This window comes from Pipra filicauda, unplaced genomic scaffold, assembly GCF_003945595.2.
Source record: "Pipra filicauda isolate LSUMZ 115617 unplaced genomic scaffold, ASM394559v2 scaffold157_size4220110_pilon, whole genome shotgun sequence".
Lineage (NCBI taxonomy): Eukaryota > Metazoa > Chordata > Aves > Passeriformes > Pipridae > Pipra > Pipra filicauda.
Window position 1 is genome coordinate 3,387,250 of NW_024104073.1, and position 144,179 is coordinate 3,531,428.

General features: G+C 42.2%; 3 protein-coding genes across 6 annotated transcripts; 1 reads left to right on the forward strand and 2 right to left on the reverse strand.

Annotated features, from left to right (window-relative positions):
• Positions 1–3,294: 3,294 nt before the first annotated feature.
• Positions 3,295–30,846, reverse strand: VIRMA (vir like m6A methyltransferase associated). Its single transcript, XM_027730930.2, has 24 exons — positions 30,768–30,846; positions 28,141–28,256; positions 27,176–27,262; positions 26,729–26,777; positions 26,083–26,251; positions 25,096–25,218; positions 23,602–23,901; positions 21,771–22,923; positions 20,283–20,774; positions 19,412–19,566; positions 17,339–17,421; positions 16,780–16,873; positions 16,100–16,644; positions 15,301–15,536; positions 14,332–14,578; positions 12,570–12,787; positions 11,239–11,371; positions 10,496–10,648; positions 8,995–9,155; positions 8,650–8,746; positions 7,408–7,574; positions 6,917–7,248; positions 5,968–6,111; positions 3,295–5,515 (listed from the first exon to the last, which is right to left on the reverse strand). Exons 1-24 carry the CDS (start codon positions 30,828–30,830, stop codon positions 5,358–5,360), a joined length of 5,475 nt encoding a protein of 1,824 aa, XP_027586731.1. The 5' UTR covers positions 30,831–30,846; the 3' UTR covers positions 3,295–5,357.
• Positions 30,847–36,658: 5,812 nt separating this feature from the next.
• Positions 36,659–69,147, forward strand: ESRP1 (epithelial splicing regulatory protein 1). Of its 4 annotated transcripts, XR_003542498.2 has the most exons (15): positions 36,659–37,352; positions 37,558–37,686; positions 38,553–38,666; positions 41,099–41,213; positions 48,557–48,655; positions 48,758–48,812; positions 50,693–50,803; positions 50,892–51,024; positions 51,108–51,150; positions 52,593–52,894; positions 54,392–54,610; positions 56,550–56,748; positions 58,692–58,860; positions 66,926–67,029; positions 68,776–68,857. XR_003542498.2 is itself a non-coding variant. In XM_027730931.2 (14 exons), the coding sequence occupies exons 1-14, from the start codon at positions 37,221–37,223 to the stop codon at positions 68,864–68,866; spliced, it is 1,911 nt and encodes a 636-aa protein (XP_027586732.1). In that variant the 5' UTR covers positions 36,659–37,220; the 3' UTR covers positions 68,867–69,147. The 4 variants fall into 4 exon arrangements, 3 of the variants coding, with proteins under 3 accessions (XP_027586732.1, XP_027586733.1, XP_027586735.1); XM_027730931.2 differs by lacking the exon at positions 66,926–67,029 and having other exon boundaries at positions 68,776–69,147; XM_027730932.2 differs by lacking the exon at positions 66,926–67,029 and having other exon boundaries at positions 56,550–56,736; positions 68,776–69,147.
• A 20,316-nt stretch (positions 69,148–89,463) lies between these two features.
• On the reverse strand, positions 89,464–91,199 carry LOC113993072 (GSK-3-binding protein-like). Its single transcript, XM_027730936.2, has one exon. It carries the CDS (start codon positions 90,905–90,907, stop codon positions 90,302–90,304), a length of 606 nt encoding a protein of 201 aa, XP_027586737.1. The 5' UTR covers positions 90,908–91,199; the 3' UTR covers positions 89,464–90,301.
• Between the last annotated feature and the right edge of the window lie 52,980 nt (positions 91,200–144,179).

The window sequence follows — 144,179 nt, forward strand, 5'->3', positions numbered from 1 at the left end:
GACTGCGACACAAAGTATCCAGCAAGAAAGTTTATTGGAAAGAAAAGAGAGGCCCCCGAGCTGTACTTTTACAGCTCCTTATATACAGTTTTTTAGGCACACGTACTCTACGCAGATAGGTTAATTCAAACACACAAACCACAATTCTCACGGCTGATAGGTGGACTTCTTCAGTCTTACTTTCTCACAGTCTCTCTGCACATCTGTTCTTGTTTTCTTCTTATGTTTACATTCTACTCAGCCACTTTGTTCAAAATAAGTCCTTGTTCTCATGGGACAGTGTCCTTGTTCTCACGGGACAGCTTTCTCCTGGTGTTTTTCTCCTCTCGCAGGGTGCATCAATATGTTGTCAGGACTAAGGCCTCCATTCTCAGTCACCTTTTCGTTCCATATTAGGGTATCAGTCCAGCCGAGATTCCCCACACCTTTTCATAAAAACTAAGGCTCCAAATATTTTACTAGACTTGATGTAAGTTAAAGACATTCACCGGGAAATGCTATTTCTCTGTAGTCATGATCATATTTTAGGATTATATGAGAGACACTGCTAACAGTGCATTACAGGAGGGCTTGGCATGGAATTACTGGTATTAGTATTCTCATACTAAATCACATTTAATCAGTTCCATTTCCTCACAAGTGGAACTGTTACTCAAGTGGATCAGTAACCATGCAAATTGTTGTATTTTTAATTACTTCTCCTAGCACTTTGCAGCTGGTAGAAGGAGAGCAAAGACTGTGGAGCCAGGAGAGTGCAGAGAACAAGTGTGTGCAGTCTGACTCTGTTCCCTCAGCCCAAAAGCAGTGCTAAGGCTGCACCAGCCAATTACCGTGTGAGCTGCCAGCGTGTGGCACTGCAGTTAACGTGGCATTAGAATTAAAAGGAGATTAAATCTTTATCCACAAGTAAGTGGGTACACAATGTAATAGTACCAAGCCTGGGACATTCACAAACAAAACAGAGAGCAAGCGTTAAGTAAGTTATTTGAGACTGCAGGGTATTAAGAAGTTGAGCAACTCCTTATCCTATATTAAAATAGGTGGAAAAGAATAACACTAAGGATGTATTTAAAGAAATTAGTATTTTAAAGCAAGTGGTAAGCTAGTCTTTGAAAGAAAAATCAACATTTACATATTTATTCTGAAGATCCAAGAGCCCAGTTACAAATACAGATAAACTAGTTCCCTTAAACTGACTTCTCCACTTGAGAGGTCAAATTCAAGGCAAAATACTGTTTCTTTCAGCATTAAAACTGCATTCCCTGTTCTGCACTTTTCCCAAAGCAAAAAATGGTCAGTGCACTTAGCCAGTATGGACCATTCCTGCTAGGATTGCTTTATTTGGAGCAGGAACAGTAATTTTGGAGAGAGCTTCCAGTAGGTTTGGATGAGTTTCAACAGAAGTTGTGGAACTGAGAACGGTGCATGGGTCAGGTACAGGAGTGGCAAGGAAGAATTTTGCTGAACTTCCTAATTAGGGTGGCAGGTTGTAGTTAGTTATGATTCTAGTACTGGATTAACAGTCTCATATGAGATAAATTCATTTAGTAGCACACATATACAAGGGTTTTATCCCAAATGTTCTAGGTGCTTTTATGAAGTTTAATGTATTCATAGACCCAGGTGGCAAATGGTTCCTGCAATATATAGAAATGGGTAGCCTTGCAAATGAAATTTTCTATGTACTGTCCTCTTGGATGTTTCTGGCATGGTGCTTTTCTACAGCCATTTTCCTTAGAAGTGCTGGATAGTATTTACAAGGAGCAGTACTAGCCTTGCCTTTCCCCATACTGCTGGTCAGATGGAGTATGGTAGGACAGGGAGATTTTACCACATAGATAAATGCCTTTATTAAGACCTACAATTCTATGCAACTTTCTATTAACCGAGTAAACATTGAACTGTCTTCCAGCATTATAGGTCACTACCAATCTATTTACATTTTCTACCTTTATATGCACAAGGATAAACCAGCACTTAACAGATCTTAATCTCTATCTAGTCTGTAAAAGAAATAGTAACACTTTGTATCACTTTGAAGTACACTTTGTATAAAAGTTGAGCTAATAAAGGGTCTACACCATAATTAGCGGACTTTGGTTCACTTCTTTGTGTTACACAAGTTCGAGTACCCTCTTTATCAGAGGAAATTTGATAAATTTGAAATTTGAAATACATTTAGGTATCAGGAATAAACCATAATGTCGAATCAGTGCCCTGGAGTAGGTGTGACTGCACTTTCCCTTGTAAAGTAAGCAATAAACAAAGCAGGTGCTCAGTCAGACACTATCCAGGATTTCTCTCCCGCCTCACACGTGGGAGTTTCTGAATGGGATAAGCAGCCATTTGGAAGGCAAAGAGCTAGCAAAAGTTGAGAACTCCTGACTACAAGAGTATGGCACTCCAGTCCTGCACTGACAACAGGACAATAAACTGGCAAGAAGGGAAAAATTAATTCACTGTCCCTCAACTGCAAGGATCTCATCCCTAATGGAGGTTTTCCATAGCCACTACAAGAACCCAGGTGGGATATGAACATGTAAGAAGAGCAAAACAAGAGTGGTTGGATTTGCTTAAACATGAGCAATCTGGACATGGGGCACTCAAGCAGAAATTTGCTGCTGCAGTCCTCTACCTTCATTGTCTGGGCATGTTCCCTTACCTGATGGGAGGAGTTACTCAGGGAAAAAAGGTTGAAAGCACAACTAGAGACCAGCAAGTAGATAAACTGATAACTCCTGACACCTCTCCATCTGGCCCTCAGCCACAATATAGACTGCAGAGATTTTGGAAGCAAAAAAAAAAATGCACACAACTTATCCCATACACAAACTGTACCTTTGTCTGTCCGTGTTGCATTGTAGATCTCCTCTGCTGCACTTACCCTCCTCCCCCTGTTCTGCTCATCAAGTAAGCACAGGAGTGTCTACACTAAAATAGCATTAGGCACTTAGAGTGTTCTGGTGCTGCAGTCAGGAAACAAAACTTGAAAATTTCTTTGTTAGGCAGAGTACCAAAAGCAAAATTTAAGACTTTAAAGTGTTACTTACTCATGGTAACAATCCCATTTAAAAGAGTCAACCAAATAACCCCTAAGTTTTAAACAGCATTATTTCATGTTGGATTTATCCATGAAAGGAACCACGGTGCATTGAAGGGTCACACAACTAAATTCATTAAAAAAAAAAAAAAAAAAACAACACAAAAAACCACAACAAACCCAACAAAAAACCCCATCATGATACACATACACTTCATTTTTGAGTTTAACTGAATTTACAGAGCTTCCATACATCAATTTAACCAACCCTTTATTTCCTCCTAGTTTGAAAATTACTAATGACATGCCATAGATTTTAAACTTTGAAGAACCAGTACTGAATATTTACATATTTATTCCATGCTTGACACTTTTCTTTACTTTTCAGTTCAAATTCCCTGACAGAAACCAAATGATTCATATCCCTGCTAGTTTCCAAAACAGTAAAATTTCTAAAAAAATAAAACACATGATCTAAAGGAGTGAGTCAGCTTTAAAAATATTTATGCAGTGCTCCTTAAAAAAATAGCATTAATAACAGTAATGCCTGTGAGAGCTCCACCATTTTAGTCATTACAATTATCAGTAAAATTACATCTTCCTATCATTTTACTATTTGGCTTCCAATCCAAATCTGTTCATGTTATTTTAAATAATGTTAAACCCTTTATGAACTCATACTGTTCCCTTCAGGTGCACCCAGTCAACTCAGGGAAATTTCCCACTTTCATAGGTTATGTCAATCACCTCCCAGGCAGTGGGACACTCCCTCAGAGTCTCCACACAGAGAAAGTACAGATAATAGGGGTCTTCGTGGTTCAAATAAAAACCTACTTAACTTATCCAGGCAGTATAAAGCTAAAAAAAAAAAAAAAAAAAAAAAAATCAATTTAGCATATTACCATACTTTAGAACCACTTAAAATAGGGTGTTAAAGTTTATGAGTCTAGGCAGATGAGCTGTCTAAAGTTAAGTCAAAATTACGTAAAACAAGACCATTACAACTGGGCCTTATTTAAGTAGACTAAGACCCCTTTATACCACTTCTGTAATGTCAAGAGACCAAAGCATAAGTGAAAAATCAAGCTCAGCTAAGTCTAACAGCGGAGCTCATTTGCAAAGACTACATATGGCCTTTAGACAAGGCTACCACACCTCATCCCATCCAAAAATGCAATAAATGGCTACTGAGAATCTGTTAATTCTATGAGACCCATGGAGCCCAAAGGAATGCAAACTTGTAAAACAAACATGTAAACCTTATTTCAGTCACTGAATTCAATATGAAAATAAATTCAGAATTGACTCTAGTGGTGACATTTCTTTATTAATTCCTACTCTTCAAAGTTTTTCTTTTTGCACTGTATCTCAGTCTAATTGCAGAAACAACAGTCCAAACCAGCTCTTCAAGGGGAAGGTTCAGCATCACTGCCTCACTGTGTGGTTGCTCAGTGTATACACCTGTGTCTCTGCCTTCTCCTCCACTATGTAAGTCAGAGGAGAGGCAGGTAACAAATTAACTCCAGGCCTTTAAGGGTACAGGTATCTTGATTTTTAACTGCAAAGTATATGCTGCTTTCCAATGAAATAACACTTGTGCTCCTAATGCAAGAGCCGGAGTTGTAAAGTAAGTGCTGGAATGTTGTCTTGTGCTCCCTGAAGTCAGTGACAGATTTTAATCTAGTTTTACCTGGTGTGGGACCTTAAGTTTCTAATCACATTACTCAAGATGTACAACAAAACCTACATAAATTACATTTACATTTGTATTCTTTCACTGATAATTCATTTCAGTCAATCTTCTATCATCTGCTACTTCACCTGCTGTCAGATGGACCTCATTCATTAATAACTCAGGCTGGCTAAACAAAAACAAAGGAAGAAAAGGGCTAATGGCTCTAAACCTTAGAGAAAAAAACTAAAATTGTCTTACATATATATTTTTTTAATTTTCTTGCAGTAATAAGTCACACACAAAACACCTGTACCTTTCTTTTGGCACAATGAATATTTTAGAAGTCCTTCAAGTCTCAACTCAAAAGAGCTGCTTTACTGAGTATTGTCTACTGAAATCCACAAAAAAATTGAAACATTCTTCCAAAGGCAACAAAAAAATTTACAATTGTACACAAAAAGTCTTGAATTTTATTGAAATTTCAAGTCTTGTATCAAACAAAAGCTTTTTCTTCAGACAAAAATATTCTCTTGGTGTCCTCCAGATACCAGAAACTCTGAATTGGTCCTTTAGTGACACTGCTTTCTTTGTCATCTTCACAGAAGTCCACAAGGTTGGGTTGTTCCACCATTAGGTCTCATTTTATCGTGTGAAGGAACGTACATGACGACCTCTTCCACTGCCTCCACTAACAAACTTTCCTCTTGAGCCACCACTGCTACTACTATTAGCACTTGTCCAAGACGGTCCAATTCCTCCGCGGCCTCTGGAAGCACGATCGCGAGGACTCGGTCGGTAGCCTTAAAGCAAAGAAAAGTATACTCAGTTGGAAAAAAAAAAAAAAAAGCCCTAGGCGAAGAAGCTGCTGCGAAAGTGTAAGGAACAAAAACGAGATGAGATACAAACAGCGTCTGTTTCCTCCTTTTAACTTTCACCTTTCTCTTAGGCAAGCATTTCTGCTTGAGTTGCGCTATAATTACCATGTAGGTACGAAGACAACCGAATGGCAAAAATCTGAACGCACAATTAGGTTCTGCAATCAAGTGTTCAATTCAGCAAGTTTTATGGGTTACAGGGCAGGTCGTACGACAGCACGTATTTGACACAGTCTCAGTGACAACTGTTCATATATGCTTAAAACATTTGCTGAATTTCAAGGTGTCTGCAGCATCCTTGCATGGTTTCATTTGTAAAGCAAAAATGAAATTCAAGGAATTCTCTATAGTTCGATGCCCATATGAATACCATGTACCTGCTGAACTTAATGGTCTCAGTGGTGGCAGTGGACCCCTGTTAAAATTGCTTTGACCACCTCTACTGTCATTGTAGGTTCCCCTGGGCGTACTCTGTGCACTCCAACTTGAGCCTCGAGTGCCTTCACGACGACTGTAATTTCCTAGATAAGAGAGAAAAACCCACACATTGTTGAGCAAACATCACTGGTTGTGTTTTTTTCCATTTCAATCTTCACAATACTCAAGTTGGCAACATAATATTTACATAATTCAGATAGATAAGGTTACTCTGCATTAACATACCCTCAAGTATTCTAACTCAAAGTCTACAAGTTACTGTATTCTACACAAAATAGGGGGAAAATATCTATTTACCAGGCAAGAACTCAAGCTTAAAAGACATTATCCAGTGTATTAAGAGAGACTCCTATACTTTCAGGTTTTGTGATAAAGTAAATCCTACTATTTATAACTTTATAAATGGAAGTATTTTCTGCTTCTATTTTGCAAGGACTTGCCCTAATTATAGGATGGAAAGGAAAGGAATGCAACCTTTTCTCTATATGAAAGAAACTTAAATACTGTAGCTAGTATCTGCAGGTCCACTGGAAATTGCATCTTATTCTTGTCAGGAACTTCTATTCTTTTATTCCAAAGCCTCATTTAAACCCAGAGATGTACTGTCGTGCTTGATTTCAGGAACTACAATGTCAAAAAAGGCAGAGAAGCACTCCAACAGTTGCTAAAACAGCTGACTCCTTTTGTAAAAGAGAGGGAGAGACAGCCATCATAGGAATTCACAGCCTTGTTTCAATTCCACAGAATTCGAGAGAACCTTTTCTGGAGCCAAACAACTTATTTCAACACTGATTCAGGAACATCTCACACCAGGGACAATTCACTGCTCAGAAATTGGGTTAGTATTACTGAGGCATTTACTCCAGTTCTAACATGGAACCAACATACCTTTAGAAGCAGGTGGTGTAAAGAACCTGTTTTGACTGTGAAAAGCTCCTCGTCCTCCTCGATTCCCTGAGAACCCACCACGTGAAGAAATCTTCTGTGACACCTTTGGTGGCCTTTTGGCTGGTGGTATCCCATCTGGAGCAACCACTTCTTTGCTTTCTGCAGCAACAAAATCATCCACGTGCATGGAGGGTGGCCTGCTTGTATTCTGTTTCCTCTGACGGAAGATATCATGCGGCCGAATTCCTTGTCCAAATCCTCCCCTGCCTCTTCCTCTTGGTGGTGGCACAACATGAGCTCTCTTTGCAGGCTCTATGTACTCAGATTTCCCACTGTCACAACAAACCATGATTTATTTAGTTAATGTAAAACTGTATTCATACTGAAGGTCAGGCATTCTCCACATTGGAGATGCAATCTGAAAGGTATTTAACACTTTTAGAACACAAATCAGTGCTGAACACAGTGTTAACTCATTAAACTCATGTTACCTTGAAGTTATGAAGGTCTCATGCTTGTGCTTGCCGAGCTTGAACCCTTTTGTGGTTTTTGTGCGTCCAGGAGATGATGGTTCTGACAAAAATGATCTCTCCAATTCAGCTTGCAAGTCAAAGTCACTGCAGCCCTTCTCTGACAGTTCAATTAAGTCAACTTTTACCTGCAATGACACAATTGAGTTTTATCACAACAGTCATTACTAGCACCTCTGAAGAAGAAAACATGCTGCACAGGGAGAGAGGATATTCAACTTGGGCCCTTCTGGAGCAAAAAAGCTCCACCCTCTACCTTTTAATGCTGTAGTGTGGCTCAAAACAAAGAGCAGCAGTAATAAAAAATAAAAGCAGCAGAGCTGCAGCAAAATTCTCCTGATAGTTCTGATTCTCAGCAAAGTGAGTGGCATAGCTCTTAAATAGAAACATCTGTCTTGTCACTAAATGACTTATAGTGAGGCAACTCTCTTGCTTAAGCTACAGCCCTGTAATTTATTAATGCCACTTTTATATATGAATCAACAGTTTTGATTTTGCTTAAGCAATTAAAACACAAGTATCTTTGCATGTAAATTAAGGAAGAGTAAAACTAAAAACAAGTGAAGGCAATGAAGTCGACAGAAATGGATAATTTCTCACTTAAGAAATTATGACAGTGCCAGTTGCTTAATTCCAGGAAAAAAAAAAAGGGGGATGCTACTGTATGTTTTTCACAATTAGCTTTACAATTTAGATTATAAAAAAAAAGTTTCAAGTACTGTGAAAAGTTTTTGTGCAAGTAGTTTCATTTACTACTGCCATTTTCTCACTTCTGTTACATTAGAGCAAATATTTAAAAAAAAATATAAAAAGTGTAGCTATCAGGCTCTGTGCATATTTCTGGAATGACAGAAGATAAGCAAGGAGAAGGAAATAAACCACATTTTTTTTCTACTTTTAACACCAATTGCAGAAAAGGCCCATCAGCAATGAAAAAGCAGGTTGGGAGTGACACAACTGTTTCTCTAAAGAAGATGATTTCTGCACTAGAGCACTGCAAGAGGTCCCAATTTTGTGCCTGCTTCCAGATGAATCTGAAGGCATTTGATAGCCCCTTTAACAAATGCCAATCCCTCTATCTGGGTCAATTTAGAAGGGTGAGCTCAGGAAAACAAACCACTTGGCCATGACTTTCTGAAGCTACTGGTTCAGATTAACCCTTGTTTTTAAATCCACTTCAGTTACGGTAATGAAGCCTTTTACCATATCCAGATCAGTGTCTATTTCTTCAGCCTGAAAGGGTGAGAACCACATCGACTTCAGCTGGTCATCCATCACATCTGCCAAGACATAGGTAGTCCTGCAACAAAACAATACCAAATGTCTGTTTGGATGTGAACTACAACCGACTGCAAGCACACGCAGCACTACAGAACCCAGGGTGAATGTTGCTGCCTTATCCTTGATACTTGCATGACATTAAATACACTGGGACTCGCAGGCAGTAGTGACAATGGTGATGTTTAGATTCTGTTATACTCATGCATAAATTACTGCATTTTCTTTAGTAAATCACAGGTAGAATGCTCCCACGTGTAATAATTTTACCTGTTGTTAAACAAATTCTGAAGAGAGTCTGGTGCAGAAAGAATAGGCTCTACATCTTGGTCACTCAGTGGACAAGAATCACCCGCTGATTCCAACATCTGCCTCACTCCAACAATGTTGTCCAGTAAGGATTCGAGGCCATCATCTTCCTTAGAACGATCCTGTGTCAAAACAGGACAAGTCAGAACTTTTTCCGCTCCTCAGAGAAGAATATATGCTTTGGTTAATTATAAAAAAAAAGGGGGAGGGTACTATACAAAACAGACTCTCCAGCCACAAATAGGGAATCTAAGAAACCTGAATACACAAACAAGAGCAGAGAGCTCCTCAGTGTGGTATAAAACAAGCCATGTCATCACATGCATGTTCTAGTTTTCATTCCCAATTGATGCAATATCCTCCCTAACAGTCCCAAGGAAGACATTGCCCCAAGTTTTATTTAAGAATCTCTCTGCAAGAGCATTCCAAAGTTCTAAGTGCCTGCTATTTCTCGTTCAGAACAGTTGCAGCTTTTAATCTCTTACCACAGATGTAGGCAGCCAGGGAAGGGACAGAAAGGAATATAGCACTGGAAAGGCATTTGTGACCAACAGGCTGTGGAGCAGCTGTTTCATGGATTCTTCTAAATTAGTCATCTGCTGCATGGCTGCCATCAGTTACATAGGATTAGATTTGAATGTTAAAGTTCGCAATTAGAATCGCAGAAGAGTTGGATGCACTGAATTCTGCACATCCTCTAGTCCAATCCCCTCCACACACACTTGAAGCAGGACTATCATCAAAGCCAGATCTGGTCAGCCATAACTTCATCCAGCCACATCTGAAAAAAGCTCCCAAGGCATGGGATTATCCTGCTCTCACTGCAGACCTTTGCATTTTTCCTAATGAAGCACACAAGCTTTCTGCTAAATAAATCCTAAAAAGTTTACTGAAGTCTCTCTGGATTGAGGCTTTGCTGTTTGTCATATTAGTCACTCCCCCAGCTTACTGTCATCTACAACTTCACTGAAGATGTGTCCATTGTTCAGGTCTCTAATAAAAACATCCACCAGTATGACACCCCCAGTATTAACTCCGCTTGTTACCAGTCATCAGTAACATCGAGCCGCACTAAGCAGTGGTTCATGTTGCTTATTACATTAACAATCTGCTTCCCTACTACCCAACGCTCTGTTGTATTCCTTCCTTTGCTGCTTTCCATGACACAGTTACCTGCCTACGCTCTTAATGTGTGCAGATACTCTCAGCACAAGGGACCCCAAACCTACCTGAAATGTCTTGCCATTACCACACTACAAACAATAAAGTCAGAATCCATCCTGCATCGGAACAGGTGGGTTTGGATATCAGTATTAAAACAATGGGAACAGCAAGTACCAATTCTGCAAGGTATGCCAAGAATTCTGCATCCTTCTCACTAAGAAGGTATAGTTTATATTGTTTTCAAAACACTTTCAGATACAAGACCTCAACATCAACTTGGTTATTTAAATTCTTGTACCATAACATGTTTCTCCAGATCAAGCAGCAGGTTCTCTGGGGTTTCTTCTTTGTTCTGCAGTAGATGCTTTAACTCTGCAGTAGTTAGACCCAGCGTTCTGCCTGGATGGGATCCATCTGTTTCCATAAGGCTTCCGTCATCTCCACAGCATCCCTGAAATATTTGACAATTGGGAAATATGTACACATAACTGTTCATTATACTTCTGGACTGCAAACCCCTTAAATTCAAACCTGCATTAGAGCAAGTTTGGCAAAACAAGAGTTCTCTCTTGATCTAAAAACATATTATGTAAATTATTTTAACACAAGACACTTCGATAGGCAAGTTTAGATGCAGCACCAAGATGAATGCAATGCTTTCCTACATAAGCTGAGGTTTGTATCACAGAACTAACAAATATCTTTCTAGTCTTTTCTTTACTGCACAACAATACAGCAACTCTCTAACAGGATTCTGTTAATCTAAAACCTGGACACTACAGCATGCTATTCACTTAGGAAATCAATATGGATCAATATGCCTTTCTTCCTACTGAAAAAAACCACTTACTAAACATTTATTCTGCCCAGCTTTCACAGATTTCACTAAAAACTAAAGATGGCACCAACACTACTGATGGGAAAGGTTTACACAGCAATCTCCATAGTCAACTGCTTTCTGAAATAATTGTTCCTGAACGTGCCTCAGACTGCACATTTCAGAGAAATGCAGCTGAATGTAAGTATTCAATACATACTCACCAGAGTATCAGAGTTCAGAATCTGCCGCATAAAATCCAAAAATGAAGACGCCAGTTCACCTGTGTCTTTGCTAAAACTAGTTATTACTCGCTTTAATACAGTGTACAGAGCACTACTGTGTTTTCTTAGAGAGCTGTTTTAAAAACAAAAAGAGAGAAAATATTTTATTAGTGCATACATTGTGACCGTACCACTTTAACTTGTTATAAGAAAACCACATATATGCAAAGTAAATCTGGTAGATTTTCAATTATCAAGTTGAGCTTTGATTACAAACCTGGAGCTTCACTATTTTCTCTGTACAAGACTGTTCTTTTCACCAGTGCTGTCTGCAGATATTTCAGACCACCATACAACTATATGTACTAGCTCCAAAACCTGCAGGAAATTACATTTTCGTCTTTGGCAGAAAAGGGACAGAAGTACAGAAATATTTGCTTGCACAAGGGCCTGAAGTATAAAGCAGGATCATGCTTGCTGTTACAATTTCACTGCATCCCATGATGCCTAACTGCAGAAAACAAACTGCAAAGGCAACATCAACACAGAAATAGCAAGGCTGTGCACCGAAGCTGACGGTTGGATATATGGGATCGTAGAAATAGCATAACTGGCTCACTTTTCATTTACGGTTGTACAGCTTCTTGCAGTCTAACAGCACTACTTAAAAGAGTGCTTTGAACACCTTTTTATTGACAAGGCTCCTTTTTCTCTTTGTGAACCTCATAACTCTCTTGCCTCTGCACCTCACCTTCAGCAGACAGAAACAGGTCCAAATACAGGACAAGGAATTAGGTGTCACAACAACACAATACTGTCCAATGCATGTATATATTCTGTTAGTGGAGTCAACAAAAATAGTATGGGGAAAAAAATCCTCATTTCAAAAGCCTTAATTGCCTGGAGGTCAGAATACTCAGGGGAGGTGCAAACTGAATCCTCTCAAAAAAGAGGGAATTACAGACAGCTCTCCACTGTCCCAGTCGAGAGCTGTAATTACTGGGTTTCTCAAAAGGGAAGGACATGAGCACTATACCTCATTCTAATCCTTCAGCCTTGGAGTAGGAAATGAGTGTACAAATTGTTTTTCAGTGCTTTGTTTATTTCTTGAAAGAAAGTGCTCCTGTGTGCATACTGCAGAAATGATTCAGAGGTAAAATCTCAAGTGAAGGAGACCAAAATACTGACTAAAACACTGAAGGCCCCAAGGAGAAACAGAAGTTTAGGTGCCTTATCCTCAATATTTTCTATAAATTGGGTAGGAAATGATTTCACACTGTAGAATTTTTTAAACAACTTCAAGCTGCTGGTGATATCATAAAATACCATACCTCTTTAAGTGATAGAAGCCATAGTCATGCTCCGTAAGGAACATCATTGTTCGGATACACGTCAGCAGACAATTGTAACTGCTTTCAGAATTAGTTAATGTTTCCATCAGAGAGTCACAAATTAAGGGCATCAGATCTTTGCTTGGTAAGGAGTTGGAAAGCTGCTCTGATTCAGACACAGAGCCTTCTGATGAACTTGGTAAAATCAGTGCAATATCCTAAAAGAATGATTATTACAAACATAGTAAAAATGCATTCTGTATACCAGCAGTAACTAGAAACCACACAGTAAGTCAGAAGCACTAGTTTCTTTTGCTATCTCTTTATCATCTTATTCCTGTATCTCAGTTATTATTGACCACTAAAATATTAATCTATTAACCAAATCCTTTTTATTTGGTTCTGCTAAGGATTACAAACCATTATTTATTTTAAAAAACATAAAAGCTTCAAAGTGTGAAATATGATGGCATAGCCACAACTAAAAACCAAACAGTCGTTGAGTAACATACAAATTTTCTTGCCTAAGTAGTCAAAATGTCCCTTAACCTCAAAACACTAATCAGATTTCCATGAGTGGCTGAGGTCCCTTGGCTGGTTCAGCCTGGAGAAGAGAAGGCTGAGGGGTCACCTCACTGCAGACTACAAGTGACTTGGGGGGACGGGGAGGGGCAGGTGCTCTCCTCCCTCTGGTGACCAGCGACAGGACACAAGGAAATGGAATGAAGCTGCATCAGGGGAAGTTCAGGTTGGACACTAAGAAAAGGTTCTTCACTGAGAGGTTGGTTGGTTGGTCACCAGAACAGGCTCCTCAGGGAAGTGATCACGGCATCAATCCTGTCAGAGTTCAGAGAACATCTGGATGACAATCTTAGTCACATGGTTTAGATAGTCCTGCAAGGAGCAGAGAGTTGGACTTGATGATCCTTATGGGTCCATTCCAATTTGGGATATTCTATGACTCTGTGGTTCCATGAAAACTCAGAGGCTGCAGACACCACCCAGGAAGTTTAAGGTCTACTGTCACCTCCACATTTTACATTAAATAAAACAAGATTGATTTTCAAATGAATTTGCATGGGCAGAGAGACCTAGTTTATATGCAAATGGCTGATTACTGACCAACAATGCCCAAATGTCTTTCATGTAAGTGGGTAAGCACTAAATCAAATACATGCACTAGTAGGACAAATAATGACATGCCAATCTATATACACAATAATGAGAAACTAACAGGGCTAGTCTACGAATCAATTTTCAGGTAACATCTCTTACCTTGCTCTAGTAATTTGCACCTTTTTTAGTGGAGGACTTTTACAGTAACAGCATAGCTTATATATCTTTATATTTGGAATATATTTTCAAGAGGTTTCAGTTAGACAACTCAGAGATATGTATTTATTTAGGTAAGAGGTGAATAGTGACAACTCAAGTTTTGTCAGTGGCCCACAAGGAGAAATGACATCCCTCTCTCAGCTGAGGGGACAGGCAATTTTTGTGCCATTGAGTTTCTGGTCTCTAATGAGCTACCAAAACAGTGCACATAATGCAGAAGATATCTCATGAAATAAAAGTATTTACATTCAAGAGCAACAAGACAAGTCTGCCAAAGCAGTCAACCGTGCAAGTTTTTAATTTCTGTGTTTTAACAACGTTGATTTTTTTTCCCTTTTGGAAAAAAAGCAACCACTTAAGAAATAATCTCATTTACTTTGTCTCCTACAATTAAAAATACACATTATGCATTAAATATAGAAAATACCTGATCACAGAGGGACTGCAGAAGGGAAGTTACATATTCAGCGCACTGCTGATGAGTGACATTGTCTCCAGCCGATCGCATCAAAGCCAAGAGCTCCTGGAAAACCTCTACATACTTTTCATCTCCTTTAGTAGTTCCATTGATAAGATGCAAAATAGCTGATTTACAAGCTTTATGTGAAGCCAGGGCATCCAATAAAGCAAGCAATCGAGTGGTCTGTCCAGTGTACTGTTTCTCTTCTGAGTTGCTGAAAGGATACCAATGCACCATGAAAAAGTTGTTTTAAAGTGATCTCAAAAACTCAGAAACAAGTCATATTTCTGCATTTTAGAAAAAACCCGCCTAGTTTACGTACGTAACTTACAGTTTCATTCACTCTTTGAAAACTGCTCAACTTTCACTAGAGAACTTCTGGTTGTATCATAAATTAACTAATCTACTATGCATTTAACACACTATAGGGCATCTAATCATATACACATAAATATGCTTTTATAGAAACAGTATCTATGTGGATAAATATGCTTTTAAAGAAGCAGTACTCATTGTTTCAAAACCCTCTGAACTGGTAGTGTTCAACTTCCTCCATCTTACAAACATCTACATATATGTAATCCCAGTATGCAAACTTTACTGGACTACTTTTCTTATTAATGCGAGATAGATCCTTAAAACCACAGGCAAGATAAGGCTTTGCAGGGACAGCCTGAAAAAAATCTTCCTAAAATACTTACCATAAACATACAACATGAAACTGTCTACGTCAAAACTTAAAGGTATGAGCTGGTTCCTTGGCAACATTGAGCATTATCAGGACACAGTATATAGCAATGGACTGAGAATTCACTCAGACCATGATGAATAAATAATATTTCTGAAAGTATTTTCCTCGTGCTAAATCTACTGCACAGAACCAAGGTGAATTTAACAGTTCATTAAAGAAGTCTTTGCAACAGAAAACAAAGATACCTTTGCAGGTCTTCTACAATCAGATCCAATACAGTCCTCATGATGAGAAGAGCAGTAGGTGAAGCCAAGTCACACAGCTGGACACAAATACGTCTCAACATGTGCTGAATAGGTTGGCAGGACGAACCGGAGAAGGATCGAACGATCTCTTGTATCAGCTTGGCCTGCACGTGGAGGTGCATACTCCACAGCTTCCTGGTGTTCAGTGCCACTGCAATGTCATGTGCTTCAATTACCTGCAGGAACAGAAAGACAGGAGGGTTTTCCTTCCAACTTTTATCATAAAACCTGAATTCTACCACAAGATATTAACAAAGACCAAGTACTGTCCTCATCAAAACCATGGAATGCCATTTTCATTATTACAACCAAATTACAGGGCACAATTCCGGCAAATTAGGTATTCCTTCAGGAGCATTATGCTCTTATGCTCACTTATAGATCACAAATTCAAGATCTATGACAATAGAAAGGGGAGCCTTAATACACCAAGAGTTTGGCATTCAGGGTTAAATTCAAAGGCTTCATAAACAATCATTTAAGTAACAGAATGGGAGTCTAGATAATCTCCCAAGGAATGAAAGAATAATGTATGACTGTTAATTCAAGAAAAATGCTCCGACTAATATCAATTTTGTTTCTGCCGAAAAAGACCAATCTACAAACAATCTATATGAACACAAATGCTTTACAACTTTAATTCATCCTTTCACACATCTGTTTTTTCCACAACTATGAAAATGGTCTAAGGTTATACATACAAAAAATTCTTTAAAAACTAAATAAATCTAAGTTTTACCTGAGTAGTCTGCATGGGCAGTGGAAGAGGCAGCAATTCTGAAAGCAGTATAAGTCCAGAGAAAAAGCCTTCAGGAATTCTCAAAATGGAAGAGAGAACTTCCTTCAGCATTAAGGACCAAGTATTGTTCGCCAAAGTTTCTTCAGAAATGGTAAGTTTTTCATTAACACCTTGAGTAAAAGTCAGTAAGATATCAACAATGTCATTCTGAATCTTTTGCTCATCGCTATCTAAGCGGCCTGAGAGAGGAATAGAGCAGAGGAGCATGTGTAAAGAAACAAGTGCTGCTGGAACACGCATGTCTTTGAATTCAAAAGATCCACCCCTCAGGAGTTCTGTTAGCATTGTTTTAAGGAGAGTAAGGGTACAGCGGGCCATAGAAATAGTAGTAACTCTGTGGAGTGTGGTGCCCATGTTGACATGGAGTCGCCAAGGCTGAATAAGTATGCTGTTCAGCTTCTGTAATACCCGGATAAAGGTGTCCATTCCCTCGGAAGAAAAGAGCTGAATAACTGCAAGATTCCATTTAAGGTCTTTCTGTTGACCTGTACAGAAAACAAATAACATTTCTGTATGTCTAATTTCTCCTGGGCAACCACAGTTACACTTTACGCACATTTAAGTAGAAGACTCCAAAAACTACAGCTTGTACTTTAACCAGTATATCTGTTAACCATTACCTTCTACCAGAGGCGGTGGACATGCAATATGACAAAGAACACGAAGTGCAGTAGGAAGACCAACTCCATCTGGGGTCATCAAACTGTCAATATTCTTTTAGGGGAATATTAAAAAAAACAAAAAAAGGAAAGAAACTATATTACAAGGAAGGACTTTATGAGTACATCACTAGCTTAGTATTCAAATTCAATATTTAGTTACTGTAAGCATGTCACAGAATTTAAGTGCAATCATCCCACTCTTTGGGAAGCAGCCACAAATAAGGCAGAAGCAAAAAGAGGAGGGTCAACATTTGCATTGTGGTTTTATGGGAAGCAAAAAGATTTAAATAATTGGATCTTTGCATCATATATTTACATTAGATTTTGTTTCAATTAATGTAATAGTGCAAGACCCAGCCTAGATCAGAAGTTTTAATTAAAACATCTGGTTTGGATAACTGTATACATTTTTAAATATCAGACATTAATACATATCTAGGACAAAATATCAAATTACAAAAGGTCCAAGTTTATAGGGCCCAACTAAAAGATAGCATTTTATCTGTATTTTACTAACCTGTTTGATATATTCAATAAGATTTGGAATACAATTTATTTCAAATCTAAGATTTTTCAAAGGTTCAAGCCATTTGCTGAGCTCTGAGAGAAAAAAAAAGACTTAAGTCAGTGAATTTATGAACATAAAACCTTTTTCAATCAAAATGTACGTAATTTACACAATAGGTACTAAGGCCAAGTCTGAAATTTGTGAGGCATATAGTGCAGCTGTAGCCAGCTAAAAAGCATCAAAAAATAAGACTTCAGAACAAGCAGTATATGTCATGTCCACAGACAAAATTACTCAAGTCAACCCTAACACTCAATTTTCATCTCATTAACTGTATTATTTGTAATTAAACATACTTTATAAAAGACACTAAGGGTCACTGTCAGCCAAAAAAAAAAAAAAGAGGCCATCGAGAGCAAGAACCAAAACATTCTTCTTGATGTACAGAATAGCTTATCTTAAACTGAGTACAAAACTTCTATTAAATACCCAAATGGAGCCAATCTCTGCACCAGTAACCTTCACGCTGGAAATCCTTATAGATTAACAGTCTCTCTCTTAGTCCAGAATCACCTGAAAGTCACAGGTTTTTGTGACAAGAGATTTAAAATCCATTGTTCCTAAAAACATTTAAAAGAACACGAAGGTTCAAAGATCGAGTGGATATGAGTTGACAACCACTCTACGACTGATTTCATGATTTAGTTTAATAAACTAGCCCCACTTCTCATGAAACTGTCTGATGATTGGGCGAGGAGCAAAGAAATAAAAGCATGGCAGAGAAGAGAATTAAACTAAAACTTTGAAGTATTCTGATTTCTTTCAGTGCATTTAAGTTTCGGAAGAAATTATTGTTATGTCTACATGTGTCAAGTAGGCAGTGCAGAGCACAACTCCAGATGTCGGTTTCAATGTTCATGTGCCAAAATAATCCCCAGCAGGATTTTTCCGAGTGACCCGGGACTGATCAGTGAGACAACACAAGCCAAGAACACAAGAAGACACAGCTTGGAGGACAAAAGATTTAGTAACAGGGTAACATGGACTATTCCATGCCAGTTGGCCTTGGTGACAGAAAACAGTCCCAGGATTATTCGTTAGTTAAGATCCTACAAGACTACATCTCTGTCCTGGTTCTGGCTGGGATAGAGCTCTTTTTTTCTTCTTAGTAGCTGGTACAGTGCTGTGTTTTGGAATCGGCATGAGAACATTGTTGATAACACACTGATGTTTTGGATGTTGCTAAGTAGTGCTTACCCTAGGTCAAGGACTTCCAAGTGTCTCACGCTCTGCCAGTGAGGATCTGCACAAGAAGCTGGGAGGGAGCACGGCAAGAACAGTTGACCCAAACTGGCCAAAGGGGTATTCCATACCACAGGATGTTATGTTCAGTATGAAAACTGGAGGGGGTTGGCTGCATGGGGCCAACCACTGCTTGGGGATAGGCTGGACATTGTTCAGCAGGTGGTGAGCAATTGCATTGTGCATCACTTGTTTTCTTGGGTTTTCTCTTTTTCTTTCCTTTTTGTTACAATTATTATTATTATCATCATTAATATTATTATTATTATTATATTTTACTTTATTTCAATTATTAAACTGTTCTAGTCTCAACTCACGAGTTTTATTGTTTTTCCCCAATTCTCCTCCCCACCCCACCAGGGGAGGGTGAGGGAGTGAGCAAACGGCTGTGTGGTACTTAGCTGGCAGTGGGGGTTAAACCACAACAATCATGATAGTGAACAACAAAAATAAGTCAGCTTACTGACTAGTTAGTCCACTTTTACTCTCCTATTTTCTCTCCTATTTTCAACACAGAAATAATTTCAAACTTCCTGTAATTATCCAAAATTCACGGTAGTTAGCACTGCTTGAGAAATAATTTAACTATAAATAATTTGCTATTTAACTCTCATTAACAGAAAAAAATTACACATTATCTCAGTGACTCAACTAATCAGATCCAGCTGGAAAAGGAATTTCATTATCCAACCCAGACGACTGTGAAGCACCAATTATCCACACATAAAAGGTTTCTTCTATACATTCAAACAATTCAGTTGATAATGACACATACCGTACCTTGCAATTTGGTGTTATTTTCGTCTGCTTTACAAAGCTTCAGCAAAGGCGCTGAGTGCTGTTCCAACATTTGGACATCACTGGAAGACTGTACCACCAGCAAAACAAGGATGCAGGCATAATTATAAGCAACTGACTTCTTAGACTTTGAGTCTCTGGAACAACAATAAGGATTTTCTTTAGATCTCAGCTAATACAACTGGCTGTCAGTTAGATTTGCATTATTTGACTCCTAAAAATCTACCTACAGAACTTCTACCTTCACCAAGGATTGCCCATATACTCATCAACAAAGAGCTCCCAAACAATTTTCACCTATGCTTTTTGATAAGTGAACACTTTCTTGTACATTGACTTCATACTTATTTCAGCATCAACAAAAAATGTGAGTCACGTGGCACACAAATATTTTCCATAACTTCATCCGTTTTACAAATCTCATTTTAAATGCACTGCTACCTAAAGTAGTACAACTGCCTGTCCAAACAGTGACTGTATTTAACACTCAAAAGAACTCAAAGAAGCCCAGAGAAGTGTACAGTGTCCAGTTACCAAGTCAAATCTTTTGCTTGTTTCACAGTCAACATTTTATGCTTGAATGAAAACTACCTACTTACTGACTTCTTTCATATAACCAAAAGTCTGTCCTATATATATTACAAAAACTTTGTGGACGATCTACACAGATTTTGGGTATTAAGTACTTGATTACAAAAGACAGACTTGATTTTCTATTACATTCTTGTACTTAGATGTTGTTTTGTTTTTAAAAACATCATGATCTAAAAGAAAAATATTTTAGATTTACTGAATAATTTATAAAAGACAGATACTTTTAAAATGAAAAACTTAAAGGAAACACATGAATTACCCTAAAGCTTCTTTGGAATAGTACTCCATTAAAGTAATAAGACTTTGGAGATTTTTTTCTAGACTGAATACGTGAGCCACAGCAGATCTTCCTACAGGGTTAAAAGTGATCAAGTAAAGGTTGTGAAGTGTTCCCAGCAGATCTGAATGGTCCGTCTCCTCGCTGGCTGTGCACCGCTGGAAGTGGCAGAACAATTCTGAAATGCACTGTAACGTCTGTGTTGAATGCAGGAGCCACAGGGCAAAAGTATCCTCGTTGGCACCATCGGATTGGAGACCTTCCTCTTGATCTGGATCAGAAAACTGACAAAGTGCTCTAACCAACAAGTTCGTTGCTTCGTGTTCAGAAATAAAGAAATGAAGACCCTTCTGTGACTGCGCCAGGAAACGCAGTATATCTCGTATAGCTTGAAGCACACCTGGATGTGCACCTGTCACTGGAAGAGACAGTAGCAAAGTAATGCATTCCAAGAAATGGTGACTGTGAAGATACCTGAAAAGAAAAAAACACAAAAAAAAACCAGGAAAATAATCAGCAATATTACAATCATCTGTCAACATTACACAAAAACATTATATAAAATTACATGCCTCCTAGCTTCAGTACTTATTGCTCTGTGGACTTCGAGATATAATAACTAATTACAAAGTAGTACAAAACGTCAACCTTACAAAACGTAATTGCTATAATACTTACAAGAAATAAATCCCAAACAAAAAACCCTGAACCTTTTCTACACAAAGTAGCAAATTATATTTTATTAAATTTGCTGCATCTGAATCGTTATCAATGCCACATTAATGTGCTAAGAAATCAATCATTAGAGTGTATATAAGAGACAATTAATTTCTGAAGATTCTTTGCCTCTAGATACATTCAGCCATGACTTACAACTCTACTATCAAAGAAACCTGCTAGCATTTAGAGAAACACTTTCTAGACAGCAACTTGCTAACAGGGAAATAACTCATGGGATCTTATAAGTGGCTGAAGGCAGGTAGGCCTCAACTCCCCTGCCTGTGCTGTGAAACAGGGAGCGACGCTGACACAACTGCATGACTTCTAACTGAGGCTGACTTGTATCTTGCCACCTCAACATGCAGACAGGGATTCCCAACCTGTTTTATCCATACACATAGACAACAAAGGGAAACCACTCTAGATCTATAACAATTTTTAAATGGGACAGCAGCTAGCACAACTGGGCAGCATCTGTGAAGGCGACTCAAGTACAAACACAGCACCAGTAAGAAGGAGAGGTTAACTTCTTGTTCTTATATGCAAGCTAGGTTGATTGAAAGCCAACAGAATAACAGGTACATTAACTTATCAAACTCTCTCAGACTTTATAAGCACAATCCAGAATCCTCCAATGAAGAACAAAGTGAAACGTCTAGAAAAGTGTTAGTCAGCCAAGTCACCCCTGAAATATATCTCTACCAAGCCAAAGGAAATATGCTCTAGAAAATGAATTTGCCACTGCCATACCTAAACAGGACAGGGTAAGGATCATCCCTTTCTGGAGGGCCTGTAATGCGTGCCATGGTTGGGAAAGATTTCACAGGTGGCTGAATCATTGTATGAGGAGCAGTTTCCATCAAATGGAAGATCTCTTCAAGAAGACTAACAAGTTTTTCCATCTCTCCTTCGCTTATATTAGAGGACTCCAAAAGATGATCCATGTCCATAGGAGCCTCCACATCATTTTCATATTCTTGGTTGGTTCTTTCAAGTCCTGCCAAGTCCTGGTCCTGCTCTGGCTCCGTGTGATTAGGAAGAGGAGGTGTGTTCTCTGCTAACTGATCAACCACCTTTTTAATGTCTGACAGAATCTCGTAGAAGTGACATTTCTGGAGAATTGCAGAACCAGCTGTAACCACTCGCACAGTCTGATCTAACAATATGAGTTCCAGGAGCTTCTGATAACCACTTTTTTCATGTACATCTACGCCACCTCTCAGAAACATTTCCATTCCCTCGGTCATACTAATGACACTGTCCAAAGCTTTAAAAGCATTAAGTTTAAGGGAGGATGATACATGATCTGCAAATAACAGTTCAAACAACACATTAATAACTCCTGCCTGCAAGAGTGCTGTTATTCCTTGAGTCCCACATTCTCCTAATGATGATACCAGTTTTGTCCCAGCTTTGAGTTGTCGAACATTCAAAGCAATGGGCTGTTTGAGAGCCACCTGAAGGTTTAAAGCTTGCAGGGTCCAGTCTACTAACTGAGTAATATAGTCTTGCTTTGTGTCTTTCACCAGCAGGTAGCTCAATCCCTTTACTATTAAACTCGGAATTTCTTCTAATGCAGTGACCCACTTTGCACCCCTTTCCTCTTGATATAATTCCAGCAGTTCAGTTAATTTAACTGAGGCTTCCACTGCCCCTGAATTTTCTTTTTCTGGGTCTTGGTCTTTTATTTTACCAACTTCATTTTCAAATACAGTCTTGTAAGGGCAGCTGAAGTATAAAAGAGGTCCAAGCTCCTTTTCAAAAGGCTCATATGTCACAGGAGGCACAGATGCCAGATCCTCAGGAGTATATTCAATATCAAAGCTTGGATACTTAAATGTTTCACGTTCCAGATCAGCAATTCCATCTTCATCACTTGAAATCTGCTCATAGCCATCATCTCCTAAAAAGAAAAAGATTCAGTTAAGAATAAACATGTTTATAACTGCAGAGAATATTTTCAAAGTAATAATTTATTTATTACAAATATTACTGGCTAGAGAACAATCACACACTTACATACAAAAAGCCTTTTCTCTCCAGATATAAGTGAAAGCCCCAGCTCATAGGGTTTTTTTATGTAATTATGGAAACGTTTAAAAAAATGTATAAAGCAGAAAGTCTAACTTTACTTAAAGAATATTGTCCAATTTTCTTCTTTCGATTGCACCTATCATAAAACTTCTAACCTGAAATTTTGCACAGGCATGGACGGGGACTTTAAGTAATACAGGAAGATGACAACTGACTATTACATAACTTAATTTGGTTTTTAATTAGGAAATAATGTCTTTCACCACTTTCCTATATTTTTAAACAAAACATAACACGATTGAATGTTCGCTCTCACCCACACAAGTTGTATCCATTTTCCTCTATTTATAGAAAGGAACAAGAAGTTTTACTATAAAGGATAAATATTCATTCTCAAGGGATGTTGGAACCATAAATAAGGCAGGCAATGGTGCAACAACCAAGGAAAACATATCCAGTTCTCTTTGCACTTAATCAACATAATGGTAGTGCCATCAAAATTTGATAAACCTCTCTTTTTTCCTTAACTCTTTACAACTTCACTTACCTTCACCTTCTTCCTCCTCTTCACCCTCTTCTTCATCTTCATCTTCCTCCTCTTCCTCTTCTTCCTCATCAGCAATACTCTCTACTGTATGACCATCATCATCATCATCATCCTCTTCCTCATCCTCCTCCTCCTCAACATCCACATCATCATCATCATCTTCCCCTTCTTCTGGTTGATCTTCCTCCACTTCTCCATCATCAGAATACTGGCTTTCTTGATGAATGGATGTTCGATCAGGAGAAATGGGCTCAAAGTAATCCTCCCTATGGTCCACATCATCTTCTTTTTCCCCAACCACTAGAAATACATACAATTTCAGAAATAAGACTACTTCTCTGAAATCTAATGATAAAGAACCTTCAAGATCATCAAGTCCAACCAATTAATTCAGCACTGCCAAGTCCACAACTAAACCTTGTCCCTAAGTGCCTTCAGGGATCATGACAGAACCACCTCCCTGGGCAGCTTGTTCCAATGCTTGACCACCCTTTCAGTGAAGAAATTTTTTCCAATATTCAAGCTAAACCTGCCCTGGCACAACTTGAGGCCATTTCCTCTGCTCCTGTTATTTGGGAGGAGACTGAACCTCACCTGGCTACAACGTCCTTTCACGTAGTTTACTAAACAAGAAGGTCTCCCCTGAGCCTCCTCCTCTCCAGGTTAAACAACCCCAGCTCTCTCAGCCATTCCTCAATAACAACTGCGCTCCAGAGCCTTCACAAGGCCCCATGGGTGGATCCCATCTGGCCCCACACACCTGGCTGACCATTCCCTCCTAGATTATGGGAGGTTCATTCTGTTCCCTGTGTCTGTCTTCCAGCTCAGGGGTTGGGTAACCAGAGAGCAACTGGTGTTCCTATTAAAGACTGAGGCAAAGACGTCATTAGGTACCTCAGACTTTTCCCCGTCCTTTGTCACTATGTATCACCCTGCATCCAATGAAGGATGGAGATTCTCCTTAGTCCCCTTTTTTTTTTGCTAATATAGTTATATGATCATTTTTATTGTCTTTTATGGCAGTAAGTATGTTTTAGAATTTTGCATTACATATAGTGGAGACACAAAAAAAGGCATCTTAAACCTTCAGGTGATTTGACTGAATAAAACCAATCACTTAGTTCAGTAAGACTATGAAGAAATACGTATAGGCTTCTTGGCACTTTTAACCTATAGAGTGACCAGAGAACTTGGCAGATGCTGCAGAAGGATGGACAAGGACAACAGAGTCAACAGAACACTTATATCAAATATGAGCAGCATGTTTAAAGAGTGTATTGATCTACAGCCAATAGCCTCCATCTACTAACTTTAAAAATAATACAATTTAACATAGCCAACAGATTTTTTTTTTCTAATCCCTTTTCTAAAACTGAATCTGTCCAGCAGGAGTATCAGCAGACAGGAAACTTGACACCAGGCAGGAACACAAAATCCTGCCTCCTCTAAAGCAGTGATGTGCAGCAAGTAAAACACAGTCTGTTTTCATTCTACCTGACACTGGCATAGGTTCATCCTCATCATCATCAGGAGGAGGAGGACCTGGAGGTGTCCTTGGTCCCCTTGGTTGTGGTCTTGGAGGACTGCCATTGAACTGGTCTTCCTTCTCTCCATCAACTGTATTTATTGTGAAAATAAAAACTTTCATTTAATGGAATCACAGGAACAGAAGCAGAAAGTTTTTTTTTCAGTGCTACTTTTGATGAGGGAACACCTTCATTGCCCAGCTCTTATTTAACCTTTATTCTGCATCTGCAGTTTTCTGAAGTCAGTTATTCAACACTACTGATTTCTTTTAATATACTACTGGTTTAAAACTTTCATGGGTAACTGCCAGTTTTGGCTTTGACACTGGTCATATTGAAATTCAACCAATAATATCTGAGTTGCCTTTAAAAAAAGAGTTTACATTTTACTCAACTGGCTTTTACAATTTCCAACTGGTTTTACTACACAGAGTATTCAAATTTTGCAGTCTAATACTCATACTTTGAACAAGATAGTTCTAATTTTAAATCTAACACCAAAATTGAAGCCAAAACTTGATCACGGATTCTATTCATGGCCATTCTAAAACCAATGCCAAGCAAACACTCTTCTGTAATGTACTTTACAAAGTCACAAAAGGAAAGTTAATCATGACTGTGAAATTTTCTTGGTATGATTTTAATACTATTCTAATAATTTTTTTGATATTTCAGTCATCTACCTTTTAATGAGTTCACAGAAATTAAAGTGCATTTTGACCATCGAAAGTAATTAGCAACAGATCAAGTAACCCACTCTCAAAATGCACTGGATGATAATATACTTAAAACCATTCAATATAAATCTAAAAGAAAATACAAAACCAAGGGACAAAGGCAAAAATGAAAGCCAGTGAAATCCCAAATGTGAAAGGATTGGTGGTTTGTTTCTCAGATGGGATACTACAACACTGATTTAAAAAAAAAAAAGTCTGTGTGTTCTCACAAGGCTCACCATGTTTTGGATTTCTTTTCAAACCAGGCTGTTGCTGGGGAGGTGGTGGCGGAGGTGGGGGTGGAGGGGGCGACTCTCTCTCATGACTTATTACCCTGTCGACTGAGCCGTATATTGCCAAGGTCAGACAGTTGTACCATCCCCTAAGAACCAACCCATCTGTGTTGACCTGTTGGGTTTTTAAAAAAAAAAAAAAAAAAAAAAAAAAAAAAAAAAAGCACTTAAAAGACAACTTAAAAAAAGTTAATTTAATATCAATGTATCGATATCTGCATAAAAGCCAGGAGGAAAATCAAACATTAAAATACCTCTTTATCCCACATTTTGAAAACTGAGAAAACTTTAAATACATCAGTCTTTGCAACAAATAGTCTTTCCCTATAAGCATTAAATTCCTTGCAATACATCTATTGCCTAGATAGATCCCTAATCTACTACAGCCTATTAATGAAAAAAAACCCCAAACAAAAACAACAACAAAAAACCACCAGAAAGACTCTAAAGTAAGGAGTATCTAACTACAAGCAGGTTTTAGAATATGGTTTTAAACAACAAATGCCTCACAGAGTGCTGATACACCACATATTTATACCTAAATGACAGATATGTAGGAAAAGAAGAGGAAGTTCAAATCAAATTGCATTACCTTTGCATTGGGTCTGAAAATAATTGAAGTGTTTTCATCATATTCAAGGCTATTAAATAAAATATACAAAGTCATTTTCTTCATTAGTATAAAGCATGCTTACAGAAATAAAACACAGCAATACTAAACACAGAAGCCAATAATAAAACAGTGACCAAATACATACTGATAAAAACAAGAGTACAAAATCACTTATTTCTACAAAATTATTTTCATTAATACATATAAGTTTAAAAACAACAAAACCTTTTCTTATTTTAAGCATGAAACCCTGTCTTCCCACACAGATTGGAGGAAAAGGGTAAGTACACAAACTAGTAAAATCCAAACCAAACATAAAAATCATGGGAGATATAGAATTTTCTACTGTGTGTTTTCTGCACCATAAAAATTCTCAGGAAGAAAATGAAGATAATGAAGACATGCACTAATCTGAAAAGAGCTTACCTCCCCAGCCGATCAAAAACAGGGGCACTTGGCTTGCTGACATTATTGAAAAACAAGTCCAGTTGAAATGAATGTGGGGATGTCTCTCTAAGAAACAGAACAAAGGTAAAAATTAGAGTAAGTGTCCTAGTTAGAACAGCTGGGACTGTTCATCCCAGTTCATCACTGGATGGGTGTAACCCAAAACTGTGTATTCTATAGCCTTCCATGCCATTTCCCAGAAACTGTTCTCAATAGACTATTTGCACCCTCTGCCCAGAGCAGCCTGACTCCTCAGGCTATAAACTAGGTGTTAAGAGGCCTTCGAGACAGGAGAATGCTCCTGTCCTCACACCCACTGTGGAACTCCCCGCCCTGAGGGAAGTGCTGGGCATTCCTGCCTGAACTGGAGGATATATAATCTTGGAGTCTTGCAACTTTTTTAACCACTTGTGGGATCCAGAGGAAGACTGCAGATCACCACTCTCAACCAGACTGCAACCACCACTCTCGACTGGACTGCAACCACCACTCTTGACCAGACTGCAACAACACTCTCACCAACAGGTTTTCCCCTCTCCTTTTACTTTGGACTCAGGGGGCCCAAAGAACACCACTCTGTTCATGCCCCAGGGTGCTGGGTTATACATTTGGGTTTTGTGGGTTAAAACCAATTGTTTGTCTGTATAATCGTACTTATTGTATTATTTTATTAAATTGTTATTCTGACTTATAATCTCTCTTTTGAGTTGAGTTCATTTCCCCTGCTGGTTTATCTTTAAACCACTACAGTAAGCAAGACTAACAAGGGAAAAAAAATCCAAAATTTTACTGTTTAAGTAATTCCCAAAAATACTTACAAGTTCAGCAAACACATAAATGCATTTTACATTTTTATATAGAAGGGTCTATTGAGATATAAAAGTTTAAAAAAAAAAATAACAGGAAGGTGTTCCTTACTCAGATATCCAGTGTCTTTCACTCACCCATAAGCCCTGTTGTCAGGCAAACTTGTGTGAGCTCTCACTCCTGGAGGAATGACACGGACTTCATTTATGTAAACCACGCACGGAAAACGAACTACGTCTATATTGGTACTTTGCTACAAAACAAAGAATAAACAAAGTTTAAGAAAGGTAAAATGCAAACAACATAATGTAGTCATAGTCTTTACTAAAAGAACCAGGGTTGCAATCTTAATAATAATAAAATTCAATTCTGTAAAATGTAAACACTATTAGACAGAAAAATGGGGTTTTTCACTTAATCTTCTGGCACTTTTCATGTATTTAACAGTATTTTTTACAGAAAATGTTACTGGTTTATTTACATAATTCACTACCTTTATTTGCAAGAATCTTTTAAACAGTAACAGGTTTTTTTCAGACAGAAGGTACATGTGGTTTAACTTTAAACACTATCAAATTTAATATTTCAAATGTAGCACTAGAAATTGTAATGACACTATAAATCTGTTTTACTAGACCTGTACAAAAATCTCATATGTTTATTTCTCCAATTTTGAAACAACATCTGAAAACCTTTTGCAAATAACATTTCTACTTCTCACACAGAAATAGCAATTACAAAGAATTCTTATGCAATCCAAAAAGATGTTTGAGCAAACTAAGAAGTAATCATAAAGTCACAGTAACCTCCCATGTAGCAGCTACCAAATAATTAATGTTGGAAGTCTTCTCTCACTAAATGAACTGTATTAGGTCTTATTCTATTGATCCATCACCTCTACCATACATGAGCTCACAAAACAGTACACACACATCAATTATTTGTCCAAGTGTTTACCAATAAAAAAAATGAATATTTAAAAAGTCAAAATGGCAGTCAAAATTTACATAACTCACCACAGCCAAAAAGCAAATGAAGCCAGGAGAAAGCAAGAAAGTACTAAGATTTTCAGAAAACTAATAAGCAATGAAATAGACACAAGTAAAGTTTTAAAAAGTTTTTAAGATGTGCTTTTGGGAACACATTGCTGCCATCTAATAAGAAAAATCTATGCATACATTTTTTAGCCCACAAATACAACACCTTGGCCTAAGGGCTGATATTAAAGCTGGATGCTGGAACTGAAGGAATCCTGCTAGGACGGGGAGCACAGATCCATTAATAGGAACCAGGCAAGTGCAGCCTGCAAGGAGTGAGGGTGGTGGGTGCCCATGGCTTTGCCTCTAAAACATGTCTGTGTGTCACGTGGGAGTCCTAGATTTCTGGAGGAAGGGCGGCTGCTGCTGGGAAGGCTTTTGTACCCAGGAGCACTGCTCAAAGTAAAGACAAATTCCTCCTTAAATGATAAGTGATTATGCCCTGACAGCCACTCATCAACATCATCGAGATGGCAAGTGAATCCAATACACTTTCTCTACAAAACATTAAAGAAAGAAAACCCTACATCAGAACTGCTCAACACTAGTAAACTGAATAGTTAAGCCAAATAATTAATTTTAATCAAAAACACACCAGTAGTTTTCAAGAACTACAAGTTCCAAGGCAAGACTCATGATCTGCTTAGCTGAAGAATTAGCATAACATAAAGAAGGCCTTTAAGGAACATGTAAAATACATTTTGTATTTTTCTTTAATAAAAATTCAGTGTGATTCAGGTTTAGAAAATGTCACTGGCAAGAATGAAAGTGCCAGAAAACCTAGTACACAATTAAAAACGTTCAACAAGTGAACATACTGTCCTGGAGAGGAACAGGAGTGGCCACCGTTTTCTACCCAGGGCAACAGCAGTGGCCAGTATTTTCTGCCTAACATTGTCTGAAATAATAGAATTAAAAATACACTTGGACCTAGCTGATCCTGACAGCTAGAAATAACTTTTTAATTGCTTTTGATTGCAGCATCAGCTCAAAATACTCCATTTTCTTCCCCTAACACCTGTCGATGAACACCGTCAAGATACTCTATGACTCTGTAGCATCTTTGTCATGTTACACTACACAATCATTTTCCCCCTAATGGTCCCTTTCTTCCTCCCTGAACAGCGAAACAGAGTGAGCCCTGGGCAAACCTGCTGCAAGACCAACAGTTTCAAGGATGCTCAGGTTCCCAATGGCCTCGAAGTGGAATATTTGCACCATCTCCCACTGCCGAAAAAAACTATAAATACTCATCTGTGCACGATGCACAGAGACTGCATAAATCCAAAAGAATATCTCACAAACAGACAAACACCTCTTCTCATCATCAACTATACAAGAGCATCAGGAACCTCACAAGTGGCCGGGTATAGCCCTGTACCCGGCTCCCTCCCTTATCGCCTTCTGCAAGCACGTTTATCCTCTTTGTTCCCCACTCGCCTCTGTTCTCCGTCACTTTTAAATCTTCGCTCCCTTCCCACCACCCTCCGTCCCGGCCGGCGGTACCTCAGGCTGCCCGGACAGCAGCTCGAACAAGGCTTCGGGTCGGGGCAGGCGAGGCGGCGGCGGCCCCTCAGCGGCCCCTGCCCTGGGGCTGCTCCTGCCCGGCCGCCGACGGGGCCCGCCCCCAGCAGGGGTTCCGAGGCCGGCGGAGGCACCGGAGCGGGCAGCAGCCGGGAAGAAGGGAGAGGGGGTGAAGGGAGCGAGGAACCCACGCCCCGTTTTACCTCCGCGCTCTGGTGCTTGAACGTGTCCAGGAACAGCAGCTCTGTGGCGGCCTCCGCCGCCATCTTGGCCGGCCAAGGGGGACGCGCATCCGGCGCGCGCTCCAGCGCTTCCGGGGCCGAGGGCGGGGCGGGGCCGGGCGCGGGTCCCGACGCCCTCAGCGCCGTGAGGGGACGCAGAGCCCGAAGGGCAGAGCTGGGGCTCTTGAGGAACTCAGCGAGTCACAGAATGAATTAGGTTGGAAAAGACCTCTGAGATCGTCGATTCCAACCTGTGACTTGCTAAAACTCGGGCCGCAGTCGGGGTTGTGAGCGGGGCGGTGCCCTCGCTCTCCACAGAGCCCCGTCCCCGCTGGGCGTCACCGCAGCCCGCGCCGAGCCTTTGCTTCTGACATTTCGGTTTCACAAGTTCGGGGCCGGCTAATTTCAATCCTGCCTGAGAAATTTCTTTTGCAGCCTTTGCCGTGCTTAAAACAAACCCTTTCCAGGTGTAAGGAGTTGTCGCTCCTCTCAACCTTTCCGCAGCTCCTGACGTACCTGCTGAGCAGCCACTGCCCTTCTGCAACAGCAACGAAGTTGTATAGCACTGGGGACACCACGAAGCCAAAGCCAGCCCGTGGCCAGGAGAACGATGTGGAATTAATCTTACGCAAGCACTGTGTGGTTGCACAAGTAGGAGCTCTCACGATAGCAGAGCTGCACCATGTGCCTTTGGAGGAAGCTACAACAGGACACGTTACATCTCTGGACCAAAACTTCAGCCACATACCCGCACTTCCCTTAACAATGATATTTTTGTCCCTTAAGAGTGATAATTGTGCTTTGTTACCCGCATCTTGTTTCTGAAACAGTGCTTAATCAAATGTGCTATTTTGTGCATGCATCAGGAATTTGCAAGTCCCTTTTTGCGTTTCAGGAGGTGAGCTTGGTGCTTTGTCAGCACTCCAAACTTCAGCTTACACTGGGAGCAGCAGTCCTCTGGGTCGGACTCCACATGAAAATGTTGCATCAATTTAAACAAGGCTGTAGTTCAATATATCCATCTCCACTGGTGAAACTAGTTCAGGAAGTTCCCGTCCCCACAGCACGTGTTGTGGAGCTTGGCCACAACATGCAATTCCACAACCAGTTCTACTGGCACACCTGAAGAAATGTTTTGTGGCGCTGCAGGGAGACTCATCAACTAAAACTTCTTCTCAATACACTGAAAACATGGTACTGCCTCATACCATTTCAATAGATGTAGTTGAAATACTGCAAATCCCTTGACAGAAACATTTCAGAATTTGAGAAATTCTGAAGGGGCCTCCTTGGCCATGCTGACAGATTTGCACCAAGCTGGGACCCTCTCTTACACTAACAGCCAGATCTAAACTCCTGGAGTAAAATATATATATAGTTTTTTAAATGTAGAAAACAAAAAAAATCCTCTCTATGTATTTTAGTAGCACAATGCCTTGTGACACTAGGCACAGCTTGTTTTGGTTACGTTTATGGACTCTGTGGAGATTTCTGTGGGAGAGTACCTTTGTAGATCTACTCCAAACATGAACATCACCATGTGTGCCATTGTGCCAGAGGACCTCAGTCCCAATTAGATGACTTCTCTCCTGGGACAGCCTGGAACAGTATTGCAACCAGGTCAGCTAGCAGGAGCTGTTTCAGTAACTGGCAGGGGAGTTCCAGCCCTGTGTTTTTATCTGCAGTGACTCCCTCACTGCTGGTAACAGCTGCAGCTCTGGATGTGAGAAGAATCAGCTTTGCAGGATTAAATTCAGATGGCTGTGAATGCAGTGTCATTGATTTCAGCAAATGGCTGGGCTTACAGGTCAGTGGTATTTCCTCGCTGCAAGGAAGAGCAGCAGTGTTTGAATGTCACACCCAGTTGCACTATATCAGGAAATAATTTGGGTATTTTTGGGGTATATTCTCCACTAGTGAAAGTAGAGAAAACAGAATTCTGTTAGGAGCAGCAGTTATCTTAGAGACATTAAAAAAAAAACAGTTGGTGGTAAACAGTAGCACGTTCAAAAAACATGATACAGATGATTCTTCAATTTCAGTTGTAAAAAGTTTATATTCTGGAAGAAAACTAGAGCACTGACGGGGAAGAGTGATACAGGTGGGACACTTGGCACAGACCAAAGGTCTGTGCAGGAAAGGATAACAGATGCAGGTGGCATTGGGCTGAAGACCCTCCTGTAGAGGAGGGTGGGAGATGCAGAACCAGCAGAAAAAACCTGGACACAGTGCAAAGTCACAGGTTTGTTCAAATAAACTGGGAGGAAGGAGATCACTGGGTGAGAGAGGGAAGCTTCAGGAAAATGTGGGAAATAAGTAAGCAGGCCTGTCAGCCTCTTGCAGTGCTCAGGAGGGGATGTTAGGACCAGCTCCTTGGCAAGAAGAAAGGTGTGAGTAGTTTCAGAAATGTCCTGAAACAGAAAGTGAAACAAAAGAATGTGTGGTGAGAAACCACCAGAGCTAATACAAAAAGGACAGAGAAACAGTTACATTGGGATTAGCAAAGGGGCTGGTCAGATGGACAGCAGACGGGAAACAGAAGGCATGCCAGAGGAGAGAAATACAGCAACAGGGTGCTGGGAGGAGCCTTGAGAGGTCATCGTGCCCCAAAGCACCTTAGTACCTTCCTGTAGGTAACAACGCTGATGTCATCTGGAAGGTGACACTTCATGCAAAGACTATGTTTAACCAGTCCTGGGACAAGGAACAGGCAGGGAGAAGCAACTGGAATGGGAGTACACAAATGCCAGGAGCCTGGGCAACACAACACAGGAACTTAACCAACTGGTACATGTTGTCAGACCAGGTGCTGCAAGCATGCAAGAAAGAGGGTGGAATGGGAACTGTAACTGCAAAACGGGTGTTTTAGGAAATGTGTTATCCAAGAATGAGAAAAATAAAAGCACTACAGTAACAATTAGTGGTGAGTAGCTTCCTAAATAAATAAATAAATAAAACAAGGGTTAGTCGAGAACTCAAAGGACATAGTGGGAATTAAAAATACTTTCAGGGTACAGTTTTACCTATGAAAGGGGTTACTATACATAATGCAGCCTGCTCTAGTGATAAGCTGGGAAGTCTCATATTCCTAGATGGAAAGAGACAAGATAGGATAAGACAGTCAGGTATAAAAGGGAAGAAAAAAAGATATATATAAGCAGAACACAACAAATCACAAGTCAAGAAACACGTGCCCATCCAAAAATCGTTCTCACAAAGACAAGAGCTGCATCTCAAAAGCCAAGCAGGCATCGGGAAGCAAACTTCCTAGAATGGATGATTACGTTTCGCTGAAAGACGAGGAGCCGGGGCTCTCTGTCTGGCGTGCTCCAATGTGAAATCCTTTCAGAAATGTACTTCTGGTCTTTTGTACTAAACTATAAAGATTTTTTAAGAAGTTGCACTAAACTAAGACCTGAAATGGAAACTGCACAAAGAAATCCTATACTATTGAATCCCTCTTCTCCAGGCTAGGCAGAGGTCACAGAGCAAACTCCTCAGATGCTGAGTACAGATCAGCTGCAGCCACTGGTGAGGACACACATCCCAGTCCTCTCCTTCCCATATGTTTCACTCAATGCATCAGAACATCAGAAGTGAAATGCCCAAAGAAACCCAGGTGCTCTAACCCTCCAACAAATGGGGCACAATTAGCTCAGGTGTTTCCTGATGTGAGATTCATATGGCCAATTTCAGCTACGCTTTAAAAAACTGAAGTGATTAAATTGATATTTTAACCCTCAAATTGCAGTCTCTGCTAACAGTGCATGCCATTTTTGAAATCTTGTACCAGAGAGAGTGAAAATTACCCCATTGTGTCATGCTGTCTATTGAAGCACATGAACTGTCAAGCAGGAATTTGGTGGCAGTCCCCGCAAGGAGAACCAGGCTGCACCAACCTGCAGCAGAGCAGGACAAGGGTTCTGGGCACTATGTGGAGGAGTCAGTGGCTGACAAGATCCCCAGTAGTGATGAAACATCTGCTCCCTTCCTACCAAGCAAATGCATATACATTAATAAAAGGTGGTGCAAGCTGTGAACCTGCACCAATGAAAGGAATGGTGATGAAGAAACACACAATGCACACCATCATCAAAATGTCCATCACACAGCTGGATAACCATATTGCACCATGGGTGAGCAACTGGCTCACAGGTTGGGCACAAAGAGTTATAGTGAATGGGGCTTGTGTCCAGTCACCAGTGGGGTTCCACAGGGCTCCATCCTCAGCCCTTCAACATCTTCATAAATTACTTGGATGAAGGACTCAAAGGAATACACTAAGTAAATTTGCTGACACACCAAATTGGGAGGACGTGCCAACTCCCTCAAGGACAGGGAAGCTCTGCAAAGAAACCTCAACAAATTAGAAAGATGGGCAATCACTAACCGTATGAAATTTAACAAGGGCAAGTGCTGGATTCTGCACGTGGGATGGGGCAACCTCCTGGGGAACAGGAGGCTGGAGAGCAGTGCCACAGAAAGGGACCTGGGGGTCCTGGTCAATGGCAAGTTGAGTCATTCTTTTGTTTCCTGGTCAATGGCAATATGAGTCAGCAGTGCTCTGGCAGTCCCCAAATCTTTGTTCGCAAAGCCTAGCCATGATGGCTCTGGCAGCCCTGGGGGCATCAGGCAAAGCATCACCAACTGGGCAAGGGAGGGGATTGTCCCACTCTGCTCTGCATTGGTGTGGCCTCACCTTGAATATTGTGTGTGGTTTGGGGCACCACAATATAAAAAAGACATCTAAAGCAGGGCCACGAGAATGGTGAAGGGCCTTGAGGGGAAGCCATATGACAAATGACTGAGGTCACTCGGTTTGTTCAGCCTGGAGAAGAGACTGAGGGGAGACCTCATTGTGGTCTTCAACATCCTCACAAGGGGAAGTGGAGGGGTAGGTACTGATCTCTTCACTCTCATGACCCGTAAGAGGACTCGAGGAAATAGCATGAAGCTGCTATTTCAAAGCAAAGTAGGTTTAGGCTGAATATCAGGAAGAGGTTTTTCACCCAGAGGATGGCTGAGCACTGGAACACACTTCCCAGGGAAGTGGTCCCAGCACCAAGCCTGCCTGAGTTCAAGAAGCATTTGGACAACACTCTCAGGCACATGGTGGGATCTTGGGGTTTCCTGAGCAGGGCCAGGAGTTGGACTCGATGATCTTAATGGGTCCCTTCCAACTCAGTATATTCTAAGATTCTATGATCTCAGTAAAAATTTCAAAAAGCAGCATTGCAATGACATTGGAAATAAACAACTGAGATCCTAAAGAACCAGGTGTACAACAGAATTTCCCTGAGGAAAGTTAGAGTTACTTGTTTACCCTGCCTTCAGTGATTTGTCATGAAAAGATCTAGTTTTGAGCATTATGCATTTAAAATAGAGATTTCACCGCGGAACAGCGATCAGCAGAAGTGAGGTTGTCACAAGGGCCAAAATCACAAGTTCACGGAGGGAAGGCTGCAACAGCCTCACTGGCCAGCTCTTAACACATCACTCAATCCGCCGTGCCCGAGCCGCACAGAAGTTGCGATGCCGCTGCCTTGAGGACGACAGAGGAAGAGACTCCACCGCTCTGATCCCCTCGGCTCCCTCGGAGCTGCTCCCGGGGACAGCCGGCCCGCACGCCACGACCGTGCTCCCTGGCACCGCACCCGGCCTCTGCGGCCCCCGACCGAGGGAGGAGACCTGCCGGGGGGCCGCGGGCGGCGTGGCCATCTCCCCTCCTCTTGCGTGCAGGGGACGGGGCTGCTCGCGGACGCAGGACCGACCTGCCCTCCGCGACACGTCCCGGCAGGAGCGGGGCCCCGCCCCGCCGGTGAGGAGCCGGACCTCCCCGGGCAGCGCGTCCCGACGGCGGGAGGCGGAGCCCGGCAGGTCCGGGCCGCCGTCGGTGCCCGATGGGGCTCCTCGGAGGCCGGGGGCGGCTCGTCCGCCGCCGCGCTCCCGCAACCCGCCCGCAATCCCGGCACCGCGCTTGGCGTCCCGCCCGCAATCCCGGCCCCCCGTTCCCGCTGCCGCCCCCGCCGCGCTGCCACGTCCCCGCCCGGCGGGGCCAATGGGCGGCGGCGCCAGGTGTGTGTTACCTGCACCACGTGGGCCGGGGGTGGGCAGGTGGTGCCGCGGCCCCGCGCTGAAAAGCCCGCAGCCATTGCGCGCTTCCTAAGGGTGCAGCCGGAGTGGGAGCGGCCGCCGCCCGCCTCGGGAAAAAGGGGGTGGGAAAGCGGGGGGAAGCCGTGCGCCTCCCCCGCGCCAGGTCCTTGGGGAGCGAGGCTGCAGGTGGGGGCTCTGCCGCTTGGGTCTCGCCTGGAAGCGCCTCGGGCAGGGAAAGTTTCCGCTCTCTTCTCGTCCCCTTCTCCTCCTTCCTTTCCTCCTTTTTCTTTCTCTCTTCTTTCTTTCTCTCCTTTTTATCCTTTCTGCTGACCCTGTGGCACCATGACGGCGTCTCCCGACTACCTGGTGATCCTCTTTGTGACCACGGCGGGCACCAACGGGGCAAGGCTGGGCTCAGACGAGCGAGAGCTGCTCCAGCTCCTGTGGAAAGTGGTCGACCTGAGGAGTAAGGAGGTATTTTCACCCGAGGGGAGAGCACCCCGACCTGCTGCTCCCCTTGGCCCTTGCCATGCTGGGTGCGGGTAGGGTGGTCTCAGCGCTGGGCTGGCAATGGGTGCTCCAGGCTGGAGCAAGCTCTGGTGGAGGGCAGGGGCTGGTGCTGCAGGTGAGGACCCCCAGCCCGGGGAGCTGACTCACCCCTCCTCTGCTTTCTCTGGAGCTGGGGCACCTGCATGACGTGCTGGTCCGGCCTGACCACCCAGAGCTGACGGCTGAGTGCCAGGAGATCACCCAGGTGGATGTGGAGAGCCTGGCACTGGCTCCACCGCTGGAGCAGGCACTGAGACAGGTGACACCCCATAACTGGCTGCTGGGTGCTGGTCTCCCTTGGGAGCTCCCCCGTGGGGTAGAGGCAGTGTTATCATCCACTTATGCTTTCCACCCCACCGTCAGGACAGTGGAACCTGGCACAGGGATACCACTGATCTGTGTGGGCCAGGCAGCCTATATGTGGAGGGCTTTGTGCGCATTTCTTCCTTGCTTTTTGCTCATTCATATTGTGAGGACCTGACTCCCAAGTGAGGAAGGTCAGAGTCAGATATTCCCCTACCCTGCTCTCCTGCCATGCTGGACCCTGAATGAGTCTCACCTGAGGGTGAGCCCTAATCAGTGTTGGAAGAAGCCAAGTTTAGGTGTCCCCTGAAAAGGCTGGGTGGTGGCAGGCCCTGTCAGAGTTTGTGTTCATCAGTCCTGAGAAGGTGACAGTACTAAAGCCCCTAGGTGTGTGTGATTTCCATCGAGGGTAGGGCTGAAAACCTGTCTCCTTTCCAACGTGTTTGACTACCGTGTTTGAAAAGCTCTTCTGCCCCAGGACTGCCTCAGCTCTCTGCGACCAGCTTTATGTCTCATTGCAGTGCTTTTGCAAATGTTTCTCAAAAAGGTTGGGGTTTTTTTCTGGGTTGTGGACTGTCTGTGTAGCCATATTTCCTTAAAAAGGGGAAAAGTGGTTTCCAGTGATGATAACTATGAAAGTTAGTATGTGCCAAGCTAGTAAGAAACAAATCTACAGAAGTGAAGTAGTGGGCTTATGCAAAAAGGAATTCTAGCTCCGCGTTCCTGCTGACCAGGAATAACATGTTACCAACTGATGACACTGCACAGTGCAGCTATTCTGATCTCTTTAACATGTATGTTTTTTCTTGTTCCTGCCTACAGTTTAATCAGTCTGTGAGCAATGAACTGAATATTGGTGTAGGTACTTCCTTCTGTTTCTGTACTGATGGACAGTTGCACATTAGGCAGGTTCTGCACCCTGAAGCTTCCAAAAAGGTATGTAGTTGTAGCTTAAATTTGAATCCTAATGTGCTTTCTATGATTTCTTGCAAAACTGCTAACTTCTCTTTAGTATGAGGGTACCTCCACACAACCATAGCACAAACATTGCTCGTATGTTAATGTGCTTACCAGGATAAAGAGCCTGTCCATGTGGAAGACATAGACATAGACAGTGCCCTGTGCCTATGTAGCCTTGAGATGCCCTTTTAATTTAAATCAAAAGGAAGATACTCTTAACTGTTTGAGAGAGGAGCACTGACAGTACTCATAGCTTCTACAGCTGTAGGAGCTACAATGGATTAAGAGGTGGGATTTGGAAATGTTGCTAAATAGTTAACTACCTTAATCGTAAACTGTCTTTTGAAATTTTACATTCACGTTTAGCTTTGGCAACTCTCAATCTCTGTGTATTCAGCTGACACTCTGAGGGCGGTGTTCATATTTGTAAGGAGCTGAACAGTAGTTTGAGGCAGGCTATGAGTGATGATTAGTCTCATAGTCTAGAGTTTTCTGTAACTTCAGAGTTGCCAAATCGCTAACATTGTTACAAGGTCCTACCTACTTTTCATTAGTGATAGGGTTCCAGCAGTATGCTGTCTCTCTCTAGTTCTGAAATAACTGCTTCAATATTAATAACACCTAATTTTGTGGTATGAACATGCATTGCTCTGTAACTGAGCTGTTCTGCTCCTCTCTTTGCAGCTGACTTTTGTGCCCATGAGTTTGCTGCTTCATCTTTGAAAGGGCACTGCTGCAAGTCTGTGTTATTACAAAACTGATACTGAATGAATTTGGTTGCAATACTTGTTGGGGCTTTAAGTGTTTATAGCTTTGAATGCTTAGAAGAGAAATAGCATGATTCATGGTAAAGGGACAGTCCTGTAACTTGTCTTGTATGATGTATAATGTGAGAAAATGTGGAAACAGGTTTTTAGTGGACTTTCTTCTTGGTTAATAAGTCTCTTCATCCATTTAAATTATGTGGATAAAAGAAAGGACAACTCCTACAATTATTTAAGTTGATTGATGTTGGGGATAGGCAGCCTTTTTCTATATCATCACAGGGTCACAGACAGGAATCAAATCTTCATCAAAATATGGTCTTGCTGTTTTGTTAAGAATTATTCATCTACAGTTTGTTCTGTGCTGCCTGCAGATAAAGTAAACCAGAGGCATATGAGACTCTTAAGTAGTTCTTTTGTGAATACCCTAATTCAGAGATCTGACTGTGTGATCACTAAAATCCAGATAGGCAGAAATCACTAGGCTCTTGATTAAGATGCCCATTCTGAACCCAGCTAGCAACTCGTGGTATTCAGAGAATGAATTGGCATCAACTATTCCAAGTGAAAGTTTCATTTTACATCATGGAAGAAAGAGTCATCCTAAAACTAAAGCAGAAAATCTTGGCAAGCACACTTGCATTTTCATAAGTTTGTCTTTAAGAGTGTTGTTTGCCTAATGCAATGTCCATATGCTAAGATAAGCTCTAACATTCTCAAAGCAGAACTTGTTTTTAGAGCCTAAACTTCTTTCTTTGGGCTTCCTAAGTATGCTTTCACATAGCCTCTTATTCTGTTATAATGTCAAGATGCTAACTAGTAGTTATATCCCAGAAAGCCTGTACTTTTAGTCTAGAGAGCCTTGCAAGCAACAAACAGCCAAAAGGAGTATGAAGTATTCTGTCTGTGGGGAACCTCTGGGGTGAAGAGCTAACTGAAGGAGTAAGGTTTTGTGTTGGTTTCAACAGCTTCCCCCAAGACTTCTCCCTGTCTTTTCTTTGACACCCCCCCAAAAAAATTAAAGTGTGTGGTAAATGTAGTGGGGAGGCAAAAGGGGTTTTATGGGTTTCTAGTGGGCTACCTAACTTGCTTCTGGCTTCATACGCTGTAATTAAAGCAGTTACTATGCATAGATTGCCAAGCTCTGCACCATGTCAAACCCTCATCTTTTTTGCTGGGAATCAATATTTGAAGTGTGACTACTCTCTGAAAACTCAGCCTTGTCTATACACTGAAATATCATCTGCTCATCTCGCAAATTGTGCTTGGTTCTGTAAGCTGAACTGAGTGCCCTGTGGCTTTTTACAGTTAAAATTGGAATCAAGAACTGATGATAAGTTACAATAGCAGGCATTTGCTCTTGTACATATATATTGGATTTGAGGCTCTAGTAATAATTGCAAATATTTCTCTGGCAGCACAAAAGCACATTTCTCTTTTTAAACTGTATAGAGAGAAAGCTGCTTAAGCAAAGAAGTTTATAAAAATGTACTTACCTGGCTAAGAAGAGTTACGTGAGTTTCTCTGTAGCAAAGGATGCTTGTGTTTCTTACCTATTATATAGAAATTGTTAGACAGTTTGGTATCTAAAGACAAAGTACATTAAACTCACCCTTGACAGCAGTTACTCTGTTCCTGTTACAGAATATCTTACTGCCTGAATGCTTCTACTCCTTTTTTGACTTGCGGAAAGAATTCAAGAAGTGTTGCCCTGGCTCACCTGAAGTTAGCAAACTCGATGTTGTGGCCATGACAGAATGTATCCTTTTAACAGTGATGGTGTCTGCTGCTGTTACAGTCTTGGCTAAATTCTAGGACAGAGGTGTGTGAGTAATGCTTGCGACATATGCTTAGGGGTGATATAACTTTAATGAGTGACTCGGAGCTGTACTGAGCTTTCTCACAAAGATAAAAACATATGAAGATGTGTGCTTCCATGGAGAAAAACCTGTATTTCTTCTTGACTTCTATGTTTTGTTTATCGTCTTTATAGTTTTCTCTCTTTAAACTTCACAGTTTAGTGTAACTGGCACATCTGTTCAAATTGCTGTTATGAATCATAACATTAAAGTTTGAGGTGGTTCATTGCATCAGTTAGATTTTTATCTAATTTTTAGACAAGACTGGATGTTGGGGGACTCTTAATTTTCAGGAGAGGGAATGGTTATTCTTGATGTGAACTTGTAGTGAATCTCCAATGCAGGAGTGAACCTAAGGCAGGGATGCTGTTGGCATGTGTGATATTCAGTCTCCTGGGAGGTGCATATGTTTCACCTCACAAGGCTCGGCTGGCACTAAGATGCTGTCAGTAATATGTTTCCATTTTCAGTGACAGGGATGTCTAAAATTACTTTCTGAATAGTCTGAAGTGGTCTGTAACCTAGTTCTGTCTGGCTCTTTACCTAGTCTCAGCATGCTTTTGTTTGTATGCCATGTACAGTCAGGAGGGCTGAGGCTGTGAATGATTCTGCAGTGCCTTCTTCCTTGCTTCCCTGGCAGTCTCTCCTCTTGCTACAAGCTTCAGTCCTCATCTCGAGCATACTCTTGGACACAGAAACACTTGACTTCCCTATTGAGCTGTTGAAGTATTGATCACAAAAAGCTACCTAGGAAGGAGCAGTAAAGGAATTTGAAGTTCTTCTCTATTATTGGTAGTTGTTGTGGCTATTGTTTTTAATAACTTTGACTAGCTTACTGTGTCTGTAGAGCGCTTGCCATTAAGAGCTGATGTCTGTGGCTTCTAAATTATTTTGTCCTTTCACTGCAGGACTAGTATTGCCTGGGCTTTGTACCTGTGTCAGGGGGCATAAAATACATACGTATTTTTGGTTTGTTTTTTTTTTTTTGTATTTTACCATAAGGTTGAATACTGGAGGCTGCCTGCTCTGCTTTGTCATCTGCGAATTAAGATTAATCTCTGCTAGTGAAGAGGCAGAAACTACTTCTCCCCCTACTCTGAAGCAAAGCAGTACACTTAAAGTAGGAGTCTGACTGACTATGTAGAAAAGTGAAATAAAGGCTGTGTTGCATAGAAACTGAATGTTGGAGGCTTCTTGAACTTATGGTCAAATGTAATACACTGTTTAGGGAATACTTTGACATGAGCTAGAGAAGTTAAAGACAATGAGCTATTTCAACTGTTTTGGAGAGTTACCTTTGCTTTCTTTTCATGTGAATGTCTGTGGTATGTTTTGCCACTGTGGAAGCAGTTTTATGACTGTAGCTGTCTAGAGTGTCACTGGTCAGCTAAAGCATGGTGAAGGACTGTGTATTCCCTGGCTGCTGGGAGAGGAAAGTAGACCACCCTGTGTTACCTGATTGTCAGGAAGCCCCTAAAGAGTCAGTACCATCTGAGAGTGATTTTGTCAGATGCCAGCAGTATTTTCTCCAAGTTCCTAGGGGCTTGGTCAGTCTATCCAAAAGCACTCAGCTTGGTCAGTCTATACAAAGGCACTCAGTATGAGTCGGAATTCTGGATACGATATGCTTCTTAAGGTATATAAACCTAACTTCATTCTGGTCTTATATTAATCTTTGTGGTTTGTCTTGTTTTGTAACTGCTAATGTTCTTATTTGTAAAGTTGCTACGGTTATGCAACATGGCTAAAATAGACTGTCTCTGCCCTATGTTGTTTACGAGTGTTGGGGACAAGAGGATGAAGATACCAAAAAGGGTAAAACAATTTTTGTTTTCCTTTTATTGACAAATATAATGATTTTTTTTTCTCCTCACCTTGCTGAAGTGTACCAAATGAAGCTGTATAAATTAATTGCACTTGGAGAGTCTGGACATGTATGTAATGTTTGAGATAAAAAGGTTGTTGAAGCAGGTGCTAAGTCTAAAGACTAGTTCAAACAGTTGTATGCAGAGTTGTTTGGGTTTCTTTTCCTTGATGTGTGGATATGCTGTGGGGGACACAGAAACAAATGCATTAGGTTGAAATGAAACTGAAGATTAGTGCACAGAATCTGACCAAGCTCTTGTTATTCTTGTAGAAAGTGCAGAAATTCAGCCCCATTGCTAAAGAGGCTGCATGAAGGGAATCTTCCATGATTTCTGCCACATAAACTATACTGTGCTGCTTTTCTTAGCATTTGTTGAGGATAGAAGGTTTTAGTACAGGGATGGGGTACTGACTAGGGATTCAAGAAATGTGTATTTGCAAACTGGTAAGAACAGGAATAGAATAATTTTTGAGCACATCCCTTCATATACTTACATCTCCATTTATCTGTGTGTAAAATGGTTGTGGTCAGTAAGAGGAAACTTGTATGATATAAAATAGTTAAGGGAAAGCTGGGTATTAATCTGCAGTTACTTAAATTATTAGAAGTCTTCAAAAGCTTTTATTTTTATGTGTAACACTTGATTAAACAACAAACTGCATGCAAATGGAGGATGTACTCTATTGCTCCCAATAATCAGGGGAGATAACTTCCTACTGCACAGTCATTCTAGATATATATTTCAGTATCTAACACACTGGATAGTAGGGAATTAACTGTGTATTTCTTGCAGACAAGGCAAGCATAATCTTGAAAAAGAACATAGAGATAATAAACCGAATAATTGACTGGGTTATTCTTCCTTTAGAAAATCCTTTGGGGACCTATTCTTTCAGCAGACTACTTGACATTTGTGTACAGCAACGACACCATTCCAAAAGCTCAGGGGAAAACTTTATATATCTTCCCTCTTCCTTCCTCCAAGAAATTATACATTTCATGTACAAATAGCCACTGATTTCTTTTAATTCAAGGTAAAGCAAGTCTTAGAATGCCATGAAATTTGAGGGACCAAGGAAGAACTGAAACTAGTTGTAACTGCTCAATCTCTGAGTGCTACTTTGCTTAACTCATGGTCTCAAAACAGTTCTTAATGTAGGAGACAGTCTTCTGGCAGAATTTATTTGGAATTGTGTAGGTGTAATGACAGCAGGACAATGATGAGAAATTTCAAGTAACAAAACTTGAGAGAAGTGATCATGTCTCAGCAGAGAAAGGAACTTGGATCTGTTGAAATCTTTTTTTTTAATGTGTAAGCATACAAAAGGAGCAGGGTAGTTCTTGCACCCTCTGTACCTCCCATACTTGCTGCACTTCTTGATTTGCAAAGCTTGCCGAGCCAGTTTTCACCCTGTGAGTGCCTTTAGGGTGGAGTGAACAAAGCTTGCATGACTATTCATATTAGGTCTGCAGAAGACTCATCCTTTGCCTCGAGATTGGGTGTGCAGGAGCCATTAAATGGCAAATAGGTCTTGCTTCCTCCAGTGCTTGGTTTGCTCCACTTGTGAACTGGATTTATGAGAATAGCTCCTTACTAGGAGTATCTGACCATGTTCTGAGTAGGAACACTGGTGCACTTCAGAACAACCTGCTTAATGTGCTGGATACTGTAGTCCTGAAACTTGGTTTGTTGAGGGTTTATTGTTTTGGTTTTTTGACCTGGGTGGCTTGCAAACATGATGTGGAGCACAGTTAAAACCAATAGTGCCTAACTCTGGCAATGAAAAGCCCTTAACTGGGCATTGCCTGAGAATCTTGGATATTGCTATTTGTATTTCCTGTGATAGTACTCAGGAACTGGGTAATATCAGATTACCTTTATGCAAAGTGTTATTTAAAAAGATCTAATCTTCTGTCTAAGGAGACTTAAATAAGAAACAGAACAAAGGGGAAAGGGTCAATGCAGAGCACAATTGCAATGCTGTTTCATGTCATCTCAGGTTAAGTTAGTTGTTCAGTAAGAAAGGAGTTAAGAGACTGAGAAATGGAAGAGACGGTGGAAAGGAAGAAGTCTTGGAGGGCACTGACAGTAAGTGAAGCTGTGGTGATGAATCTGAGGAAGCTATCTAGAAACTTCTTCCATGTTATAGAGGCCACCATGATGTAGAATATGCCTTTCCTCCTGGTCCCTTTAACTTCCTGAGTGTTGCAGGAGGTGGTGCCATAGCTGCACAGCAAGATTAAGTAGTTCCTTGTTTCCCATCCTGCCTTATTTGGGAGTATCATTTACTTGTTGCTTTGTTAGGAATATACATTTGTATGCTACTGCATATAGTGGCTTTAGACAGCCAGGTCTGGTTTGTAGCACTTCTTTAAATGTGAACTTAGACTATCCACAGCAATTGCCTCTTTTCAATTGCCCAAGAGAGGCATCCTTTAAATAAAAATGTACACAAATGTGTATGATCTCCTATCTCTTCACAGAACCAGGGGTGGGTTTTATAGAGACTATTCAGTTAATAGAAGTGTTGAGAACTTCTAGTGTTTCTGTCCGCAGGAGTCCACCTCTATGTAATCGGTCTTGTTCATTAGAATATGGGTTTTCACTTAAAAGCATGTTAATAATAGTGACTTATGTGCAGAAAGCTATCAATTCTTCTCTCCGATCTTAGCTGAAAGCTTTGCTTTTAACTAATCGGAAGTGAAGGTGTGAGCAATTTCTTACTCCTGCTAATGTTTATGACTTTCTTCCTCCCCTCCCACTGTGTTTATATTAATCTAGAGTTTGGCACAACTGACTCTGTCTGACATCTGGTACCAGCTTGCATTGGCGCTGGGGTGTTTTTAGGGACTACAGCTTCTGTGGATCAGTGTCTTCAGAAAACGTTTTCATTGAAGGAAATGAACATGGGGTGGTGGAGTTGTTTGTTTTCCTTGTGTGATGGCCCCTCTTCAAATTCCCAGCTCCTTCACACTGCTGCATTCCCTCTCTGGCAGCTGATCGCTTGTAGGGATCTTTGGCTCTGCACAAAGGAAATATTGAAATGTCTTTTCAGTTCTGACAGCATAGTCTAACAGCCAAGTGTATGTGTGTGCACATGTGTATGCATGTCCCCTGCTGGAATAGCTATTGAAACTGCTGCCCAATTTCTCTTGATTTTTGACAGAGGAAAGACATTTCTGAAGTCTTCATAAAAATGTGTCAGGCAAGACCAGTGTTCGAATACCTGCATCTTCAGCAGCTTGTGTTTCCCTGAACAGACAGTAGAGACTCTGCACAAGCCCAGTGTGGAGCTGTTTGCTGCAGGGGGAAGGATGTTGGGAAAAGGAGGAGATGCACTCCTCTGCTCTAATACACAAGGTGCCCAGAAACATCTGTGTGGTACTGCTTAGGTACCCTCTCTGCAAGGGAGTCTGTTTGTGGGTTACTTTTCTTTTCAACCCCCTCTTTCCCAGGGACAGGGGGAGGAGGCAACGTCAAGTTTAAAGCTTAGGAAGAGATACTACAATGAAGAAATTTTTTATTGTCATAAATAGTGTAATCTCTTAAACTGTGTTTTTGAGATTATTCAGGTTTTTTAGCTTGGTTTTTAAGACAACTATTTAATTTTCTCAGTACTTTACCCCAAAGAAGGTACCAGGAGGGAGGATAAAGGCAATGACTAGCAAACTATTTATAGTCAAGCAGTTGGAGGGGAGGAATCACTGATTTAAGTTGTTTTTTTTTTTAAACTATGATAATTCACTTCAAATGTTCTAAGACTAAACATCATCCTCTAACCTTCCATACTCTAGTGCACACTTAAAACCAACAAAGCCTCAAAATCAAGTTAACCTCAAGTGTATTGTGTTGGCACAGCAGCTTTCCTTTTGTTGCTGTGGAAGAGGAATGCATTAATTCAGTTGAAATTATTTTTCATCTCACAACAAGACAATTTTAAAAAAATTTTGTTTTGTAGAACCGACTTGCAGTCATCCTGTGAATAACGGGTAAGACTCTATTTCACAAAGAAATTTGCACTGCCTCACCAGTTGATTAGATGATACAGCAAAGCTTCTGTGAGGTGTTTGTTTCTAACAGGAACTGTTCTGTTCCCTGCACTTCATGTAGGCATCTGCCAACTCAAACTTTGCTCAGCTCTAGGTGAAGAAAGCTTTTTATTTTTTTTTTTTTCTTTTAAGAGGAAACATGCTGTCTTGTACTATGAAGCAACTTTTGAGCACCAAAGTGCAGGCTCTTGAGCATTTGAAATGTGCCTAATGTAGTTTAGGGGGGATGTGGGCAAGTTTTCAATGTCTTGCATTACTGTACTGCCGTGCCAGCGTGGGTCTGGTTTGAGAAACTTTCACTTTGGCTCTGAAGTCTGGATGCAAAGTGATAAGGCAAGTAAAAAATTGCAAGTCCTATTCCCAGATTTCTGTATGTTTCTTATTCTGTTCTTGATTACTTTTTTACCCTACACTCTTCAAAGAAGGGGATGTGAGTGAAAAAGACCTTTTTAAAAATTTGCTTCATGAAGTAGAGTTGCAAGTAATCTTAGTCCTGTAACCTGGTGTTGGAGAGGGGCAAATATAATGGAAAAGGGAGACGTACTGTAGTAAACTGTTTGAAGTTGTGTGAAAAAGGGTGGTATATACAACTTAAATCAGACTCCGTTTGCGAACGTGTGGGTTTTATTTGGTCTTTCTATGGTCTGTCTTTCCAGGACAGGGCACTTCCTGCTCTCTATTGCAGTCATTTCCAAAATCATTCAAATTGAAGAAGATATGGGTTGCGGAACTGGTTTGCATCTTGAGAAAACACAAAAGTGGTGGATTCTTACCGGATTATCAAAATGCTTCTGTATAAGAGCACAAAACTTGCGTTGTAACTTCTAATAGGCAAGGTTTAGACGAAGTGCCATTTGTGGGTTTTGTTCAAGTGGTAAGATGCTTATTCTGCTTTAGGATTTACTTATTCAGAAAGTGTGTAGTATATCCTCCTATTTCTGGAGCTTTTAGTTTATTATTTGCTTCTTCTTCTTCAAATCTTTCCCTAGAGATTAAAGATGATGTTAATTAAAGAGGACAGGACTCCAGTCTCTTCCACATGCAGAAGTGTATCTGTCAAACATACATAATTCATGGATTTATTAAATATATGTCCTTATTATGGAGTCTTATGTCTGCAGACACTTCCTGAAATGACCTCACATTCCCGCAGGTGGCAGTAGTTAGAGGACAAGGCAGAGCAGCTAACATATCTCTGCAGGGAAATGGATTAAATTTTCCCCTGAGAAGTGACTTTCCATCAAGGATAGCATGGAAGTGTGTTTGTCTGTCAGGAAGCCAATTAGAAATCTGTTTGGTGATGATTGACTTAACTCTAGCACAAAGATTTAAATCTTGATAAGAACAGTCCAGCATTTCCGTATGGAGCCTCTCAAGTTGAAGATATGGGGAATATTATTTTAAGACTAATATCTGAACCATACAGTAAGTGATTGTGATGAACGAGTTTTCTCTGTTGCTTCTTTGATTTTCCTGCCTGTCCTGTGTGCTGATGAAATAGGAAATAACTTGTGCTGTATTTCACAGATCACCGATTTTCAGATCCAGAAAGAGTGAACTACAAATTTGAAAGTGGGCCTTGGTAAGTACTTTCTCCCTCTTGTTGCTGCACATATTTCAACCCCCACCACTTCCTGTTTAAAGTTACTGTTTAGGTGAGCTGTGCTTGTCTGTATTTCTAATTTTCAAATAGCTGTTACCTTTATTTCTAGTTGTCTTGCCACTGCTGTGGGAATTGATTAGATCCTTTAAGTGGCAAAGGGAACACATATTCTATGATCGGATGCAAGCCAGTTTTCTTGTTAGGCTTCAATGTTGCCAATGTTAACTGCTTATAGTTCTGGGTTCTGCTAATAAGTGCTTATAGTGGGTGTTAAGTGTACTGTGCTATTAACGAAGAATGTAAGCAGTGTTGCAGAAGTAACCCTATTGGTTACTAAATCTTGCACTCTTCCTGCAATTTACTCCATAGTTACTGCATACACATCATGATTTTTTTTTATAGGGAAGAAACACTTTTGTAAAGATACTGGGCGAGAGGTACTGTGCTACCAGTCAATTGCTTAAGCTGCAATGATTATCTTATTCCCAAATATGTTTTAAACATAAAACTTTATCTGCTTTTGACTGCTTTGTTGTTTGGTTTGGGTTTTTTAAATGTAACTGTGCTCTTTCCATGTATAAATACAGATTTTTCTCAGTGGTTTGCTGGATGCTCCCTCTGCAATATCATAAGAGACTGGTGTTAAACTGACTTTATTTATATTCCCATCTTCCACAAATACTTACTTCCCCCTTCCAAATTAAGGATCTGTCATAATGGTAGATGATACTGACACTTCTGAGTCAAAAGAAGCAAGAAAAAAATGCAAAAAGATTGGCAGAAAGTATCCAGAGAGATTAGCTCAGGGATTATGTTCAGCATTGTTCTAAGCTTTTTCCTTTTCACTAACAAAATTCTGGGATGAGGTGGAAGATTCTCATCTTATTTGAGATAGTGAGAAGTACAGAATTAAGAGGCAAGGGGAAACAGTTTGGGACAGACAGCTACAGACAGAAAGGCCACCTGAGAAATTAAAATATGAGCGAGAAACATGACCCTTCTATAAAAAGGCATACCACAGCCCGTTTATATGAGGGAGTCCTCTGCTACTGAACAGCACTTCATCTACTTAATCAATCGCATTGTCTCTTCTGTGCAAAAACCTGTTCTTGCAGTAGCCAGAAAGGCAGCCTTGGGTAGCTGTGAGCGTTTTGTTGTAATCGACACTTTTAACGAGTAAGAGAACAAAAGAGACTGCGGTAATGACCAATTAAGCCTGGCTTTCTGTGGCTGAGCTATTCCCATACTAAGCAGCCAATGTAGCCTTTAGCTATATTAGTCCCTAGTAGCATGGTGATGGCCTGAACAAGCAATGTTACAGCTCAACTCTTGAGGCAGGAGTCCTGTGTGTGCTGAGTACAGCCAAGAACAGATTTGGTCTTGGCTGGTGACTGGCTCTTAACACACTGTCACAGTACAACTAATAAGCACTAATCTCAGTTACATCTAATTGCTCTGCTTCAATTTCCACCTACCTAGATTAGAACAGCAAGTGCTTGATTTTTATACCAGGAACCTTGTTCAGATAATGGAGAAGCACAAATGATGTCAGGAGAGGGAAATAAATTGGCAACATGATCAAAGAGATGACGGGTCAAAGAGAAAATGTGATGAAGCAGGAAAAGGGAACTGGGAAAGGAGCGACTTAACAAAACAAACTTTCCCTAGGATAGACTTTACCTAGGAGTGGCTTTCAGTTTGTGGTGTGGCTTTGGATGGTGGTGGCACTTGAGCCTCTGCCATCCAGTAGACATGGAGCAGGGACAGAAGCCTGTCTCTGGAACACAAATGGCAAGAACAGAGGGTGGTGTGTGGCAGATACTACAGGCAAATATCTCTCCCTGTTTCTGTGCCTGCAGCAGCAAGATGGAACTTGTGGATGACAATGCTGTTATCCGAGCGAGAGGATTGCCATGGCAGTCGTCTGACCAGGACATAGCGAGATTCTTCAAAGGCCTAAATATTGCCAAGTTAGTAGCTAAGAATTTACCTGTACATTTGTAGTGCTTCAGCTGTGGAAGTCACGGAGTTTCATCTCTTTTGATTTAAATCTTGCAGGGGAGGTGCTGCACTCTGTCTCAATGCCCAAGGTAGAAGGAATGGGGAGGCTCTTGTGAGGTTTGTAAGTGAAGAGCATAGAGACCTAGCACTACAAAGGCACAAGCATCACATGGGGAATCGATACATTGAGGTGTGTGACGCTGGCTTTGAAATCCTCTTCTCAAAAGGAGTGCGAATTGCATGCCAATCACATGTTCTCTTTTCTTCCTTTAGGTATACAAGGCAACAGGTGAAGACTTCCTTAAAATTGCAGGAGGTAATTTTTAGAGGATGAAAAGGGATCACTAACTTTTGGCTTTAAACTGCTCCCACTGAATGTGACTTTTCACTTTCTGTCTTTGAACAAGTTGGCTCGTGTATTGATTACTATGTACTCTGCTAGCAGAAGTCAAAGATGTTCCATTATTTCTGTCAGCCTTTCTCTTCCACGTTCTTGCCATTTTCAAGCAGCCTGTCAAAGCAGGATTTGATTGGGCAAAGTGATCTTCTATACAAACTTAATTTTTTTAGGTCATCGTAACTGTGGGGATCTAAATGTTATTGACTGCTGAAAAAATGAAACCAGAGTAGTTTTTTGAAGCAATATGACTGCTGTTGCTGTGGAGATTTGCACATAAAACCAAACAGATATCACACTGTAAATACAAGAGATTTGTGGGACCAACTTTCTTCAAATCAAATCTTTGCCTCAAACAAAATGGAGAGGATTTAGGGGAAATGCTTATTGAAGGGGAATATTGAAATATTTGCTGATAATTGAAAGGCAGCAAAATTTGCTTTACAAACTACCCCTTGGTCTCTTTTCATCTCCTTTATGTCTGAAAGTGTATAGAATTTGAATTAAGATCCAATAAGCTGTTATATCTACAATAGTACCTTAAGGTCCTTGTTGGTCCCTGACAGAGGTTTGTTCTGGGGATTGTAAGTGACTAACTGGATATCTGAGTTTGAGGTGTTAGTGTTGGAAAGGCTGTTAAGCTGTCAACTAAATAGCTCACCGACGGGCTTGGTAACAGTTATACTAGCCAAAGTAAAGACATTGCACACTGATGTTGGTGAAGAACGGTGCACGTCTGGTGCAACCAAACTTCGCAGCACAGGAGCTGTAAGTGAAAGGACTGAATTAAGATGTGAAGTTGGTTAGCAGCTACCTTTTGGATAGGGTAGTGTTTTGAGTATCGCTGGGCTTCTCGTAAAAGTACTGAAAGTAGAATTGGCAGACTTTGACAGTTCTATCAGGATAGGATGAAATTCCTGAACTGTTTTCGACATGCCCTTCCAACTTTCCTTCCCAGCACGATTATCTAGATACTTAGTTGCTGTATATTTTGGCTTTAGTGCATGCTGAAGGTATTCCACATTTAGGAAGGTGAAGTGCACAGTAGCACAGGTACTGGTTTACACTAAATATTCAGAGACTGTGCTTTCCTTGGACTTTGAACACTGCAAGTACTTATTTTCCTTTTGAATAAGGAGAAATATCCTCTAAGTGGTGGAGTGACATTATTATACTTTAATGGGAGGTGTCTTCTACAATATATCTAGTTTATCAGAGGGACATCTTTCCTGGTTTTTGAGGCAAATACTGTTCTACCTGCTCAAAAACTGTCTGTGGGCAGGACTCAGCTATGCCAGACTTGCTCATGATTTTATGTGGTTGCCTGGACTTAAGTGCTTTTGTACTTTTTCTTGTTAAAGGCACTTCCAACGAGGTTGCACAGTTCTTGTCAAAAGAAAATCAAGTGATTGTCAGGATGCGAGGTCTTCCTTTCAATGTAACAACAGAAGAAGTGCTGACTTTCTTTGGCCAGCACTGCCCTGTAACAGGAGGGAAGGAGGGAGTCCTGTTTGTCACATACCCTGACAGTAGGCCGACAGGGGATGCCTTTGTCTTGTTTGCTTGTGAGGAATACGCACAAAATGCACTGAAAAAGCATAAGGACTTGCTGGGGAAAAGGTACATTGAACTCTTCAGGAGCACTGCAGCAGAAGTTCAGCAGGTGGGTGCAAACTTTGCAAACATTGGCTTCTTGTTATCCAAACTTCCACACTGGCAGCAGTGAAAGCAAATACTAGTTGACCATGACTTGACAGCTCCTTTTATCTTCTCTCACTCTTCACCCTTGCTGGATGAGTACTGTCTGAATTTCTATGAGGCTCTGCTTCCTCAAAATGTAAGACTATGGTATATGGATTTTCTCAATCATATATACAAACCTTTGGGTTTTTGGCTTCCAGTAACCTTGCAGAAAGTTGATGTGAGTCTAGTGCTTTACACTACAGATACTGAATTTTACAAAGTCCAATGATGGTCTATTCAGAAGGAGTGTTGGCAACAAATCTTGATCTAAAAGACTTCTCTTTAGTCACTGACACAGAAAAGCAGAGTTTTTTGATGTAGTTGTCCTCTTCAGAGCAATGTGTCTGAAGAGTCTTACAAATTGCCTCTAAGGGCAGATCTCTGCCATCTTCTGCCAGCACAGGCTACCTAGCAGAGGGTGGCATGACTTTGTGAAACTGGGCCTGAAGAGTCTGGTGTTAACCGAGTTTGCTGCACTATTAATCGCAGTTATGCTGTTAGGGAAAGGAAGTCGGGCTGAGAGGATTGTTTAAGCCTCCAAAGACTTGTAGAGCTTCAGTTGAGGCCATTAACTTCTAAATGTGATTCTAAAAGGTGTCATCTCTGGTGCAAATTATAGCCATGTCATTGTAACCAAGAAATGATGCAACTCTGTCCTCCCAAATATGTGGAGATTTCAGTGTCATGTTTAAAAGGTGCCACTAATGATAAGGCAGAGCTGCAACACTCACTCTTGTCATTGTATTTTTCTCAAGTGCTCTCATATATTTCTTTTAGTAAAGCCTTCTGGTAGCTGTATAAATGCAAATAAATCTTTATCTTGCTTAGAGTTCAAGAGTAATGATTGAATATTCAGAGAACTCTTCACTAGACAGGGGTTTTACTGTTAAAATTATTAATAAGAAATCTCAAAGCGTGACTGTCACAGATACTGTGATTCAGCAACGCCACCTGTTACTTCAATGGACTGTTGCATCCCAAATCGGGTGTTTGGTAGTGAAATATGCTTCTAGTTCCCAGATTCTCCTGAAGTTCTGCAGAGGAGATGTTTTTGGATAAAAATGTCACCATGACTCTGTAGATGGTTGAATGTCTTAGGATACTTTCGCAATAAAAATACTGTGGAAATACTGTAGAAATGCAGGTTTCATGTTCTAAGATCTCTTCTGAGAGTTACATTAACAGTTCAAGTAAATTCTCAAAACCAAAATTGTTTTTCAGGAAAAACATTGATTTTTAAAACATTTGAATTCTAAGCGCTGCTGTTGTGGTTTAAGCTCAGAATCTAGCTCACTTATTTCTTAAAATACTGCAATGAAAACAGTGAGTGGAAACAAATGGCACTAGGCTTATGTTCTGTCCCTCTGAAGAATGAGTAAGGAGGCTTCCTGTAACCTCTCTGTTTTTGTTTGCACAGGTGCTGAACAGGTACTCTTCCACACCTCTCATTCCTCTTCCAACACCTCCTATTCTTCCAGTATTACCTCAACAATTTGTGCCTCCCACAAACATCAGAGACTGCATACGTTTGCGTGGTCTTCCCTATGCTGCTACTATAGAGGACATCCTGGAGTTCTTGGGAGAGTTTTCTACAGATATTCGGACCCACGGAGTTCACATGGTACTGAACCACCAGGTTGGTAGGCAGCATATTTCCAGACATCTGCCAAATGCTTGTATATGAGAACACAGTCCTCCTGAGGATATCAGTAGGGAAGCACCTTTGGGATTGGTACTAATGGTATTAGTGGGCCTCCAGCTCTCCTCTAAAGGTGTACTGGCAATAAATGATTTGAACTCTGCTGTGTAAGCTGCTGCGTTTGCTGTAGACCCATGTGCTGAAAGCTAAGCCACAGTCTTGAAGGGGTTGGTGCTCTTGGAGCAGCAGCTGTGATCCTGCACTGTAGGAGGCTTGAACTGAAGTCTTGCTCAACAGCATGCATGATTCCTCTTGTGCCAGGCAAAGAGTGCCTTCCAAACAGAAGTGTGGGCAATGTTAGTTCTCAAAGGAGTGGTTTGCCCCTGCCTTGCTGAACAATGTGCATCAGGTATGTTTGAGGACAAATGGGACTGCAGCCTTCTAGGGACAGTATTTCCTATGACATAAGCCAGAAGCTGAAGCTTTGGGTTTCCTGCACTGTGTTTCTCTCTTTAAACAGTCACAGCTAAGAACCAAGATTTAACAGCTCATTGAAGTGTGAAATGCCACTGTTTTCTGGAAGAAGTTTCTACCAGAGCTTTTTAGACAAAGGATTGTGCATTCTTGTGATCTTTATCTTTATACTCTTGTGACTAGGAGGAGGAGTTGGCAACTCCTTTCGCTCTGTGGAGATGCTCTGAGTGGTTCAACTGATAACTGATTAAACTGATTATTGTGGTATAAAAATGGTGGTTCTAAAATTCTTTCAGCTTAGTCTTAGTGTCATCCAAAACTACAAAATACTTCCTTGTCCCAGAGTAGGGCTTATGTATTTTGGGAATATGGGGGAGGAGAAGGGACTACAGATATTTCAGTACCTCTTTATCTAAGGAGATTCTTGTGTCTGTGAGGACTAGACCTAGTCAAGGCTGAAAAAACAATAACAAATACGCACTGCTAGGATAGGCTAAGAAATGATGCAGATGTTAAAGTACAAATAATGATTTACAGAAGTATCAGTCCTTGCCAGCAGTAATGAAAGAACCTGGATGAAGAAATTGGTGTGTGCATATAGTCTCGAGGGCTGTTTGCAACCCTTGCCCTTCCCAAAGCTGTCAGCAATTTTTTTCCCCAGATACTGCTTTTGCCTGATTAGATTTGTATCCTTCTCCATGCACCTGCTATTTCTGGTTTAACCCTATAATCACGAATGACTGTACAAAAGATGGTGATAAAGTTGTTCTTCCCTCCAAAACAAGAAGAACTGGCCCAGAACTGAAGTTACAGCTGGCTTCAGATTTCTACCTCTACTTTTGGCTACTTCAAGTCAGCAGCTGCATGTGGCTAAAATGACTCTTCCCAGTGGTGTATCCCACTCATTTACAGCTACATATGTAAAGTGCTGTTTTCTTTTGTTTTCCTCTGCAAAAAGCTCATACCAAGCCTTAGGCTAGTTAGTACCCTTATAAAACATCCCAGCCCATATTGGTCTTCACAAGATTAAATTTTTTTAAAAAATCATTTAACATTTGGCATTTGACTCTATTTATCTTTGGATTTTCAAAGTCATAGGTAATAAGTGGGGATTAGATCTTCCAATTCTGCATTCTTACTGAATTGTTAAGAGCAGGTCTCAAAGCACCAAAGTACCATAGGAATAATTTTTTTTTTTTTTTAAACATAGAAGCAACATGGCTCAAGTTACAGCGTAGCTTAATCAAAACAGGTGAATAAATACAATCAAGTTACCACAAGGGGGAAAAACCTTGGAGAGAACTTAAACATGCTGATGGGTCTCAGGTTGACTGACTGTACTTGACTTCGGAAATAAATATATTAATGACTGAAGAGACGGCTTTTAACAGCACAAAGTATTGCTATGCTGCTCCTTCATGGGAGCTCTAGAAACATTTTTTTTTGTCTGCCTTGTTTATAGGGACGTCCGTCAGGAGATGCTTTTATTCAGATGAAATCTGCAGATCGAGCTTTCCTGGCTGCACAGAAGTGTCATAAGAAGACTATGAAGGACAGATATGTTGAAGTCTTTCAATGTTCTGCTGAGGAGATGAACTTTGTATTAATGGGGGGCACTTTAAATCGAAATGGCTTGTCCCCACCACCATGTAAGTTACCATGTAAGTTTTGCTTGGGTCTTGTCAATACTCTACACTGTGTGCGGGTAGGTGTTGGAGCTGCCCTGTTGACTCTGATTCTGGTTCCTGGAAAGAATTGTCAGATGGGGGTATTAAAATGAGGTCTTTTTGTCTTAAATCTTCAGCAGCTTGCAATCATTATTTTTCCCTTTGGTTGTGAATTATTATGACTGGAGAACTACTTTTGCTCTTCCATTGACAATTTTTCCCTCCCCTCTGTGAAACTTAACATTGTTGGGGTGAGTGGTGATTCTGAAAAGTAATTTGTAAGCCCTGCTGAGACCTTAAAGAATTGTTTCCCATTTAAACTGGTTTACATTTATGTTTTTCATCATGGTGAACATGCCAAGTAAAAGCCCTTCCCCTTTTACTTGCAAAATTTAACTTATGAATAGGCAATACTCCCCTTTGGGACTTAATCACAAGTGTTCTACCTTTTGAACCACTACTGACTAAACGCTTCCTTTCATAGAATCAGCTGGGTTGGAAGGGACCTCTGAGATTATCAAGTCCGACCCTTGATCCACTACCACCGTGGTTACTAGACCATGGCACTAAGTGCCACATCCAGTCTCCTTTTTGTTGTTTGTACAGAATTGAGGCTCCCTATGTTGGGAGTAAAATACAGTGGCTTTGCCCTCAGAAAATTGCAGAAACTGTATTTCCTTTTAAATTTTGCTTCTCAGAACTACTAGGATGAACATGGACTTTGGGCCATGTTTGGGAGAAATGCTTTAAGAGCTTAAGGGCTAACTTACTAAGCATATGTGCCACATACATCTGAGCCTAAGGGAAAAATAATACTTTGCTTCCAAAATCATAATGGCAAGGTAGTCAAGTAGGAGCTTTCTCTTTCTTTTTATGCAAATGTTTTATTGTTGTTGGACTTTTTAAGAAATGTCTTCTAAACCCTAGTCAGAGCTGCTAATATGGCAGCAAACTTCTTGGGAGTGGCTTCTTGTGGAGTACGAGTAGACCTTCAGCTAATCCTTTAGAGATTTTTTTTCCAATGAAAGTATCCTGAGCAGGGATCAGCAGTATGTAGTCCTATGTGTGAGAGCTGTTCCAGACAGGGGTTGGAATGTTCTGAGCTCCTAGGACAGGTTCTTGGGCAGAGTCCCAAACTTCAGAAACACTTAGGTGGCAGTGTTCCCATTTCCAACTACGAATGCTTGTGATGTATTCCTCAGATAAGGGTTTTTGGCACTATCACTGCCCCATTTCACAATATTTGCTGACTGTCTTTTTAACTCTGAATAGCAAAAATAAAGGCTTACTTTATTTAAAGCTTTTATATGTTCACCTTTATGACACTGGAGAGGAGAAGAGGGAAACAAAAGAAGAGAATGGCAAAGGAGGAGGGTGAGCTCTCATCAATGAGAATTCATTTAGGGCCTTACATCTTGTTGCAACACCACAAAGTGCACTTTGGCGTTATTTTAAAACTTGATATTAACACTTGAAGCTGCAAAGCTGTGACTCTGCTTGATCTGCTGTTGATTAATTGAAGACAGATGTTTGAGGGATGGAGAATATCTGGATGAAAGTGTCCTCTCTCCTGGAGGATGTTAGATCTTTATCATGGAAGTTTCTTTTATACAGTGGAGAATCATACTTCTTGATTACAGACTTCATTAAAATCTAAGCCTGAACAAAAAAAAATTGGCCTCCTCCTCAGAAAGATACCCTATTTTCAGAGCAAGAGGTGGCTTTTAGTGTATTCCTGACTTTGCTTTTTGACTGGGGGGTGGACACAACATTTATCATCAAGCTCATGTTGGTGGCTCAGACTTATTTTCTGGGATGAGTAAGGGAATGAGAAACTTGTGAAGGCTCTTGACATACTGCAGGGTTGTTGTGTATGTATGGTCTGTTATCTCTGGAATTCAAGAGTTCCTAATCTATTTTCCATTTGTTCCCTTTAGGCCTTTCACCCCCTTCCTACTCCTTTCCTGCTCCTGCTGCAGTTATGCCAACAGAAGCTGCTCTGTATCAGCCATCCATGCTCCTCAACCCACGAACACTCCAGCCCTCCACAGCCTACTACCCTGCTGGGGCTCAGCTCTTCATGAACTACACAGCATATTACCCCAGGTAAAGCAGAGGAGAAACCAAGCAGGAATAAAGAAGTCTTTCTTTGCAGCAAATGCACAAAGCTCACAAAAGAACATTGTCTGCTCTGCTAAAGGCTTGTGTAACCAAGAACAACTTGTTCAGTATCTTGTTCAGGGAAAAAATTTAAGGATATCTAAGGATTTTCCAAGTTTTAGAGTATTTCAGGTAGCCATAGTTTTTTTTGGAGTTGGTTTGTTTATTGTCTGCTTTTGGTTATTTGGTTTTGTTTTTTTTTTGTTTTAAACTTAGGTCGCACATTTAAGTGGGATATTTTTGATTTTTCTTTTTCCTTCTACCTAACATGCCTCTTAAGCTTGTTAGTTTGCATTGTTATGCCCTCAGTGGAAACTGATGTGTGTGGTATTCCTTCCCATGTCTATAAAGAAGCCCTTGGCCCCTCTTTAGAATGGGTAGATGGAGGTCTGCCCGAACAACTTCTGAAATTCTGCCTGTTTCTGTTTTTTTTTACCAAAGTAACTTTTGACCTTTTTGGTGAAAACTGTTTACTTCTAGAAATAAGTTTTGCATTGAAGCATATCTGTATTGAATGCATATGTAAAGCATATAGAGGCATATATTCTTCCTGACCTCAAACACCTCTAACAAAGTGCTTTTGGCTCTTCTGGATATATTAACTGTTTTCAACAGAACAAAAACTCTGAATAGCATTTGCCCTCTGCAGTCATGAGGCCTTGGAAAGAGCCATGTTACCTATAAGCCATAAACCATTCATTATCTGTCAGGGAATCTGTTAAAGAACTCGAGTTTTTTTTTTGTCTCTGGAGAAGGGTCTGAATAGCTACTTAGGTAGCTGTTAAGCAATATGGACTCTCCTGTACCTGTAAGATGACAAAGGTTTTCTTATTACTTTACACTAAACCAATATGTCTGTGAGCTGCCTGTTGTAGTTTTGCTATTAAAATGTTTTCTTCACTCATGAGTTAATTTCTATAATGCCTTCAATAACTGTCTTATGGTTATGATAATGTCTTACCAAACTCAGCCTCATTAATGTAAGATTAAGAAAAATAAAATTCCAAACTTGCACTGGCAATGTAACCAAGTTTCTCAATAACAGTTCTATATGTCATGAAAATGTAGCAATAATAGTTTTGTTATAACTTTGACATGTTGTACTTCTTAAAATAATAAGACTGGCCACTGCAAGCTTAGTGTCAGGCTCCACACAGATCTCTCACTGAATGGGGTCCCATATGAGTCCTGTTGCTGGCTGCTTGGGCTGGGGGCATATATGTTGGTTACAGACTGATCAGCCCCAAGTCCCTAAATATCTTTTCTATATTCTTGTCTAACTGATAGCTGTTCGCTGTTCTTAAGAAACCATTCTTACATAGCTTCTGTGCCAATTACAAGTACCTCCATCTTAAAGAAAATAAGGAAAAATTTCTGGAGTCAACTTCTTTCTGGGTTGTGAGATTTAGTGTTTGACTATTTTTTTTTCTATCCAGAGTAAATGTTTGATCTGCAGACAAATTGTATATACTCCAGTAGATGTAGTGATCCTTTGTTGCTGACATTTTGGGCTATTTTTTTTCTAAAAAATGAAGTTTTGTTACTTTTTAGACAAGTTTCTTTGCTTTGTAAAGGATACAATAAGTTATTGGGCTCCTTTGAAGTAGCAATCAGAACTCTCTTAAATGTAGTCTTCTGATTCTGAAATCTAATTCCAAAAATGTTAAGTATGTGCTACAGGAAAGAATGGGGTATCCTCTCTACTAAGTGATCCATTTAAATGCATGTACATGGAAAAGCAATACAGAGCTGGTGGCTAATGATCAGACAATGGTTCATAAATCTAACTAGTGAATACTTATGGAAATAAGGAAAGTTTCTTTGACCTGCTGCCAAAAGGTTCTACCACTTGTGTTTTGCAAGGTCAAGTTGCTTTATAATAATCCAATTCTGTTTTCCACACAACAATCAATGTAGAGACAGGTGTTGTTTTGGTCTTCAGTATCTATCAGAAATCCTGAAACTCTCAGACTCATCTTAATGATGAGTCTTATTCTCTTCTTAATGCTCTTATAGCTTTTGGTGATGAAACCCAATTGTGTAAAGAAATGGATGCCTTCTAAGCTATTAAAATAGCTTTAGTGAATTCCTAATGAAAAGGAGGGGAGAGCAAGTTATTCGGGATCTGTCAGTCTTTGATATCTCTCTTCAGCTTGTAATTATATCTGGCAACATGCTCTGACAGCAAATCAGTGGTCTCATTCTCTGTCTAGTCCCAGGCTTTTAAGAAAGAACAATAGGATTCATGGGAGGGAGGAGTTTTTCTTTATCTAATCCTGAATAAATGAGTGTACTAGGTGCTATATGTACATTGAAAGTAATGAATAACTGCTCTACTTGGCAATTGCTAACATGTTCTACAGGAACTTTTTACCATATACAAACTTGAAAGCTACTGCTACAGGGTATGCAGTTTTAAACCAAAGATGAGTCTTGCTGTATTTATTGAATTCTAATGCCATTTTTTATCACTTTTATGCATTACCTTTAAAACCTCAAAAGTATCTGTCAAAGTCTATACATCTAGTAGTAAATTTATAATTCGTACTTTGTTAACAGTACTTTAAATAGTGCAGTGGAAAGAGGAGCTTCTTACTCAGTGGGTAGTGTGCTTGTAGGACTCAGCCAAAACATGATGTGGAAGCTGAAGACTGATGTGGGTTCAAACGAACTGGATAAATTCCATGGCAGGAAATTCATTGTGAGTTAGTGAATACATAGAAACCACACCTGGCTCAGGAAGTCCTTGAACTGAAAATAACTAGAAAAAGTGTTCTTCTGTTCTGTCTCCTATGGTAAATTCTTGTGCTGTTGAACTGAGGTGTGTAGGAGAACTTGTTCGTTCACACCTTTGTAGTACTTGTCTTGAGATACAGGCACTGCTTGAGAGCGTGGGCCTGTTCTAATGTGTTTCTAGCTGTATTCAGTTGTGCTGGTCTAATAGTGGCTAGGTTTGGGTTATCTCCCTGTTGTGCCAGTGTGTATACGGTTCTCTCTCTTGGAGTGGTTTAAATTAAAAGGTCTTTTTATGCAATAATGGTATGATTATGACATTTCCTGCACAAGGAAATACAGAGTAATCTTAGTGTTCTCATCTGTCTGCTTCCATCTCTTCCTGCTATGGATTAGGTGTGGTTTTTCTTGTTATACACTAATCAACTTGTATATACATGTGCAACATACATATAGCATTAATATTTATGTATGCATACCTACAGAAGTATGGGTGTGTAAAAGTAATACAACTAAGGTTAGAAAAAACTCACTTGTTCTCTGATGGATCAGATCCTCTGTAATGATCATCATGGAAAACAAGTGAGGCTTTTTCCTACCTTGGTCATTGCTCAGATCTATATTGAAGCACCAATAAGTTAGATGGAGTTTAAAACTGGCAAAGCTAGAAACAAGTAGGCTGGATCAGAGCGATAGTAGTCAGAGCTGCTGCCAGCAGCTTTGTTTGTGTATCTCTGTCTGGCTAACCAGCATTGCTTGACAGAACTGGGTTAGGAAACAACCATATGTGTATTTAGCCTGGGAGCTTTGTCACAGATGGATAACAGCAGCAGCCAGAAACAAAACCTCTTCATCAGCTTAGTTGTAGTCACAGCATCATAGCAACACTCGGAACCGCAGCTCTTAGACTCTTTGCACTCTTTTTTATTATTATTATTGTACTAACTATGTCAGCTTGGATTGCATGAGATCACATCTGCAGTGAATGGGCTCCCTGGGCATAAAAGCCTACTGGTGGCTTTCAGTTGCTGTCCAGCAGATGGAGTTCACATATTTACATCAAGTGGCAGAATCTGGAACTCTTCATTACCTATCCTTGCTCATATTGAGCTGGTTTCCATCATGAATTTGTCAAAATAACTTCAACTCTTTAGTTAATGGCACAAACTTGTCACCGGAATGATTTCTTGGGTGGGACACTTAATGATTCACTTTTGTAAATGAATGTAGCTTGCCAAGGATTAGAACAGCAGGGGCGCCTTGAACTACTACTGTATTTTGTTGGAGGAGCAGTGCATTAACAGGGAAGATTAATTGTTGCATGCCTCCATAGACTGTCATTATCCCTTTGTTTGTAGGTTTTAATTAGTAAAATTACCATGATGTCTGAAAAGCAGCAGAAAGGTGGGTATCTGTAGGATCAATAGGTATCTGTATATCAGGATAGTAAAATTATTTAAATGAAAAAACAAAATGAACTCCACCTTCCTTCCAAGTTGGTAAGCCTGTAAAAATGTTTCTGCTGGTAGCAAGCGTCCAAGACTTACTCAACCCACCATACAAAATGGCACCATGGATTCTTCCTTTTGTTTGTGTAACATACTGAATCACTTGACTTTCAGCTAGCAGCTCTCACTGTTGTCTTCTGACTTTTCCTCTGCTAGCTGGTAAAACATTTGGATTAGTCTGAGGGATTAGAACATTGCTCAAGTTTGCTGCAGAGATCAGTTTGAGTGTAGTTTTTCCTTTTACTTATTTACAACACAGTTCAGTGGTGGGAGAGATCTGTCTGTTGTGCCTCAAGGCATGTGTGTCATCCATGCAAGTGGCTCTCTTAAACACTGCAGTGATCTCAGGTTATTCAGGGCACAAAGATATATTGCTGGATACTTCTCTTTACTCAGAAGCAGCCTTCTATGGGGTGTGTTAAAAGTCCCAACACTACCCAGGGCAGAAAGTGTTTCTGACTCCATTCCCACTGCTTCTTGTCATCATGCTACCATCAACTTACACAGCTGGGAAGCTGATTGCTGTAGTCAGATGGAGTGGACAGCAGGTTATCTGGTTAAATGTGGGGAAGGCATCTGTACTGAAGGGGCTTTTGGTGTTTCCAGGGGTAGAGTTGGGTTGATCTTGGAATAAGGCTCCTTAGACCTGAAAGCTTTTTTTGAGTCTTCCTTGTTGAAAACAGAGTCTGTGATATTTGTCCATGATTAAACAGCAGCCATGGGGATCTAAATGTTTCTATTTGATTAACAGATGACCTGATGGTTTAGTGCTACTACTCGTGCTATTTGTCAAGTTGCATGGCCTTTCTTTAAATGGATAAACATTTCAGTCTTGGAAAAGGAAAATTAATCTGGTTATGTAAATACTTTTGCTAATAGCATGTCTTGTTAGTTTTTGTGAACAAAGTACCATGCTAAAACTTTCAACTTTGGTAATTATACTACAAAATTCACTAGTTTTGCTTCTCTCAAACTTTTGTATGAACCACTTCTAAAAAAGCCTTACAGTAAAGCTGCATTTCCTCCTGATTTGGGGCTGCTTTCCAGCAATGAACATTATGGGCATTATGCTGCAAGCTTGTGTATATGTGCACATTATACCCATGTCCTGTGCCAGCCAAAGAAGTAGTTGAAAATCCCTTACAGTCTCTGAAAAAATCTGCTGTTCACTGGATTTTGGACTGATCTGTCAAAATGGATGATGTGTGTCCATTGCTTTTTCTGGTCCTTCTGCTGGCTTCAGTCAGAGGATCTGACTTTGGGGTGCTGCAGAGCTGCTTAGGGTCTGCTGAGCTTCCTAGACCTCACAAAGGGGGGAATAATTTAATCTTGAAATGCTAGTGGATGAGTTTGACAAGTTTTCTTTGCCTACTAGTGTTCCTCTGTGTATTACAGTGAGGTATATGCAGTAAGACTATCCTGCAACACAGGACCTGTCTTAGAGTCCTGAAATTAATAGAAACTGTCAATCAGTAGCTTGAGAAAAGGTTATCTTCAGTATCTGTTGTCACAAAGCAGAAAATAGTTAATACTTAACAAACAAAAAATTTTTTCAAGACTACAGAGAACTAAGTCATAGGAAAAACAGGGATCGAAAATCTGCAGGGAGAGAAATGAAACCTCTAGATGGTGTCTAGGCACATATCTGCTCCTATGTGCAAATAGTGCTGGATATGTCTGTGGTTCTGTTGATTGACCTGCAAGATACTTGGCAGAGATCTGAAAACCTGCTTGGCTATGTGTGCTGACTGCTCCCAACTCACACCCACTTGTAATATAAATCACAGCTTCCTTCTGGATATTTGTATCTGTTAAGCAAATGTATAATGGAAAAATGTTAGGAAATCAGGGGAGACAGTGATCCTCAATGTTTCCACATACTTTAGTGATCAATGTTTGGGATCCCTTTAAGGGTATAAATGCCAACATCAACCTTTAGAAGATGTGAAAACTTGTTCTTGCATCCAAAACTGATTTCTGAAATTTAATTATGTTTTATTTTGAGGGTCTTTGGAGAATACAACAATCTCAGAAATATTGATTGGAAAAAAAATCCAATCTGCCTGATTAGATCCAAGAAGGATCAATTCATAAGGAAAAGAGGTTTGCATTGGGAAACGATTTCAAGAACTGGATGGGTATTAAGAGTTAAATCCTTGCACTGCATCATTATATACTGATATGCAACTACTAAGAACAACTGTAGAAACTCTGTCTGACCTGATGTAAAATGTGCAAGTATTTGTTCCTGAAATTTGTTTCATTAGGGAAGATAGACTGGAATGTTTGTCTTGTATCCCTCTCTGGACACTTTTCACTACCCATCTCCTCTATCGTCTGCTTTTCCATCTGGAAACATGACCACTCTAAGTCACTGCTGTTTCTCTAGGAGGTTATCACCCCTCAGACTGGGGGTAACACAGACCTGGCTGGGAGCAGTCCCTAAGTTCCCTAAGGGAATTGGAGCAGATAGCACCCTTAGTCTAACCCGTGGCTGAAGCTGTTACCTTTATCTCCAAGGTGGAGTTACAAATTAGCAAGTGCTAATTACCATAGCAGCGCAGAGCCAGCAGGCTGAATGGCTAGTTTTAAACAGGTTTTCATGTTCCTTGAAACAGAGAAAGACCCTGTAGAACGAATGATAAAAAAAAAGGGGAGGAAGAAAACTGAAAGGGAAGTGCTCTTGCCCCAGCAAATGCTGTCCCACCAAAGCTGAGGGGAAAGTATATGGAAGCACAGCAGCAGGGCCAAGTGGCCGAGATGGTGGGAAAGCTGTTCTCTGGAGCACCAGGTGTAAAGCTGTCATGGCCACTACTGCAAGTTCTTGTGGCCTGTCTCTCGGCAAAGGCCAGGGAGGCAGAGGAACTTCAGTTTAACAGTGATATGTCCCAAAGACAAGGGCTGTAGCTGTGTTTCAGAAGGAAAGCAAGATTGCCCAAGGAGCCTGTCTCATTGTTTTCTGGTGCTTTGTTTGATTTTTTTTTTTTTTGTTGTTGTTGTTTTTGGGGGGGGTTGTTTGTTTATTTAGTTTGTTGGTGGTTTTTTTTTAGTGGTGATACAAGCTACCTCTGTATTGACTTACTAAATTAGTTTACTTAAGAAAGCTGCATCATGGTCTACTTTGGGGACTGGGCTCTTTATCCCCACTAATAAGAACTCTGCAAAGAAAGCTGGCAAAAGGTCTCTTTTCTTACTCTTCATGTTAGTTTTGGAAGTAATGGGATTGTTCTCGTAAGAATTCTAGAAAAACTTAAACTGTTCTATGTCTTAAGTTCTCTGTTACCTCAGATGCACAAATTATCCTTTCTGGTAGCCTCAGCTGGCTGGCCAAAAGGACTCAATGTTAATGACACTCTTTTTATAAAGCTGTGCAGGTGCAAATAGGCTCGAGGGGTGCATCTTGCTCACTAAATCCAAGAGCAAAATAATTCTTTTTTTTTTTTATTAAATGTTACACATATATACAAGTGTCTAGCAGTAGATGGATAGTCATGTGGATTACATGGCATTTTAGCAAAAAGAGGATATTTTCTGGAACTGCCAATTCAAAACAAAACTGTTAAGTAGCTACAGTTTTGTGGCAATTGGAACAAGGCTATGAAAGACCTGACAAAGAATATCAAAGCTTCTGTCATCTACAAATGGAGTATTTGGGGCATAAGAAAAGAATTTTTATTACTCCAGAATAAATTATATTGTTGTGGCATTAATATTGCTTTAAAGCAAGACAAGCACGTTCGTTCATGGCACTAACCTTTACTATCCCACAGTTGCCATTGACCACAGAAGATGCTGTGTCTAAAAAGTCCATGAAACAGAAGTGAATGGAAGCAAATACTGCCTTGCTGGCAGCTCTGGAGAGTTCCTCCCTCAGGTATATTTGGCAGATAGGTAATAGAGACTGTTGGCCTGTGGAGGGACATATCTGCCGTGGGTTCATATCCTTACTCTGTAGCTACTTTAAAAAAAATGGGGTTGGAGACAGCATGTGATGGCAGTAAGTTCCAAAGCTGAATGGAAGGGGGAAGACTTATTTTCAGCCTCATTAGTGTCATTAGGTGACCCCTGGATCTTGTGTTTAAGAAACTGAGTAGTACATAGGTATATTGACTGTGGTAGTATTTTTTAGGGATTAGTATGGCTATTAATATCATGGAAAAGGCATGCAGGAAACCATTAGTGAGATGTGTTGTGATGAGTTTGTATGAAAATGCTACTCTACAGCATAAAACCTTCCTACAGGTGTTTTTCTGACAATAGGCTCAAAATTGATAGAAATGATTACAAGTCTTGTCCTTGGCATCAGACTGTCTCTGCTGTTTAGTGAAGAATTACTCACAAAGGTACCCAGGAACACAAAACTGTGGAGATAAAAAAGCATTATAAGTAATTCCTATGGAAAATGGAAAAAGCAACTCTCCTAGACACGGATAGTTGTTCACGATGTTAAACTTCATTGAATTTCATTTGCTTTGTGAAACCCTTTGAAAAGGTTTGTTTGAAGAGAAGCCACAAACATGTTTATGCTGTGTCCAGGAATGTCTTTTCTGCTGGATTTGTTTGTCGTTTGCTGTGACTAAACTATCCCCTTTGATACTGTGCTCCATAAAGATGACCCAGGGCTTTGCAAATGGTGGAAACTTAGGGCAAGACTGAAAACTGGTGAGAACACATGCTTGGAGGCAAATGCAGCTACTAGACTTAGAAGTTGCAGAGGCACTCAAGAAGATGAACTTTAACTTAGAGAGATGGAATATAGGCTAACACTGTAGGTCTCATGGGTAGTGAGGGAGGAGTCTTCCACAAGGCATCTTGGGGCAGTAGCCTTTGGGCTAAAGTCAGTCTTCATAAATATCATTTTAGCTAAGGATTTAAACACAAATATAAGCAAGCAAAGGGAAGACTGATAGTGCCCAGCAGAAACTTTCTCATGATATTTTCATAGCTTTGAATTTGGAGAACGGAAGTGGAGGCAGTCTGGGAACTACCTTTCTAGTGTAGTTTGAAGAGGTTATTCTAGGTTTAAGGAATAGCATGAAAATGGTGATGGAAATGGGTAAGTGCTTGAAGCCATGCTCAGGAGATAGAACAAAATTATCAAGGTGGCTCTGAGCAAGAAGTATGGGCTCTTTGGGGAATGAGTTTGTTTCGTTGTTTTTAACTTTCATCTTAAAATTGTATAATAAGTAGGAGTAGCCAGTGGCATCCTTCAGTATTAGGACAACTTGAAGGAAAAGTGGTCTATGCAAATCTTCCAAGTAGTGAACTTGTTAACTTAGAGACTTTGAGAATGTGTGTGGCTCTGCAGGAGATGTGTTTATCTCTGATCTCCAGGGACACTCTCGTGAGACCAGTCAGTTGTGACTGCCAGGGTCTGGAAGCAGTGATCTTCAACAAAATACTGTGTTGTGCTGTTAGAGGAGGCTGATTACCCCAGTGTGGTTTCTGTTGTTGAATTGCTCTTGATGCCGTGGTGATGGAAGCATTATGAATGTCTAATTGTGGCCTGAACTTTGTCTGCCCAGGGCTTTAAGAAAGGTTAAGGTTGCATAGCCAGCTGCTGGCTCTCTTCTGCACTAGTTTGGCTTCTGATTGCTTCTATCTTAACTTGTGTTTGTAGTATGCAGCAGAGGATGGACTTGTACACACAAATGATCCTACCAGGACAGTGTCCAAAGAATGGATTTGCATTTAAAGGCCCCAGCAGTTAGACTTCCTTAGAGAAGGTAAGGATATGAACCCCAGGAGATGGGTTTTGGGTGCATCATAGTGTTTGCTTCAGATAACCACCATATCAACATAACTTTTCATTTGCTGCCCTGGGAACACGGCTAGTCTTTCCTATTTCTAGAATGTCATGCTGCAGTGTATAAAGCCTTGGCTGTTAAAGCCATCATTTAAAAGATTTTGACTACTCCAGTCATTGTAAGGGCTGCTGCTTTACATGCTTCCCAGGGCTTCAAATGCATGCTACTTCAAGCTTTAATACCAGTACTGAGAGAAAGATCCTCAGAGACAGTTTCCTCTGTGGAACAAAGTGCAGAGATGATGTTACTTCTAGCAATGCACTAGGATGTAGTGTTGGTTAGGCAGAATGAGCTACTTTCTTAGGTAACTACAGAATCTGATTTCTAAGCCTCGTGCTGATGTAAAATTGCAGCAATGAAGTAAACTGTGTTTGTATAACAGCAGCTACTCTCTTGCCTTTGTGAGCTTTCTGATCAGGCCACTTGAGCCTTTCAAGCTTGGTTTACTTGATCTTCTGTATAGGAACAGTCAAAGGGTGAAGTCACCCAGAAAGCACTTGTGCAGAAAAATGCAAGTTGAACTGCAAAGCAATGTATTGGTGACTGCACCAGGTGCTTTATCCTGTGCTGTAGTCTCAGAGGAAAGTATAGAAATATTTTTATGAGAAATGGTCCTGTAATGTTTAGTCCTTTAAAAACATATAGTCAAAGAACTTTTATGCCCTTTTCTTTCCTCTGTTCATTCTTCAGCATCCCCTCAGTCTTCTGTTTTGTTCTCCTGCTTTTGACGCAAAGGTAACTTAGCCCAGGGTATAATCTACTTCTGGGCAGAATCTTTACCTGCAGCATCACCTCACTGTCACCTGCTCAAAGTGTGCTGCTTTTGCATGTGCTTTGCAGAAGTGACCATCTCAAGTAGTTGGCTAACAGGCTGGCTTTTGTCTGGGCTGATAAAGTTAAACCCCATCCCTGTAGCTGACAGTCTGAGGCCATAATTAGGTGCTCATTAGCATCCCGGCCTAAACTATGCTGCATAGCTTCCCACCCCGCAGCTGTTTGTCTGTGGTGGGTGTTGCCATGCAGTGACTAGGCTGGGAAGCTGATCTAACTGGAAGATCCCATGGGGGTTGCCTCTTAATCCATTTTCAGCAAGTTTACAGCTTAGCTGTGAGTACCTGTGTTGGCCCAGAGATGGGAAGGTTGAAGTGAACAAAGCAGACACTGAGGGACAGTAATGGCATTGCTGTGTTGGAGTTGACTGTAAAACTTCACCTTGAGAGGTAAAAGGTCATGTGATAATTGCATTAATTTTGGCATACTCCTAGTGAAGCACTGTTATCTTAATAGGCAATGTCACTGAAATCCTGTGTGTGTAAGGTGAAAACTAAAGCTTTGGGTTCTTCAACAAATATTTGATATTTTGGAAATCAAAAAATAAATATTTGCTTTTATCATGGTGTTCAGTGACCTGCACAACTCTTTCGTGCAGATTCCTCCACCCTTTCTGATGTTTTGAACAAACACAGCGAGCATAGATGGAGATTATCATTACATTCCCAGTTTTACTGCTTCTCAAGCCAGTTGTGCTCAAGAGAAAAAAGTCACCAGAACTCTGGAAATCAGCAGATGGATCTCTGTGTTCAAGCTGATGCACAATTTTCAAACATGCACACGCAGACCACTAAGCCCTTCATTGAGAGCACAGGTGTTGAAATCATGCAAGTCCTTGAGGGTTTCTCCTTGATAAAGTGTTCAGCTGCTCTTAACACAGACAGTTTAACCTCAACCTAAAATTCTGATCTCTTATGTTCTTTGAAATAGCAAAAAAGTCTTTTTTTGTCTAATTTTGCACACAGTTGTGTTTTAATTAAAAAAGTATTTTACAACCTCTAATTGTGCACTTGACATTTTAATAAAAAAAAAGTTTTTTTTTTGGCTTGTATATATGTCTAAACTGTGCAAAAGAGGCCTTTGTAAACTTTATATGCAGGCATATTTTATACAGTGCAGAAATAATTAGGAATGTAAAATGGATTATCTGAGGGGAAAAATGCTGTAACTTTGTAAAAGTATACGTGTGGGATGTTAAATGCTTTGTCTCTGATTCTTATCTTGTATGCTTTTTCATATGCACTCAGGTATTTAAATTTTAAAAGGCTTACAGGAGTATGCATTTTCAAACTTTGCTCACTCTGCTTAGTCAGAAAATGAGAAATGTGGTTAATGTCTCTCCTGTGCTACTACTTTTTATTTTTCCACTTCTTGCTCTACCCACCCTGCTTGGTGTTTGACAGCCTTTCATGCAAGAGAAGGAATTGTGATCTCTAGTAAGACCCAGCACCTTATCTGCTTTAAAGGAGGGTCACTCAGGGATGGTAGTTTGAGCTTAGTCTCTCTCTGAACTAGAGCAAGTAACCCAGCACCACAACTGTCACTCTCACCAGAGAAATCAGGTGATAAATGTGCTCTTACTTAAATAACTTTTAGCAGCCTTTGGTCTCCCTGCCTGCCTTGAGACTGGGCTTCAGGCTGAGGGTTAGATCACTATGTCTTTCCATGGCAGTTACACTCATCATTTCTACTGAAGAAAGGGGGAAGGAAATCCTGAAAAAAAGAGATTTGTGGGGCTAAAAGTTGCAAAGTGGATAGGTTCTCTGGCATGTTCAAAATAAATATTGCAGAAGTGAGGGCTGCAAGCACTTCGGGTTTGTGGTGCTTAGAGTCCTCCTGTATTTAGTTCCCATGAGCCCAAATCCACAACAGTGCCTTGCTATCTCTGAAAGGAAGTAAAGGGGAATTAAAAAAAAAAAAAAAAAACAAAAACAAGGATGGTGGGGTGGCAAAGTAGGAAAACTGTTCTAGACAAGTGATAGTCTCCACCTTTCATTCTTCCCTTATTATTTTTCACTTTTCAATGTGCCACCCTCCCCCACTCACTACAGCCATAGTAATCTAGATTTACATTTTCTCCTGGCAAACTATTACACTCTGAAGTATTTGACAGAGCCTTTTTTTAAAATCGCTGTTCTGTAAGCATGAGTACATCAAACATGATTTATTGGCACAAAATATTTTTAAATGGTATTTCTAACTTTTCTTTCTGAGAAGATGGTTTTGCCTTTCATTTTGTAGCATGATTATAAATTAATAGTTATGCATTAACCTATATAAGCCACTGGGGCAGTGACAGTGGAATGGAGTCTTCACATATTAACTGTGCAAATACAGACAGGGAGTGAGTGGATGGGAAGAAGTAGTCCAGAAAAGGCTTGGAAAAATAAATCACAAACTGAATGCAACAATAATTAAATGCTTCTGAAAAACAAAGGCATACTTTATGTTGGGTTACACACATGGGCCTTTAGTCTGGGATGTTTTCCAAGTGTTCTATACGGTGCTGGTAAAACTTTAGCAAAAAGTTATAGCAAAAAATTGCCACAAAAATTGCAAAACGTGGATCAACTGCAGAGCGAACAGAGAGATTGTGAAAACTGCTCCTGGAGGCCTGCTGAAGGCATTGGGATTGCTTCATTTGGTGAAAAGGAGACTGTGGTATGAGAACAGTATATTAAAGATATGGCTATGAAGAGAGAAGGAATAAATTCTTCCCATTGTGAATGGGACCAGGAGAGAAGGGATGGAGTTACAGAGGCAGATTAAGGGATCCGAACAAACCTTATAGCAGCAGTAGTTAAATACTGCTCTGAACTGCCGGGGGAGGCTGCTCAGTCTCCACCCAGGTAATCTTTTGGGACTGATTGGCCAAGCACTCATTAGAGGTGGCACTGGTAGAGCTGGTCCCACTGTCAGATGCAGACATGGACGAGATCTCCTCTTCAGGTCCCCTCCAGCCTTGTTTGTGGTGATACTGCTTTCTTCTTAGGACCCTGGCCTCAGATGTTAGCAAGTGAACTGTACATCTTAATATATACAATATGAGCTGGGAATTGTGTTATTTTTCACGAGCTCTCTTGTATTTGGGAGTCTTTAGACTCTATTTTCAGAACTGAATTCTTTATACAGTTTTTCAATAACTGTTTTAATTGATTACAACTGGAGTTCATTTAACCTAAAGCTGAGGAAAATAATATTCCCTCATTATAACGGGTGCAGGTTTTAGAAAACAGGCAAACTAGAAGTTATGTGATTTCTACAAAGGGGGGAAACGAGTGTATATTCTGTTTTCTTTTTGCAAAACTAGCAAAGCTTTGAGATTTCCCAACTATCTGAATATCTCCATTACTTCAGTTAGGAGATTCTCAGCTGGAGGCAATTTTATTTATTTAAGAAGGAAAACCTGAAACTCCATCAGTAAAGATGAAAGTCCAATTCCACACTGTAACTTTCTCTGAGATTTAGAGTATTGATTGAACTTGAGATGTGAATCTATTGCTTGTTGGTTTGGATGTGTAAAGAATATGTAATATGAAGGTAATAACTGGAATTAATCTGAAAAAAGTATGTGAAAATATATATTGTACTTTCATAAAGACTATATTTAAAATTATTGTGTTACATGGAGAAAGTTTTTCTTTCCTTTCTTTTTCCATGCTTCCACCTGTCTCTGTCCTGTTCTGCTTTTCTGGGGGTCACCTCTTTGACCTTTCTGGAGCTGGGAGGGCATAGAGCTGGGCTGTGCCCCTCACAGGGGGGAGTAGGTCAGGCTGGAGAGAAGGGGACAAAAGGTGCAGTGAGAAGACCCAAAGCACTGCCCATCCTGTGTGAATGCTACAGCACTGCCCCAGAAGAGAGGACGAGGGGCTGGCACGGTCCTATCCCCAGCATTTCCTATCCAGCCCCTACTCCTCTCCACTCCCCTGCTCAGGTAAGGAGCCTGGGTGTTTGCTGGGCTTGCCACTGCCTTACAGCAATGGGTTAGGTCAGTGTATGCTCAGACAGGCATATTCAGCTTATGGATCTGCACAGACTCCTTTTGTTGGTGTTGTTTTATTGTCAATTACTTGAACAGAGATGCAAACAACTGCTCTTCTCTGCATCCTTGCCTAGAAAGGGAGATGAGTGATCCTTCTACACACCATAGGTCAAAGATGGGCTACTTGGCAAACAAGCCTGGGCAGTCAGGGGAAGCGTAAACAAAATAAGTTTGCTTTCACCTGCCTTCACTACCTCTGCCCTGCTTGGTTTGTGAAGCTGATGGAAGGTCATGCTGTACTGAAGGAAACAAAGGAAAAAGAAATTGTTTTCATGGCATAAAAGGAGCATGGTGATAAAAACTGTTCTCCTGTGGTTCTTGCATGTTGTGTGGCAGTTACTTGGTGTAGTAGCTGCATCTCCCCAGGGGATGTGTAATCCTGTCCTGCTGTGGGAGATCCTGCAATGAGAGACTTCAGTAGCAGAGTCGCAGCAAACGCTGCTGAAAGGACATGTGACCAAAGCACTGGCTACAGAACCAAGCTGGAAAACAGCTGAAAAAGCACTGTGGCTGCACTGAGAAAAGTTATGGAATATCACCCCCACTTCTTCATTTAGTGATGTGAGAGATGTGGCTGCACCCATCAGCCTGGCTGAGGGAGAGGACTGATTGAATGGCCATAACTGAGCAAGGAGCCCACACGAACTCCAGTAAATCATACCCTGACTGGCTGTGACTGCCTATGAGATATCTGAAACACAGAAATATCATACCCGAACTTTGGGCTTTTTTTCAACTTTATCACTTCGGTTAATGAAACTTATCACCTCTGCTTACAAAGCATGCCCTCATTCATAGCCCGGGGCCATGATGTCATAGCCTGACAGCAACCCCCTTTGAAAATCCCTTCCTCCTCACCAGCTATGCTTGCACCAAGCCCTGTGCAACCACACACCACTCTGAGACCTGGGCATGGCTCTAAGAGTCAAAGTGCACCCATGGACATAGAGAAACAATGGAGATCTTTACTGCAATAGTTTGCTATTACTGAACACAGTTTGGAGTTGGATCAACAGCAGTAGCTGCACACAAGGAAGCCCCACTGCAGAGCCAGGGACGAGCAGGGAGTTGAAGTAGCACCGCCAGCAATACTGGACTGTCACTAAAACATCACAGGATCCCAGGCAAAGTTTAGGGAAGGCAAGCTGGAGGCACGGTGCTCTGCTCTCTCCCTGATGATAGCACTAACACATTGAATTGCCCCACACTCAACCAAGACTTCCTGTGACAAGTGAATGGGGGGCAGAAGCTTGTCCCAACCAGTCTTATTGCATCACAGAGGAGAAATCAAAGCAGGCACAAAGTGATGAGGTGACAATATTTCTAGAGCACCCCGCTGCTCATAAGCCATCTCTGGCAAAAAGACTCTTGCCACTACTCTAATACAAATCGTAGATGAACTATTTTTATTAACCAGTATCTCAGATGGAAAATACAACCAGATGGGAAAAAATAGTAAGAAGGAGCTGATAGATGGGCTTCAACACTTGATTCTTTTTCAGGCAGCAACTGCAAAAATAGTATGATGGAATGACATTATTTCTCTCTGACTTCAGGTTAAAAAGCAGTCCATGTTCAAGGAGACTGCACTCAAAGTTTCAAACCCAACCTGACCTCCAAGCTTCAGGCAAGTTGGGTCTCCTTTCCACACATGTTCACGAATTGCAGCTGCTCTGCAGGTTCAATAACACCCTCGCTGGTGCCTGGTGCAGGCTTCTGACTGCGCAGGTACCTCGGGGGATGGCTGTGCAGGGACCCTGGGTTACAACCACTCTGGGACCTCATGGGCCGTGGGGGCCCTTAGTCAGCAACGCTGCTGGGGCATCACACAGCATCGCTGTGGATGTTGTTCCCCTTGCTCCCTCCCAGGTAGGATCAAAAAAGTATAAGAAGGTAAAAATAAATAAATAATGACAATGCAAAATTGGGTGCTGTGGTTAGCTGTACACCACAGGGCAGTAACAGCATATTTGAGGTCATTACTCAGATCTTCACTCTTTGTGGAGAAAATAGTGTTTGGGAAGAGCTGGGGGGTTCTGGCACAGCCACCCCATCTCCATGGGCAGCAGTCTGTGGGGCAGAGCCGAGATGCCCACCCAGTACAGTGTGGCAACTGGGGAAAACTGCTTGGAACCAAGCTCTTGGCCACAATGGGCTTGAAAATAAACTCTGCTTCTAGTGCATTGTGCAGGTGATTTTCTCTCCCTCCCAACTCATTATAAAGCCTGTGAGCTGTGACCAACTTTTTGGATGCTACAGGCAAGTAATTCTGCTATTGAAATGTGTGTCTGTGGCATGGCAAGACCTGACATTGCCTCCACCAGCTGAGGCCACAGCCACAGAGCGTGCTTTCCATACTGAGAAGATAGAGGCTGGTAGGTAGAAATAAAAAAAGGCAGTGTCTTCCAAATTTGTCTCTGTATGTGCTCTGGGATAAATGTATAGCAGCTGAACCAAATGAAGGGAAGGAACTTTCTGGTTTAATTAAATGATCAGGCTTAGCAACCAGATGCTTGAATAAAGAACAAAGAAGAGCTGCCATTTGTCCAGGAGAGAACTTCAGTGCTGGGGGCTGGTTTGTGGATGGGGCACTTTCTCCTGCTCCTGCCTGTGGAAAAACCACTGTATTGCCTCTTGGCATGTAGGTGACTCAAACTGACATAAATGGTGATCATACAATTGCATGGGAGGGTAAACTGAGCTTCTCTTGATGGCAGGAGCTGCCTTTCCCTGCAGTGCACACCAGGATCACCTGACAAATCCCATATGGGTGATGCACAACATGCTTTGGGTACTGACAGATTTACAGAAAGCTGCTTAAGGTGGAAGGCAGCTGCACAGCAGCTGTACAAGGTGCCTGCACATCCTTATTTTGTTGTGTTCAACTCAACTGAACTAATAAGATGAAAGGCAATTTAAAAGCACCTTGTGGATTACCTTGTTCAAGAGCTTCTTAAAAGCTCATACAATGAAAGTGCATTTGATCTAAAAACACAGCATCAGTCATGACAGTGTATAATAGCTATAATGCTTAACCCAGAAGGAATCAGCTCTGTTAAGTGTATCATTTTACAACTGCTGGCACCTGGGAATAGCGTCTGAGTTTCTGGGTCAGTCTTTCAGATCCATTTGTCAGACTAAAAGGGACTGAACTTCTTCTACCTAAAACTTAACAGCTCTCTCTGTGTTGTGCACTCCGGTAAATCTAATGGCCAGCAATGGTGCAACAAAAGTCATGCAGGCAGCTGGTGAGGGAGCTGATGTCTGTAATTTAGTCCGTTCTGAAACCAGTCTCAGGCAGCCCATTTCAATGCAATTTGTGTGCTATTGGAAGTGTTTCTGATGCTGAGTTATTTCTGTTGCTTCAAGCCTGACAGGGCTCACAGTTCCCCTGCCCCACCTCACAGAGTTTATCCTGGTCCCACTCCCTGGAGATTCCATGACAGCAGAGTCTGAGCAACCCCTGGGCTCAGGGGACCTGAGTTTCACCTTATGTTTTGCCAGCCGAGTGGCCTCTCTTCTCTTGGGTTTAGCACAAGGTGGCTGATGAGCGTTATCTGAAAGCAAGGGAAAGTACAAACAGCTTTTATCTCCATGAAGCCAGGCAATGTGTCCCCCCCACCGGCTTGGGGTCAATGACATCTATCTGTGAGGCTAAAAACTACCAGCCTCTTATCTACAAAACCTCTTGCAAGAGAGGGACCTGAGATATCTTTGTTTTCTGGCTCTCAAGACATAGACCAAGGCTTAGGTCAACACCTTAAAGCTTCATTTTACCAATCAGGAGTTTGCAGGGCTCAGTGTGTGCCATCACTGGCCAAACAGCCACATTGCAGGACTGCTGTTATCACAAAAGTGAAACCTATTTAAACTGCCATCCTGCTATCAAGTATTCCAGCTCCGGTATGTCCAAGGAGAAGCAGGTAGTCAGTTCAAGGGCTAGAGCTGTTTGCTGATAAATATTGATGGTGTGGAGCAAGAAGTATTGCAACACTGCAAAAGGTCCTTAAAAATGTTCAGAGGATAAAAACTGCCAGCACTGTTGTGATTTTGAAGCTCAAATAATAAATGATTCAACAACTGTACAGTTACCATGGGGATGAATTCTCATTGAGCCTAAAATTACCAAGCTGCTGACAAGGACCTATTTTTAGTATCAGCAGATGTGTATCTTTAAAAACATCAGCACAGACCTACTACTGTGTGTTTGTGTATACATGCCTGCTTGCCTGTAATTGAGTTTTCTGATGCTAATAATAAAAGCAAAAATAAGTAAATGTCTGACCGTTGCAACAGACAATGCAGTGATTTAGGCTGGGGGTGATAAGTGGAAGTTGCAATTAATACCTGGTAAATAAAGCATGCAAAGTGGCCAGATTGCCAGTATGTAACTGAACTAGTAAGCAGAGCCCTATCATTACCATCAGCTAATGTGCTGCAGTAATGGAGTGTCTATTTTTGGTGTCTGTGAGTATCTAATGGGAAGCACTCGTCTGCACTGTCAGAGCCCCACGACACAGGAAAACGGAGCCTTAAAGCTGACAGGAGCTGCTGGCACAGATCCTGTCTCCGCACTCAACCACGGAGTTTGTAAGTGCTCCCCCTCTACTTCACACTTGAGGGAGGTGCAAGGATAACCCCCCAAGAAAGCAGACAGATTAGGCGAGGTGTTAATACATCCCCAGCAATGACATAACGCAGCCGGTACAGTGCCAAGTAGTGAAGTGCCTGCTAACCAGGACCAGCTCATCCTATCTGTGCTGACTCACCACAGCGGCACCGGAGTGCACCAATTTAAGAATGGTTAAGGTCCCTGCACCGCTGATTTTGACTGGGTTTTTCTCATTAACTCTAGTAGGATGGGCTGAAGACCTGCCTTTTTTTATAGCCCCATTTTGCTGAGGGGGATGCCAGAGGGTGGCTATAATGGCATCTCATTTGGTGATAAAAGGGTGGGTTTGTTTTTGCCAAACACGTAGCTGGATAGACATATCTCTGCTCGCCTCTTGGCATGCCAGTGCAGTACATATACATGCAAACGGAATTTGCTAGCAAAGCAGCCAGGCAAAAATCAAAAGCAGTACATTGCAGCCAGGTAGAATAATAGGGCATCACAGGAGACAGTTCAGCAGTTTTGTTTAAAAACCAAACAAGCTCTTCTAGTTTCTGAAGACAAGGGAGAGGACTGTAGTGGTTCGTAGCAGGCAGCAGTGCTCCCCGCCTGCGCTGCCATGTGGGAAGCTGGTCACACCTCCCACAGAGAGCTACGGGGGAATAATGGCATTTCAGATAAGAGAGAGAAGAACTAAGGATCAAGAAAAGCCCTTGCGTCGAGACACATTGGGAAAAAAAACACCTGTGAGTGGTCGTCTACCCCAGAGTAAATTATGTAAAGGGGCCTGACTATCCATCATTTCCCATTTTTGATATTTAATTAGGAAAGAATAGTTAGTTCCTCAGAATTGGCTCTTTGAGATGTGTTGGCCATATACACTCTGCTCTGGGAGTGTACGTGCATCTGTTACAAATGTCCAACTCTGCTAAGAAATACCATAGTGTTCTGCCACCATAGAAAACTCCACACACACTCCCTTTTTTTTATTCTAAATATTTGATACTATATAATTTGGACCTTGGGGGAGTTTGGTTTGACTCCGAAGAAGCTGTCTCTGTGGAAGCCAGGCATCCAATATGCAGGTGAGGTCTAGAGATGCTCTCGTTCAGAAAGACTGAGCAACTTGGCCACACTACTGAAGATTAAAGTGAAAGCTTCAGGAGATCTGGACAGCTGAACTGCCTGGGCTGACACTGCCTTCTTAACATTATACATGTGGGCTCTCATCTGCATTTCCTAATGCCCTTGCCAAAAGAAGAATAGGAGGGTATACACTGGAGAGCAGAGGTGTATAGGACACATAGACATGTCTGAGAGGTCGTCTCAGGCTCATGGCTTATCTGAAGCAGAGGATGTGAATTTAATTCTGTAGAAAACAGAAACTTGACCTCACATTCCATTTTCAGTTTGAACAATCAAAATTGGAGAGGTTCTGCTGTCCAGGCACAGTGATCTGAAACACCCACAGAGGCACTGGCCTAGAACATTTTCTGAGAAGTCACTGGTTCACAGGAAACTGCTTTCTGATACAGAGGGCGTTGTCAATTCTTGTCAAGACCCAAGGCACTGAGTTTACTGAGACAAGAGCTGTCACTATGAACACAAACCCTTACCCTTGGGCACACATGAACACTAAACTGGTTTGTTCCCTCTTGAGTCCAAAGGTATGATCCAGATGATCCAGATGTGAGCCATGGGGGAAAGTAAGAATGCCTGAACCACAAGGATGATATCTGCCATCTTTTCTGTCCTTCTTGTCTGCCTTTTTCAGTGATGGAGAAGAAAGGCCTGTGTCTGCCTGAGCAGTATCAGCTGAGCTGTAGATGTCCTCCTTTGTTGTAGATGAGTAATTGGTGCCTAGGGAAAGGGTGTTATTGCTTTTGAGGCCCCACAGATTTCAGCAAGAAACAGTAGAATCTAGATGTAGAAGAAACTGGGGAGAATGGTCTTTTCAATCATAGGACCCCAAATGACAGTAGTACTTAAGGTGAATCATGGTGAATGGCAGAAAAGAGCCTTGAAATTACATGCTTGCTAAGGACTACATTCACATACCCTGGATTCCTTATATCTAGTTGAGATTTAGGGAAACACTGGATGAATTCCATGTACTGGGGAATATTTTGGGAAGGTGGATGCGCCAACTTTGTGGGATCATAGGATAATTCAGGTTAGAAGGATCTTTCAAGAGTTCTCTAGTCCAACCATCTGTCCAAAGCAGGGACAGCTCTGAGATCAACCATGTTACTCAGAGTTTTATCCAGTCTGATAAAACCCACCAAGTATGGAGACTGCAACCTCTGGGCAACCTGTTCCAATGTCTGACTGTCTTCATGGGGAAGAGGTTTATCCTTATAGGCAGGACATAAGGATGTGGTAAATTATATAATCAGCTTTGCTGTGCCTCAGAGACATCACCAAGAACAGTGAGAGTGTTAACAGCTGAGTAACAGCTGTTATTCAAGGGAAGCTGTTGATGCCAGGATCACCTGGGGCTATGAATTTCAGCTGTGAGATAAAAGTGACAACATGAGCGCTGAAGTCTTTGGTACAGACAAAAGTTTTGTCATCATTGCTGAACGTACAGTCAGAAGAGCAGCAAGGCAATAGATACCACTTGTACTTAATTTCACTCGCTGTGATATGGGTTAAAAAGCTGCATCAGCTAACCGAAACAAAGAAAAAGGCAACTCGAAGAGGAAGGTGTAACTTCTACAACTCCACTGCTTTCAAAATCACAAGCTTTGCAATAATCAGAGAGTCGATAACCACACAGGTTCTGTTTCATGGCCACAGCTGTGGAAATTAGACTTGGGCAGTGCTGTACTTCCCCCATTTCCCCACAGAGGCTAAGACTTGTATGTGCAGCATTACACAGAAGATTCAGATCTCATGTGCTGGGGTGTTGAGGAGTACTGGTGCAGAAATAAATATGGTCAAGCCCCAGAATTATGTTTGTCTTGCCATCTGTCCTGCAAACCCACAATTCTGGACTCAATCAGTTACAGGAAAAGGGCAAAACCCCAGTAAGACCCAGGCCAAGAGTGCACCAGAACAGAAGAAAGAGCTGGTCAGTGCTGCCCACAGTCAGTGCCCACATTTCAGCACCCTTTTTTACGTAGTCAGGGATAGCTACTCAAGCTTGTCTTAGTTTTCTTGGCTATGCTACCATTTTTTTCTCAACAAGGAAGCTTGTTTTTACCTACAGTTCTCTAGATGGGTCTCTCTCAGTCTTTCCTCTCATTATGGGGCTCCTTAATCTGCTCTCAAAGCTTCAATAGCCTTGCACTCTAGGAGTTAGTAAGGGGAATTGAGGCTTACACACTCTTTGGGGTTTCAGTGTGGGTGCTTTGCTCTAGAGTGTCTGAAACATCTGTTTCCCCAGAGTTGTTCACATCCCTGTGCTGGTTCAAAACTCAACTCTGTGCAGAGCTTTTTCTCTTGCTCGTCTTCTGTTTCTCTTCCTGGTCAGCTCCAATGTTTCCTGAGGAGTCTCTTTGCATAGAGCCTGACTTCCAGTCCCACACCCCTCTCTGGAGGCAGCTTTCACAGGCGGCATCCACTCCTGCTGTTTGACTGTCAGTCCTCAGCATTACACACAGAAGTCAAGGCAGTCACATCTGACGGGCTGGCCAGGCTCTCTGCTTCTCACAGAGGGAACCTTGCTCCCCTGACCATGCTGAGCACGCTCTCCCTGCCCTCTGCAGAAGGCAGCTTTGCATCTGATTATACAAAGGCCAACTGAACACAGCAGGTCAACTCTCCTGGCTCACAAAGCACTAGAACACCCATACCATCATGCACAGCTATCAAGAAAATCAACTGCAACCCCTGACTAAAGCTCCAAAACCTGGTAGTATGGAAGGGATTGTAGCCAAGAGGGAGCCAAAGTGCCAGACATCAGGATAAGAACTGCTGGGGCTCTTCTACCATGCGGCAGCTGATATGAAGCTGTTGAATGGCATCCAAGATATTGAGCTACCTAGAGCTCAGGTCTTACCCAGTACAACAGTCCCTAGAGTTTTAAAGATTTAATTATGTAGGAAGTGATTCTCCCCCTCTACTCCGCTCTCATGAGACCCACCTGAGGTTCTTGTCCAGCTCTGGGCCCCCAACATAAGAAGAACATTGATCTGTTCGAACGAGTCCAGAGGAAGGCCATTAAGACAATAGAAGGGCTGGAGCATCTCTCCTATGAACAGAGGCTGAGAGAGTTGGGGCTGCTCTGTCAGGAGAAGAGAAGATTCCAGGGAGACATGCCTACAAGAAAGCTGGAGAGAGACTTTTGACAAGGGCATGTACTGATAAGACAAGGGGGAATGACTTCAAACTGAAAGAGGGCAGGTTTAGATTAGATATTAGGGAGAAATTCTTTACTGTGAGGGTGGGTGGTGAGGCACTGGCACAGGTTGCCCAGAGAAGCTGTGGATACCCTATCCTTGGAAGTGTTCAAGGCCAGGTTGGATGGGGCTTTGAGCAACCTGATCTAGTGGAAGGTGTCCCTCCCTATGGCAGGGGGGTTGGAATCAGATGATCTTTAAGGCCCCTTCCAACCCAAACCATTCTATGATTCTATGATGATCACTTATGAAAGATCACCTTTGGAGTCAATCTATTAATCTCCTTTGCTGAGTCACAGGAGCTCAAATAAATTGGACTGGACTACTTGTAAAACTGAAATTGCACATTGAGAATCATTGCTCTTTTTATTTAATTTTACCATTCAAGTTAACTTCCCCTCTCCAATTTAAAACTGTCTAAAGTTTATGGACTTAAAAGTAGTGCCTCCTGAAAAACACAATTTCAACTTCTAAATGTCTCTGTTGTACTTAAAAGTGAAGATCAGCTTGTAATATAATTTTGCCAAGAATATACAATCTGAAATCATTAAATGTTTTTCTTTTGTTTTTTTTTTCCTCCTTACCCTGAAGGAATACTTTAGAAGATAGAAGAAAAATCTTCACTCTTGCGAATGAGAAAAAAAATTGCAACCATATTTAAAAATACTGAAGCCAAAATAATGGAGACTTTTAATAATAGACAAGTTAATACCATTGCAATAAGGCAGATCTGTATCGTGCTGGCTGCAAACTTCAAGTCACTACTGCATGAAGACATCCTTCAAAGAGTTATTCATCATCGATATATACCCGACAATAAGGATTTTTGTTTTGTTTAGGAAGAAGCAGGTGAACCAAAATTCATTTGAAATTCTATTTCTTACAATATTTTGGTAGTTCTGATAGGGTCTGATCTGCTTTTAATAAGACAAGACCTGTTCAGGAGCAGCTCTCAAAGCAATGCACTCACAGGACATATGCAGTATTGCTCTGACATACATTTGCCTTAACTTCTACAATGAGACAAAAAGCACAATGATATTCTTCCACAGTGTTTACTATATATTATTTTTTTACCCAGAAAATTTAATTTTAAATCTAATTAATAGCACATGTCCTTTGTGTAGGGCTATCTCTTATTCTTACTGTCAATAAAACATCTGCACATTTGACCCTGTGCACAAGTACCATTTCAGCAACTCACATCTGGTTCATGCCTGTGTGTGCACATGCACAGCACCCAGGATAAACACGTTTGCTCTTTAGCCCTGAAGCATCTCTGTTTCACTGCAGATTGGAGAACAGGATCAGCACAAACCAAATGTCTCATGAAAGAGTCTCCAGGAAAACAAGGGGAAAAGTGAAAAATGGGGCTGTGGATCACTTCCAAATCCCTACTGAGGTAGGCAACTTGAGATCCTTGACATCGGTGGCCTGTCTTAAAAGGAAAAAAAAGAGGAGAAGAACAGATCTATACAGATGGTGGGAATTTATGTCTCATTTCCATTATGCCACCAGTCTCACACACTCCAGGCTTACTTATTCCTTTTTTATGGGAATAAGATTTCTGTGTCCTGTGACCCAGGATCCAGCCATGGTTCAGGACAGAGCTGAAAGCAGCCGGGGAAGTTCGCATCGAGGTGTTGGAGGAAAGCAGTTGTCAAAGCAGTCTGGTGAAATCTAACAAGAAGAGCAGACCAGCAAGATGGAAAATATAAATGTCTGCTTTTTTACCTTCCAAAATGATGTACAGATGAGCTATCAATCGGGGGGGCATACCTGTGCACTGACTGACAGCTAGGTATTGCCAGAATAGCAACTCTCAATGCTGCCTGCTAACAACAGGACAGAATTAGGTATCCTCCTCTTTTTCAGTCTTTCAGGAGAAGCTGGGGATGTACGGACATGCATTCAGTCACCTGCTTCAGCACTGTGTGGCTTCCTGTGGAAAACTACTACTTTTTTAAAAATGAAAAGGCATTGCACTGTGGATTTAAGGACATTAATAACCCAAATTTGCACTTTAACTTAGAGCCCATGCTTCAGTAGATTTAAGCCTTGAAACTAGGACAATTTTTGTGATGCAGGTAGAATAAGCCCCAACCTCTTGTGGTAAAATGCTTAGAGCAGTAAATATTTATTATTAAGTCAGCCAGGATCCATTTTGTCTAATTAAAACATTTGCATCCTGGTGCTGTCTCATCCCATACTGCCAAATGGAAAATGTATTTCTGGAAGTCAGTGCTGCTCCTGAAAGTGACCCCGTTGAGCTGGAAGACTACAACCTCTCTGGACTGTAAAATCACTCAGAGACCACCTTCTGAGGGGGAGCTGATGACACAAGGCTTATAAAGTGCCAGTTTTACAATTGCTGCTGCTGTAAAACATGTTTTTGGGGTTGGAATTGAATGTATTAAACTTCTTCATATAGCTCAGGAGCTTATAGCCTTTCTTTAACAGCTATTCATGAATGAAGTCCTGCTAGGCCAGGGATTACTGAGGGACACAGAGACAAGGTATTTTTTACAATTTCTTTTGATTGCTGATGTCCTAGTGCCTGCAGTGATGAAGAGCACCCTTAGCTGGCCATATTACTGTACCAGACACCACCATACTATGTAATGGGAAGCAAAAATAATACAATTTAGATACAGGATATTGCAAAAGGAACAACTAATGCTGCACGCCTCTGAATTTATGGTGCCTGGTTTCCTGTAGCTTCGTCTGTTGTGGAGTTTACAATGTTTACTAATGCAGCTCGGGCACACTGCAGCCTTCCTCTCTCTATGGGCACCAATTCCTTCTTTTCCAGCAGCTGCCTTTTGCCAAGGAAATTGCATAATGGCAGTTCTGCAGCTTTGACAAAGGTGGCTGAGGTTAGTCACATAGCTAGAGCATCATTTCTGAAAGAAAAATAGCAAATCAAACTAATTGACTCAGGAAATGAATTTGTCGATGTCATTTTTATGTTCCCCAAAGGCATTTCTGTAGTCACTGTAGCACTTTAGGTGGTGTTTTCCAGTTACTTCTAAAAAAACCCAAAAAACCATAAAGCCCCATAGAAATAGAAGTTGAAAGGAATTTTTCTGTTAACTTCATCTGTTCATTTTGTTGCAGCTAGGATTTTGCCTCTGATTTCTGCCCTATGTTGTACAAACTGAAGATGAAGGACACTTTTAACTTGCCCTCCAACTAACACACTACAAGGTTTATAAGAAGTTAGCCAGATCATGGCTACCGAAAAGCGACTGAGCTACAGTATTTGAAGTCAAGTGAAAAAGCACATCAAAAGTACCTACCAAAAAGGAACTGAAGAGAATAAAGCTACATAATATTTGGGAAGAGCAATATGAGGTGGACAAAAGATATATAAAAGTGAAAGACTACAACGACAAGCTGAAAATAATGGCCTGGGTAAGGCAAGGAAAGCAGGGTGAGGAGAGGAAAATCATCGGGCCAGGGACTAGGAGGGAATGAAGAATGTTTTTTGGATGAAGGTGAAGATGGAATAACCACAAACACTAGGACTGGCCTTGGCTGACCAGAACTTAAGTTGTGCATTAGCCAGCACATATCCTTCTTCTCCCTTATGCCTTCCATAAGATATGCTTGCTAGTTGCTTGAAAGACTTCTTTAAAACTTGAGTTTAAGGACTTAGAGCAGAGTCCTTGCTTTCCTGCCTTGTTTATTATCCCATGTACCATACCAACATATGTTCTAGGTGCTGGTACAGTACACACTAATGAGCTAAAAGGGAGACAGGACACACACTGAAATAGCACACAAAAATCATTCCATCTGCCAGACTTCTGGATAAATTGAATTACTTTTAAGAGCTCAGGGAATATGGGAGTACAAAGAGCAAGATATAACTAGGGTGCGAAGCTGAGTTTTGAGTAAAGAGTCAGGAAAACTGACTTGTCTAGTTATATGGAGAAAACCCAGGAGTTAAGCAGTAACATAGACTACAAATGAAAAAGCTATGCCAGCCTTGTGCCATGCTAGTTCTACATCACAGAGAGGTGGATCGAAAGATGAGGCAGTGAGTTTTCAGTGCATTCGTTTACAAAATTATTTAAAAACAAGTTTGATCTCAAAATATAGCCCCATAGATATAATGAAAATAAATATCTTCCCCAATGCATTGAAATGTCACTTGTTACAAAAATCTAAATTACTTACTTTTGGTTCCACAGCTCATGTGATCCACTGCAAAATCTTGTGTTTTGAATGATTTTTTTCTTCACAAGATGGAAAAAAAAAAAAAGCTAAAACCTAGCTAAATGCCTATCGTGAAAATATCATTTTATTCCAAATTTAAAGCTGAGGTAAACTACATTTTCACTTACAAATGAAAACAGCCTAGGCATACTAGGAAGGCCAAACACACTGGCATTTTTTTTTAGAAATTTCTTCTCTAGAAACCAACGACCGGTATCTGAGGACCAGCACAGACTAAATGTAATAAAGAAACCCCACCTCTGAATTACAGGTATTAGAAGCTTACAAAATTTGAAACTTTTTATCCTGTTTGGGAAACAAAGTATATGGTCACTTTTTTGTCACAGTTCCTTTCTGTTTGTATGCCCACACGGTGTAGCACAAGGCAAAAAAAGAGAATTTGCAATGAATCAACGGAAACCTTCTGGCAATATTTCAATTGGTCCAAAACTTTGTAAAATGTGGCTTCCAAAACTAAAATTAGCCACTTTTGATCCATTCCCACATGAAGAAGTGACGTGCTCTATCTTGAAGAAGATAAAATCTTTTACAGAAGATGTGACGAGAAAGGCTGCTGGCATGAGCTTAGGATGTTCACATTTAAAGTGATGAAGACACATCAGTGAGTTATGCAAATTATCTGAAACAAGTGCCAAAATTCCTTTTACTAAATCATCACACACTCTACGTAACATTTAGCTTACTATAACCCTTTTCATATATACATCTCTCAGCCTTGCAAAAAGGAGAAAATAAAAGCTATTTTAGAAGTAATTTAGGAAGCTTAAAAACCAACCAGTCACAGTGAAATTTATTAGCATCTTTTCTACGCCTCACTTCAACTGCCACTTTATTGAAAAGTGTTATTCTAGTAAAATCCTTAAAAGGAATGTCTCAAGGCTTTCAATGACTACAAAGGACACTTGTAAAGTTAGCTGTTCTCATTAGTATACAGAGGCCAGGATTTGGGGAGGGGAAAGGGGGGGAGGGAAGGGGGATGCAAAATCAATGCATAATTATCAGTGGCAAAAAAGTTCAAGTCAAACTTGCCAGCTTTCAGAATTTCAGCTGACCCACACACATATACTTTCAACCATAGTTGTGTAACAACACCAGCTCCATCAGCTGTGCTCAGTTTTGAGCTCGTCCCCTTCAGCTCTTTTAGTAATTAAACTATTCATCCCAAGGTTCAAATTCAGCATCAGCACAGCAAATACCCACCTCCCTGAGCATCTAAAGGGCAAATACAAGAATAACTAGTTTTTCAGTTGTGGGTAGTGGTTATATCTGAAGCTAAGGTTTCTTTGTATCTTCTATTGAACTTTTTTTACTGGATTAAGAAACAAGAAAATTTCAAATAAAAATTCAGTTGAAGGACAATCTACCCACTATGTTATCGTGCTAGAGGATAAGAATTAATGGCAGATCTAAATACTTTACAAGTTGTGCAAAATGCCACAAAAGCAGTGCAAGTTATACGAAAAGAGACTTCAGATGCTAGCAATTAAGGAATGCTAAAATGCATTGAACTGCATTATACTTATAAATTAATCAAGATAAAGCTAATAATAACATCACATACTGGTCCTACTGCATGAGGAATTCAGTGAGACATCATAAAACCCTTCAGCATCAGTTTCTATTAGTAGCCGTGGCAGAGAAAGAAATCTAAAATATTTTGTGGAATTAATGTATTCATGAAAGAACTAATCACAGAAATAAACGTAGCTGTTCAAATTGCTCTCTTGGACAAAGACAAACATCTTCTTCCATTTTCTTTCATGTGGGATTCCTACCTTCTTCAAAGGAGCTTTTACCTCAAATTGAGTGGGGGTTGGGAGATTGTTATGCTCCAGTCTGTCTGATGTGTTGTTCAGTTCTGATCTTGAAGCTCAATGACTACTAAAAACCCAAGGTAGGATTTTACCAAGGAAGCCATTCAAAATAGGTATTGGAACTTAACAATGACCAGCATCAAATTATCAAATTCCGGTCTACAGATTTTTAAGTGCTGCCTAGACCTACCTCTCCTTTCTTGAGTACTTCCCACCCCCCCTCCTCAGAGGAATAAAAAAAGACAACCCAAACAAGTAACCAACACAAGCTATGTTCCTGCCCCAATACAAGATCCCTAATTCTGGTTTCAGAATTATTTGACTTATAAATTCCAGCAGCCACATTCTCGGCTGCTCGAAGGGGTGTCTCACGGCTTACGAATGAACGCTGCTGGCAAACAAAGGGGCTCAGTTGCATCTCCGTGCATTAATAACCAGTGTCCCACTGCATCAGACTATGCGGATTGTTGTGGGGATTTTTTTTTGCCCGCAAAATGGAGATCTTACAACTGAAAGAAGATCAAGGGGGAACGTGCCTACTGGAGCATTATCCACACAGTTTTGTTCTCGTGAACCAGAATTCACTTCACCTTAACAATGAGACACAGACCCGAAAATATAAACAAGACCACGTTTATTCAATACAGACAGGTTAATTAAGACAGTAAGTCCTGCAAATCAGGAACACATTTCAAACGCTCCGGTACGAAGTGCATATATTTAAAATCAACAGCTGCATCTTGTACTTGAGCCATTGCGTTTGTCGGGGAAGGGTGGATTTAGGATTTTTCTTTTTGGTAGAAAAAACTTGTTTCAGCTACCTTATGTGAACAATGCATCCTCAGGCTCCATTCACTCATTTGTTAAGTCCAGCTGCCTTCCAGCTTTGATATTCACATTTTTTTAAAACTGCTTCATACAGTCACAACGAGAAATAATAACAATAAACGTTAAAATAACAATAAAAACCCCCAACAAAAAAAAACAAATCAGCCCGGGAGGGGAAAGGAAACACCTCCCGCCGGGGTCAGCGAGGATTATTGCAAATGGCTCCTGGGAGACGGAGCAGCTCCGCGGCAGCGGGGACCCGCGGCGGGGGGGTCCGCGGCCCCGGCCAGGCTGCCCCGGCGGGGGGAGAAGGAGGAGGAGCTCCCAGGGAAGGCAGAGGAGGGAGGGGGGCACAACAACAGCGCGGGGCCGGCGGCGTGCGCGGCCTCCGCCGGTGGGCGAGCGGCGGGGCTCGGCGGGGTCCGCACCGCGGGTGACCTTGGGACGGGGGGCTCGGACACCCTTCCCGCTCCACCGGCACCGGCCCCGCCGGGGGGGCCCCGCCGCCGGGACACACTTACATCCTGGCAGAGCCCGCACGGCGCTGCCGCAGCCCGCCCGGTGGGGCCCCGCCGCCGCCAGCGGCCGCGCTCCTCCGCCCCGGTCACCGCCGCTCGGCCCCGCCGGCTACTGCAGGGGCTGCACCGCCGCCGCCGCCGCCTCGCTGTCCGCGCCGCCGCTCCCTGCCGAGGCGCTGCCGCTGGAGGCCGCGGACGCCGCTGCCGCTGCCGCCGCCGCCGCCAGCTGCAGCCGCCGGACGGCTTCTTTGATGAGGTTGCCAGAGAGGATGAGCTGCTGCAGGAGCCGGTGCGGGTCCTCCTCCTCCGCCGGACCGTCGCCCGGCCCCGGCGGCGGCTGCTTCCTCCGTCGAGCGGCGCTCCGCAGCCAGCCGCGGCCGCAGAGCTGCTTGGTCACCCGCTGGTGGCCGCTCCGGTCTGGCCGCGGGGTCTCAGCGTGCTGCGGGTGGGCTTGCGGCGGGGCCGGACCCCGCGGCGCCAGCAGCCCGGCCCCTCCGCCGCTGCAGCACCGCGGCGAGTAGGGGGCGGCGCGGTCGCGGGCGCTGCCCGGCCCCAGGTGCTTCGGGGCGCGGGGCGGCGGCGGCGCCCGCTGGGCGCTCAGCTGCAGCACCTCGCCCAGCTTAGCCACCAGCGCGTCCACCTCCTTGGAGCCCGCCTGTCCCACGGCGACCGGGCGCTCCAGCAGCAGGAAGCGCTCGCCTGGGCGGCACGGCATCTCTGCCGGGTCCCTGCCGTGCCGCAGCCGCCGCAGCGGGACCGGGGCCGCCGCCCGCCCGCCGCCCCGCGCGCGAGCGAGCACACGCGGCTCCGGCGCTGCGGTCGCGGCTGGAGCTCGGCCCGCTGGCGTTGGTTTGTAAACAATGGGTGACGCGCGCGCCCGGGCGCCTCCCACTGCGCCGGCCGGGGGGAGAGCGGGGAGGGCGGCCCGCCGGACCAACGCTCGCCGGCCGGTCTTGGGGCCGGCGCCCCTCGCGGGGAGGGCTCGGCCAACAGCGCGGGGGCGGCTCCCGCCGGTCGGGCGAGGCCGCCCCGCAACCGCCGGACACGCCACTGCCTGTCCCGTCCCCCTCCCCCCTGTCTGCGTGCCGCATGGACCGGCCCGCTTTCAAACCCCGCACCTCGGGTCCCGGGGGCGGGGCCGCGGTGATTGGCAGCAGGGGGGGCGGGGCGGCGGCCCGGCGGGGGTCCCGCACCGCTCTGTCGGCGCGGGGGGGCCGGGGAGGGCGAGCGGCGCCCGATGCCCGCCCCGTGCCCGCCCCGCGCCCGCCCGGCCGGTGCCGCTCCCGCTCCCTCCGTTAACGGCCCGCAGGTTGCCTGTGCGGGCGCGCGCCGGTGCCCCCGCGAGCGCCCGGCGGTTGCGCGCATGCGGCTCTTCCGCAGCAGCGCGCGCCTGGAAGCGGGAGCCGGCGCTTCCCGGCGGAGTGCGACCGTCCCGCACGGGCATCTGCGGGAGCGGGACGTGGCGCTGTGATTCCCGTTGCCCACTGTAGCCTCCCGCAGGATTCCGTGTTGAGATCGCGGCACGTTCGCACCGCACCGCTCGGCTCTGACCGCTTGGCTCGCGGTCGGCGGTCGCGTTCCCCCTGCTTGATATGCCCGCCGTGTCCCCCCACCCGGCAGCGCACTGGTTTTGCGATTCGTTCCTCGGCACAGAAATTACTTTGGAGTCTTATTTTTCATCACTAGAATTAGCAGACGTGAGGCAACTTTGTGCGGGCGTTCTGTAGGGATTTCTGCCAGCCGCATCACCTGCACCAAGGCTCTGTCCTGCCTCTCCCTGTCCTAGTCCCGTTCTTTTCCTTGAGTCCATCATCATATTCTTCAAGCAGGTGCTGACGTTTCTATGATGAGCCTTAAATAACATTTTCTGGGTGTCGGAACTCTGGGGGCATGGTCCAGAATGCGCTCATTCACGTGACAGGGCATGTGGTCGGCTCCACTGGGAGCACCAAGTAAAGTGGAAGTTACTCATACACATAACTACTATCAGCACTGTGCCCTTGATTAATCAGTAAGCAGCTGGCAAAGGAGAGGGCATGTCCTTTGGTCCGTTTGTCATGTTCACCTAAGCTACTTTCACTTGCTGTACAAAGCAAGAGACCCTGTGCATATGTGCATGTGTTAGTGAACGTGCCTGTCGCTGGCATGTTACTTGTCTCTCCAGCCTACATGTCCGAGTCCATTATTACACTTGCAGTCTGGATTTACATGAGCTGGGCATAAAGCATGCTACTTAATTGCGTAATATTTATTCGTATATATATATTTAAGGTACTAATACTTTCTTATTTGTAGCAGCTTCTTGGTAACTGCCAATTTAAACTCAGATGGCATTGTTCTGCAGATGAGGAAAAAGTGAGATTTTGTTGCCCCATAGCAAAATATTTTTAAGAAAACACTTTTATTCCTTAGTTATGCAGTATCTATTCAAGTGAAACAAAAGCAGGCCTACATAGATACAATGGATGGATCTACTTCAACTCCAAGGGATATCTATATTCAGATCACTTCTAAGTAGGTAGTCTGTCATTCTATACAAGCAAAACTGCAATAAACCAGTACAGCTTATTCCAGGCTTTTCTTCTCCCACAAAAGCAAAATAAGCTATACCAGCAAAAGCTCAGTGCTCCTTGTGATTACATCTACACCTGGGGCTTTCATGAACCCAGAAATGATAATCACAAATTGCGCTTCATTGCATCCCTAACCAACAGCAGCGCTGGGAAAAGCTGGCAGTATAGAGCAGATCAGTGCCACAGACAGGGAGCTCAGAGCACAGTCATTAGAATCCTGATGTCCTCAGATCTTTTTAAATGCAAAATTTTAGTGATGATTGATTGACAATTGACTGAGCATCTGCTGAGGATTTTAGGACTAAACACACTGAAAATGGCCGAATGTTACTGATCAGGATTAATAGATTTACCACCTCAACAAAGTGAGTGTTGTAGATTTGCAGATCTTCAGAAGAAGGGCATTTCAGATCATGTTCTCCTAGAGGAATTTGGAATCTCAGCCACTACTTTAGTAATCTATCTGCTCTCTTCACAATAAGACTGAAAGAGAAAAGCGTAAATGGGGGAAAGACGGTATATCCTATGTCAGATCTGAAGTTCTCCCTCAAAGATTTGCTTATGTGGGAAAACTGCATCAAAAAGGGCTCAGTATGATTTTACACCGTAATCGCATCTGTGGACTGGATCTCAGTGTGTCAGCACACAGAGACCTTTCTGTGATTAAACCCCATTCCATGACAAGGGCAGGTCTAAACTGACTGTAGCCATCACTGGATGTTCCCAGCAGAAATCACTACAGCAGTTTATGAACTGGTAGCTGCTTGCTGCTGCCCCTCTGTAGAAACGAGAACTTCAACAGCGGGTTTTGCAACAAAGTGGCCGTCATGGGTGCTCTGATGCAGAGTTTGTGAGCGTAAGTGACAGGCTGCCAGCTCAGCCCTGAAGAAGCTGAGGCTTCTCCAGTTGTAACCACCAGGTTATTTGGCCAAGTCCTGAGTTAGCTGTAGCAAGGTATTCTCATGTAGATCAGGACAATCACAGCCTGGTTATCATACTTGGTCTTCTACTGCGGTGATGAGTTCTGCAGCACTGCTTTTACTTTAGCAGTTTACCACAATAACTGCAATTAAAAAAAACCCCAACCAAACAAAAAAACATGCAAAGCCCAAAACACTAAGGATAGAGGCAAGTTCTTTTAAAATAAAAGTATGAAAAGAGTTGCAAAACTGTTGACAGGTTTTTTTCTGACCACTCGCAGCATTTTTCTCAGCAGAAATTTGACAATATGCATTGCTGCAATTCTTTTTTTTTTCCAGATAAATTTCTGTGTACTGTCTCTTTCACTTCTGGGATTGCCAAAATTCTCATGGCAACTTCTTGTCCAAGTCACTCAATTAAGCAAGACATTACAGTTGCAAACAAGAGTTAGTTCCTTTATATGATTATTGTTCATTTGCACTCTCACTTTGTCCATTCAAATGTTTAGAAAACAGTCTTTAAGATATTTTTAGTAATAATTGTCTTCCAGATATCCCTAGCAGAGAACAAAATCTGAATTTCATAAACAAGTACTAATTGTATTAATTATGTGGTCATTTATAAAATTTTGATATAATTTTATAGTGCTTCCTGAGGATACATTTTTATTTCAGAATATAACGGTCAATTTATATATCTTACCTTTTGTACTGATCCTGACAATGTGGACAACTGGATGTGAATTCTGAGCTTTAAACCTATTAAGGACAAAGAAGGAAAACCCTTAAATCCTTTGAAGTCTGCAATCCAGTGTAATCTCAGTCCTTCCACTTCATGTATGTGTTCAGGATCATGCACATGTTCTAATATGTTATGGAAACCCTGTAACCCAATCAATGTACAAATTATAAATAATATTTAATCTGTGCAGGTGTTTACATTTCGAACCCCTCTGCTTGAGCTGTGTGATCTGTGATCTCAGGCTTTGGCGTTGTGTATAGAAATAAATCAAGTTGATAAATTCGTAACAGAGACTATGTAGTGTTACATCACAATTGTAAAGTATTTATAGTGTTGTTTACAAAACAGAAAGACAGCTTTGAACCCAATGACCAGAAGGTCCTTTCCAATCCTTCCTTTCTTCAGGCGTTTCTCATGTCTTTATTTTCTACAGAAACTTCTGTCATATTTGTTAAATATGCAGAGCTTCTCTTCATAACAATAGTGTCAATGAAGGATGCTTGTGCAGAGTAAATTAATTTCCTGTGCACACTTCAAATGCATAAGTGGGAAAAGCCAGAACACCACCCAAATATGACAAACTTAGATTCCCCAATAATTGTTTTATAATCTGCGTTCATAATAGATTTCCTAGAACAAAAGACATTCCTTTAGAAACAGCTGAGGTTGCTAAGTGACACAAATGTATTTACTGTGTCATAACTTGCAAAAGCCAAAGACATTAAAACAAGCGAATTAATAAACAGCAGTGTCATTAGCTTAACTCCCAGGGTAAATATAAACCTGTTGGCCAACAGCTTTACATGGTTTTGGATGCCATAGACTTCCATTCTTAAGGAATTCAAATATGCATACTTTGTCCCAATGCATGTTCAGCTTTTGTATCTTTTTTGTATTGTTTCTGTTTACCCCAATCAATTACCTAAGAATTTGCATATAGGGATACTGTTTCCTAGTAAGGCTGGAACTACATTGTCAGTTGTGAGGCTGAGTTACTTCTTTTTGCTGAAGTTGTCCTCCAGTCTTTTGGGGAAAGCTAAAGGCTGACACTTTCTCCCTTTTCACCTTCTTCTAGTGTCTGACACACCAAATAGCTGTGTTCTGTGCACTCAGAACACATGGCCCCTTTGGAGGGACCACAGGAACATTCCTTTGGCCTGATAAGCTGATCCTTTTCTTTCCTTAAGCTGCCAAACTTCTTCTCCCTCCTCTGATACACAAAAGATGCAGTTAATGCCCTGTCCCTGCCCAAAATGTGGAGAGGTGGGACAGTGTGCAGGGATTGCTTCTGAGGAGTGCATTGAGCTACCTGTTCATTAGGAGTTGCCAGGCTGCCTTGCACAACAGCCTCTGCTAGTTTAGGAATGAGACAACAGGCGTGGGAAAGGAGCCTACAAACGTCTCAGGGATGCACTAAACTACGGGGCAACCAGGTCTTTGTTTGTTTATTCGAATAATTGACTCACCTCCAGCTTTCCTAATAACCAGAATACATTCTAGTAGTAACCTTATATTATAAGCAATGGGCCAGTGTAATCTGTCGTGTGGGCTCTTATAGATTTTCCATATATGCAATTCCTGTGAATAATTTCCATTCGTCTGGTCTTTTCAAATATTAAAATATAAGAAGCAGAGATGAAAACAAAATATTGAACCACCTCTAAAATGTCATTAAGTAGACTCTGGCAACATCTCTTGAAAAATATCAGATTCAGGAGAAAACCACTTTTGCCTTTTGTCAAAATTCCCTGCACATTTCTGTATGTTCTGACAAAATCCCTGTGCTTGTTGCTACACCTTTAGTCGGTAATTGTTTGTTAACCACACATGTCTCTTGACAGTTCTGTTAAAACAAGCCTATCTACAGTGAATACTGAAAACTCACGATCAATAAACTAGTATATAATGATTACAAGTAATGTATGTCACTCAGCATGTAGGGAAAAAAAAAAAAAAAGAAAAAAAAGCCTTCTGTCTAATTGTGGAAGTAGACTTGTCTAAAATTAAGGAAGCACTTGTCCCACAAGGACTGGAGCCAATTCCACTGAATCAATGGAACCCGGGCAGGATTGCCAGCTTTCTTCATTGAAATTCCTCCTTCAAGCATACTTTTGACATTAAGCCATTAGAAAAAGATGACTATTACTTAAAAAGAAAAACAAAAACCAGACACCACCTGAGATCTGACAATTCCTTCTTGCTTCGAATCTGAACTGTGGTGTTTGCACAATTTAGGCCCTGGATTTGCTCCTTGCAGAAGCATGATGAACTTTCAGGTGAGAAACGGCTCAGGGCAGCTACTGTGGTTATAGATATGGTCACATTTCACATTTCTTTCTGCTCTCCGACCACAGCTCTTTTTTTTTTCTCTTTGTGGTATTACTCATCTCGTCATGAATTCCTCAGTTTTCCTGCTTAATCTAGTTCTGCACAACACTATGGTGTTCACTTGTGGTACTAAGTATGATGTTTGATCTCTGCCATTTTTCTCTGTGAGAGAGATTGGTAAAAGATTTTAAACCAAACAAAACTCATATCCATTTTTCCAAAGTCTTTGTAGCCCCTCAGAAAAAGACAGATAGATCTAGCTTCTTGAAACACCTTTCCTTTTTTGCTTCAAAAAAATTATGGCCGTGACAGCCTGATTCCACTGCACATACTGCTTCCATTTTTACCTAAAATAGTCCTTTTGATCTTCTTGCAGTCCTTTTTTTTTTTTTTCCCCATTAACTTCTAAATATCCAAACACATTTCATAGAATCATAGAATGGTTTGGGTTGGAAGGGACCTTAAAGATCACCCAGTTCCAACCCCCCCTGGCATGGGCAGGGACACCTTTCTCTAGACCAGGTTGCTCAAAGCCCCATCCAACCTGGCCTTGAACACATCCAGGGATGAGGCATCCACAACTTCTCTGGGCAACATGTGCCAGTGCCTCACCACCCTCACAGTAAGGAATTTCTTCCTAGCATCAAATCTAAACCTACCTTCTTTCAGTTTGAAGCTATTCCCCCTTGGCCTGACACTAGATACCCTTGTCAGAAGTCCCTGTCCAGCCTTCTTGTAGGCCCCCTTTGGGTACTTTAAGGCAACTCTCTCATCCTGTCTTCATAGGAGAGATGCTCCAGCACTTCAGTCATCTTTGTGACCTTCCTCTGGACTCTGTCCACATGCCTATATCTCTCTTGTTTTGGGGGCCCCAGAGCTGGATGCAGCAGTACAGGTTGGGTTCTTACAAGAGCATAGTACAGGGGCAGAATCCGCTCCCACAGCTTGCTGAACAGAGTGTGAAGAAGTGGCTTATTTTGAACATTTTGGGTTTTTTTCTTACTCCATCTGCTAATTTTATCTTCCAGATATCTCTTAGGTCAGCCTGATTTTCCCTTATTAGATCAAACCAATATATTTAGATAGTGAATTTCCCAATAGCAAAGTCGACAAACAAGATCCATAAATTATTACACAGTAATAATTCCCATCACATTAGCAACTGTATTTTCCTGTATATTTTGTTTAGAGCTAAATTCACCCTTAGTGGATAATGAAAAACAGTCCCTTATGTTGCAAAACCTTTCAGCATATAATGTTCAACGTGATAGATTTCATGATATCCTTCGGTGTTATTATACATAATTTGGAGTAATTATCACAGGTCATGTCACCTCCTTCTGATGTAGGGCTCTCAGGACTTTTGTGTAAATAAAATCTCTGGCTTACAGTGAGAGACATGGAGAATGTTTCTGCCTCATTCCATTTTCCTCTCTCCAGGGTCTTGCTGAACCACCACAGTTCACAGCCAAGGACACCCACATAAACTGGTTGTTTTAAATTATGGAATCACAGAATACAGGTTGGAAGGGACTGACCTCAAGGATCATCTCATCCAACCTTTCTTGGCAAAAGCACAGTCTAGACAAGATGGCCCAGCACCCTGGCACCTGAATCTCAGAAGTGTCCAATGTTGGGGAAACCACCACTTCCCTTGGGGAGATTATTCCAATGGCTGATTGTTCTCATTGTGAAAAATGTTCCTTGTGTAAGCAGTTGGAACCTCCCCAGGAGTAACTTATACCCATTACCCCTTGTCTTTACCATGTGACTCTTTATAAAAAGGGATCTCCATCTCCTCTGTAGCCACTCTTTAAATAGTGGAACATGGTGATAAGGTCTGCCCTAAACCTTCTTTTCTCAAGGCTGAACCAACCCAGTTCTCTCAGTCTTTCCTCCATTGACAGGCCTCCCAGCCCCTTATCATCTTTGTGGCTCTTCTCTGAACCCTCTCCAGCCTGTCCACATCTCTTCTACACTTTTCTGCTGAGCAGATTGTGATAATTACTTCTGCTTTATGCCCTTGTGTTTCCATTAGCCTGGATTTTTGTTCCCAAGGCCAGGGGCCCAGCAGTGCTGGTGCAGACAGAGGTGAAGGAAACATTGAGAACCCCTGCCTTTTCAGTATTGTTGTTCACCTCTCCTATTTATCAATGGGTCAGTATTTTCCTTCTGTTTCTGCTTGCTGTTTATGTACCTGAAGAACTATTTCTTGTAGTTCTGAGCAGACTCAGACGCATGCAGTTAAGCCAAATTTTAAGTTTCCTTTTTAGCAAGACTTTGATTTGTGTCAGTTCTGTAGCTGCAGAGGAGCAGGCTGAGTTGCCCTTGAAGTGAGAAAAGCAGGCAGTGGGGAAGTGGAGGGGAGAAGCTCTTTCCTCAGTCTCAGCGAGAGCACTGCCTTCCCACTTGGGATTGGAGGGCTGTGCCTGGGTTGAATGGAGATCTGTGGGATGAAGCTTTACAGGTAAAGTCTTAGGGAAGCCACTGCTTTTTCCATGATCTGAATTGTTCTTATTGGACTCCCGCTGTTGCTATCAATAAAGGTGGTCTCCTCCCTTTGAAAACGTTCAACATTTTGGAATAATTCCCCCCTCTTCCTTTTGTATAGCATCATTTAAACTAAGAGCAGCAAACCAAAATTCCTACCAATTATGAAGAAACTTTTTCAACACTTAAAAGCCAAATAGCAATAACTTTCCTGCCTCGCTCTGTGTTTCCTCTTTCCCACACTGGCTGCTACAACACAACTATCATTGCTACTGGACATTTTGATTCCCGCATTACATCCTTTTTGCTGAAAGAGGAGACTGTATTTTTGAGAGGTGAGACATGGGGATTCAAGCAGGTTTCTTTGTCAGGAAAATTACAACTAGGCCTCCCCAGTCCCCCCTGAGCACTGACTGCATTTTGTTGGGATTTAGTAGTGATCAATGTGCTCTTGCAGTAGCTGCCTCAAGTCTCTTGCTAGTTTATGAAAGGTCGTTTGCAGCTTCTGCCCCCAGGAGCATGTCTGTATAGCTTCTCTTGTGTCTCCTAAGGTAGTCAAAGCTTCACAGTGCTGAATGTTTAGTAACAATATTGCTTTAAGTTTTCTGACCCGGCATGCCCACTGCCATGCCTGAGTTGGAGCCCCCTCACTGTTGTGCTAGGAGATGTATTATGCCACACTAGGAGCTGCTGAACTGTTCTCTGAAAGCGTATCTTTTTCAGGCCTCTAAAAAACGTTGGATCAGCAGAAATGAGCAATGCTGGGGCAGAGAAGGGCAGAGCTGAGGAAGGATGATGGCACAGGAACACTGAAAGTGTGTTTTACCAATAGAAAACTTCACATAAAACCAGGGACCAAGATTTCTGCAAACCTTAGTGGTTCTTAGCAGTACCACGAACTGGCTGTGCTATTCATTCTTTTGCAAGCGTGAGCAGGAGCACGCTGGCAATAAAGAAGGAGGAATGAGAAGGCATTGGAAGACTAACATCATTCAAATAGTGCAAAAATGGTATCTTACAAGATAGATACTTCAATATCAGCCTCTATCTTTCTGGTAAACTCACTGCCTCAAATCAAAAGCAACCGCAGGCTTGGGGTTCATATTTTTTATGTAGAAAGGAAACCAGCTATAGCTGTAATAAGTTACAACTCAGGTTAACTTTGCAGTGAAATTGAGCCCAAAGAGCTTATAAACAGAATCCTTGTTTGCAAAATTGATTTTAAACTGTATAAAGTAGTTCTGCTGGTACAATTCTATTTTAGCAATGAAGACCGGACCCCAAAGGCCAACATTTATAAGGCAATTTGTCCAAGGAAGAACCATCTCTTTTCAGTTAATGAACCATTTTATAAAGAACTTAATATTATTAACTTTCATTATAACTTTCTTATAAAATATATGGTGACATTAGGTCACCATCTTCAGCTGGGAAGTCATCACTTAGATTATGTACCATTGGTATTATGAGTTCATATACTTCAGAAATTCCCTCCTTTACTGTTTTCACAAATTCACCTGTGTGATCCATTTTCAAATGGTCCCTACTTTAAGTTTGTGTTTCTTCCTGAATGTCAAGCTGCAAGAGAAAAACTTTCCACCATATTTACCAAAATTCGTTGTTGTTGCAGCCTGGTGGGTTTTACTACTTTCATTTAATGGTCAATATAATAAGATAGTTAATTGGGCAAAACAGTGCTAAAACCAGAAGTTGCAACATGGTTTGTGAAGACACAAATTTATAAATGAGCAACCAAGCCAGGAACCAGGGAAACTAGATATCATCTGTCTATATGTTTGAGGCTACCTTTCCTCTACTTCAGAATCATACCGGACCTGAAAGACACCCACACAGCAGAAGAAAAATCAGAAGGGAAAACTCCCATGGCAGTTCCAGCTTTGTGATTACTTTCTTCCTCATGGCTTGCCTACTCTTCATATTTATGCAGATTCTTATCAGCACTGGGCATTGCAGTCTGCTACAGCAAACTGTAGTACATCAGAGTAGGGATTGCATTGCAGAAAATAAAATGTTAATGATGATGATTAAAGTTTTCCTGGGATTCCCATATGCACTCATTATCACTGCTGCCATCATTCATTCTCGGTGCTGTTCTCATAGAAGCCTCTACAACTGGAGTAGGTAGGATATCAAACTGAAGGAATTTCTTGAAGAGCATGTGAATCTAAATTCCTTTTCCTTCATAAAACAATTCTGAAATAATGGTGCAGTGCCAAAATCCCAAAAGAAAAGCTCTTCTAAGATACCAAAAGAGGAAGTCAGCTGCATTGCTCAATAAGAAACCCCTTGACAATGACAAGCAGAAGGGAGTGCCCACATGAATGTTTCCTGTGCTGAGGTATCCCAGCTTTCATAGGGGTGTTGTAAGGTGACTTGTGTAACTTGTGGGTAGCCTGGATGGCACCTCATCATGAAGATGCCATTTGATAATGACCAAACCTGACTAAGCAAACCTAATGCCAAGTTGCCTTTGAAAGCTCCCCCTCCTGTGTTTCTGATACATCCTTGTGCTGTTCCTGGTGCTCTTTGGAGCCACAGGCAGTCAGATCAGAAGATTCAGACAGGAGAAAACTGGGCCTGCAAAAAAGCAATGAGTTTTATCTCAGTTTAGCTTTCTGCACTGGCTTATTTATGGTTTGATGTACATCCCTAGGAAAGAGCTTGCAGAAAGCATGGCTGGCAGACAGGAGAGGGAGTGGGACTTCTTCTTTCAGTTATAAGTTTGGCTTAACTGAATCCCAAACCTGCAGGTGAAGTTTCCCCAATAAGCTGACTTTGACAGTGCAGTTTTTTTAAACAGTGTCTGCTCTGCTCCAGCTGACTGCTCCTGCCTTTGTGCTGAAGTTCACAGCCTCCTCAGGTGGGTCCATGAAATCATCCTCCATAGGGCTAGACTATAAATTGGGCTGTGGCTCAATGTACATAACTTCTGATGCAACAGCAGGGGTGATGAGCTGTGGTGTAACACCAGGAGTGAGTAGCTGGAGGTCATAGGGCAGGAAATTTAACCATTGTGGTTGATGGAGCCAGTGTCTCATAAAACTACAGTTGGAGGATCTCAGTGGATTGTGTTCCTAAAACTCATCAGAACCTGCAATTTCTCTGTGCTTTCTAATTAAGGAAAATGCTCTGTGTGGCAGCTAAAGTAGTGGATTCCATTTTCTCCACAGAAAATGGGCTTCTGGGGGAACAAATTAACACATATCAGTCGGTCTTGCAGAGTAGACAGGCGTTGCAGAGAGGACACTAGTACAACCACAGTACTGCTACTGGTGCCACAGATCTGCTTTGCAGAATGGAGCCATGCAAATCTGCTCAATATAGATTCATTAGCTCATGTTACACATTGCTTTTACCATGATTTAGATATAAAAAGAAATCCAATAAACCATAGATCATGTTGGGAAAAAAAACACCTTAAGAGTGCCTATATTTAGACTTGAATCAAAGTGCCTGAAGGTGTGGTCTTCAGAGGCAGTCTCAGTGTTCCACTTGGAGTCTACAAGTGGTCAAGTCTCCAAAAGAAGCATGATTCTTATGCAACCATATGACTTGCAGAACTGGTGTCAGAGGCAAGGACCTGTCGTCATAAAGAGCTATCTCTGTTGAGGCTGGTGTAAGGCATGAGTGAGGCTTTTGGACTCCTCTGTCTGAGAGAACATTGTAGAATATTTTACTTTAAATGTATTTTGCTTGGAGAGTGTGGCAAAGTTCAAACTAATTTTCTGCTATTTTGAGTGAACTCTTTCATCCTTAGCTCTTTGAATTGCCTAGCTCACAATGAACGCCTTCTCTTACTTCAGTCATGACAAAATGCATAAGGGATTTTAGCAGGATCCCCTTCCACCCCTGCCAATATGTAAAGCAGGCTGATACTGCTGGTAGAAAAAAATTACTAAGAACTTCATGCACATAGTTTCTGACAATAAGGCAAAGGGAAGTATGGTGGAAAGCATTTCCTCTCTGAACTGATTTATTGTGTATTTATTTCTGTTTGCAGCAACAAAGAAGCCATTGCAATGTAAAAATGTCAGTCCTCAAGGTGAATTTGTAGTTGCAGTTATCTGATTACATATAAAGAAGTGCTGAAGAACTGTTAAACTCTCAAATATTTATTCAGCAAAAAGGGTGAATCCCATATTCTCTTCCTCCACCATGCACATGTGCATGTTTCTTGTATGTCATTTACTCTGTGATGCTTTTTATAACACAGTTTGTGTAATTTGTAACTTCGATTTACTGTATGATTTCCTGAGTATGGAACAATCCCGAAATAAGTGCCATTTTGTGAGTAGCAAAGTATTTGAGTGCAGCTCACTGCCTCCAATGTGTCAGTGATAGATCTATTGTACCACTATTAATGGCATATTCAGAAGAACTCTTACACTAATATTGAAATTCTTTAAGACTGTATTTAGCTTTGGCAAATGTTTCCCACGTGTTTTTGAGTGGCAGTCGATCTTTTGATGTTTATATTTGCCATCTGGAGATGTCAGCTTTGTTCTACAAAATAAGTATGAAATGGTGTAAGTAAATCTCAAGAAGTAGAAAGAACATTTTAAAAAGTTTACAAACAAATGTACCCATAAATAGTATAGAAAAACGAAAGCTTTAGTCATGAGTAATGATGTGGACATCCTTTTCTGGCAAGACACCCTACTGTCTGAAATTTTTTTTATCCATTGCTATAGATATTCCAAAAGGTATTGTAAGCAAATTCTATTAGAGAAAGAATATATACTGCAGTTTTAACTTGTTCATTTTATGCATGTGATCATATCTTCAGTATGATCAGGCTTACATTTCTTCCAGTACTCCTTATAAAGAGGCAGATTTTGTGATTTTCAAGGAATTACCCACAGAAGTTTTGTGAAAACTATTTGAATAAAGGATGAACTACATGTAAAATATAAAAAATTCCTTGGTTCCTTGGACAGGCAGATGCAAGAGTTGTGCATTATGGTTATGGTTGTTGCCATTACTATTCATTCTTAAAACAATTTGAATGTAGAATCTGTTTTTTCTTGTACTCAGCTACAACTCAGATAAGCATCAGAAGAGATTAAATATAACCGTGTAAAGGACGTAACCTCCTGTTACACTGCAGTAGGTTTGTTTTGCCATCAGCTACTGCAGGAAATTCAGATCTTGGCAGGTAAAACACTTCCAGTTGAACTTCATAGTTTCTGTAATGCGGAATATTTGAAGCTATAGCCATGTTAAATAGAATTAGATGCAACTAATGGTTGTAAACCACAGAACAATTAAAACTCAATCCCTAGAAATGTGTTAAAGTTCTTTCCAGTTATTTATGCTGTTGAGATAGGCAGGGCTATATACAGTACTCAGAAATGATACGCATTCATCTGTGTTTATATCACCAGGAAAGGCACTGCCATCTGCCCTTAGCAATTCTCTCTCTCCTCTTTGCTCTTTGTAAGATGAGCCCAGCTTCAATGTCGTGTTATGATTTATTGCTAGTGATCTGCTTCTAGTTGTTTTCTGGTCACCAGTAGTTTGTTTGGATTCCCTCTTTTCTCCTCTGCTGTCTAGTGTCTCTGTGGGACTTAGGCTTGTCAGAGTTATTTTATACATCATTAACTCAGCAGTGCAGGGGATGATCACTTTCTCATAGAAAAGTAATTCTTTCTCGGAAGACACATGTAAATCTTGGCTGTTGAGACTGTTTTTTGCAAATTTCCTTGAAAGCTGAATACTCAGGATTTTATTCTTTGTTGCCTCACACATCTTGCTGTCATTTATACTCCTGCCAAAGAACACCACTGAATCAGCAGCTCTGCACACTGTGTTTTCCAACCTTTGAAACTGCTGCTTTGTAATCTTGATGTCCTTGTACACAAGTCTTATTTACTGTTTTTAATGTCATCTCAAGTTCATTTCCTTTAATGATCAAAAGTCCGTGACATGGTTTAGCCCTGGAAAGGACTGATACTACAGCCCTCGCTGCGTTACGGAGCGTAACTAGGGCAGAGGCCAGCTGGGCAGCAGCCAGCGCCTGGCTCCAGCATTTGAGAGCTGGGAAGCTCTAAGGTGAAACGTAGTTGGACTCACTCAAAAACTAGAGGCTGTAAATAGAATAAATAAAAACATTCAGAAAAATGAGGGCTGCAAGAACTGGGCTCTTTCCTAACGCTCTTCCTATTTTTTTTTTTACGAAGTCTTCATTTCCTTTGTAGGGTAATACAAGTTCTAGATCTTGGCACTGCCCTTTCCACAGCGCAACACATGCTCAATTCTCTGTCCTGTTCCTTCTTGTGATGTAGTTTGCTGAAAGGCTCTGGTACATAGTTTTAGGGTTCATGAGTTTGGTTGGTGGAGTCAGGACACAGCAATTCTCCAAGTGTATTTGGGGTGCCTCAGCGGCCAGCTGCTGCCATTTGTGCACCATTTTCATTTTCAGAACCTGAGAGCTGCTCTGCCACTGAAAGCTGTGAGAAACCGGAGCATTCAGCATTGCCCCTATATTTCTGCAACATCAGAGTTTGATTGTAGAATAATTTCTCCAAAGTCTCATTCTGTTCCTGCTTTGCTGGAGACTCTGCTGCTACCACAACATACCTGGCTCCTTGTGAGCCTTGGTTCTCAATTAACAGTAGGCACTGCTGTAAAGTTGTCAACTATTACTCCACAACCCATAAGTGCTACCTGTAGTGTAGAACTATGCTAGTAACCCTTCAAAGTGTACACCAGCCCTTAAGGAGTAGACAAGTCATGATGGAGAATCAAAATCCTTACCAGTGGACACCAAGCTGGTAAGACCTAGAGCAACACTTCTACGAGCACTTAAGGGAAGTTTATGCATATAAGTGTCTATAAAGGAATTCTGTGTTTGAAATTTTGAAGGGGATAGAGAGTCCCTGGGTGGAATTGTGTAGGGAGTGAGTGCACCACATAACCGCATAGGTTCCTACTGTGATCTTTTTGTGATGGAGACAGGTCTCAGACCATGACTCCACTAGGGGAATTGTCAAGGCACTAGTAATTATAGGTATTTGTTTCCTTGACATTTTTCTCTGCCCCTCCCAGTCGTAAGGCAGGCTGCCCCTTTGGTGTGCAAGCTTAAAAAAGTAACCCTGGGGGAAACAATATGCTGACTTTTCAAAGCTGGACCAGCTCAATCACTCCCAGAAAGAGCTGGGTTAGCTTCCCCAATGGAATGTTGCATTGTGATTTGGGGACTGGAGACTTGTGGTCAGGATGGATGGAAGAGGGTAGAGAGGGACTCTGTGGTTTTACAGCCCATCTTCTTGGTAATTACATTCCAGATGCAGGAATATATTCTAACTAGAGCAGATTTACTGGGGCACTTGGGAAAGTATGACTGTTTTGCAGTTGATGTGTAAGGGTGAATTACTGTATAACACACAGGAACTGTGGAGTCAAATATCCAAATGTAGGAGTGCCTCTGTTTATCCTTATAAACGCACTTTAAAACATTACTTCATCAGAGACTGCAAGAAAGAAGCACAAGCAAAAGGAATAATCTGAATAATTCACAACTGTCAGTTAGAAAGTGATGCAGTATGCCAAAAAAGTAAAGACTTTATGAAAGCCAGCTACACACTGCAGTCATTTATGCTTAGTACTGGCTTGTAACTATTGCTATATGTAGGATAGCAAATAATTAACATAAAACTGGTTAGTTATTATGTGGGCCTGGAGCCAAGCCATGTTATAGCTGATTTACTGTAAAGGCTTATCTGCACTCGTGCTGTTCCCACCCTTGCTCCGGTACCAGGGTGGCTTCACTTGCGGCAACAACTGCAGAAGCTCTTGTTCGACCGGGCAGGGGCACTTTTACTGCCATGTGGCCTAGTCTGGTTGTGCAGTCATGTGTGCAGAGTGCAGCATATGGGTGTATGTTTTACAGCTTTTCCTTAGAAATGGCTTTAATATGCACACCAACAGCCAACACATAAAAATCATTTCCATCGAGTGATTTTGGGCTATAGGAAAGATAGATTTCAAGGCTTGTTATTATGCTACTGTGAAGGTCTTTAAAAAGTAAACATTTTTCCTAGCATGTTATAAATATCTCATCATGCCATTACAATTACAGGCTAGGAAACTATCACAGCTATGCATGAGAAAGACAACACTGCAGTAATATAAAATCTTTCACTCTCTTTTGTTTTTCTCAATGGATTGGGAAAACTGGCTAATGTCCAGACATTTTCTTACCCTTTTTTAAAAATCAAAATTTCTACTTGTTTGCCTTAGAAATTGAGGCTTTTTTAATGGTGTGTTCTGTGTGTTCTGTGGAAATACAGGCGGTCCCTGCTTGAGAGGGCTCCTTACTCACTGAGCTACTCCAAGACTATGTATTCATAGGGAGACCCAGATTCAGGTTTGGGTGATTAACCAAACACGTCTGCGTGTCTCAGAGGATTCATGCATTTGAGAACATAAGCTTAAGTTCCTAAAAGTAAGCAAGGAGTTAAACAATAAACTGTATCAAGTAGCCTGTTTATTACCATATGGTTATTTCCACTGCTGTTCTCCGTAAAGTTGTGCCAGCACTTTCATTTTAAACATTGTTTTTCGTTAGTTTATATAACACAGCTGTAAATATTTTTTCTGGCTGAAACTTGGAATTTAAAAGGAGAAATTAGGAAAAAAACCCCACCCCTGGCTACTCTGCTTTTGAATTATATGAAAGTAAAACTGCTGGGAGTGTTGCATGGGATGGGAATGTTCATCTTGATAAAAGCTTTGGATTAACAAGTGGAGGATGTACAAAGCCATCTCTGCAGAAGTCCTCCACAAGGCAGATGTCCTGGAAAAGGCCAGGGAATGAGCCTATGTGTTGAATCTTGAACTGGAATAGAAGAGCTCAATAAACAAAATACCAGTACAGTAATGCTGAAGGAATATAATTAGTCACCACATTTTTGACTTGTGCTCTCTGGTATTTCCATTGTAAACATGGATTGTTTCCATTAAGCATAGGCAGAGCTATGCATATGACCATGTATGCTTGTATAAGTAACAAGGATCAAAGATCTGATCATACATTGAGATCATACAAGACAACTAAGCCATCTAACAGCCCGGTAGAAAACTAGCCTCTTTCTTTCCCAGACAGTCTAGTTTCCTACCAGGTTAGTAAGCCCGGTTACCCCGGTGAAGCCTCCAAATGCTAGAGCCAACACAAGTGAAATGGCTCAAGCAAAGACCCTGTTGACAGCACCCATTGATGCAGCTCAGTCCCTTTGCGAGACCAACCTGGGAGCACCTTCCAAGGGGGGCATTTTATTGATAGCAGCGTTGAGCAGCTGCTTCTCGCTCCTCATCCTGCACCCTGTGCCACCTGTCTGTTGGGCTGGCACAGCTGTTTGTGCAGCCAGGTGGTGAGCTGTGCTGGGAACATCACTATGCTGGGTTATTTTCTAAGGTGGTTTACTGCGTGGTTACACAAACAGTGGGGCTGGTGCAACTCAGGAGGCTGTAGGAAGGCACAAGTGATCAACTGATGGGGACAGGGTAAGCAGCAACTGCTTTAGCCAGTCCAAAGCAGTACTGACACCAGAAGCCAAATCATGGGCTCAGATTATTACAGTTCTTTCCATTGGCTTCAGTGAACAACAATTAGTCCCCCTATTGCAACGCTAAACCTCGGTGACAGTGAAATCAATGAGCACTTTTTTTCCACATGATTTCAATGGTATTGCATTTAGAGTAAAAAACTCGCCTGAGTTTTGATGTTGCCTATGAAGGTCCCATCTGAGGGCATTTGGAGTGGGTATTAAGAGGCCATTTGGGTAGCAAGCCATAGATTTTTTTCCTGTTTCCTGGCTTATTCACCAGCTTTATATGATTATTGATATTCTACAGGAGCCTTTGTCTCTGTTGTGCCTAAGGATGATGTAAAATAATATGAAAGTGAGCTCCTTCAATATGAATCATAGGGGTGGAAAAAGAAATCCATGGCTGATAGAGGCTCCTATGCACCCGACTCAGCTGAGAACACAGGCTGGGAAAAAAAGCACTGGATGCCTGGGACATGTCCACTGAAAGAGAGCATCCAATCCTCTTCTTCCCCGTGCTTGGCCAAGTACTCCATGCTTGTGTTGCTTTAGCAGTTGTGCAGAGAAAGTCCCGTGTTGCATCCCCTAAAAGCTACCATGGATCTGACCATATGGACAGGTCAGTACATCCATTAAAAACCCTCTTGCATTAAACAAAAATGGAGAATAATTCTCAAAATCCACTGAAGGAGGTTCAACACATGGGGCCCTTTAGGGCTGTAGCTCATGTTTACAGCAGGATTACTAAAACCTTATTTATTTTTGACTTATTTTGGATCTAGGTGCCCAGTATCCGTGCAAATATCAAAGTTTTGGCCAGGAACTCCCTAGGTGTGGCAATACCAGATGATAATTCCTGCATGAGCCTGTGAGGGTTTGGGTCTTTGAAAGGAGCTTCAAGCAACCCCAGAAAAAAAACAGAGGAAACAACTTGGTGTCTCTGGCATGAAGATTTGATTCTCAGTCCCTATGTCTGAAAAAAGCCTACAATTACACCTAACCTAACAGAAAAGCTGTGAGGCTTGATTAGTGTGTGCCTGGTGAAGTCTATTGCACTGGCAAAGGAAGGACTGAAGTGTCCCAATAACTCTGCGGTGAGTCATGGATGTTACCTAATCCATAGTGCAGCTGTGCCATACGGGATATTTGTTATAAACACACTGCCTTATCACCTATTTGTCAGGGTGGGTGAACTGGTTCAGCTAAAATAAGAACAGGAATAAACCTGTGCCCAACAGTACCTCAATCTTACCTCCAGTTGTGCTCCAGCGCTCCCTGTCCTGGGTGAGATGAACTCCCACAGGATATTTATTTTTTTTTCCTTGAAGCATCAATTACTTAATTGAACAAAATGAGGGAGGATTAAAATAACCAGAGAAATGAAGTTTTGTGCAGTGTTTCAACCAAAGTTTCCAAGCTGATGTACAGCAATAAGTATCAGGGACCAGCTGCTTCCTTACATGAGTCCATGTGGAGATGGGGATTTCCTCCCTATTCCCCCTTGGAAAACACTGGCTCATAGCATTATTTAAAAAAGAAATAAAGGATGTCTGCAAACAGAGGTGGACTTCATATTATTCCCTTCTCTTTCTCCCCCTTTATAGTCCACCAGGTGCCATGGCTGCCTTCAAGGGGACTCCTAAAATCATTTGGCTCTTGGAGGCCTTGCTTCCACCGAAGTTACATCCTGCTTCCCATCACCATGTGGAAAGAAGGAGACCAAAGATCAAAACATAGCAGAAGGGTTCAGCAGATACTGGTTCTCATGTCCGCAGGGACATGTGATGTGTCCTGTGACACATCACTCTTGCCCATGTGTAGTGTGAGGGTAAGAGCACCTTGTCACCTTTGGAGGATGCTCCAAGTTCCTTAGAGCTACCTAAGCGGGCGATCACAGAGAGATGCTTATGAAGTGCACAACTCCAGACATCCTGAGATTGCAGGCAATGAGCACTTTATGTATTATTTTGATGATTATACGGCATTTATATTTCAGGAGTGATCAGCTGTTCTAGAAATTGTGCAAACTGATAAAGTAATATAATCTCTGTCACAAGGGAACACTTTTAAAAGATAGAGGAGATGGAGTCTGGGGAAAGTAATACTCTGTCTTACAAATGTATACATGAGAGCTTTTGCACATCCCTATAGATCTCACCCAGAAAAATATACTTGTAGCAGAATTGTTAATCTTGACTTTCCTGTTTGGTTATGTTTTGTTTAGAAATCCAGTTTTTTAGTCAGAAGAGGCTCATCAGAGTAGAAAGAAGAGGGAGGGGAAAGATAATCATTATCCCCATAAGAAAACTAAGGAAATGGGGATAAAGAAGGAATAGAAAGAAAGAAGATGAGTGCAATAGGAGTGAAAAAACATATCAGTTGAGGACACTTGCATGGGGAGATGACAGAGAACAGAGTTAGGAGAAATGCAGTGTAAAGCAGGGACAACTGCCCTTGGTAGTTTAGAAAAAGAGTGAAAAATAGCCGGAGTTTTAAACACATGTAAATGTTGGGCTCAGGAGCTCTAAAGGCATCAGAAAGAAACTACTGACCACTGGGACTAAGGCAGGGACACTACTTGAGCAAGGACAGAAGTGGATGCTGCCACCCCCTCCCATACTGCTTCCCCATCAGCACACTTTTTTTAAGTTTGTTCTAAGAGTAGTTGCTCCTAAGGCCACCAGTCTCAGTAGAAGCAGTCCTGCATCCCAGCACTAAGAAACGGAGTCAAATCCATTTACAACTGTCATTCATTTCAGTGTAGTCTCAAACTAAATTTGGGGTTATGTTTGAGTTTTAAGAGGAACAGATGCCAGGAACAGATGTTTCTTAGGTGCAGTCTTCCTTACTTACTAAAAAGCCCTCCAACATCATATCTCCCTGAGCACTGCAAGAAATCCAAGCCTATCCTTCTAGGAAACACCATTCTTAAACTTTAGTTTTCTCCTTACTTCTACTGGAGATGACACATCATCCCTTCTCTGATTTTTAATAATTTCTTTCCATTTCCTGTGCACATGCACCCTTTGGTCTGTAATCGGTCCTAAGAAAGCTCTTGGGTACTTAGAGTGATATCTCCCACTTGGAATGCTCTGCATCCCCACTACCCCTTCAGAGGCGTCACCTACCTGCTGTGACACTGCTGCTGCTGCTGTGCCAATTGCCGAGCAGGAGCAAGAAACCAGTCCAGGTGTGAAGTAATATTTAAAAACTGGGAGGAGAAGGGGAGAGAGGGAGGGAGAGGCACGGTTATTTTTAAGCTGGACCAATTCCCTTGCCCACTTCATGCTGTGGCCTTGCAGACACTTGCATCAGTGGAGCAGGCAACAGCATTGAGCTGCTGGCTAGGGGGGTCTGTGCTGCTGAACTTTCCTTGCCAACAAGATAAGGGTGGCATATTCATATGCTCTGCCCTGCTCAGCCCACACCATGCTGGCCGGTGGGTTCTGTTGCCACTACTTCAAAGTGAACCCTTCCTTCCTACTTGCATGTGGGGAGTTCACAGCAGGAAGCAGCTGGAGTTGAAAGCTTTTATTTCCACAGAAAACCAGGGGTGTATAAGCTCTAGGTGACAGTTTTAGCTGAGTTATGAGGATGTGTTTGACTGTGCTGACTGCTCTTACAATATTATCTTGAGTTTCTGATATCAGGTGATGTTGGTAGGGGCCAGCTGTTGGAATCTGGGGATCATATGTTAATCCCAGCTTTCTTTTTCCTTCCTTAAAACAAGATTATGGCAGGAAAATGAGGGAAGCCTGACAGCACGTCAGGCTTTGTGCTGTGTTTCAGCACAAAGGTTGAAACATTTGAAGGCCCATAAAACACACTTCAAATGTACGCATTTTGTAAAATCTCATTAGTTTTTGAGGCTTGATTCATGACAACTGAATCCTTGGGACTGGCAATATTCATATAATGTAGAAGAGCTATAAACATTAAAGAAGTAAAAATGCACAAAGCTTCTACATCACTCACCAGCTGCAGCCAAGCTATGGCTCATTGGAATTTATTGCAGCATCTTCAAGCAGAGCAAGTGGTGAAGTGGTGCTATTACTTCTGATTACAAATGGACTGGGTAAGAGCACTGATGCTATAAACACCCCATTATAGAATGGGCTGCACAGTACAACACCTACTATATTAATAACATCCAATTCTTTAGATTTAAAAATAGTGCTCTTAGGAAGAAAAGCAATTGCACTCTAGTCTGACACCTGAAAGGAAATGTGGGAAGGAAATAACTGTAACTGGCACAGCTAATAATGGATTATGATGTTACCCTCCTGGGAATTGGGGGGAATTGTCCTGCGCTTTAGGTTGGAATTAGCCTGCTTTCTCAAACATAAATCTATGTTAATCCTTCTAAAAGTTTTTTTAAAAAGCCCAGGTGAGCTTTTGGTTCCCATGAAGTTCCTCTGTACCTTTTTGGTGAAAGAAAAGGATCAGAAAGCTGCCTCTACAGTTTGTGTGAAAGTACCCCTCTTAAAAGGGAACTAGAGACATCCCTGCCACCCACATACCGTCTCTCCACACCTGCTGAGGACAAGAAGAGGCTGCAACAACCTGCCCTTTGGTAGTCTTTGCCTTACGTAATGGTACCTCAAGGCCTTTGGCAATTCAAAGATTAGAGGGCTCAGCTGAACACAGATGCTGCACCTATTTAACTTATATCATGGTTTTGATTTGCATTCCCAGAACCAGTTCAAGGTGTGGTTTCACAGGCTCCTAGCTCTCTGTTCCCATCCCTCTGCCAGAGGTCTGTCCCTCCCAGCAGAGCTGGTGGCCCTTGCCATGGGTGCTCATCTCAGCTTGTTTTGTGCAAAAACTAAGCATCCACACACCTGCCTTCATCAGCCACTTGTGGGAGGACTGGACTTTTGCCCTGGAGGAACTGGGGCACAAGGAGGTTGATTTCTGCCAGCTCATTGCAGGATGGTGATGACCAGCACAAGCGCTGAGTAAACACCTGAGGACAGGACTCCTTGACTGCAGCAGCGAGGGTTGTCAACCTTTGTCAGTCAGCACAGCTGCTTCCACAGACCCAGGGAGTTCAAACCCTTCCTCTCCCATGACCCAGCATTATGTCCAAGCCACATGGCTATGGGTTAGCTGGAGAGAAGGCATCACTCTCTGTCTCATCCCATGATTTTTTTATCCACTGATAAGAAAGAAATCAAGATTCAGGCAGGAGAAGCAAAGTGAGGACTTGGATATCACATCCCACCGGGATAGGGTTTTGGAGGCAGATAGTTTTACACCCATTGCATAGACACTGCACCAATAGCATTGAGTAGGTGATTGATTTGATGAAGGTCATCTAGCAAGCATAGGACAGAACTGGGAAAAAATGTTGTCCTAGACCCTTTCCAGTAACCCACTTACTTCTCAACAGTGCCTCAAACTATGAACTCCTCTGGCAGAGACAGGCCATTGTCAAATACTTGCATCTTCCTCCTCTCCCCTATCCAGGCAACAGATTTGAAACAAACCTGTACTGTCCCTGCCTAGGACACTTCTACCACCCAGATCATGCACAAGGGACCCTATACGACCCCACTTGCACCCATATTCCCTGGAGGAGTGATGGGATGCATTCATGCTTCAAAACATACCAGTTTATCCATCCCAGGCTAACCTGAGATCTTTGGTTAAACTGATGAGACATTACACATGGGCTAGCTACAATGAAAGCCCCTGGGACCTCTGAGAAATAAGATAGCTGAAGAGGGCCGTAAAGGTTTGTTTAAACCTTTGTCCCCTAATTTTTTCAGACTAAGTAATGCATAAACACAGCTGAAGATTCAACCTCTTTTATAACAAGTATAGATTGAATTAATCTGTCTCAGCTCCAGTTGTACAATGTTAATGGCAGGAAGTTGGTTGCCCTTGTATTCTTCCCTGCAACAGAAGTTCTGGGCACAGCTAGATGAGAAAATAGCTATGTCTTTTTCTAAAGAGCCAGTGAAATAAAATTACTGGAGGAAGTACTCCAAGGCCCTTCGATACAGCAAACTATGTGGGCAAGAAGTACAAGCAAAGATTACATCATCCCTAGAAACAACCAAATAGCCCTGTGAAGGTAATTACCAAGTATGATGTAAACAACTGCATCAGGGTATGTGTAAACACTGCTAAACCAGAATACTGAGCATGTTATCCTGGAGAACAGAATGGGAGCATTTTAAGGCATATGTTAATTTGTCAGTGCTCACCATTATTCCTGATCAGAAATGCTTGTGTTTCAATATTGTCTTGGGAAGCTGTGAACATCAAAGCCCAGAGATGCACACAGACATGCCCAGGTCCACCAGCTCTGCCAGGCAGGTGTGAATCTCCAGCAAGCAGATGATAACAAATAGCAGGGAGCCCATGACACTACATCTTAAGCCAGCTCTGGAAATGTGAATCAAAGCCACAGTTTAAGTTACTTTGATTCAGCACCTGTGTAGAGACTAGAAACTGAAAATCAAAGTGAGGCTTTGTACCTTTTTCAAGGAGCCAATTCAGCACAGCCTAAATGAAAAGAGTTGGTAGCTCTCTCAGAAGTGCAGGTCCAATTCTCAGCTGAGATGTGAGGAGAACCTCTATTCTCTTTTCAGAGCTGGATACACAAAGAAGTTTGCTTTGAAATGTGTGGTGCCGCAATGTAATTGCTTCATATAAACTAGTATGCAGAAGCAATCTCCAAATAAACACATGGTTTTTACTTCCCCAGTCATTGTTTCTGCTTGGAGAAAGAGAGAGAGGTTGCTTCAGACATCCAGTGAGCTGGACACCATGATACCCGGTGAAGTTGCTGGGCTGTGTGCTGGCTCCCCTGGCACCCAGTGGGGCAGGTGACAGAGCATAGCCAGAAGTCACAGATTTCCACATGGGTGTTCACATCATCAAATCCCTGTGATTCACCTTTTGGGTATTATCATTGTTCAAGTTCCCAACAAACCATTATGAATTAACCAGCTGTCCCCAGTGTAACTGGACTGGTAACTGGGCATAGGTGGCCATTAGTGTTGGGCTATTTGGCATACCAGTGTCAAATAGCTGCAAGTTTTGCAACCAGGCACAACTCTGCCATGCAGTTTTGACTGCCATTTTCCCAGCTTTGTCTTCCTCACTGGCAGCAGTGCCAGAAGAACAAGGATGGAGAGGAAGAGCAGAAAGAGCTCAATACAGTGCTCTTCTGGAAGAACTGCATTTCAGATGTCTTCTGTCCTCATCAAGAGCTTGGAAGGTGGAGAGGAGTATGCTGAGGGCCATCACTGGCCCACAGCACCTGTTCCAAGATAAGAAAAGGCACTTTTCCACAGGCAGTTCACCTGAGAGCCACTGCATCAGCCTACTCAAAAGCAGACAGCCATCACCATCCAGAAACTTGTCATCAGGGCAGCGTGTGGAAGTCCCCAGGTCTTGTAGTGTTGTTAGCGTCACCTTATAAGGATCCCTAATTTAACTGGCTTGCCTGGCAGCACAGCCCTTGCTATTGTTATCCCTGAGCCAAGGCTTTCATTTAACAAATACAGTCAGTGTAACTTGGTGCAGCCCTGGCCTCTATGGGGCAGCTCATGCAAGTTCAAGATCACTCCTGCTCACCTAAGCCAGTCCCATCTCAGGCTATGCCTCAGGTGGTACCTCAAGCCCTGTAGCCTTTCAGTAAAACTTCATCTAGAAGTTGTCTGCTCTACTTCAGGCCTTGTGAAAAGCTTACAGAGCTCTTGGCTTTATAGTGTGTGCAATTCACTAGATTGTCACCTGCCTCCACTGCTGAAAAAAAGAGGACTCCCAACCCACTTAAGAGTGTCATTAGCAGTGCCAGGTTCTGTCTGCACACTCTATGTGTGGATCCGTAAGATGTTGGTGGGACACCTGGACCACAGAAAAGTCCATTTAATGACTGTTGGAGTAGCAACAGGTCAGCAGTGCAACACAGCTCCCCATCACCACCAGTTAGGCTTCATGAGCTAAGGCTGATCTGTCCGCTTGTTGCAGAAGGAAGAGTGAGGGACTCACCTCAGCTAGAGAACAGCTACAAGGTTTAGATGCTACAAGGCTGTCTTAGCAGCCTGTGTCATGCATCCATTAGAGTAGCAATTTCTAGAGCATGTGTCAGACAGCCCTCCTACACTGATGCTTGGATACAGGCCTCACATAATACTAGGAATATTTGTCATGATGTATGGTACATGGTATCAATGATACGGTGACATGACCTGATGAGCTGTGTGGGACATCTCCTTTGCTATGATGTACAAGTTCTGCATGCTTGGCAAGTTTTTGTTAATTTTAAATAAAATGGTGGATGTCAATTAACTGTGGGAAATATGTCAGCACTTGTTAATGCACTCTGTACTCCTTTATTAATTTTTAACACTGCCAGGGATGCAAGTCTGCTTGGGGGAAACATAAGCAGTAGCACAGCACGTTTCCCTGAAGGGCCCTGTGTTGGGAGGCAGGGAGTGGAGAAGAGGGGGAGGCTCTCATTGCTTGGTGAGGTTTTGTTTTGGAGTGCCTGAGTACACTCATGAATGTGTAAAACCATGGAACTTGTGCACAACCAGTTTGAGTGCCTGAGTGCTGGCCTGTGGGGCTTCTCTCCCTGCCTGCAGCATCATTCCAAAAGCTTAGACTTTTCTCATGATAAATTTTATGCATTGGACTACAACTTCGATAATGCTGATGCACTAAAAAAAATGTGAAATTCAGCTTTAAAATTACAAATATTAGACAAAACTTTTTTTTTTTTTTTTCTTGCCCCTGGAAAGTACAGTGCTTTTATGTATGCAAACAGAACAAAGGCAAGGGGATTAATTAAAGGACAAGAGAGATTTTAGTATAGAGAGCTGCATGCTGCTGGTACATTGTGGATAGTCTTCTAGTGTGTGTGACCAGCTTTCCTGTCTAGGAATCTTGGGAACTGGTGTGACATGGCTCTGTAATCTGCTCCCAACATCAAAGGTGTGATCCACCTCCATGAACCATTTTTGCACCAGTTCTTTGACCAGGAAGAGAGTTGTCTTACATTCCCTGGCCTCTGCTCCTCCACGAGCATCATGCCCCTGTCCCACACATTTCCACATTTCCCAGAGCTCAAATGAGGTCACAAAATGTTTCCTTCTTTGTTTTTCCTTTTCTTCACTCTCAGGGCCTCTCAGAATGCTTCAGGCACAGATCTTAACATCTGTGATCTCAAGGAGCGTGAGCCTGGCAAGGAGAAAAGTCAAGACCCTGAACTATGCAAGAGCTAACTTCCAGCTGTTTAAGGAATTGGTGAATGAGATCCATTGGGAAACTGTCCTTAAGGACAGAGGGGATGGAGATGGCCTTAAGGCCCCTTTTCTTACAGTGCAAGAGCTCTCTACCCCAGTGTGCAGGAAATCATGCAAGATAGGCCAGAGACCGGCATGGCTGAGCAAGGATCTGCTTCTTAAACTGAGGAATGAGAAAGAAATGCACAGCCACTGCAAACAGTGACAGGTGACTTGGGGAAAGTAGAGGGATAGAGTTCATATGTGTAGTGATGAGGTCAGGAAAGCCAAAGCCAAGCTGGAACAGGACTTGGCAAGAGACATGAAGAATAACATCTCTGAGATGCAGTGCACTCTGTAAGCATAGATATCCTTCTGGCCCCAAAGTAAATATGCACCTGTAAAAATATTGTGCATTTCGTCAGTGACATTGCTGCAAGGAACCACGCTTTTTCATGTTGTGAAATGTTTGGATAGCCCAAAAATACACGAAATATGCTGCACAGCCTGTTCTCTGAGGTGTTTTGTGGCAAGATCTTCAAATGTCTTGGCATCTCCACACTGATATTTAAAGGCCAGTTGTATACTGAAAAGTTACCTTGATGGGTATGGTGAAAATTTATCTTTCTAATCAACATCTATTTGCCCAGCTAACAAATGAAAATGTGCATTTCCAGATGTGTCAGTTTAGGGTAAGTTCAGCTGTGAAAGCTGGAGCAGCTTTTTCTATGTCCCACTCTCAGTAGTGAGGGCTGTGTAAGAAAGGCTTCCAATTCTGTGAACAGCACTGGAGTTGAAGTAAAAATGTGCTATCTTGGGTGAGGAAGTTCTGCAGCCTTAGTTGGCATAATATGTAGCAAATCCTTATTTTAGAGAGTGAATTCCCCTGATGTGCCTGGGAACAAGTCAATTGACTACAAAAGATCTATTTATCCACAATCACTATTTAGAGTAAAACTGCACTTTGAAGTTTTGAAGGCCCTTTCGCAATAGAGGGGTTTGCCCTGATGTCCTTGGCCAAAAATAGTCACTTGGCTTATTTTTGTCCCGCTAACACACGCCAGCTGACTGTCACCCTCCATTCCTGACGCAGCTGCATTTCAGTTCTGCTGTTCATGTAAAGTTTGTATAGTTTGATTTGGGGTCCTTTGGGATAAAATGTACCATATAAATATAAACTTTTATTTCCAAAGTCTTTCTGTAGCCCTTAAGGGCCTAATTCATCCCACTATGCAGGCGTTTGCACCAAGAACTGGCCAAATAGATGTGAATCCCAGCATTCTCTGGCACCAAGCAGGCTTAGGTTCTGGAGGAAGCTTCCATGAGCAACTTCTGGAAACACCACAGTGCTGCTCAGCACTCAGCTTCAGTTTGGCACAGGATTTTGAACATCCAGGTGGAAGGGTGTTTTGAATGCAAGGGTTTAGTTTGGCATTTTACTACATAAACTTGTCGTTTGCTAACAGATTGGGATCTGGATTTGGAGTTTTTTCATGTTCCTTCATACTAGGCTGTAGGATAGTTTGGATCCATCTGGTTAATTTACCAATACAGCCAAGTAGGTGATAAGGAACAGGGTGGGCTACAGCCCTCTAAGCGCTTCTCTTTCAACTTCATTATAAATAAAGACTGAGATTGAATTTTAGCAATCATCATGACAACTCCTTCTTTTCTGGCTCTAGGTCAAATATCCCCATAATTGGGAAGAGTGTGCAAATGTACTGCTTTCCCAAAGAAATGAGCCCTGGTGAGGAACTGGGAGAAGTGAATCTGGTCCAGTGTGATTATATCTTGGCATCTATGACAAGTAGGGGCCTATCCTGGACTATATGCAACACATATCCATAATTCACATTACACAATACAAAATGCAACATTTGCAACATAGCAAAGCAAATGATCTACAAGATATAGCTGCCTATTTAAATAGTGACCTGAACATTTATCCATAAGAATTTCTGTGTCACTTCAACTGTAGAGGGAATGGAAAAATGTGTGCTGGAAAAAGGAAGAAAGTTAAAAAGTAAAAAAAAAAAAAAACACCCAAAAAAAAAAACCCCCCCCCCCCCCAAAAAAAAAAAAAAAAGTAAAGGTAAAGTTTGTAAATCCAGGATGTAAAAGTCAGGGATCTAGGATCACACACCCACAATGCCCTTCCAGCAGTTTAGTCAGGGATCTCCTGACTGACTGCACTGCAGCAGAAATGACATTGAACAAGAGATTTCCCTTAGATTTTAGAAGCCACAAAGCATGAAGCAGACCTCATGTGCCTTAGCAGCAGGCAAAGTTGAAATTTCAGCAGTGCCCAGCCAGCACCAGCCCAGACAGAGCCTGTGACATGAAACCACATTCTCGTGTTTGTGAGTTGATAAGCAGGACACTCTGCAGCCTTCCAGCTACACCTCCTGCAGCTGATTCAACTCAGGTGAATGTCTCTGCCTCCAAGAGCAGCACAGTAGGGAGCAAAACTGAAAGTGGGTCTCTCTCCCCACGAGTCTCTCCGCTTTTCAATGAATTCAGTTTCCACATGTGCAATAGCAGCAGCATGTACTCTCAGGCTGGACCTTTCATGTGCACTCCGTATCGGCACAGCGGCCACCTGTGCAGCAGGAAAGAGGAACTGCCTGAAGGAGAGCCTGCTGAGGATGTTCTTGCCAAAACTCAAACACGAAAGGACACTTGTGGGCATTTATCCCAGTCAAGAAAAATGAAGATCCAAAAGAAGAGAGTGACTTCCATGCTATGCCAGGTATAAAAATTTGGCAGTTGCTAATCAGAGGAGAGAGGTCTGCTCTGGCAGCCCTTCTTGTTTCTGAGAACACCTTGATCTCCAGTAAAGCTTCTTGTAAGCATTGGGATGTCACTTTGAAGGTGATCGAATGCCTTTCTCAGACAGGCTACTGGGACTTCATAAAGTAGGCAGGAATGCTGCACCAAGAAGTAAAACCTGGAGCTGCCGAATTTACAAACAGCGAGACTAACCTGGACGTTGAACAGGTACAGTAGATATAATCCAGATCTCCAGGTCAGAGCTGCCATCTTCCTTCATTTAGGGGATGATGCAGCCCACTCCAGCAGAGCCTGTCCCTCTCCTGGGGAACAGACTCACACATCTGAAGGCAGAAGAGACCACTGGAGAGAAGTCTTGGCAGTTGTACATGATACTACCCTGTATGAGTGCTGGAGGCAGCACCCTCTTGAGACACTGCATTTAGTTTACAAAGTAGAGACTGCAAGGCATTACTTGGGATTAGGGTTATTTGGGATTAGATGATATTAGCAGCAGGCATTTTGCTGACGGTGTGTATGTGACACCAGCACGTGAGTGTGGGGCAGGGCCGGTGACCATGAGGCAGGTCCTGCCAGGCACCCCATAGCCTGCAAATGGCCTGACTCTTCCCCACCAAGACAATGTCTTGGAGCACATCAGCTCTCTCCTGGCTCCAATACAGGTGACTGCAGCAGAGACACTCTTTCCAGGACAGCTGGTGGGTCATGAGAGGTGCCATGACACCAGTGGTCCTCAAGCCAAGGTGTGAAGGAAAGCTCAGGGTCCCTTGGAGCAAAAGAAGGGGTTCTGGAGATCCCTTTGCAAGCCAGTATGTGTGTGCATAGGAGGAGGAACACCCACACTGTCCACATCACCCTTCTTTGCTATGGTTTTGCCTTCCCGTCACTAATATCTCAGTCCCCTCCCCCTACTTTCCCACCACACATACCGATTTCCTGTGCAGGATCCCAGATCCACAGCTCCTATTCTACTACTCATCTCCCCTAGGACATTTTGGTCCCAGGTCCATCAGACCTGAATCAACCCTATTCCCACCTCCATCTGCTGTCAAGTCCCACCAAAGCCAATGCAATCTTCTTTGGCAGCCTCCCTGAACCTGACAGGATTCCCACTGGGCTCTTACAGCATGAGCTGAAAGGTGTGATCTGCTGCCCATGTTACTCTCAACCAGCAGCACATACAATGTCTATCTTGTTTTACCCTTGCAAATTCATTGAAAGAGGGAAATAACTTGATTTTTTTCAAAGGTGCCCATGACTGTTTGAGACTACCTGATCCAAGTGAAGAACATGAGAGTGTGCTGCACTCTTTCCCAAATTCCTCCTTTTCTCCATGCCCACTACAGCTGCACTAACCTCAAAGTTAAAAAGGAATTGCAGAGGAATTTGCAGAGGAGCTTAGGAGACTACTTTGGGTCCAAAAGCCTGAGCTCAGAACCAGTGAGGAGCAGGGATCGGCTGCAGTGGTGATGCTCACAGACCTCCAGGACTGGAGTCTGAGCCCCATGTCAGCCCCACGCTGGTTCTTTTGCTCTAAGCAGGCACTGTGAAATGTCATCCTGTCCTTGAAACAAAACAAAACAAAACAAAACAAAACAAAACAAAACAAAACAAGTAAGCATTGACAGAACTCTGTCATATCCAGAGAGAGATGAAAGACCGTACTGCATATTACTTTGCCTTGCTGCTACACCAGGTTGCTGCTTCACTCATGGTGAGCACATCACCATCACTGAAACACAGTGCCAACATGACACATTTCTGGCTGAAGTGCATGAAAACTTTTTCAAAAACCCTCTTCCTCTCCCAGGAGCTCTCCTAACCCATTTTTCCTCTCCAGGATCCCCCCTCTTCATTTCACTCCCAATGTCTTCACCTTTTTTTTCTTCTCATTTGGCAAAGAAAAGTTGACTGCTGTGATGTTATTCCTGAAGGGAGATATAGGGCAGCAGAAGGTGCACCACGGGCTGGTGAAAAGACTGTAGTGTGTAGTTTGCCTATCTCTGCTATCAGCAGGGTTTGGAATGAGTCAAGAAGATAAGTTAGGCAACAAACAAGTGGGAGAGCAAATAGACCAGTCTATTTGCCATGGTAGCGTGGAGAATATGTGTCTGCTGCTGACTCAGAAACCTAATCAATGTCTTATCATTCCTCACGCCTTCCAGCTCCAGCATCAAACCTCCAAGAGTTCTCATCAGGGATTAATTCCTCTTTCTCCTCCTCATCAGGAGGATGCATTTGAGCCCTCTACATGGGAAACACCCATGTCTTCTCCATGCGGCAGAAACCCCCAGCCACTGATTACACACACAAACATTATCTCCTTGGTGGGACACGTCCACCTCCTGGGGCTCTTTGTCCTGTTCTCTTCTTTTTCTTCACCAGATTTCTATGGCACTTCACTCTGGACAGGGTTATGGTTGTTGCTGGTGGCTACTGATCATTTCAGAGAGCCTTTTTAGCCCCCTCAATGCTTCTGACCCACCCCCATCCTGGACACAAATGACATTCCTTCTTCCCACCTTGCCCCAACTTTTGTTCTCTTTATTTTTCTCTCCCTGTCCCTTAGTCTCTAAAGTACTTGGCAGATGTCTTTCATCTGCCTGGAGTGAGCTTCATGGGTATGCAATGAGAACAGGAGCTAATTAGTGACTGACGCCGCAGGGTTTTTTATTTTAACCTCGTGGTGCACCCACGCCTTGGATGTAAATACGGCACTTGCTTTTGGGTGAACATGTGGGGTCCTTTGAGAGCTTCTCAGTGGAGAGCAACCTACTGCTCAGGTCCAGGTGTGACCTCTGCAAACAACCTCTGAAATGCTCAGAAGACTTACTGTACACTACTCATAAACTATTTTGAGAACTTCCCTCAGTGCTCAAACTTGCAACAAATTCCATTGGGAACATCGGTGAACTACTTGCAGCTGCACATGTGTGTGAAAATGAGAAAAGTGGAAAATTCACTATGAATCTTTAGAGAGGGAACTATAGGCAAATTTGGAGGAGATGGTCAAGCTCTTAGAATGGCAAACTGGCATACATTTCTGCCCCCCCCTCTGGCCCATAGTAGAAGAAACTGAGTTGAAACAAAGGGAGTAAAATCAAGGTAAAAATATTTCTAAAGTGAAGTTATTAGCAATAAAAGAAAATGAGGCAATAAATCAAAATAAAATAAATGCATCAAGATGATCTCAAAAATCTCAACACAAAACCAGTTAATCCTTATAAGCGTTAAGAAAGGCTCTTGAGGATGCAGCTGTCCCTTTGGTTACAAACACACTAGAGTCAATTTAACATAGAAACTGGAGCTGCTTAAATAGCTTAGTTTTGAGACATTACTATCTAATGTTCACATCACAGAGCAAGCTATAAAGATCTAGTCTTAGATTTCCATTCTCACATAGTAAGTAACCCTTTCCTCCCCTCTCCAGGCAGACTAGATGGCAGATTTCAACTGAAGACTCCAATAAATAGAATTTTGGCATGTCGTATTAGCCAGAAGCTATCTGGGGTAATCTAGCTATCTAGATTGTTTTTTAAGCACAGAATAGTTTTTCTTTATGACCCAACACTTAATTCTAAAATGTTTTCTTTATAGTGCAGACTTTGGAGACAGACACATGCGTGCATGCACACAGCAACACTTTCATGGCATAGCATGAAGTCTAAGTCCAGACATTTCCTAGACATTAAGCACAAACAGCAAACATTGATAAAGAAGCCACTTCCCAGAGGATTGGGCCTGGAGCTGCAGTCACGGAGGCAGCAGATGTCCTCTTGGCTCAATGCTTCCCATGAACAGACCTCGTTTGGGCACTGGCAGGGAGGCAGGAGGCAGGGACAACATGATCAGCAGAGTTTTGAACATATCTCTTTAAAACAACTGTGCTTGGGGGGACTGGAAAGCCATTCTTGTCTCAACAGGCTCATTGACCTTAAAGGTGAGATATCACAGACTGCTCCTTACGGTTCATGAACTTTGTTTACTCTGCCTGGTGACATCTCCCTTCCCAGCCTGCAAGCAAATCCGGTGCAAGGCCTGACTTGGAGCTACCCCAGATTTGAACTTAGCAAGTGGGGACTTGGGAAATGTCCCACTTACATCCACAGAATAAAAAGTGCTTGGTGCCTTATAGAGCAGACATTGTATGTCTGCAAACTTTCCCCTGAGTTTTCATTCTCCTCCCTCTCCCTTTTTTTTTAAATAAAAAATTAAACATGCAAGATGTTTCCTGAAGATTTTGGCATAGCCTTATCTGGATAAAAGGTCTCATGGCGACTCTGTTGCCAACTTATAGAAATTTCAACACAAAACTATCCTATAAAAATAGCTGCCTGCTAGAGTTTGTTTGTTTTCTTCCCAACCATTGCTCAACATTCACCCGTCTGCAAACTCAAAAATAAATGTGTACAATTTATTACTACTGTCATCATTCTCCTCCTAAAGAAGGCAACTTATAGTGAGTATTCTATTTTGGAAATAAGCTAGAAGTCAAGTAGTTTGTCTCTTGTACTCTTTTAGAGTAGCAAAAACTGCTAGTTATTTCTTTGCTAACTTGGCTTCCAAGCAGTGCTGGGCATGCTGCCTGATGCTTCTACAGCTGACACCAAAACCTCCTGTACCCCACCAAGAACAGCACTTGTGGTAGCTCTTTGTAGAAGGAGTGAGCCTGGGGCTTCCAAGGGGCTGGGATCTTACTTCTGTCCCTTGAGGAGACTGGCCTAGTTGCAAGATGAGGGGACAGGGAGCAGGGGCTGAGCCCTGAGAGCTTTACCCAGGGTCATGCTGCCCCGGGTGGGGTTGCAGGGCCCTTGCCTCCTATTCCTGTGCACAACCCTGCTGATGGGCACTGAGCCATAGTGAGACAGTGTCACCCTGTTCCCCATTTTGAGGGAAAAGGGAAGTGTCATGGCAGTAGATAGAGAGAAGGGAGCCTCTTCCACAGGTGCCCTTCCTTCTCACATTTTGGAGGAGCGGTGATGACAGCACCACTCAGATACCATCCGTAGTTTATAGTAATAGTAATAAAAATAGATATTCTGTGTCCTGGATTTCTGTGTCCTTGGCCTTGACTGGCAGGAAGAAAGCCTTGCCCCTCATCTAGAGAATTTGGAATCTGAGGGTGAACAATTTGGTGGGACTGGGAAGACCTACTTTTCTCTCCTCCATTTTTTTACAAGGAAAAAATGTGCAAAGCTACAGAGAAATGCCCAGTTGGCTCATCCTTTGAAAATCAGACCATAAACCTCTGCTCGAGCTGCCCCTCTCCAGTTGCTGATAGAAGCAGTTCCCCATGTCCTGGTGAGAAACGTGTTCAAAACTGAGGAGCACTTAGTGCTGGGGCAACCAAGTCCCTGTGATGAGAACAGGGAACAAGATGCTGTGGGAGTTACTGTCCTAGCCTGTCTGATTGCTCTTGATGTGCCAGGACCACCCACACTGATGGAATCCGAGGCCTTTCTGCCACACTGGCTTTGTGGAGGCACGGGGAGCCAGGTGCTTTGGCTGGGTGAACCAAGTGGCAGGAGGTGAGCTCTCCCAGGTCTCGAGGCAGGCCCATTGCTTCCTTGCTCCAAAGGGGAAGGGTAGAGGAGATTCGGACCCAGCCGCCTGGTATAAACATTAAAGGGATTTCACATGCTTTTATTTTTTTCTCAGAGAAAAATCATGCTGCTTCGGGTTGCCATGGTTCCCAGTTTCCCTGGTTACCTCTTAGTATGAAGTGGGGAGAAGAGGAGGGGAGGGAAGGAGGAGCCAAAAAAGACACAGGCCAATTGCAGATTCTGAACAAGGCAGATGACATCAGCAGGCCTTTCTTCCCGGGAAAAAGAACAAAAAGAAAGAATGTATATCTCTTGGCAAGGACAGAGGCTGTGTTTTGTACCCTTTGATATTTTATAATTCAAAAGAGTGAGAAAACTGTGCAACAAAATTAGTCACCATTGAAAACTTACAGCTTAGTGTTTAATACTTCCTTAAACTTAGAAACAAGAGGAGCAGTGGGGAGAGAACTGCAATGCAAAATAAGAAATCACAGAGATGGGAGTGCCTGGGACCATGTGAGGACTGGCAGGCAAAGACAGGCTGCTGGTAATGGTTCTCACAATGGGCTGGTGCAGCCAGGCAAGAGAAGAGTGTTGATGCAACTCCAGCTCCAGAGAGAGCGGTCTCCTCATCAGCCCCATCCTGCAGAGCCTCACATGGATCATAACCTTCCAAAAATCAACAGGACAATGTAAGCAAGAAGGGCTTCCTTACGTGGCCAAGTCCCCAGTCCTTAGTCAAAGTCCTGTGTTGTGTTCAAGTGGTCAAGCTTTGAGAAAGGACTAAACCCAGGCTGTGTGAACCCTCTTTATACAACCACATGTTTCAGTAGTTGGACAAGAAATCCAATCTGATCCCAGCGGCAGGGCGCCAATAATCCTCTCACCTTTCTCTTAATATCCTGTGACTCAGTGATATATGTCAGGCCATTTAAACCCTGGCAGTAGAGTTCAGGTGCTGTACCAATTATATTGAGTGGACGGGGAGATATGTTAGTTGAACAAGAAACAGGTCAGAGGAATGATTTAACTAATAAATTATACTAGTGAAAAGTTCTTTAGGGAGCTGTTGGGTTTATAGTTCTGCAGAGGTCAGCAGGAGCAAAGAGAAAAACAGGAGGACCTGGCAGTAGACCTTCTAGAGCAATGAATGGGCAGTTGAGAAGAGAGGAAACAGGAAAAACTGAGCATGTCTGGTCTCTTTGGTACATACCCTGCTACAGTGGCACTGAAATAGTCTGCACATGGCACAGAGATGCCTGAGCTAGCTTAGGTCAGGTGGAAAACTGCTGCCCTAACTGAGCTCTCTGCCCAGGTCAAAACAGGTGGTTTCTCATCAAGGCTAATTAGCTGGGATAATGTGTCTAACCAGTACAGCAATACCAACCTTCAGCCCTGGCAGTAGCTCACTCAGCCCTAGCCTGGGCATCTTCACACAGCGTTGCATTCACCCCATAGAAATATCTATGCCCCTGTCCAAAATCCACTGATGCCAAGTCTTTCCGGTGCTGGGCTTTGAATCAAGTCCAAGTCTGGTGTCTAGATATAGAGTTAGCAAAACTGAAATCATTGCCAGCAACACATAGTATCCTTGAGTTGTCTTCATTACTAGGTCACTTGAAATGGTTCCTAAGGACTAATTTGTTGTGTTCTGATTGCTGGGCTTTGCAAGTGCAGGGGAGAGTTTCAGCAAGAAACTCTGCAGAGTCCTGTGACTGCATGTGTTGTACCTGTAGATAAACCAAGACAAGGCACACTTTCAAATAGTACTAACGGTGATTCATTGAATGTCCTACAGGGAGTGCAGGACATTACTGCGTGTTGGGCAAGAATTACAACAATGAGTAAACAAGGAACCTTTGGAATCTTGTCTCTGCCTGTAATAACAGAGAGATAACTTCAAAGTTATGTTGTCATCACTGCAAACTGAGGCATAGGGATTTGTGACATCTAATTTTAGGCATTTTGAAGTTGGATGACTGTTGTCAGCCAGGGGCATATGGAGGAGGGCAGCTGGGACTGTGCGTCTTTCAGGTGTCCGTCTTGGGTACCTTTTGTAGGGTGGGATGAAACCTTTCCTGTAGGGTGGTGCCTGTTTTTCTCCACCATTTTAAGACAGTAAATGGATTTCAGTTACCTGACTGCCAAATAGACCACATCAGATGTACCTGTACTCTCTGTTACAGCTGTTGACAACTAAAGCAGTGTCCTCTGTCCCCAGCACTCCTGTTGATTGTGCCTGGGCTTGAAAACCCTCCTGGTAACTAAGGACAAAACCCACCCTGGCAGGACATGAGCAGGGGATGGAACACCTCCCCACAGAGAAGGCGTTTTGGCTTTCTGGTTTCTCTTTGCCATACAGCATCCGGTCCACAGAGTTTATTGCATGTTGTGGGTGAATTTAATTTAGGGCCAATGCTGAATAGAAACAGGGCCTTTATCAGAGCATTTATTTTTGCAGTGAGATTTGAAGAAATAGTTTGAAAAATAATCTCCAGCATTCATGAGATGTTATAACTTGGGTCTTTTATGTATTAGACACAGAGCAATAAATGCCAAAGGGGATTTATTGGTTATTGCTGCTCTGATAAAAGGGTCATTAAGACTTGTAAAAGTCTAAACGATAATGTGGAGATGTAGTAAATGCTGTAAGTGAATAGAATGGAAAAGCATGATATACTCCTCAGCTGAGATCACTTCCTAATGTTTTATAACCCTCTTCTAAACAATGAAGAGAAGTCTGGGTTTGCCTAGCCAGGCAACTGAAAATTCCCATCAGTCACTCCAAATTGGAGTCCTGGGGCTTCCTAAGCAGCTCCTGACTTACGAGCATCCCGAGAAAGCCCAAGACTGCAGGGTAAGCATATATACCTCATGGGGATTGGTCTCTGAAAGGGCAAGTGTGAGGCACAGGCATGTGTCACACATGGTACAGCATCAGCAGCCGTTCTGAGCAAGGCACTAAACTGGTCATGCAGGAGAACACACCTACATGCCTCAAATCTGCAGCTGTGATGGAGGCAAAGCCCAGCCTCCTCTTAAATGCAAAGGGAGTTTTGTCTGAAATACCCCTACAGGGCTGCTGATGACTTAGCAACACTGTTTGCTTTATTTGCCCTGCATACAGCGTCTAACCAATGAGTCCCATCAAAATTTAAATGTGAAAATGGTTTTAAAATGAACACCATCAATTCCTACAGCTTATTATAAGCAGAGCTGAAAGCATCTGTTATTAAGGGCTTCAGCATGTCCCATTAGGAACCCATAAATCAGTTGTTTATGATTTTGTCAAACTTGAATTGAAATTTTTCATTCTGAATCTCTGTCTCCTGTTGAATTACTGTGGAACATTTCAGGTAGAACAGTGCAGCTGTGTCCAGCTGTGATGCTAGAGGAAAAAACATCATTTTGCCTACGTTAAAATAAGACATTGGTGACTTTTTCTTTGAGGAAGCCTGGTTTCTCTGTACTCAGAAGTCTGTCATGGCAATGTGATTTCTTATAAGTGATCTGCTTTTTTGCAATTTCACAGGGAAATCAGGTAAATTATGTTCTTTGACAGAAGAGTAAATCAAGCTGAGATTGAAATCAAAAAGAATAACCAGTTGAGATTCAGTGCATGACATCTGACTTCCTCGGGGGTGCTCCAGCCCAAGGTGGCCATGACCTTACCTGGAGTTACAGGTGAGAAGTGATGTTGGTCCATCAAGACTAGACATCAGAACTAAGGAGAAATGGTGAAATTAGGTCCCTAATATGACCTGTGAATGCAGCCATAAAGAAGAAGTTGCCCAATATGAATGTAGAGCTGTAGGATTTATAGAACATAGGTGGGATAAATTCTGGAAAGAAGGAGACAAGGTTCACATCAGGGCAAGAAATTGATGGTGGAGATGAAGTGTCTGTACAGGAGACTTTGAATTTTGCTGGTGAGTTGGATGGCCTTCACTACAGTAGTGCCCAAGGGAACTGTCTTTCGTTTGTTTTCCCCAACCCCTTCTGTGGGTAAACCACCCATTCTCCTCCCAATTGGGATGTTATTGCAAGTGCCAGGTCAAACATCTGCAGATGGGAAATGCTGGGGACTCTCTGCACATCTTCTATTTTTCTGAGCTACTCCAGCAATACAACCATACGAAAAATCCCATGTAATAATAAATAGCTGTTTTCAAAGCAGGGTTTGAAGTGTGTGCAGTAACCATGGACTGGGCACACTCAGCACAGAGCAAAGAGGGTGTCAGAGCAGGGGAAGACACCAGTGGGTGATCACGTGGCTAGAGAGAAATGTATCATAAATCATTTGCCACCAGGAAACAAATGTCAGCTGAGTAAGCATCCTAATTCTGGCATTTCTTAAATTTCCAGCCTTTACCTTTGCAACTTAATCATGCTTTTGGCTTCTGTGATACATTTGATATCACGGCACACTGCAGATTGTCTCTGACCTAGTAAGTGAGGCACGTCGGATTTATTCCTGTAACAAGACTTGAGTGGGCACACTGCAGACTTGTTCTCTGCAGCAGATGAGCTAAGGAGCTTGGCATTTCACCTGGTCTTAATTCCCCCCATTTGGCACAGACCTGTCAAGGCTCCCTGTGACATCTGATGGAATGCAGAAGCTCTATAGAGCCCAGCTTGGCTAGTACCTTATTTGCTCTGGGAGGTACTTGAAATATTGATTTCACATGAGTAAACTAATCTGAAGAGGATTAAAAGATTGACTAGCATTTGGGCAAACAAGATGGATATTTTTTTTCCTATGGGGTTGTATGAGTTGTCTTTTGTTTGACTACTCAGACAACTCTCAGATATTAAAATACTTCTTGAAAATACTTCTTGAATATTACTCAGAAAAAAATTGGACTAGTCCCAGCCCAGTAAATTATCAGCATCCTCAGAGAGGATAACCTCATTTCCAGGGCTGAGAACAGACAGACCAGTTGGTTCTGTTTTCCACTTAATTTTTGTTTTCTTGTAATTGTAAATGGTATGCTGTTGTTTTGGTTTTCTGTGCTTACGGTTAAGCTACTTATAAGCAGCATGACTGTAACTTCATCCAAGGAAATTATTGTGGATTTATTTACAAGATATTAGTTTGCACTTGTGTAATTGAGTAGAGAATTCTCCTCTGACCTGCATGTTCTCACCTGGCATTCTTCCTGCTTGCTCGTTTTTAATTACTTCTAATATGCATACTAATACTCTTAAATAACTTTGATCATGAAATCTACATCTGCAGTGCACTTTTAATTTACAGCTTGAATTGTATTGTTTTCATTTTCTTCTTTCCAATAACAAAGCTGCTACTGATGCTGATCAGAGGATTTAAACATCCCTTTGGTGTGCAATGGGATGTTCGTTGCTTTATCAGTACCTTTCCTGGAGTAAGGCTGGAACACACACAGGACAACAGTGCATTTGTGTTGGTCAGTAGTTCGTTTGCTGACAAGCCCTGAGCATCCTTCTCTGCAAAGCCCAGGTGAGCCCTACAAAAGGAGCCTTGTTCCAACCCCTGTTCTCTTCATCTGTTCTGCTCCTTGACTTCTGGATCCTCTTCCTTTTCCACAGTCAAAACAACCTCACAACCTTCACGGAAAGCAATCTGCCACTTCTACCCCAAATCCTGGCTGTAATTGCTGTTTCTTTGTTTACTGATGTAGCAGTATGGGTTTCATAAACTACAGCACAGCACGGAGCCTCTCATACACTAACAAACCTCACATCTGGGGATTAGCTTAGAAGTCATGAATGTAATATATTTGGGATACCTTTGCCTTCATGGTTTTGAGTTTTCCAAGTTTCTATCTAATCATGAAAGTTTGGAATTTGCTTCTTTTTTTTTTCTTTTCTTCCTTTTTTTTTAAAAAAAGCTTTTTTTTTTGCTTTTTTTTTAAAAAAAAAAAAAAAGAGCAAATCAGAAATATAACTGAGATTATTCCCCAGGCATGTTACTTCTGGAATGTGAGTTAAAAGCAAAACAGAACAAATATAAAGCATTAGGAATCAGGAGAAGCAGAACCACTGCAAAGAAAAATTTGTGGATGACTTTTATTGCGTTACACAAGTAAATAAATTATGAGGTCACATAGCAAATAATGATTGCGACAGATAATCTACACTGTAAAAAATTATAGGTTTGGTCCAGATTTTTGAACATAAACTAAGTAGTTTTCTGAGAAACCTTGTTTAATATACATGCACTTCAAAAGCTCTTTAACTCTGCTGTGCTATGTGGTATAAATAAAAATCAGACTCTATATTTACATACACTAAACGTGCACAGTGATGTGTTTTGTGAGTTAATAATGCATGAAGGGTGCTCAAGGTAGAGGTGAAATCTTGGCCCCTGGTTGCTGAAAAGTTCTGAGACGCAAAGGGATTTATCTATTACACAGATTTAACTGTTACCTTTCCTGGGACCTTTTTCTGGGCCTTGTTGGTAAAATTGTGATTCACTTTACTTTTAGTTGAAAATAAAAAATAAAATAAAATAAAAATTTCGAGGGGAAAAATGAAAGAAGAGTTTCAAATTAAACAAATATCATCTTAAAATTATATAAATATATATTACACATCCATACATAAATTATAAAAATTATATATTTTACAAGTTTACATTTATTCACAATCTGTATAAATAAAAATATATTGTAATAAAATACATCTCTTAAAAATAAAATACTGAGAAGATTTTTGTAGAAGTTTTGTGGACTGCTTTATCAATAACATACTAGACAACCCACATTGTAAAATCTCCTTTTTCTACTCTGTTTGTCCCATGTATTCATGACTGTCAATCTGTGCATCTTGGTGTTAAGCCTTTGCTCTTTTTCTAAGCCCCGGAGTTGTGCTGCTCGGGCACAATTTGTGTGGTTCCTCACGCCTCTCCCAGCCAGCTCTCTCAGGATGGGGTGAACGGCCCTCAGGAGATCCCTCTCTGTCCATTTGCTCAGGTTGAGCTGGGATGATGAGCTGGAGTGACATGCAGACATTCAGATAGCTCAAGATAGGTGAGAGGAATCTCATCCCCCTTCCCAGTAACTCTGATTTCCTGGTTTTCCCAGGATTAAACAGTGCTGAACTGTTTGGCCCTGGAGGAAAAGGAGGGAACAGAACAACAAAGGAGAAATCCGATTCCAGGGGGAGCTGTTGATGAAAACCATTTAAGCTGAGCTCTAAAAGTGAGGCAGAAAGACTCACTTGTGTCTCACACAAGTGCTACTGGGAATCAGGAGCATAAGACTGGCTGAATTCTACACTGATGAATTTAATAAAAACTAAGTAGCAATTTGAGGGCTAACAAGTAATCAAAGAAGATCAAAGTTCTCCGACAATGGCTGGCATCTGATGGGGCATGGTGTTTGCTCAGTGGTAAAGGCTGCCCTGCCCTTCTCCACCCTGAACCTGTTTGTAGATAAATATATTAATTCAAGGTCCCAAATGACTTCAGACTTCAGACTGCTAGCCTGACCCTCAACTCCTGTTGAAGTCTTGTTTATCAGTGCTAACAACCTATTTCACAAGGCAAGTCTTTATTTTGGCTGACATATTGTGTTCCCAAATGCTGATGTAACATGGGTCACAAATGTCTTGTGACAAATCTCTTCCATCCTCTCTAATTCCCATGTGAAATCAACTTGTATGTATATTAGATTATATACTGCCGAGCAAGGAGATGGCGTCTTGGCACAAGCACGTTTAAATCCCCCTGGAGCAAGTAAGGAGAAACAAAGATTCATTACAGTAATAAAGTTTCAGCCTTCTAGGGATGAGGTCAAATGAGAGCAGCAGAGCCCTGGCTAAGAGAGCAGCATCCTGTGTACATGAGCGCTATAAATAAACCTTCTGACACGTGTCTGTTGAGCAGTGTGAATTGAGGGAAAATATCCACCTCATCACTGAACATTTCACAGGGCAAGAAATGTTCAGTGGGCAGTGTTGTAGGTTTCTTTTTTAGTTTCTGTCTAAATTTTCTTTCTTGGCTTATTTACCTTAGAAGCTGGCCAGCAAGTAATGAGTCCTGACAATCTTTGTATGTTTAATCCAATGGAAAAATGCTATGTGTTATTGGTGCACTCGGCAATTTTTTATTTACTGAGAATCCTTTCTATGTAATGATAGAAATTCAGTGTTTAAGGTAGGAACTGCTCACCGCAATCAAGTCTGGAAACTGCAAGGGTGCATGCCAGAATGCTGCCCACTTCTTTAGAGTCAATGAAAACACGTGGTCATGTTAGAAGATTATATTACCACGTATTAGTATGTTTTTGTTATGGAGTAAAGCTGCTGATGAAAGTGACAAAGCAAACCGAAAAGTACAACTAATATCTAGGTTGCAACATGCCGCCATAACAATTCTGAGAAACGGGAGCCTCCTGGGAGCAGTGTAGGTGGCATTCGCTCATCTTGGAGCCTCAACGTTTATATCAAATTGCATTTCCCTGCCACTGCGCATGCCAGAGCCTGCCTTAATTTAGACTCTGCTCTCATAAGACCCTGAACTCCCTATTGCAGGCACAAATGGCAGCCAGAATCTCCCAGGACTGGTCTCATAAGCCTCTTGCCTCTCCGTTCAGTTCAGCAGAATTACATGACATATGCATTAGCTTGGATTTAAATCGGTACTTCTCCAAATGCCAACTGCAAAAACAGGGCTGAGGAGGAGGAGGAGGGAAAAACACTCCACAAGCAAATGTTATACCTGTAGGCTGATACTTCCATTAACCTTTCCAAGGAAGGCAGGCACAGTCTTTTCCTAGCAGTCTGTCAGTTTTCTCCCTATTTATATACGTACTCCTTACCTTGGTCATAAAGTGTCTAAATGAAAATTTATTGCAGGGACTGGCTATTGATTTGCAATCCTGCACATCTGGAAGACATGAACCAAAAAGAATGTTCATTCTTTTAACTAATGAAAATTTAAACTCTAGCATATAAGAAATTGTTTCAGGATAAAATAACTGACATTTTTGAATGCACACCATATCTGCTTGGGTTTAATTTATAGTTAAATCCTGTTTACAAAACTCACCAGAGAAGTTTCAGTGATGTTTGTGGGGCTGTTTGAATTCACTGAAGCCACATTGGACCCTTACAGCAGTACACCCTCCTGAAGTATATTCCAGGGAACAGTTACATGACTGCTGCTTCTCAGGGTCCCTAATGTCAATGGCATGGATACTGTAGTAGTCTCAAAACTACCCATAATTTTTTCTGTGAATGAAACAAGCTAGTCCATGACAAAGTAATTCAAGTAAACTCTCTTTCTGAGAGGGAATCGGTTTCTCCCTCTGTCACATTGTGTTTCATTTCTTCACATCTCTGCCAAAACCAAGTTCAAGGACTAAGCCTAAATTTCCTGTCAATTCCTGTCTAAGTCATTGCTGCTGACATCTTGGCTCACTGAAGAGGAAGATACTATCTACCTCTGTCAACAAACATCATTCTCCTTGTAATTCCTAGGGCAGGACCAAACTCTTCACCTGTAAGGTCAGAGTTACATAAAGTTGGGAAGGATATTGAACAAATTACTCTAACATGATGTACACAGGAAAAAGCAGTGCAGCCAACTAAGCTCAATCACAATGCCTGGTTTCCCCAAGAATCTCCCATCACAAAGAATGTAAAAATATCTGGCACTTCTGCTAGCGATGTGCACCAACATGTTGAATATTTGCTCATCTGAACTCTCCATAAATTAATTTCTTCATAAATTGTTCATTAATGATAGATCTCCTATCCACCTTATTCAGGCTCTCTGTTTCATCTGTGCAGAAAGCACTTGCATTAACTCAGAAACGCACAGATTTACAAGGAAGCAAAGAATCTGTTTTGAGACAACTGTATTCATATCAAATGTCAAGTTTGGCCACTTTTTGCTTGAAGCAAACCTATCATTTTCCTTCCCTCCCTCCACTTGCCAGTGTGTATTTACTGCTTGTGTAAGCACTGCAATAAGGTATTACAGTAACAGTCACTATAGCAGCAGTAATGATATCACTAATAATAATTATCTTGCACCAATATAGTACCTTTCTTCTGGGGATCACACTGTTCTTTAAAATAATCAGCATGGGCATCTCCTCTGGAGCTTCCATTTGAGTGGAAGAAGCTGAGATCCCTATCTAGCCAGATCCCCTCTCTCATGGCATTGCTCCCTTTTGCACCCCTCTTCATGTAAGCAACAAGGTTTCATCCAGAGTCTGCTTTCTGCACCCAAAATTTGACCAACTTGATGTGTAACAGATGGTGGGACAGTTCGAGAAGAAATATGCACCGCAAAAATACGCACTGCTTTATGTGAGCAGCATAAAGAGAAGGATGAAGAGACTTCAGATGAAGCAGGAACAAAAGAACCAAATCATGACTTGAATATCTCAACTGATAGAAATGCATCTGTCAGGAAGAGGAAGACTTGGTCTGCAAACAAGCTAGTGATATTCTAGTAATGCTGTGAGGTTTGACATGTGGAGTAAATCATTCCTCTTCTTCAGACGACCCAGTTTTATCACTGGATCAATCTCTCATCTTCATTCATTACTACTGAAATTGCAGGCAGTAATCCATTTACCATAGAACAAGCAGGAAACAGAGTATTCAAAGTATGATGAATCAGTGCTTTAACTAGCCCAAACATGGCAGGCAAAGCTTGCTGTCGTCACTGATGATTCCCCAAGAAAACCATTTATGTAACTGTACAGTTAGGCATAATTACACAGTGATGGGTATCCTGCTTACACACTAGGTTTGTTCGTTCCATGTGTTTTTCATAATGCCCCATGTCTCATAGAAGCAGTTATACAGACTGATATGGGTGCCAGTAAAAGTAATAATTTCAAATGTGACAGTTTAACTCAGACAACTCCAGACTTGGGGAGCATCAGTTCTGAGAATGAAGTCAAAGCCCAGCAATGCTGGCCAGGAGTCAAGAAAAGCTCAGGGAACAGAATTGCCCTTCCTAGAGGAATCACATCTCTCTGTAACAAACTGCCCGTCTTGTACTTCCTCATTGGAAAATTACAGCTGGGGTTTTCAGAGCTGCCTGGGAGTCAAGAATCCACATCCCAGACGGAAGTTGCACCCTACATTAATAACAACATATAGTCCCATCCACTTCTTTTCCTGCTGTCTAGGAAATCTCAGCAGGCAACAAACAGTTCAGTAGCTTGGTAATAGCTAATCAGCCTGGTCAGAGTGTGTTTTACCTGTGTTGGAGTATTTTTCTAACAACTCCACTGAAAAGCAGCACCAGCTGCAGAGGGCTGCTTCAGTCCAAGATATTTTATTAACACTGGACACAGCTTTTGAAAAGGGATCTACTGTCTGCTTAGTGTTAGGGCCATGACTTGTATTACTGATTTATGATCTTCAAGTATCAGGCCAAACTCCTTCCTGCCTAAAGTTGGAAACCCATCAAAAGCAGTGCTATTGCCCTTGCTTCTGCCAGCAGTAACATGGTCGGACAAGAATGTGGGGCTAAGGGTGCTAGTTGCTATGTTGGGATGGGAGATGTGCCCTACTAGTGTATTTAGTAAGACACTAAGACACAAATACATTGCTCCACTTCTCTGAAAAATACTTACATAGAAAAGGCCAGCACAATGTTCCAAGAGCAATTTCCTGGATGTGATCAGTCATTCCTGTTGATGTCAGTGCCAGGGATGGGGTTTCAGTGACTCTGGTCATGCTAGCCCTGCCCTTCAGGGACAACACAGTGCCTAGGAAGTGACCTGAATTCTAGTGCTTGTTTTGCTCCAGCTGAAGTGTTTGCTAAGCCCTCATCATCAACACTCGTGCAATGCCACCAACTGCTCTGTCATCACAGAAGTGTCATCGGGGATGCCACTGGAAGCTGGGGAAACCGTGCTGCTCGTAGCCAAGCAGCTGATGAACAGTGAGGATGCTGCATAGGGTGGCAAGGGGCCAGGTTACCTTTCCATGTTGGCAGGGCAGGCTGCAGTGGGGACCAGCACCTTCTTCCTCAGAAATGCAGCCCAAACAGCTGGGCTCCAGAGACAAAAGAGCCTCCAGGCTCTGAAGTCTGCGGGGGATGTTTGAAAAAACAAATGCTATCAAACCCCTGGAGAGGAGAAAGGAGAAATGAAGAAGGAGAAATGGGAAATACAGCTTTGACCAACTGTATTAAAAACAAGCATAGCTCTGACCCAGCAGAAGTGACAGTGAAATCAGAGATGTGAGCTGCAAGGATTGTCGTCATTAGCAATAAAAAAAAACAAATTGCAATTTAGTAAGAGCTGACCAATGTCCTAGGTGGCAAAGCATGAGTCAAAGGAAGTGCAGAGCTGTGAGTCATCTACCTCAAAGGGCTTTATTCTTGGATAAAAGTCAAAGAGACAGCTCAGGGAGAAAAAAGGAGTGCAGGAAAGGACAGAGACAATGGTAGAGCACTGGGCCTGCTCAGAGAGCAGAGGCCACGTGGAGGGCAAGGCTGCTATCAGCCAGTTATTCTCTCTTACAATTATTTCTGGTCAGGCACACAATACTCTGCATGTTTCAAAAACACGAGGGTCAGACTCCTGCTCTGGGGAACTTCACCTGCAGCACAATCAAGAACTAGAACAAGAACAGAAAGAGGGAAGTGGTACAGAAAGCAAGTCACATCACTAAGGGTGTATGTGTTTAAATGGACAAACAAACAAAGAAATATCAAGATTTTTCTCATGTAGTCCCTTAGCATGGCTTTATTACTGATACAAGCAGCCCCCAGCTCAGTTTCAGTGTGCAAATCTAAATCAGCTCCCTTGATTTAATGTATATTGACCATGTCTTACAATAAAGCAAGTGACAATAGATCCTGACTTACTCATACCCTAGGCAAGGCAGGCAGGAGCTGAAGCCATGAAGAACACTGGAAGCTGTGCTGAAATAAGGTAGGAAGAGAAGTAAATAGATGGGGGAAAAAATCTCAAAGGTTCTATATGGTTTGTGTAATTTAATTTTCTGACTTCTTAGGTCTAGTAATGCTTCTGTATTGTCATTACCCCCCAATATCCCCCACATATTTCCTTGCATTTCCCATATCATTTCAGAGAGCACAGTGCAAAAGTTTGGTCCCACAAACACTTCTTTAGGCACTATTTTTTTACACCCTTGTAGAAGATACACAGTTTTGGGGAGCGAAAAGTCTAAAATTATTAAAATAAGCAAAACCTTTGGATACTGATAATCCAGAACCATAAGTTAGAAGCCAGTAAATCAACCCCACAAAATGCTGATATTAGGAGAATGGGTGAAATATCCACAGTCATTAGCTGATCATTGAAACACTACAAGCATTTTAGGTATGGGATCTTTAACGTACAAAAATATAACTTGGTTTGTGAACAAAATAAACAACTACGCATTTTTTACTTTTGAGTAATGACAAACATGCCCAGTATTAATGCATTATACCAAGGGACATCTGTGTCTGCCTCCTGACATCTCTAAAAGAGAGAAAGAACAATTGTTAAACTAGAAAGTATCAGTATGTTGAACTTGTAAATAAAAAGAAAAGTTATGTCTGCAGGGCTTAGAAATAATATGTAAACAGAGAACAAATGCTGTCATCATGCAGATACATGATGCATGTTTGTACAGAGAAAGCTTGGAAAAAGAATACAACATCCCCGTATTTACTCATTGCAACATATTACAGCACAATATTTAAGGCACATAATAAGCTGTCAAATGAAATAACTTTCATATAATATTAGTTACAGAAAGCATTTTGGAAGATCGAAGTGCAACAGTAATAACATTTTCAACGTTACCTTAAAAATCATTTCAGCATATTCATTCTAGGAGAAAGAAACTTGCATGAAAAATGATTTTTGGTTCTCCTACCTTCAAAAGTGCAATTTTTTTTCCCCCTCAGAAAAAATGAAAATCAAGTGAGCAGGATGGATTTTTTCACTTCTCTGCTAACTGTACAGTTGTGCATATAAATTACCTGATGTGTATTTACAATTCTAGTGAATTCAAGGTGTGGGATGACCCACATACTGGAGCATCAGTAGAAAACTGAAGTTGCACAAGAAATGCAACAAGGTACAGTATAAAACAGCAGGTACAAAGAAGGTTTGAGAAAAACAACATTTAGAGCACAATTGAGCAGTCATTTGTTTTATCCCTATCCATGTATCAATGCTCTGAATACAAATATTTAAAACAATTAGTGTTCCTTTCATTGCAATGATTATTTGTGCTTATTCTTTTAACTTATTAAAAAAAAACCAAACAAACAAATAAAAAACGGATCAAACCCAATATATTAGAAATGCAATGGATAATTTATGGATCATTAAAATCATAAGCAACTCCTCTAACTATTCAATAAATCAACAACTGCAGAAGTACTTTATATTTTATTAAAAAACCCAGGAAACTTACAAATCTCATTTTACGCTCCAACAGGACACACAAATTGGTTTAGTTTCTCCTGGCAGCTGCCAGACAAGTAACCAAATCAGTTTTCCACCAGTTGATCGGCCATTGGCCTGACTGCAGGTCAGAAGACACGCAGTCTCCAAGGGGCAATTCCCACAAACGCCTTTGATAGTTCCTCCAATGGTAACTTCTAAGAGGTTTAAATAAGCCCATTTGCTCTGTTCAGCAATGCAATACTTCTTCAGCAGGACAGGGTCAGCTGCTGGGAGCTGCTGGGATTACAGCCTCCCAACCCAAAACTGAGCCCAGGCAGCACAGCCCTTGGCAGATCATGCCTGGGAAGCTTCCCCCCCCCCCGCCCCCCCCACGATGAGACACAGACACCTGCCCACCTCTCAGTCATTTCTAGATTATTGGTTAGTAAATAGCTGGGTGACTTCAGCAATCTTTCAATATTTGGTTGATGCCATCCTGCTCTCAGAGATGATGATCCTAGTCTGGTAGTTCATGTTCATGGCAAGACTCCCTCAAAGGGTGGCAGAATTTAGTCCAGAGCACCTATACATGGAATGATGTCTGCACTCTGGCGTGAACCTTGGTGCATCTCCACACACCCCCCTGGGTGATTAGAGGCATCCCCCACCTTAAACATTACAGGTCTGACCTAAGTGAAAGAAAAACCTATGCTGATTGCCCCAGCCCCCTACTGCCCCAGCCCTTCAGGTTTTGCTAGGCTACCTCTGCCTAGACAACGGGCCTATAGACGCTGGAGCTTCTCAGAATATTTTTAATGCAGGGGGCCTTATATACCACTTCCATCTGATGATGTGTGGAGGTAAATCCCACGTGGAAGGCTAGCCTATAGTACAGCTGTGGTCTGATGAATGGTGACCTGCAGCTCCAGTCCATGCCTATGCTCAGTCCATCCCCTAGAGCTATAGCAGGACATTGCAAAGGAGAAAACATGGTGCTCTCTGGAAAACATGCTGCTTGGAAGCACTTTTCCCCCTGGGCTGGGTCCTGCCTCGACCTTCTGTCTGCACAGCAGGTTTGGGCCTCCCCAGGGCTGTGGCCAACCACAAATTCCCACTGTGCTCCAAGCAGCCCACTCTGCCAGCCCTGAGCCTTCAGCCCACCAGAGAGATCTGCACGCAGATTTGGAGCACTGTAGGGTGACAACTTCTGTCCTTGACAATCCCAACTCAAGAATCAAGCATTAGAGTGACTGCAGTGGCAAACACCATCAGTATCAGCAAGACTCCTTTCTAGGGGGGCCTCCTGAGGCATGTCCCCAGGCAGTGGTCAGAGAGGGCACCACCCTTTGCCCTGGCCTGACAGCACAGAAGCAACTTATGTTGCCACAGCTGCAACGTCTGAGGATTGTCATATTGCAATGAACCCAGCTCCGTGTGTATAATCAGCTCAGCTTATCATGGCCAGAACTCAGGACTTTCACCACCAAACATCCAAGCTGCTACTGCTTCAGGGTGGAATATGCTCTCCTTGCAGCATCACTACTCATGGTTTGGTGCAAGCAAACACTGCTTCACAGACTCCCCAAAATGACAAGGTCCTGACTCAGAGAGTCCATATGGACTCCAGCAATAGACAGTGTAGATGAGTCTCACAGTAGCCACATCATTCCCTTATTTACATCTCTTCCTTGGACTCCTACCTGATATTATTTCATAGAATCATAGAATCAGTTGGGTTGGAAGGGACCTCTGAGATCATCAAGTCCAACCCTTGATCCACTACTGCTGTGGTTGCTAGACCATGGCACTAAGTGCCACATCCAGTCTCATCTTAAAAACCTCCAGGGACGGAGAATCCACCACTTCCCTGGGCAGCCCATTCCAATGCCTGATTACCCTCTCCGTAAAGAAATTCTTTCTAATATCCAACCTAAACCTCCCCTGCCAGAGCTTAAGACCCTGCCCTCTTGTCTTGCTGATAGTTGCCTGGGAAAAGAGACCAACCCCCACCTGGCTACAACCTCCTACCAGGGAGTTGTAGAGAGTGATGAGGTCTCCCCTGAGCCTCCTCTTCTCCAAGCTGAACAGCACCAGCTCCCTCAGCCTCTCCTCATAGGACTTGTGCTTGAGTCCCTTCACCAGCCTAGTTGCTCTCCTCTGGACCTGATCCAGGATCTCAATATCCTTCCTGAACTGAGGGGCCCAGAACTGGACACAGTACTCCAGGTGTGGCCTCACCAGCGCTGAGTACAGGGGAAGAATCACTTCCCTGGACCTGTTGGCCACACTGTTCCTGATACAGGCCAGGATGCCATTGGCCTTCTTGGCCATCTGGGCACACTGCTGGCTCACGTTCAGCTTCTTGTCAGTCCAAACTCCCAGGTCCCTTTTTGCCTGGCTGCTCTCCAGCCACTCTGTCACCAGCCTGTAGTGCTGCATGGGGTTGCTGTGGCCAAGGTGGAGGACCCGACACTTGGCCTTGTTGAACCTCATCCCCTTGGAATCAGCCCAACTCTCCAACCTATTCAGGTCCCTCTGCAGAGCCCTCCTGCCTTCCAGCTGATCAACACTCCCCCCCAGCTTAGTGTCATCTGCAAATTTGCTGATGATGGACTCAATCCCCTCATCTAAATCATCGATAAAGATATTAAACAGAACTGGGTCCAACACTGATCCCTGGGGGACACCACCAGTGACCGGCCGCCAAATGGATGCAGCACCGTTCACCACCACTCTATGGCCTTCAGCCAGTTCCTAACCCAGCACAGGGTGCCCCTGTCCAAGCCGTGGGCTGCCAGCTTTCCCAGGAGTATGCTGTGGGAGACGGTGTCAAAGGCTTTGCTGAAGTCCAGGTAGACTACATCGACAGCCTTCTCCTCATCCACCAGGTGGGTCACCTGGTCATAAAAGGAGATCAGGTTGGTCAGACAGGACCTGCCCCTCCTAAACCCATGTTGGCTGGGTCTGATCTCTTGTCCATCCTGTAGGTGCTGTGTGATTGCACTGAGGATGATCTGTTCCACCTTGCCAGGCACTGAGGTCAGGCTGACGGGCCTGTAGTTTCCCGGGTCCTCCTTCCGGCCCTTTTTGTGGATGGGCATGACATTTGCCAACTTCCAATCATCTGGGACCTCCCCAGTGAGCGAGGACTGTTGGTAGATGACGGAGAGAGGCTTGGCGAGCTCTTCTGCCAGCTCTCTCATTACCCTTGGGTGGATCCCATCTGGTCCCAAGCATAAAGATCCTACAGCATTTCATGCACAAAGATCACTACAAAGATCCTTCAGCACCAGTTTTGTCTTTCTGACTCAGTTACAATCTCTAATCACATTCATCAGTGAACATACTGGCTTCACCAGATCTTTGTTTAAGTTACAGAAAACACTTTCCCATGCTATCCTTTACACTCTGAAGGCATGCCCAGCTC

Excerpts from the sequence above, each read along its gene's own strand:
- VIRMA (XM_027730930.2), bottom strand. The coding sequence starts at position 30,830 with ATGGCGGCGGAGGCCGCCACAGAGCTGCTGTTCCTGGACACGTTCAAG. Across the intron at positions 15,537-16,099 it reads TGCCCATGCAGACTACTCAG|GTAATTGAAGCACATGACAT; the intron begins GTAAAACTTAGA and ends CTGTTCCTGCAG. Across the intron at positions 8,747-8,994 it reads CAGAATTTGTTTAACAACAG|GACTACCTATGTCTTGGCAG; the intron begins GTAAAATTATTA and ends GTTTTGTTGCAG.
- ESRP1 (XM_027730931.2), top strand. The coding sequence starts at position 37,221 with ATGACGGCGTCTCCCGACTACCTGGTGATCCTCTTTGTGACCACGGCG. Across the intron at positions 48,656-48,757 it reads ACTAATATCTGAACCATACA|ATCACCGATTTTCAGATCCA; the intron begins GTAAGTGATTGT and ends TGTATTTCACAG. Across the intron at positions 56,749-58,691 it reads ACCACCATGTAAGTTACCAT|GCCTTTCACCCCCTTCCTAC; the intron begins GTAAGTTTTGCT and ends TGTTCCCTTTAG.
- LOC113993072 (XM_027730936.2), bottom strand. The coding sequence starts at position 90,907 with ATGCCGTGCCGCCCAGGCGAGCGCTTCCTGCTGCTGGAGCGCCCGGTC.